Below are 144,179 nucleotides of genomic sequence, written 5' to 3'. Positions count from 1 at the left end.
CCAAATAAAAGTTCCTGCAGGTGAAACAACCATGGTCTGGGGGAATCAACCTTGTCAGTAAATTACTGTATGACATATCTTTCTTGTAGAAACAATTTTCACAATAAAAATGGACCCAAATTCTGGCCAGGTTTGGGCTGAAAAACCTGCTGGTCATGATTTGGTCAGCAGGTCAGGAATGCTTCAGGACAGTCTGTTCTGTTTCTCCTTTGCAAAGCAGATTGTCTGCAGTGGGACACAGATGTTTACGTGTTGTCATACCATGAACCAAGTCTCCTATTAAATTACAGGCCTTAGTCCACAGAGTGAGTGTGCCACTCACAGTGTGTTTTCCATGAAAACTGTGGTATTTAAATTTGGGTCCACCCTGAGGATCCTAACGGGACAAATTAAAAGGGTTGTGTCTTCCCCAGGGTCCCACCACCATGGGTAGGCTGCAGCCTTTCAGGGTAGTGTTTCCAGGAATCTCTTTGATGTGATTTGCACTCACAGAGGCACATAGTGTGAGTGAATAGGTTCAGACCATCTGCAGTGTTTGTGCAAGTGGGCACAAGGATAAAAAGTCTCTTTGTTTCCTGCCCTCATCTGCTCCCACATTCAGCTTTCAAATGTGGGTGCTGAATTCTCATGGCACTTTTCAGCACCTACAATGACGTGACTGATGCACTTTTAGATTAAACTGGGTGGCCTGTTTGCCAGACTGAGATATTTTGTGTAGAGCCTCATGTTTAAAAATTCATCAGATGTTAAAAGTTCAAAGTGGTTTCAAATTATCTACATCTTGAGGAGTCTGTAAGTGAGCATGTTAGAGTTTCATTCCTTCCTATGCCACCACCAATGAAAGCTTCTTGTTTAAGTTTCCTTAGCTAGAAAAAGGCAACAACAACTTAATGATTCACTGTATCAAATGTGCCATGCACAGCGTCAGGGTCCTGAGTAGTCTGAAGCCATTATTTTGAATGATGCTGTATTTAATTCCAGCATTTCTCTCTGCTGCCTCAGGAACCAGGTTTCACCTAAAGATCAGAACTTTTTTTTATCTGAGTATTAGTAGCCTGGAGTGAATGGTACTTTGTTTTCCTTTCACAGTAAGATCAGGGAGTGAATATCTGCCCCATCAGATTAAGAATTAACTGCTAAGGCATCCAATGCTCAAAGGAAACAATATATTAGTGCAAAAATCAGAAAGGTCATTGTCTTCACTTTCTAACTTCCAAATATTTACTCTTAATAACCTCTTCATCATCAAAATTTCAGACTTTATATCTTTTCTTCTGTCTAAAAAACACAAATGGGGGCAAAAAGACAACCTAGAATGTCATAAAGTTCTTACTCAATGGCTTTTTCTCTAATTATCAAGTATTAATCAATTTTAAATTAACAACGTAAGCTATCATTTTTGTCTCACCAGGGAGAAGGGAGGGAGAAGTTGCACCTCTTTAGCTATAGTTTTTTGTTTCATCACAAAAAACATATCCTCCCTGTCTCTCAGTGCCAATAACTTTAGGTACTGCTCTGCGCTCAGACCCTCCCACAAAGGGAGTGCTGCGCCATACCCGGCAATAAGAACAGAGGGCGGGGACAGGTGAGCGTAGGAAACTTATGGTTCAAACTCTCCTGGGCATGAACAGCCTGGAGAAAAGGGTGCAGGGGTGTGTCTGTTCCTGGGGAGATCATGGACATTTGCCTTGAATGTATTTGGCTTGAACAATGATATCATGTGCCACAGCTGCCTAACCTTAGCGAGGTTTGGGCTGTTATTCCTTAGCAGGACAAATTTTAAGACTTTAAATCAGTAACTTTGTCTTTCCATATGTTTCTCATTCAATGTAATATGCAATTTCCAGTTAAAATAAACTTGGCTTTGGGATAACAGAAATAGATAATCAAGGCAGCTCACTATCCCACATCAAACTCCTCCCTTCCTCTGTGTTAGCATTCTCTGGCTTGGATCTGATGCCATTCTAAGTGTTCCTGCTGTAAAATACTGTTTTCTTTCACTGTCTCACACTCCTCTTTCCCTAATAATAAGGTTATTTTACTTGTTCTCATGTAACCATAGTATTGTTCTGTCACTTCCACCCAGGCAAAAAAAAAAAAAAAAAACAAAAAAAAAACAAAAAAAACCTCACAAAAAAAAAAAACTCCCTTTGCAATGGAAAGAGATGCTGTAGGGAGAAGGCAGAAAGGAAAAGGCAGCAGAAGGGTCCTGAGAGGAAATTCATTAGTTGGCCCAAACACATAAATCCAGAGAAAGGGCAACATTCAGAACAATCCAGAAGTGTGCAACATTCCTGTTGGTGGGGGCTGACATGGGGGACTGAAGTGTAGAAGCTCTATATAGATTTGGGTCATAGTAGCAAGCTCTAGAGTATGGACAAGACCTCTATATTTCCCAACCCAATGTTGCTGAGGCCATTGGTTTGCATGGTGGGTGGGGCTGTCCTTCTCCCAGAAGCAAGTTCTAACATTTTTTAAAAGAACATTTAGCAGAAATCCTTTCACTTCAAAAGAAACTGATGTTGACCACACCAAAACACTAATGAGTGTCTGGCTGTAGAATAATAACAATAATAATAATAATAATAATAATAATAATAGCTAATTTAACACATTTTCAAGGTGAACAATGGTCATGAAATCCTCATGAAAAAGTCACCTTGTAAGGTGGCCGAGAGTGAGGAATTCTGACCTTTAAAACTTAATGTAGCCCTATAAATAAGTCTGCTTTTTCTAACCCTGAATACAACATAAACTCCCAATAAATGGGCACTGGCTAAGGAAACAAAGAGATCCTGAGAATGAGAGTGCTGCCTTTCTTGCAAAAAATCTCCTGTTATCAAGAGAAGTGAGTGGTCTGGAAGAAAATTTGTTGATGTCTGTCTTCCCCAAAGGTACTTCAAACAGTAAACGAACACACAAGATCCCATGTTTGTTTTCTTTTAAATATATTTTTGAAAATATTGTGTGATCCAAAATATGTGTTTTTCAATTTTTCATGGCCCGGCTGTGAGTGATGTATTTTATCCATATTCATAACAGTGTACAAACTTTCTATTCATAGCTCTCTCCACAGCATAAATTTGGGTGGGCATGCTGGAATTTCCTTCTGTGGCATATGGTAATCCTTTACCTGAGGGCTTGCTCCAAATAAATGTTTACATTCCTCTGACAGCTCACTTGAAATGTAAAGGGACAAGGTATGTGAGTCTTCCATTAAATAACTGACTGCATTTACATGTTTGGGGGAGGAAGGCACATAGCGTTCCTACACTGGACTGGCTGCAGGAATGTCCAACCTTGTTTCCTCTCATAAATATTTCATAATAGAAAGGACCTTAAAAATATGCCAATCCAAACTGCGGATTGACCCTTCCAACTCCAGGCACCATAGCTAGGAGGGACTGAAATAAACACCACAAGTAAGCAGCGCCTGCAGTGGCCAGTCATCCGTGGAAACCACAGCCTCCTCTTTGGTCCTGGGGACCATCGTTTCATTCAGAGGCTATTCCAGGGAGGGCTGGCTGAAAGGGAGGGTGGTGGGTAGCAAGGGTCACACATCAAAGGTGCAAAGAAAGGTAGAAACAATCTGGAGAGAAACTTCCTACTCTGGGATAGAGTTTCATTTTATTTAACACAGTTCAAGCAAATGATATTTTTGCTGATGTAGATGAAAGAATGCCCCAGAATCTAGGGATAAGCACACTGAAGAAGTAAATAGAAAAATGTCCACACATGGTGATTATATCCAATTACAGAAGTAAACGTGCCACTGTTTGCTTATTAGAGTACCAGGTCTACTCGAGCTCTTGTGATTCCAGCTAGTCATCTGGGGTTTCTTTAACCTTTTAATCATTTTTCATACCACCAGGGCTATTCACCTGGCCACCCTCCTTTAAACTACTACCAGACTGGGGCTGGCAAGTAACCAAAACATCCCCAAGAGAAAGAGCAGCACAGGAAGTCAGGAGTTTGTTATTCCACAGGCATCCAAACCCACAGCTTTCTCTGGTCACTCCTGCCCACCTTCCTTGGCAATTGAGCTCTAATAAGATATCCTACAGCTGCCTTTGCTATCCTTTACTGAGGGAACATGATGTTTAGCACTGGCAGGAAGGTAAAATACAGAGGCTCTTTCTCCACTGTTGCTCACATTCCTGCAGTGAAAAATGTCACTTCTCCCAGTTACAAGTCCTCTGTTTCCTGTAACTGCTCATTGAGAGGCCCACATATTTGCTATTCCTCTCAATTGCTTTTGAGATCACTCTTATGCCTCTCTAAAAGGGCACAAGGAGTTTGTGCAAACTGAGTAGAAATAAAATTAGTATTGGTCTAGGCTGACAACACCTCTCAAAAGCCGAGAAGTGCCTGAGTGGCATCTTGTCCAGGACATTTAGAGGCTGATGTGTACCCAACAGCTTTTCTTTAAATGAAGAAAAGCTTCATGGATGTTACATGATTTACACTGGCATAAAACTAGGGGAAGCAAATGGACCCTAGGAGCTAGAGTAAATTATAATTACCATAATAATAAACCCCAGCCTCTTCTCTGAGGAACAAAATTTCCTCTGCAACCTTTAATTAAGTTGGGATCTGAGCCTTCTGTGGGCTAATTTCCTGCACAGTGGCCAATTTACAGTGTGGATACCAGCTCTCACATATGTAAAATAACTTGTCTGAGTGTGACAGAAGAAGTCAAAGATACAGCCAGGGGTGGAAATAAACCAGACCATAATATGAATGTGCACAATTCCTGCTAGAATCTGATAGCACATTTATTCAATCCTGGATTTTACTCTTACTTACCAGTCATACACTGGTACTCTCTCATAGCAGCTCTTGCATATCAGTCCAACCTTTAGATCAAAGCCTCCCAGACTGCCCTGACAGTATGTCCCCAAGGTTGGCAGGCTGAGATTAACTTTTTTTTTTCCTAATGATGGAGATACAAATATTGGCTTCTTAAGATATCAGCTGAGTTTTTCAGTGGGATTTTCTTGTATTTGGAGAAGTTCCACTGTATTTAGCTGGTGAACTGTAAAACCCATCCACAGTCCTTTGCCAAACAGGTTCAGAAAATCATTGCAAAGGGGAAGAACAACACTTAAAACTGGACTGAAATGTATCTCCATATTTGGTTTTGTAATCTTAATGAAGACATTGAGGCACACCTCCTAAATAATCAGGACATTTCAAGGCATGTTCCTGTAGGTTTCAGCACACTTCTCACCACATTGTTTCATGCAGCTGTCTCCACAAATGTGGAATTTAGAGCCCAGTTATTCTAAAACAGTCCTCTAGTACATGGATAATCTTGTATATGCCTGCCTGCATCACCATTAAGTCCCATTAGAACTGCACATTGTGCTTCCATGTAACTCTTGTGTGGCAGAAGCCAAGAGAAAGGGCTGACATTTTCTGCTCTCAGGAAAAAAATCCATTCCGGGAACTCTGCATTGAAGTGAAAAATTGTCACTGCACAATAATTCAAACACCTCGTCACACCACCCTTATCCTTAAAAGAGAGCTGGACCCACCTCCCCAGACACAGAAGGGAAGCTAAGTAGTCTTGTATGGCAAAACTGAATTACAGATTAAAAATTGTAAAGCAGAAATCAGATAATCTCAGTCAGATTAACGATGGGAAAATAAGGACTTTAAACAATCCACGTGGGCTTTGAAATTATATTTCTATTGTCACATTCTGAAGGCAGCAAGATCTGTTTGTAAAGTGCTTTGTTCCTCCCAAGCAGCAGTGGCAGCTGTTTTCATCCAAGTATTTAGTATGGGTTGGGGATAGACTGTTTAAAATCTTTGAAAAAAGGAATTTTATTTTCATTCTTCTTTACCAGAGTGGAAAGTTACTTCACAACTTTTAAATATTTGCAAATTCATCCAGGTTTGAAAAAAGAGCCCACCCAAAAGACTATGTGAAATGTATAAAACCACAAATTCCTTGAGGCTTGTTTATTTTCAAGTTAAGAAAACAAAGCATTTTGATGACTACCAGAAGGAGGGCAATGTGCTTTTGTGCTGATTACATCAAATACAGTTTCCCATTGTCTGAAGAACAATTTTCTGTCAATAAATTGTTTTGATTGAGTTTTGGGTAGTAATGAGCTTTTACTATTCAATAAAGTTCTACTTATCACTATCAACCCAGTCATAGACTGTGAACCACTTCCTTTCGGTAATCTATTGGAATTTATACCTTTCTGTGAAGGCAGCAAACTATCTCATATACCTCTCTAGGTATCTCACAAAAACCCACAACAACATCTGCAAATCAAAAAGCAATTATTAGAGTAAATATTCTAGAAACGTCACTGGTTTGGTATATTTCAGTTTTTACTATATAAATATACACGCATACTAAATTTTGCCTGCATTTGTGTACTTTAGAAATTATTGGTAGGAGCACATGACTACTTTGGTATATAATTCCCAGTGACTCACTCTGTCTATACTGAGAAAAGATAAAGCAGTCCACAAAGGACTAGGTGCCTGCACATCAGACTATTAGCTGTGCATAGGCTGACATCTGTGCAGCATCAGGTTTTCTGTATTAGTGGTGTTTGTCCTCATCAGTATCACTCCATTATCACTTGTGCTTTTTTCCTAGACTCCCCAGTCAGATGCTATTAGTAAATATAAGCAAAAAAAAGAGCAAGCAAGTTGTATTTTTATGCACATTGGTGTTTTAAAATCTGCCCAAGATACAGCTCATAAGCATAATTTTAAAAACATCCAGTTAAAAAAAATTGAACCCACATTTTTCATTATGAAAGAGATTTTGAGTGGTGTTTTGGACTGTGAATGGGAGACATACCCACAGAAGTAAAGCTGTACATTATAGAATCTCATAACTTCTGAGATTTCAGTCAATGTGACCTCAAAACACTCAATGCTTCAGAAGTGTGGAAGTTATGTGATATGTTCCTATAAAGAAATTGTGTTAATATCAGAAGTCAGTGCATTGCAGAAACAAAAGAATAAGGTTAGAAAGAATATCCAATTAACTTTTGCCGCTGTACACATTATTTTATAGAATGTGTGTAAGAAAAATAAAATTTCAAACAACCCATGTGTTTGTAAGTAAGTAACATCTTGAGCTACATCTGTTAAAGAGCTTGGTTTCTGGATAGATTACAGCTAGCCTTCACCAACCTCTTAAGTGTCGGTGAAGGTAGAAGGGGGAAGGCCGAGTTCAGAAAACACCTTTTTGTTGCCGACTTTTATCTGTGTCTTTCTAGGGCATTGCTCCAAAACACAGGGCACTGTATCAATAGTGCTGTATCAATAGTTCCCAGAGCATTAATCTGTCTCCTTGGGGATGTCACAGCCTGTGTGCCAGCTGACCCAGAAATGAAAAAGCACCTTAACCAGAACAAGAACAGAAACTAATTCATATTGCAGTCTGCTTCAAACATGTCTTTCAAACCTCTCTGTGTCTGTTGGACACAGGGAGGACCAGACCCTCACTCTGCCAGGCAGCTTCCTTGCAGATGTACTCAGCAGCAAAAGTCTTGTCAGTTATTCCTAAATGCATTCATCCTTCTTTGATCTGGAGGTCTGAGGTCAGGGATAATTAAAATATCACAGTATGTCCCATAATGCACTCTTCTTTGTAGAGGCTTGTTGTCTGTGACACTCTACTTTGACATCAGCAAGTGAAAGAATAATTCATCCTTTGTGTCCTGTATTATTTTTTGCCTCACAAGGATGCAGAAGCTCTTTTCAGGAGACACTGGCTCATCTGAAGAATTATGCCCACAGCCTCCAGTAGACCATCTCCAAGAAGACGTCCTCTTGAGATTCAGCCAGTTCTCTTGTTCCACAGTCTGAATTGCCTCTTTCAGATGCTCATGGGGAGAAGAGCTAAATATCAGCCCTGAGTGCTGCTTTTGAAAAACAGCCTCATCATTACTCAATTTAAAGTAAACAACTCTTGCAATGCACAATAGAATGAGCTAGGTGTTTCCTGTGCTATCTATAAATCGGTGGGGTTTTCTGTATTCTCTGGTTTCTTTATTTTCTATGGAAAAATGTCAGTAAAATATGAAAAAAAAACCTTATTTATTGGTACAGCTTTGTTGCAAAACCATTTTTCAACATTAAATCACATTAAATAATGTGTGTAAACCTTATCACTCTCTTTTATTAGAGCAATATTTGGACACAGTCAGGCCTCTCTTGAAGGTGAGACGAGACGTAATCTGACCACAAACTTGTTTCACTGGATTATGCTTGAAGGTTTACCATTTTTTTCTTCTTCCCTCAAATTTCTGTTTTATTTTCCCCACTTGTCTCAATTACAAGTTTTGTCCTTGCCTCCCTCCTCAATGATTTTTTCAAAATTCTGCTTTTATGCATTTTTTCTCAACCAAGATAGCTCATCAAAGCTATCTTGTTCTTTCATCAGGAAGCCAAGAAATGATAGTGACGGCAGAATTCTACTAGCCAATTTAAACAGCGAGGAGTTTAAATGGGTCATAGATCCTTTTCATAGTTCATCCAGACCCACTCTACGAGCTGGCAAAAGAGAGGAGCTTCTGCAGGCATCATTACTGGTGGTATTAATGATCTCATCTCCTCTGACGCAGGAAACACAACAGCTAGTGGTCAAGGTGGCTGGGAGTAAGGAATGTACTATATTTTTTACACAGAAGAAGACCAAATGACCACACAGCGACTGCTGCTACTTTAGAAGGAAAAAAAGAAAAAAATGCACTTTTTCTTGAGTTTCCAGACTATCTTATTATTACTATATGTGTTATATTTAGGAGAGCCAAAATATCCTTGTTCCTGGTGACACTTTTCAGCGTGAATTCAAAGTAAGTGATAGGAACTTTGTGACAATGGTTCATGGCCTGAAATATCTACTTTATTCCTGGACAGCCATCTCTGTTTGAGGTGCTGTTATTCTGTAAAGTGTTAGAAGGACCATCAGAGCATATATCCTGCTTGCCTTCTTCAAATAGGTTCATACTTCTACCAAGACAAACCAATGGTATGTTTGATTCATGTCATGTGAAAGAGGGTGAGTGAGGACACATTTAAACATTGAATTATACTGAGTTGCCACAATAATCTCTCAGGTCTCTGAATTTTAAGAAGCAACTCATGTCAGATCTGGATCACAGGAAAAAAAGAAACAACAAACTGATATAAGGTGCAGGAAAAGCAATTCCCCAGGCCCTGTGTTTTCCATGCAGAGATTCACTTCTTGGTGGCAAAGGAGCATTTGAGCCCATCAATTGACTGACTGTTGTAGTATTTGTCGTTGTGGCACTTACTTGTTTTGCTAAAGGAAATGCTTTCGCAGGGAGCGCACACACAGCCTGGCACAAACCGGATTGTGCCCACATTCCTGACAATGATGGTTTACTTAGCTGTGCAGAGGGAGGCTGTTTTCAGCTGGCTGGGTAGACTGCCCATTTTTTCCTGAAAAAGGGGAAACAGAGTAATACCATGAAGAATTGTGGACTTGAGCTGCCTGATTTCACCACCAGATCTAAATTCTTCCAAAACAAAATACCTCAAATCTTCCAGTGGGCAACAAGGTGTGTGTTTGTACACTGCTGTGGCAGGCTGTGGAGTGTTTTTTCAGCTAGCTCAGTGTTGCAAACCAGACATAGTGGCCTTAGGTAACAATCCTAGATGTTAATGTAGCATAACTTTTTTTCTCCAAAAACACTGCTTTACACTACATAAGAACTTTGTACTTCATGCATTTAACCCCTAAAGGGTTGGAGCAGGATATTTGCAGGTCTTTTTAGGAAATGAGATGGCTATGAGGGGCATTAGGCTGAGATGGCTCACCCAGAGGGAACAGTATGGGTAAGGTTTGTACAACGAGCAAGGAAGTGGAGAAAGTGAAGGAGAAGGTGTTCACTCAAATTCTTCTCTACTAGAACAGGACTCAGTTTTAAACAGATAATCGTCACTTTGCAGAGGAGACAGTGCACTTCTGAAACATGCTGCCACAGGAGACGCACTGAGGAGTCAGAGCAAACCTCTCGGTTCAAAACAGGATTAAACAAAATTTAAAGAAAATTAGATCCAAAATAGACACCATAGGGAATGGGAAAGGAGAGATGTTCCCTGAGGCACCACCAATCTAATATTTTTGTGCATTTTTTAATCTAGAAAAGTGAATCTCCCCACAATGGCTTCTGCAGAGCAAGTCATGGGGAATTCTGTCTCTTCCTGGTCTCTCCTAGTGAGATCAAAGAGGCTTCTTCATTTAGTCTAAATTATCTTCAGTTTAAACCTCTCCCCAGATAAAGAAAATTTAACTTAATAAATCCATGACAAAACTAAAAATGTCATACGGTAGAAAAAAAGAAACCAGCACTATGAGCTATTTTTAGAGTACAATAAATGTTCAAAACCCTCACTGTCAAATTTTTCTCCCACCATGTCAACCATCCACTGATATAAAGGCAGAGTTCAGACACAGTGCCTCAGCTACATCTTTGTTCTGTTTTGGCAATGGGATTTGAAAAAAATTGCACAATTTAGGCAAAAATGGTCAGTATCTTGAGCCAGGTGCTGCGTACTTTTGACTGCTGGGAAACAGCACTGGTAGCCCTGCTTTAGCTGGTGAATGGGAACTAAGTGGATAATATTTTTACATCAGTTTCAGGAATGAGATTATAGCCTTTGACTCAGAAATTGCATCAAATATTCATTTTGATACATTTCTTTGAATTTATCAGGACTTCAGCAGTCAGTCATTGTTTTCCTCACTAAGCCCACACCATAAATTATTTTGGTATATTGCCTTTTGGTTTATCTTTGCTTACAGTAACCCCACACATTCCTTGATGAATGGCAATCATGTGTAAGCTGCCTGAAAGATAACTTCTTACTGGAAACTGTACCATACATAGTTATGACTCAGTCTGAACAACAACAAAGACTGCCTCGGTGTTTTGATTTGTCAGCTCCAGTCCATGTTAACCCATTTGATAATCGAGGACAATAACCCAGGCTGCCTGATTTCAAGTTTTCTTTGTACCATACTTTGCACCAGAACAAGCCAAATTGCCCCCATTGAAGATTACATTAGGTAGAAAAGAATGATAGAAAACAGATTTACTCCTGGGACACTCTTCTGTCTGCTGATCCTGTGAGAGATCAAATCTTCACCCTCTCCTTCTGTAGAACCCGGTGTTTTGGGCCTCACCTCCTTCCTGGGAAAGATGTTTCATTTGGAATGATACCTTCTGTATTTATTTTAATTTTATTATTCCCAAGCTGTAGTATGCAAAGTAGCCTGTTGACTTTCTGCTTGCTCTGAATTCCAGATTAGTACAGCTTTCTTGCAAATGCTGGAATTTATTGATACAATGTATTTCACCAAGTTTACATTTCCAACAAGTCTGTCTCCCATGCTAAGGGGGAGTATAGGAAGAAACTGCACATACAATGAAAAATGTTCTCTTGACAGCCATAGGTATAAATTGTGGTTTGATTAAAACTCATCACAAAAAGACTACCAGAAAGGATACAGAAGTAAAATTAGTCATTGGCTTGGTATAGCTGTCTGTATTAAGTCCTCTTTGTATTTCCCAACAATGCACACAGTTCAAAAATAATATTCACTGTAAACCAAGAGAAATATGACTGATGCTGGCTTGGTTTAACTATAAATGAAACAGAACAAAAATTTAAAAGTATACCTCAAAGATAAACACATCTGTTTGTCTGGTAGCCACCCACCTCTCACATTACAGCAACTCGTTGTTTTTTTTTTTGGTTTTTTTTTTGTGTTTTTTTTTTTTTTTTTTTTGGTTTTTTTTTTTTATATTTCTGTTCTCTTCAGCTTCACCATCCCAAAAAGAATCCTGACTTGCTTTCATTTAATTTTATTTAATTTAATACATACTATTTATTTAATGACTTTATTTAATTTTTAGAAATCCAAATGAACCAGTAATAGCATATTCATCAGTCTACATTAATATTGACTACAAGAATTTATTTGGCCTTATAAACAGTTTAGTTGCCAGGATATAGGGGTTCTTGACAACAGTGGACTCAATTAGCAACTGCACATAGGCTGTGGACATGCACCCCCTTGTCTGTGGCTGCACCAGCTGAACAGGTCACTGAAGCAACAACACCTCATGTGCTCATTACCTTCTCTCTGTGGCCCCTATCCAACATCCATCCAAATGAGAAGAGACAATGTTAGGAATTTAAAGAAGACTGCCCCTGTTATTTTGACTGAAACAAGTTATTTGACTGAAACAAGTTATGGGAAGTCACATGTAGAGCCTGGCCAGCAGTTCAGAGGGGCTGGTAACTTCCAGTAGCAGAGTGGGGAGGAGGCTGTGGCACTCATCTTTTTGTTGGCACAGCTGCAGCTGGAACAGGGCATGCATCCATAGCCTTGCGCAAACACCAGCTGCAAGGGAGGAGATGACAGAGCCAGAAGAAATGCCATATGGGCATGTCAACGTGCATGCAGATTGAGGCAAAACATCTTGGGCTTGCCCTGAACTTATTCCACTCCAGACAGCGGGAGCTCTGCCATTTACCTCTGTGGCAGAAATAATTCTGAGTTCTGAGGATGACTTGAACTGCATTAAGTGAAAGGACTGTTTATCACACATCATAAGGTGAGTGTCAACTTGCTAAACCACATAATTAGATCATGTATCTGAGCCCTGAATTCTTACTTATGCACCTAAAGAAATAGATTGAATTTCATAAGCACTGGGAATCCAGGCATCTCCTGTTGACTTAGTCATTCCAAGGGCAGCTGTAAGGTACCCAGATTTTGGGAAAATAAAACCATTTATATGGCCATGTAGCCTACTTTTGAGTGTACTTGTGTTAATCTTTTAGACTGCAAAACTGAATGCAAGGAAATAAAGCCTTTTCAGGAAGGCAAATTTTAAATGATGCCTCACTTATTGCAAAATCTGTAAGAATACCCATACAGACTAGAGCAGCACAATTATAGTGCTTTGGATGACCATGGTAAGATCTTAGCTTAGTATCATCATGGTTAAATTTCTTCTAGGCACACAATTTTTTTTTCTACAGAACACAAACCGCTTATTCCCATCAAATACAAATCAGTCTCTAATTTCTAAATCTAAAAAGTGTGTCAATCAATTCAGAAGCTGTTATCTTTCAGATACGTGTATGTAGACCTTACAGCTTCTATGTTTAGTCATAAAAGAAAATACTTAAATATTCAATAGCAACCTCTGAACAAAGCAATGACATTTTGCCTCTTCACTGATTTTACTGTATCTTTCACAGTCTATTTAGAGGTGAAACTGCCCCACTGCCAGGGATGGTTTTGTGCCCTAGACTCAGAAGTTTCATGAGAGTGAGTCAAAGAAATTATTCTCGCAACTTTGGTGGTTTCTAGATTTGAATGTGCTTGGTAATGGAGACCCAGCTTTGTTTAGCCATAGCAGTCACCTTGTCCAAGCTCAGTGCGCAATTGGTGTGGCAGCTGCCAAAGGCTGTGGAGCACATAGTAAGCATGGTGTAATCAGAGTGTGCTTCGGTGTAGAGGGGGCTCTTGACCTTGGAAGGGACAGACAGGAAAAGAGACAGGGAATGGGGAGGATGAAACCCTGAGTAACAGGAGATATAAAAAAGAACCCCAGGTAACGTCTCTGTGCGTACTGCATGTACTTATTTTTTTTCATTACAACAAAACTATGTGCAATATACCATAGCACACTCATTTTTACAGGCAAAGTTATAGATATTGAAGTACCTCACTTTCCAACCCTCCTTTCATAATCACTTTCTCATATGTTAGTGATGTCATAATAAAGAATCAGATCTGTTGTACCCAAAGTTCATATATCAGGCACCTGAGTATAATAGGTGGGAAAAGGCAGCTCTGAACTGCTTTTATCATTCCCCAGCCCCAGACCAGCCAGTGTCTCAAAGTGTCTGGAGAGATGAGGAAGCAGTAACTTGTCTTTCCCCCTTAATGCTGCCTGCAGAAGCCTTCTGGGGAAATCTGTGCTGGCTGAAATCTGGAAGGAATCATGATGTTGTGTGCATTGCCCAGACAAACAGTGTCCTGACATGGACCAAGTCCTCCTGGCCCCCATGCCCAAAGTTTTTATTCTCTCTCCCCTTGCCATATGACATCATCAGGCAGTCAAGCCCCACCCCAAAAGCGTGTACAACACAAAATATCTTTATTCAATCCATAATTTAACCTTAACACACATATAAATGTAACAATCAATTACTGACTTTATAGATCAACCAAAGGGATGTCTATTACCAGAGACATGTCATCTCAGGGACTGCTCACCACTGGAAATGTATGGGAGCAGCGTGAGGTTCTTGCCACCATTCCCCCTCATCTCTTTCTCATACCATGACTGACCACCGCTATCCCCTGTTTCTACATATTCATGCTGTGCTCGAATACTGTTCAGGTCCATGCAGACCATGGACACTTTTGGAGCAGTATTCTTCCTAGTTGAGGAATCTGACCATGCATTTGGTAATGTTTTCCCATGCTAGGAAAGTTGGTGTTCTAACATGAATAGGAGAACAGTGGCCTTTCTACATGCCATTGTCTGTGTTTTAAAATCAAACAGCCAGACTCTGCTGAATCCTTGAAGTTCAGATGGAGATTTGGGAATGAAAAGCCTTCCCATTTTGAAGTGTTTTCCTTTTCAGTACAAATGCTCAAATCATTTCAGCATTAGTGAATCAGACAATTAAGGTCCTGAACAGAATGTCAGTTATGGATAAATTTAACCCAAAATGTATTATGGTTTGACTCTATGCTGAAAAGATTTATGTACGTTTGAACTGATTCAAGAACTACTATGTTTAACATGAATTAAGTTAAATACATGTATTAGGACTTGCTAGACTGAAGTCTAAGACCTTGATTCAGTAAGTGATCTCCTCAGATGAGACACAATCATTGGTCATGATTGGTCCCAACTTAATTTGTCAAAAAGCTGCTATCTGAAGGGTCAGACAAAACATCCAATTTTGCTTCATATTTTCATGAGCTAGGCATGCATATCTGTCTAACGACTGTATCTCAGCTGACTCTTGATATCATCTTATGTTATCATTCAATTTCTGATATTCTGGGCAATAAGCCGGGTTCACAGGTGCAGCAGGTCACAGCAGGTCACAGCAAATAACTCCAGCCTAATTGCTTTGAAAGTGTCTAATTTCCAGCCCCTCTTGGCACTTACTCATCTGCTTTCAGCCACTGCAAGCACTTCCATTCTGTCAGATTTCTAAATCTTTATGCAACATACCTCAGGCTAGTACTGGTCTGCTTTGCTCATCTGATCTGGCAGGTGTTCTTACTTCTACTAATGAAATATCACCACTGCAGAAGTGCTTCCACCATTTTGCCTCAGATAATATTCAGCTCTATCCTCCTCTTCCCACTGAACTGCAAGAAAAGCTCTGAACTGCAATGTGAGAGGGTCAGTCTCAATTCCATCCTATTCTGAAAGGGTTTTTCATGTCCCAAGCATTTAGAGGTGAACACTATAAATTCCAGGCAATAGACTGCTCTGAGATCCTCCTTGATGATTTAAGTAACAAACTACAGTGAATAACCACATGTTCATTAGATCAGGGAAAGAGAATGAACAATTTTACAAATTCTTTGGTCTGATATTCCCATGGCCAGGAAAGCATCTTGCCTGCAGTTTTCCACTGCTTGACTACATTGCTGGAGGTTTTACCTGTGGGAGAGGAGCCACTCTTCCTTGCTTCACAGCTCTTCAAGGCTCTGCCCTGTAAAATGCTGCTTTTGGCCATACATTGTCTTGGAACATCTGATAAGTGGTTTAATGGTTATCCAGAAATACTTCATCTGGTTTTTAAAGACAAAGGAAAGGAACTAAATTTCACATTCTTCTCTCCTCTGGTCTTGTTTCTGTTATCCCTCATATTATTGAGGAAAGCTCAAAATGGCCATAATCTGTGTGAATTTAGCATAGCACAGACAGCTAGGGATTGACGAGACCTGAGAATAGTGAATTCTGATTAAAAAAACTCTTCCAATTTCTTGCAGTTTGAAGATTGTGAAGAAGTAGAATTTCAGATAATGTTCCCTCTGGTATATTTATAACCACACTGGCTCTTTTTTGATCTAGCTGATGAGGGTTTAGAGCTCTCTACATAATGTGAAAGGAAGGTAGGATTATTACCTTTCAGGCTGTGGAGACATCTAAAATACTAAAGCTGCATTACAACATTCCAAATTCCATCCTGAACAGCAGATTTTTAGTTTAATTCCTACAGATCCACATCAGTCTGGGTGCTTTTTAAAAGTTTATTTCTACAGACGTAGGTCACAGGCTCTCCAGGGCAAGGACCAGCCATTTCATGTGTCTGCAGAACAATATCTACTCATAGGGTTAACAGCAATAGCAAATGCAGTGGCAATCAGCAACTTACTATCAATTTAGATATATGAAGTATACCACCTGGCATGGAAGCATTTGTTTCTCCTGCCTTTCCCCTCTGCATGTACTGATACACTTCATCTGAGAGCAAAAGATTCATCTCTATCTCCCTCCAATGGTAAAGTTTGGTAATTTCTTTTGCAGAATGAAAAAAAAAATATTGAAAGATATTACAGTACCCATTATTTAGAGTTTTTTCCTAGTCTGATGAGTAGAGAGAAAGACTGATGATTTTAAAAGTCAAATACCCTTTAGAACATGTAGTTGCTTCTGAAGAATTATTCTCATTTATTATGTATTTATTTATATATTATAGAATCACAAGGTTGAGTCAGAGTCTGAGCAGGAATTTCTATTCCAAACACCTGCCCACAGCAGGGCCAGCTGTATCCTTAGACCAGAATTCTCAGGGCTGTGTCCACTCAGGTGTGGCAAATGCCCAAGGGGTCCCATTGTCCTCAACATGAGAAAGCTTTTCCTTACACCCAGCCTGGACCTTTCATTTCACCTCAGGCCCCTTTTCCCTTGGCCTCCCCTTGTGCAGCACAGTGGAGCCCCTGGCTGCCTCTTCTCAACCACCTGCTCACAGGTGCAGATTCCTTCCCAGGCTAAACTAGCCCTGTTTCTCCACCTCCTTGCACGGGAAGAATGGCTTTTTCCCAACGCTTTGGAGGCCTCTGCTGAGCTTGATCCACTTTATCCATGTCATTCCCACAGAGGTCCCAGCTGAAGGCAGCAGCTACACATGGTCTGACAAGTGCTGAGTTGAAATACCATGTAATCCAGTATCTGTGCTCCTGTTAATATAACAAAATATCGAGCCTGAGAAAGCTCTCATTGTCTTTCTTCCGTGCTCACAAGTGGCTGGATGTCTCCAACATTTGGATGAAGGCAACTGTCAGCATTTAGCTGATGGCCACAGGGCAGTCACTTCTCCTGGGCTCTGCCCTCAGGGAGAAGAATTCATATATCAGTCCTGGCCCTTTACAGGACCTTTCTTTTAATGGTGTGAGGAGAGGATAGGCCAAGTCAGAAACATTCACTCAATGTGTCTTTTATTGAAAACATGGAAAATATGAATGTAGCTCAGCTGAGAACACAGATCACAGAAGTCAAGGTCGGGTCCTGCTGTGGTTTCACTGTTTCCCGGTAGAAGTTGCAAGAATTTCCATGCTTTTCTGATCTGAACTTCATTTGGAAAGTATGTAAATGCTTATTTTCATTGCTGGTACTGGCTTAGTCAGAAACTCATGCTGAGGAAGACAGGCATTTTCCAGAATTTTCACAAATAATAAAGCCATCATAGCCCACTCAAGAGATGTTAAAAGAGAGGTTTGACAGCATAGCTGTGGAACAGCTCAGTGTGGTAGAGCTACTGGTTGTCACAGCTCAGCATGCAGCACTGGCAGGCCGTATGAGGAAGCAAAAGCTGTGCTATTGGGCTCCAAAACATCCTTGTTAATAGCTTTGAATTTTCTTGCATCCTTTATTTTGATACCCTATTCTGCTCCTGGCTTGCAGTGATTTAGTCAGCAATATGGTAAAATAAATATTAAGTGTTCAAGTGTATGCAGTTTATACAAATAAATTCAAAGACTATGCTCACAGAATTTGCAACTAATTTCAGGGATTAAAATGATGTATTTAGCATATGTGTATATATGCATAAATAAAGACATGGATTAAATTTTGAGGAGTAATTTATTCACAAAATTTCATTTGGCAAGATAAATTTTCAGAAGCAGCTCTGAGAACTGCAAGTCTTGGTCATTGTCACTGTCAATGAGACTGAAGTGTTTGTCCAGCTAGTTAGTCTAGTAGAGAGTTGTCATCCATTAGCTACATCGTTGAACATTGTCACATCTTAAAAGGTAAATGTGCAAAAACAGAGAGATAAAAAAAAAACCCACTGCAAGCAGAGCCAAAGTAATTTTGGTGCCCATGGTGGAATATAAATTAGTTTTTCCTTCTTCCCAAACCCTCAGCACGCAGCAAGCAGCACACTCAAGGCAGCATCAACACAACTGAAGAATGAGGCAATTTTGGAGGCGGTATCTGATTATATGAAACACACTGGGAATCAAACTTCTTCTGTTTGCCAGAAGGTGGCTGAAAGCTTCATTCTCAGTTCCTTAGGACTTGTAACTCAAGTTAGGATCCTAGGATCCTAGTTAAAGCTGTCAGCAAGCCAGCCATGCCTGCTGAGAGGCGCTTGAAATGGTTCTGTGTTTAGGCTTTCCCTGGTACTCAACACAAGGGCCACTCTACTGTAGCATGCAAGGCTGAGAGATGTTTCCTCTTCCCTTACCCTCCTAGAATATTTATTTCCTCTTGGCAAAGGAGCAGATCTGTCTTCTGGTTGATCCATACTGTGATTCTCTGTCAGATGATCCAAGATGATGCCTCTGGGGACACAAATCAGGCCTTCTTACAAGCCCATCGCTCTGAGCAGAATACGAAGCATGTAGTGAACTAGATCCTGGATTTCTTACTATCTCTTTTCTAATGTCTTTAGTTTGGTGATGTTATTGCCTGTCACATTTACCCTTGCTTCTTTCTGTGATAGATCTAAAGGATGCCATATTTAAACTTCTTATCTGAAGAAAAATTCTTATTTAGATCTGAAGATCTATGTCCTAGTCTTTCACTGTACAGTCATACCATTCAAAGGGCTCAACATACCAAAATTGCACTATTTTACAGATACATAAACTGAGTTCAGGAACAAGCCAGTCTATCAAAATGAAGGAAAAAAAAAAGAGGATGAAATATTAGTTAATTATCAAGCTATCATATATTGCTCACTCCTAAAAAAAGATTATTTTTACTGTTACTTACCATTCCAAATGGTAAATGATAAGTTTTAAACAAGTGATAATAAGAAACCCTAGATTTATATCAACAGTCTGAAGAAATGTGTGATAAAATATTTATGGTAGGTAAAAATTTTTTATTAGGATGATTTCAGACATTGCAGAAAGAAAAGGTAAAGTTGTCTAAACGTCAAAAGGGAAAATGCCATTTTTCAGGTGAGGAGGTACATACAAAATTCAAGCTGGGACCAATTTTGCCTAGTGCTGTGATTTTCCTCTCTGAGGAAAAATGAGAAAATTTTTCTTATGATCAGAATTGCTTCTTAATAAGCTTCCTTAGCAAAATTTCATCTAAGGAACTTAAAAGTAAAAAAATATGCTTAATTCTTTAAAAAAAAAATTAATTTTTAAACAAGAATATGAAGAGTTCTTGGAAAGAATGCTTGATCTTTTACTTATAAAGTGCTCTTAGTGAACTTACCTGAGCATTTGACATGAGGTGATCTGGGGACGTTTACTTCTTTGATATCTTTTAATGACACAGTAGGAATTGCATAGGTAACCAAATACTAATGATAAACTTTCTTAACTATGCAGAACTTGCTAAATGGGCATGTACTCACTCAATGTGGTACATTCCTATCTGTATTCTAACCTCTTTTTTCTTCATCACTTCAGTTCCTAAATATTGCTGAATTTTATTGTTTCTGGGCTGAAATCCTGTTTGATGTATCTGAGTACATTTCAGCACAGTAAGATTCCAACCTTTCAAAGATATATATTATACCTTATTCAATAAATAATGTATAGTTTGTATAATAGATGACACATTAACAGAAATACATTCTGAAGGGTTTTTTTTTCAAAAAAAGCAGAGAAAATAAGAGAGTCTGAAGGAAATCCTGCACTGAACAACCAGGAAAGGTCTGCCCGAGTCCTGCCATGGGCGTCTCTTAAACACATTATAGCACATAGTGTTCTCTATGGCAGGATCCCACAGACATATGAGAGCACAAATATTTATTTCACAAATTTGGACTCTGTGGTGGAACATAAACATTTTGTATGTTGCCTGTAGCTTATTATCACAGATCCAATGTTACATTTCTCAGAAATCAATCACCTAGAGTGCACTTTGTACTGAGATCCAGGGTAGGCAAGGAACAATAAGGCTGTGTATTTCAAAGATTATCCACATGCAAGTATTGGTGTATCCCCCAGGAGCCTGCTGGAGAGCCCTGAGTGCCTTGACTGCAGTCCAAACCATTGGTATTGTGCTGTTCATGGTCTTTTCCTCACATTCACAGCCAGCCCTGGAGCTCGCCATGCCTGGGCTCTCCAAGAGAGCTGGGTGTTCTTGGCCAAGGAGTGGGTGTTTTTCCACAGCTTGGACAGGAAAGGCTCAAGTGGGTACTCATGAATGGAGGGGAATTGGACAGGTCTCTGCTGCTGGGAGGAGGTAACTCCTGGTCAGGGGTAAGCTGTCAGCAGAGGAAGAGAGGTATGCACACACATTTCATAGAAGGAAAGACAGACACCTTGGTAGGAAACACTCATTTCTCCACGGAAAAGTCTCATGTCTGAGATCCCACTTGGAGGTCTCAGCTGGCAAGACATGAAGGGTCTTTTGTCTCACATGTATCCACAGATATTCACACACTGGGGGAGAATGTGTGATTTTTAAAAGCATTTGAGATTCACTGGAGTGAATCACATCTATTGCAAATTAATATACTCTTTTTATTTCCTCAGTAATTAGAATAATAGAATTATTAGAGGCAATACTTCTCCACTCACAAGACACACTTTGCACCATCCCTCTGCCATATCAGATATCGGAAGAATATTTGCTTCTGACCCAGAAGTATCTGTTTTATGAGTTGAAACAAAATATCCCTCAGTATTAGAAAAATGTTATCCAACTGACTTTAAACCCATGTGTGCATTGACTCCTTAAAAATGTATGGCATGACTTGCATAAACTGGCTACAAAAAAATTAGCAATTTTTGTTCTTAAATTATTGCCCAGGGATAGCTACAAATCTCTTTTTGTGTTATGATACAACATAACAGAGGAACTGTGATTTGTGATTTTGTTTTCTACTGACCAAATTCCTCTCACCTTTTCTGAACCAGACATGAATAAATGCTACAGTTTTTCACAGTCTGCTGTAGCTCACCAGATCACTATCTCTGGCTCAGTCCTATTCTTCAACCATTTTGATTCTTGGCTGCATTTGTGGTACCCACAGCAAAATTAGGGCAAATTCATGAGTTGTTCTAACGTGCAGTCTCCCAGCCATGATACTAGACCTTTCTATTACCTAGAATTGGCCAGGAACAAACCACCCTTTCTCACTTGTATGCCGTGGACCTCAGGAGAGGTAGAGTAAGGCCAATTGTGCTAACTTTATAATGCATGTGAGAAATCCCCTGAGGTAATATCTGGGAGAAATTGAAGACTGTTGATGTTTATGCAGGAATGCTGAGAGGCATTGATGTCACTGAGGACCAGAACCTAGATCTCTATTCTCCTGATTGTGCCAAAAGCCCAAAGGAGGAATTAATGAAACTTCTACTGATTTCTTATGCCCCTAGGTCCCTGCAGATTAAGAGAATAAAAAGAATCCCATGTTGTACCTTGATGAGAGAAATGGCATGATGAAATGAAATCTTCTATGAGCTATCAGTACTAAAATTTGGATTAATGCCCATTAATAAAAGGATGAGTCAGGAACTGTCTCCTTAAGTCTCTCAGTGATTAAGGGAAGTAGTAAGCTTATGAAAGCATCCAACATTATCAGAGATTTGAGTAACTTTTTGGATACTTTTCCCTTTGAGTACAGAGGTAACCTGATTGGCTGCTGCAGCTCTTCACTCTCAACTTTACCACCTTAAATAACTTGTTATTATTGGCAAATTCTGGCATTTTGCTTCCCAGTCACTTTCTAGAGCACTTCTGGGTATGCTGAGCACAGACACTTGCAGAACACAACGGATGACATCTGTTGTGATAAATTGGCACAGCTCTCTTGGTATTATAATCCATTTAAACCTGCAGAGACATGAAATCTAAGCACACAGCAGTGGCTCATCCCAGCAGTTATAGCCCTCTGTCATGAAATAATCACCAGCAGTATCCTAAAAATATGTGTCACTCCTTAGACAGGTGGACTGAGAGAAGGATAGAGATTTAGAAATCATGAACAGTGCAAGAGATTTGAATAAGAAATTATATTTAGAGTCTGTAGGATGATTTTTAAAGGTTGCATGAGTCAGTAGTCATCATGAGGCTGAATCAGAATTGTTGCTTCTGAATATATAGGAAGGTATGAGGAATTTTTCAAAAATTATTTTAGGTTCTCCTTGCCAGTGCTTTTGAGCACCCAGTTTGGGTGTCTGTCACAAGTCCAGAGCATCAAAATTCCCTTCAAAGAAATGAAATTGATAAATGATCAGTAATCATTTCATTAAACAATGAGTAGAAAGATCACCTGAAACTGTCTTATGAAACTTCAGGAAGCCAAAACCTTGAGATTACTTCCTTACTGTTTTTAATTCTTGTTTTTGTTGCTATTGTTATTTGTGGGTGCAGCAGGTCATCTGTCTTGAAGAGGATCAAAATTCATTTTTAAAATAGCCCCTGAGATATAGTATAAGATAAATGTTTCTTGTATAAGATAAATGAATCTTGATTTAAGATTGTACTTTTCAAAACTTCTATGACTTCTACAGTCTACAGTCTTCTATTTATGTGGTCATAAATTAATTAGTGAGGTTAAATGAAGTGCATTTTCACGTGTTAAAATAAATTGTTCTTCAACACTTGTGATTAAAAGAGAAACTAATTTAGATGAAGAGAGTGGCTAAAGCTCTAATTTAAAATAGGTGTAAACCAACTAGAAGATCACAGACCATCTGGGTAAGCTCAGATGCAGAAAGAACATCTTGATTCAGTCTGCATCCAGGTGCAGAGGGCCAAGAAATTTCAAGGAGGTAATGAGTGATTCAGGCTGGCTGCTAGAGACTGTCAGATATCCAGTCCTCTCTCTTCTCCATCTCTCAGCTTCCAGCCCAGAGCCTCAGCCGGCGACTCAACCTGCACGCTGCTGTCCTGCTTACAGTCATCCAGCAACACATTGTGATATGTCATGAGAGAAACTGCATCCTGCAGATAGTGAATTGTTGGTTCTTCAACAATGTATGTATGCGTGTGTGTACATAGAGAAAAATAGGTGATATGAAAAGAGAAAAAAAGACAGAGAAACAGAGAGGAAAGAAAGCATTTGTCATTGATTAATATTTGCTATGAGGATGGCCTCTGCACAGAGAAAATATTTTCCCCATCAGACTGCTTTGGGGTTTTTTCCAAACTGTAGCCTGAAGAAAACAGGAAGAAAGAAACCATCTATTTTTCCAGATATCATACCAGGATGCCAGCCTTTTCCTAGGTCATCAGATCAACCTTGCTGATTGTTCAGCCCACTGTGATCTGCGTAAGTTGTTTTAACAGTTGTGTATTAACAGCAAACATTTGCCTGTTGCCTTCCTGTGCCACTGAGCTTCTCTCTTTGCCCAGGAACTCCTGGCCAGCTGCCACAGACAGTAGACTCACCATCTTGACTCGGTCATATTTGTTAACTCACTTTAGATAAACACAGCTATCAGCAGCAGGGATCAGTAGCATCCCTTGCTCAGCTACATTTCCTGACAAGCTCTATACTCATGAGGTGCATTGTATGATTGATTTGGAGGGTGACTATCTTCACGGGGCTCTGGAGAAGGATGCAGTCAGAAAGTGTGAAGAGTTAAAACACAAGGCTCCAAAACAAGCCCTGTGAGCCTCTGCAACTCCTAGGAAACAACCTTTTCCAGGTTGACTGATGAAAGCATGAATTAAAAGACATGAGCCTAATTAATTCACTGCTTCCAATGGAAGATGACATTTCTTGGCTTGCCCAAAGAAAGGAAAGAATGTGAGTTTAAAGAAGGGAAAATATTACAGCTAAAAGGACATAGTTATCTTCAGGGATGCTGATTAATTGCCTGGGAAATACATGGTCTGAGAGCTCATGTATAAATGTTTAGTAAGCACCCAAAACCAGTTCATAACAAATTCCCTTGAACATAACTTTTGTCACACTTGTCAGTTTTGCTTTTATCTTAAAGATGAAAGGATGTCTTGCCTCCAAGCCACAGCTACAGAAAGGATGAATGTCAGTGACTGAAACTGGTACCTGGCAGAGTTGTTGCAGGGAATTGAAGGAATAGAACATTCTGGCCACCCTTTCCTGCCCTAATGATGCTTCTCATCTGCAGTGCCTCTGGATCACTCACATTTACCAAAAGAAAATCTAGAGAATCGGAGAGCCAAACAGTGAGCAAAATGATTGCCTGTTGTGGTTTGCTCTGTCTGCTGTCTAATCCTCTGCCACTGCACCAAATGACTTGTCTTGCATTTTCTGGCTTGAATTTTTCTTTCTAATGCTCTGAGCAGGACTATTAAAGCTCCTCTAAAAAAGTCCTGCAAGAGGAGAGATAGTTTGATAGGTTCTGATCTCCAGATACTACCAGAGGTCTGTTGTGGGAAGAAGAAAGGAGTATTTTCACCACTGACAGCTGTAGCATAAATCTCTATTAGTTTTATTGTATTTGGTTAAAACAGTTCTCAGCTGGGCTCTGTGTGGAAATCAAGGCTACACATTGCCCCTGTTTTTCACCCTGAATAGGGATTTTGTTCTTCAGATCCTCTGATGTCATGAGCTCAATTTTACTCTTGATGCAATGCCCACTTGCTTTTTCCCTGACTGCCAGCAGCACAGAAACAGGCACACAAGGATGAGGGAGCCCACGTGTCCAGTCACATACCCACCAGGGCACAGGGCTGAAAACAGAAAAGGAAGATGAATAGAAGACAGACCAAAACCCAGTCAGAAAGAGCTGAATAAAGCTACAGAACTGGATTAAATGGTCCTTCTTACCTTCGGACCTGCTGTCTCAGCTCTGGAGGCAATAACAAGCTGGCTTTGTTTTTGTGATCCAGCCTCTGGTTTGTGGGAGAAGGCTGGCAGCCAGAGGCCCTTGCCCCGTGCTGGCAGGGGAGCTGGGGAACGCTCACTCAGGGACAGTCAGTGGGAAGATGGATTCAGGCATATTGTGCACAGCTCAATAAGTCTATTTTTCTGCTATTTTTTTGTTATTTGAGCAAGTATGAACCTTTCCAAGGAAGGGGTGATACAGTAGAAACAATATGTAGTATTTTCCAAGTAACTCTTCCCTAACCTACTATTTTAAAAAAGAAATTGATAATCTATTGTTGGGCATATGCCCTGGTCTACTGAAAACTTATTTGAGAATAGAGCAGAAGAGGAAGGGAGGCAAACTAACTGATTTTGATAGTCATTTTCCAGGTGATTTATATTTCATTATACAAAAGCACAGAATCTGTAAAATTTTGCAATTGTAAGAATGAACAGTTGTAAGAGAATCTGGATAAGCCTGCAAGAAACTCAACAAAAATACAGAATTTAAAGTTTTTTGTAGTTCTCTCTCCTAATAATCACAATTCAGAAAAATCTTGCCAATTCTTCCCCCTGTGATCAAGATGTTGAAGAATAGGATGATAACAGTGAGTGGTAAAATTTTATATTAGCTTCTGAAAAGTTCATTAATTTGTCTCAGCTACTGCTATATATCTCCACAGAAGATAAGTTAGAAGAGAGGTAAATATCAGCACTGATGAAAAAAGGTGCAAAAGAATAAAAACATTTTTGTTGAATTATTCATCATTCCAGTGGGATTACTCTAAAACTGCTGAACAGAATCAGTTACTGCTAAGGTTTCCCCATCATTTCCCATTTGTAGGTCCTATTTTCAGTAGCATATAATATTTCTTAATGCTTCATTTGGACAAAATTTTCCATGTCTAGTGTCTGCTTTAGGCTGCTTTGTTTGTGGAAAAAATCAGCCAAAATGATTCATTGGTTTCCAAGTAAGAGGTTAGTTAAAAATACATTGTTTTTCACACAGTAAAAATGTTCTGATCCCTTTTCCCTGAAGGCACTGAAGTATCCCTCTCATTTGAAACCTGGGATTGAGCTTGGCACAAAGGCTGAAAGGAGAGGGGTACTCAGGTAGTACAGGTGGGCCTAGAGCACACTCTAATGTACAGGAACTAAATCAACAAGCCCTGTAGTCTCTCCTCAATGGGGTCCTTCCAGCAGATGTCTGACAAATCTGTTGCTGGATCATTCCTCTTTTACCTATCACTCCTGTGTGAGTGCTGTGCAGCTGTTTGCAAGAACCAAGGAGCTTTGGACTTTATGCCTGGAATGCTCCCTGGCTGACCAAAAATTGCAGATGCTTCTCTTTCCTTGTCCAGGATAAACTGAATTGTGAACATTTGGCAGCTGAATTGTCAAGTCAACACCTGGGAAAAGCAGCTGGCATTTGCATGGGCAGCACCAAGGACCTTCTGTCTGATTTTCTTTTCTTGCTATTTTTAAGGATGAAATTGCAGGAAAAAAAAAAAAAAACAAAACCATCTTCCAGGGTGCAAAGTCAGGCCTTTTCATCTGTTGTTTGTACCAGGTGTCTGCTTTATCAGTTGCAGAGAATAAATACAGGGAAATATGAAAAATGCCAAGAACTGGCTGGCAGGTTTTAAGCCATGCACCGTCTGTTTGTTTGGCATAGGAAAAAGTATATCGTTATGTGCCTCATCTCTTTGCACAAAGGGAGTACAGATGTGTGGTCCTGGTGGGGAATCCTAATAATCCATCAAAGAAATGGAGCACTTCTGGGAGACTGCTGGTCTGTGTGCTTGTATGGCCATGCCCTGCACTGCACCAGCACATCCTGTCCTGGCTTCCCACTCAGCTCCATTTTGAATTATTTTCTTCTGTCTGTGTGCAGGTAAGGGGGTATAAGTGTCAGGAGCTGGAGCAGGGTCACATGTCCAGGTACCAGCACCTGGAGTGGGAGAGGGTTTGTGTGTTAGTGTGTACCTATCAGACAGTATCACACTGGTTCAGCTGCTGAGCAGGACAAGGGGCTCTCCCGGGACTTGAGGGGAGGTGTCTCTGTGTGTTTTTGAACACCAGCAAACGAAGCAGGGTGGTGGGACCTGGGGGCTTGTCCATCCAGGGGACAGCTACCAGAGGAATTCCCATTACGTATATGCAAAGATTTCCCACTGATAGGTCTTCATCATGAACTGCTGGGGGAGGGAACAGGGTTAGGCTGTTTGTGCTGTCTGTGCATGTGTAAGAGTCACTCTCGGTGCTGCTTTTTGGGGTCGGTCTGTGTATTTGCATATAAAGCATGCCTCGTGTTTGTGCACGTGTGCCTGTTGGGGATACACGCTTAGTCTTGCCACTGGCTAGACCTGGGGACATGCAGCAGCAGCAGCAGCAGTTTCACCCCTCTAGGGATGCTGGATTCAGCAAACCCAAACAATTATGGTATTTCTAAATGCAGACTAAGCACCCTGAGTGCTAATGGGAGGGTGAAATGGACAAATCAAATAGGCAGGTAAAACTGATAAAAATATTTTAATAGTTCTCATTAGGTGACAACTGAAATGTTACAGTATTTTAACCCCTCCCTCTCCCACAGTCTATCTTTTTTTAAACTGTGATAGGTGTTTGAGGCAATGCTGGCTGCCAGAGAAGCAAGACCAGGACAGCTGCAGAACTCGAGTAATTCTCCCTCAGTACCACAAGATGGCAGGACCATAGTTTTAGACCTTTTCTATTTCTGCCTTATTGATTCTGGGTTTTTGTTTGTGGGTTTTTTTTTGTTTGTGTTTTTTTTTTGTTGTTGTTGTTTTTTTGTTTTTTTTTTTTTTGTTTTTTTTGTTTTTTTATTTCTAGTCAGTTTTTGGTTGCCTGACACTCTCAGATACTGCTATTTACATTGTTAAACTTAGAAAGTGAGTATAAATGATGCATCTTTAGTGATGACACTTTGTGCAGCAGCTTTGCTTTAGCTCTGGAGGGGATTAAACACTTTAAAAATAATTCTGCTTTATAAGTATAACTTGGCATGAGTAAGTGCATCTTTCTGGTTCTGTTTGTGTACCAATTTTTCCCTTTTCTTTCTGGGAGTAGGCCAGCCACTGCAAATAACTTTATACCGGTATAAATTACAGATGTAACAGTTTACACATAAAATGTTTTGGCTTTTGTCCCTGGACAAAACCTTAGTAAAATGACTTATTTGAAGAAGGCAGATGCTTAGCTGTTGTTGCGGGGGGGGGGGGGGGGGGGTTCTACTTCTGTAAAGGGCACTGGTAGTGCTTGATTTCAGCTCTTCCCCTCTGACCTCTGCACCTGACACTACATCAGCAGGCAATAAACCAGATTGGGGCTGAGGATGGGGTTCTAATGGCTGAGTGTACTTTGGGCTTTCCCTCCTTCCTTTCCTTCACTGCCACTGAGCTCTCTCTCTTGCTGGGAGGGCAAACAGCAGGGTTCAGGGCTCACACCAAAGACTGTTCAACACCAGCACTTAGTTTCTTCCACGGTATGAAGTGTCCCTTTTATTGAAAAGCTTAGAGCTGATACCATGTGCAGATCTCTCAGAGGGCAGCAGAGAGTGCTATTCAATAAGCAGTTATTTTTTTCAGTCGGGTTATCTCTTTTTCAGGTTTTAAAGCAAAATCGAAGTGGAATTCATGAAAACAGGGAGCAAGGGTGGGGTGGGGGGGAAAGATGTATTTTACTCCTTCTGCTTGTAGGAAAGAGCTCTCCCTCCTCTGCAAATTAAGCTGGATGTGGTCAAAAAAAGACATGAAGAATCTCACAACTTTGGCAAGCCATTTCTCCTGCCTGGGTATCTCAGCTGTCCATTGCTTCAAGGCTAGAAGGTGGGCGGGGGGTAAGTCCACAGCATACTGTGGGGAAACTGGCAATTACCTGCTACCATACCAGAAGTCAACACTTTAAAATTCTTCCCCTGCTGTTATCCCACTCTGTAGGCAGGAGCAGCAGAGAATACTTCAAGTATTCACCAGGGCCAAAGAAGCAAAATAACAATTTCTTTGCGCCAGACAGAGTAAAATCTGTGGCTTAAAAAAAAAATAGACAAAAATTAAAACCTTGGTAGTAACATCATCATTAGCTGGGATCTTGTGTTACCTGTTTTAAGGTAGCTGAGGAATAGAAAAATTCTAGCTAGGGTTAGAATAGGAAAATGGGAGGGAAGCCAGAGAAAGGAAATGATGATGGTAAACCAGATGGGAACTAAATCCAAAGAAATTAAGATAACCCTTAGTCCAACAACTACTAATTGAAGGAGAGCAGCAATATTTGAAATTTGAGAGTTTTCAGTGAAAATTAAACTTTTAAGAGAATGCTGTATAGATGGATCTATTTTACTCTCCCCTTTGGGGTTGAGGGTTACTAGAGAATGTAATATGTATATTTTTCTAATATGAAATCTTTTCCTCACCTTGCAATTTCCAAAATTTTTAACCTGCTGCAATGTCATACAAATATTTTTTATAGAAAAATAGAGACACATTCTTAAAAAAACCCAGTCTGGTTTAAAAAAAAACCCAACCAAACAAATAAAAAAAACAGAAAAGAACAGTTTCTAAGAATCAGCTTTGGCAGACAGATACTAGGCCTTTAACACATTTAGATAGCTACAGAAAAAAAGAGGTCCTAGGAAAAGGCATGTTTTATCTTTCTATTTACAAGGGAAAGATCTTGTCTGGTTACCAGACTACCTTCTGCCAAAATGTCCCTCGAAGAGGAGAGTTTCTGCCAAATCTAAGATTACCTGTCCCAGAAAAAAAAAAAAAAAAATTGCTAGGACTTCATATAGGAGATGAACAACAAGATGGACAGATTTCATAATCTGAAACTCTTGGCTACTTGTCTTTTCCAGCCTCCCATAATTTTGTTTTGCCTAATTGTCCTCCCAAAAAAAATCTCTTTAATAATTTCTTCACTTCAGCAGCAGTACAGTCTCTGTACATTACTGGCAGTTCTCTGTCTCCCTGTAGTATCCATTTTCACAGATTTATCCATCATCACCCTGTCTTGAATGGTTTGGAGACATATTTCTGGTTATGGCATGGATACACTACTGAACTTGGGACTCCTAATCTTGATTCAACACCTTAGCTAAGAACTCAGTTGTTCTTTCCATCCATTATGCTTTTCAAAAATACCTACAAATTTCATGTTCAGTGATCATCTCTCTTCTCTCTGTAGGTCAGTTCTTCCACACCCTAGCTAAAAAGCACTAACCTTTGGAGGTATGTTCAGTTGGACACACTATCTTTAATTTTTTCCCCATGGTCTGGTTCCTGAGATGCCTTTCTCAACTTTCTGACCTACTTTTCTCTGCCTTGCCAGCCATACAACACTAACTCTTCAACTGCTGAAGGAGGAGGTAGACTCATATAGCTCTGTAATGGATTTGTGTGACCTTACATCAGCAGCAAATCCAACCTGTCAAGTCTAAAAATGTGTCCAGGTTCCGTATTTCACTTACAGTCTCCCAGAGAGGCACAATCTGGGAATAGCTTCTCCCAGATTTATTACATGATGATACAAATAATGGCCAACACTCGAGCAGCTTCTATGGTTTGCACAGAATAGTGCAGACTTGTTATATATACATACGTTTACTGTATTCCCAGAAATGCTTTGCAAGGTTTTTCAAAGGTTATGAAGAAGTCTGTAAACCTGATCCTCTTAAATATCTTAAGATATCTTCTAAAGACAAACTAGCCATGCAATCTCAAGACAACCTGTGAGAAAGAAAAATATACTGCACAACATCTTCTTTTAGACCTAAAGGCATGAACTCTCCATGAAACCAACAGGAGACCCACAGAAATGCTATTTGTCTTAACAAAGTAGGCATTTTTAATGTATTTTCTCTTGTACTGAGAATGTGTGCTCATAGGCATTTGAGATTGTCACATTATTTTTATTTCTTCATAATGCAAAATGTTTCAAAGTATTGTGTCAAGCTGTAAGAACCTTTTATTCTCTAGCTCACAGGTTAGAGCAGGGGAAGGAGTTAGCAGTTTGGATTTTGCCAAGTTTTCTCTCAAGAGATTAGATATTTTTAGTGAAAAAACACTGTTATGTGTCTGAAAAATCACTGCAAAGAGGGAAGTTTAAATTAAGTAATGGCAATGTGCTCAGGAAACACTTGCTTAAGCCTCTAAAATGAAAAGACAGTAATTTATTTTCTTTTTTTCTTAGTTTTGCCATAATTTTGTAACAGAGTAGTAAACTACAACTAGTCTGTTCTGGTGTCTCTAGTGAGAGAAGCACATTCAGCTCCCAGCTGGTTTCTTGCTTGCTAGGATGCAAGAAGCTTGGAAGCATTTACAAGGTGATGTGTATGCAACCCATGGGAGACATCCATAGGAAAGGAGAGAGCAGCCTTACAAAAGGCAATTTACTTTGCCAATAACCCTCTGAGTCTCCAGGAGTATTTACACCATCTGTTTGTCTTTCACAAGCAGAGCTTTCTGTCTCTCAGAGCTCACCTCCACACCACAGTGTTAGTTGCCATTGGAAGTAAAATTGCAATATGTTGTCCTAGAGCAGATGCAAAGCCCCAGATTTTCTGTTACATGAGTCTGTTGCACGCAGAGCAAAAAGACATTTGCTTGAAGTAAATATTTTGTTAATATGCCCAGAAGCAGACAGTAAGTCACATTTTTAGTCATCTTAAATTTTCTAATGTTTGCCTGGTACCTTACAATTTTCCTGTAAACTAGAGACAGCACAAAACTAAAAACTCAATCTAGGTAAATAATCTCCTTTGCTTGATTTGGTGTGCAAAAATAAACTGTGTTCACACCTTTTTCCTGGATGAGTACCCTAAGCACCAGGCCTTAGGTTTGAGGCAACTGCACCTGCACCACCAGCACTTTGCAGGGGCTGAAGTAGGGAAACTTCATGGCTGTACCCACCCCCTTTGGCACCTTGTGCCTGCCTCAGTGCACCTGCAGGACATTGGTGTGGGGATGGCAAATGCTTGTGAGGGCACCTATGATCTAGGGAGACCTCTCTGGGGCGAGAGGAAGCAGGCCAGAGGAGCTCTCTGTGTCACAGCTGTAATTTTCTTCTCCCAGCTTTACCCTCTGTTAAAAGATTGAGGATAAATTTACTCTCTCTCTCTCACCCTTAGGAAGACACAGATGTACCAAAAATCAGAAATTAGAGGAGAAGGGCAGAAGGAATAAAAATTATTAAACATTCCAGTAGTAATAATTGGTCTAAAAATAGTCACTTTCTGCTTGATGGGAGGAAAGAGGAGAATGAGACCAGAGCTTCTGCTGGATTTTGTTTATTAAATTTGTGCCCCTATAGCATCTGGGATAACATGGCCAAACAGACCTCTTTTGAACAAGCCAGACCTCCCCAGTGAAAGGAATTAAGCCCAATACAGTTGCACTCCCACCAGCAGGGGCTCTGTCTCTCACCCTTGCACTGGTCCACACTTGCACCCAGCCTAGATATGTCCATGCAGCCAAGGAGGGGTTGACATGGGGTTGTATGATGGGCCTCCAGGATGGGAAATGAGATAGGAAAATGACATTCTCCTCTACAGGGACAAATATTAGATCTATGTGAACTCCAGTGTTCCCATCTCAGACGTCCTGCATCCTGTTTTTACTACACACAGGCAAAATCCCAAATGGTTGTCGATTTAGATGAGAGGGATATTTGAGAGCCACATGTTTAAATGGAAACTCTGTAATGGATAAATAATAGACCCAAAAGGGATTAAATACTAAAAATAATACATCTATAGATAGTCTGCAGGTGACAGGCATCTGGACCATTTTGTGAGGAAAATTATTAAAACAGAATGGGATTTTCAGCAACTACTGGAGAATGCAACCTACCAAATATTTAATCCCACTAAAATATTTATGTATGTGGCTTCTCACTAGAAACTTTTTTCACATTTTTTCACACAAAAAAAAGCATGAATGATATAATTGTTAAAATAATATACTATGCGTAGACATTTTTGGGCTCATCATCTACAAGTCATAGATTTTCCAGTGTATACACATCTTCTCCACCACCATGGTTTGCTTGATAATAGTATTTACTCTATATGCTTTTAACTATAACTATTATGAATGTTTTGGGTTGAAACACAAAGAACATATCCTTTACTAGAGCTCAAAAATGAGAGAAAACCACAGGGGTCTGTGTCTGAGAGCTTTTTCCTGTGCAGTGTGACTAGGTGTGTGCTTGCTACATGTTTTTCTTCAGTGACATAGAGTTAGCTTGTGGCATTTCTCACTTTTATCCTTGTTTGAATTTTCAACAATTTCAGATTGTTTTTTATTGTTTTCTGGTTTTAAGTTTCTGTAATAATGTGCTCACATCTGTCTTGGATTCTTTTATTTGGAAATATCCCAGAACTCTATCACCAGTTTCTCTTTTTATTTACCTGTGAAGCGAAATTTTCATTTCCATTCCTCTAGAAATCATAAAACACTTGTGGGTTAAACACAAATGAGTGTTTAGTGTATATGACAGGTCTGCCTGATATGCTGGCAGCTATCTCTCACAGACTTCCTCTCTGAGCTGTCTTTGCTTTACATCATCTTGTGCCATACTGGATGGCAAAAACAAACACCCGTCTGTTCACGTGTTCTTAGGGTGGGTGCCCACGGAAAGGAAATCCCTGTAGATAAGAAACTGCACCAAATCAGAGCACAGACAGAATGGAAATTAACCCTAGATCTGCTTTATATTTGTTGCAAATCAAGTCAACCTAGGATGGATGCCAGTAGTAGCAAATGAGACACAGCACTACATGTGAAAGGGCTCCCCTGTCCAACACAAAAGCTCTTTTCTCATTTCCCTGTTATTTTTGCCCTTGCTCCCCGAAGAAAAGCTGTTAAAACATGCCCAAATTAGGGATGTGTGTGAGCATAAGAAAGGCCAAGGTCCCTGCTGACTCCTGTTAGAATAGGATGCAGACTAGACTTCATGATATCTTAGATGGAGGATGCCCCTCACTTTTTTTTACATTCAGAACAGATCTGTACAAATAATCACTCAGAAGACTTTTCTGCCATGACTTCTCTCATGCCATTCACCATGACTTCTCTTTGCTTTTTGTTTTTCAACCAGTTCTATTAGGGAATACAAACCAGAAGAACATAGCTCTTCTGACAGGAAGAAGACACCTACATAGTTACACTTTTTTTATTGAAACTTCAGGAGCTTAATCCCAAAAAACCCATATGCTGTTTGGCATACACTATTTCCTTACCTTATCCAGGATCAAAGGGAAGAATGGCAGAATATATCATTGTCCAGGTATATTTAGAGCAAATAGCTGCCCAACAATGATATAGAATTTTCCCATATAGGTGTTTTTCCTAGCCAAGTACAGATGCAGCATCAGAAGGATAAAGCTGGCCCTGTGAACTTTTACCTTAATGGCTTATTTTAAATTCCCTTTATGCATAAATTCTCTAATGAGATTGTTATAGCTCCTAGAAAATTAATCTGTCCTTGATTAAATCTTTCATCTCTACTTGAGACATCTAGCTGCTTCAGTGCCTCTCTGTCAGCTATCACATACATTGTAATTTTGGCTACATGCAGAGTAGCCCTACCAGCACTGAGATGCTTTCCTTTTTGCTTCTCAAATTCAGAGAAGACAGTTGCCAGATCCTCTACTTGTCTTCTTTCTTATATGTGATATTTCTTTGCATAAAACAGCCTGCCCTGCTTAAGAAGAGGAACTGCACAGAGAGCTGATATCTGTCCTTAACAGTTAATGAACAAAAATGGGCAGAAAACCATTTTAGCTCAGGTTCTTGATCTGCTCTGGACTCACTACACTGCACAGAAGTGGTCAATGTCATAAAATATACATAACAAAGCCTATGTGTAACTAAGCCTACAGAGGTTAGTTGTAGAGCAGGTGTTGCAGCGATCAGGGCAGCACTCTCAGCATCCAGACTAACTTATTTTTACAGCCACAGTCCAAAAATGTTTATGCAATACTGAAAAAATTATAGCTTACTGTAACTGCAGTGTGGCTACAAAAATGAATGGGTTTTTTTAAATGTTCGGTGTTTTTCTACTGTGTGGCATAATTTCACTGGGGAGCAATAAATTGTGTCTCTTTCAGGAATCTTCCCTGCCTAACACCATCTGAGTTGAAAAGTTGCCAATTTCCAAATATAAATAAAACTTTGTACATATGAGACAGAAAAACAACTTCTTATTCAGCAGTTTGGCCTATTGCAATGCTCAGCATGTGCTAACAATAGCTCCTGGCAGGCTCAGTTCCCTGTGCATGGCAGAGCCTAAATGTGAGATAAATCTTTATTGCTCCTGCTGTCCAGATCAAGTCTAGAAAAGGAATGCCTACTTCTCACCAAAGATTCAATCACTGTGAAAATATCTTAAGACAGAAGGAACTCCCTGAACTACCTGTGATCAGGAAAAAGAAATGCCAACCAAGCCAAAGGATTTGCACAGGATTCACTATGGGGAGATTTTGGGTTCTGCCTGTGTTTTTCATCCCTTTAGCATCTATAGCTCCCATGTCTCAGGAGCTGAGATGGTTTTGCAGTGTGTCGCTCCCAGAAATGTCCAGACTGAATGAATCCTTCCCATAGCTTTATGGCACATGTCGGTCAGACATGCCCAAATTTATGTTTGCAAGGCCTGTTCATACAGCAGTAATTTCATTACCTGCAGATATCAACAACAAAGGCAAAATAATACAGCACAGACCAGGCTGAATGTGGTTAACTAAGTTGCTTTTATTAATTTTACCCATATACATAGATGACTTTGAAAGCTCCACGTGAAAGAGGCAGGACAAAATATAAGAAAATGGTACAGGAAAAGATTTCAATATGCAATGTGTCAGTGTACCTACTGTATTCCATACATATTTTACATTGAAAACCAAAAACCCCACAGTTTCCAGAGGATGTACACATTTTGCTTTGATCCGGCAAATTTAGTTCATTAATAAGTAAAAAAATAAATCTACAATAGCAACAGTGCAAACACATCAGAACTTGCATGGCATACAGAACAGAGATGAACAAAATTCTTATACAAAGGTCCCAGTGTTTCCTATGGTACTGGCTATGATGTATACAATACACATCAGGGTAAGGAATAAACTGCAACTTAAACAGGAAGATGAACTGCATATTACTGGCTCTGTCTTGTATGGTCGCTCTATTTCAGGAGGTAAAGCTGTCATGCCTTGGATCTGAAATTAAAATAGCAAAAAAATTATCAGAGTTTTGTCACATAGGATTAGAAAACTCTTTTTGCTCTCAAGATAATTGACAGCTTGCCTGATAGTCTATTGATAGTTTTGTACTTGGGCTGTGACTCTCACTGTGGAAACATCAAGCTCAGTAAAAATATGAATATACTGCATGCCAAATGATCTGCCAGTGTGCATATCCAACATTCTCAGCTCGAGAGCAGCAGTACACACTGTCATACTCTCCAGTAAAGCAATGTTAGACTTTGGTTGGTTGATTTGAATAACCTTATTTTGCTTTGTGGGGTTGTTTGGCAGGTTTGGCTGTTGTTTTCATCTTTCTGTGAAATCAAAATGAAAATTGGCAGTGTCACTCTGTTATAGGGATATAGGATGATATTTGAATGCATTCATTTCTGAGTGCAAGGCTCACACTTGCACGTACAAAACAGCTAAAACTGTGTACACAGTTCTTGTTCCATGGAAACACAGAATGGTTGTGGTTGGAAGGGGTCTCTGGAGGTCATCTGGTCCCATGTCCCTGCTCAAGCAAGGTCACCTACAGCAGTGTCATATTGCTATATACTGAGTATTTTTCACTCTTCCCTTAGAACTCAGTGCAATTTTATGGGATTTGATGTAACTACATGTTTGCTATGGTTTTGATATGAAATTAGAGACATTTGTGTATACTGCTCAGCTTGCTTTTCCTAAATTTACTCCTTACATATTAAAGAAAATAAGCTCTGCAGAAAGTAAGCTCCTGGGCACATTTTTTAAATGTACAGCATATGCTTGCTTTGGGGATTTCATCTATTTTGTTGCTATTATTCTATACTGTAGAGAGAAACCCCAACTGAATATTGACGTAATGTTAGCAAACACAACACAAAACTAAAACTGAAATAGGGATCAATTCTATAGAAGGATGAAGGTATTTTCAACTCAGTTCCTCTGCTTCAATTTTTTTCAGTCTTATAACAACTCAGGGATTGTTTGGCCATTCAAGTTAAATCTGTCCCTGATTTTGATGAGGACGGTCATTTAAGTGTAATATCACTAATATGGGAAGGGAAAGGAAAGAGTCCTAATCTTAGCTTTGAGGAATATGCCCATGCCATTTGAAAAAGGAAAATATGATTAAGGAAGAACTCCCAGTCCCAGTGAGCTCATTCTCTGACTACATTCTTGAAGTTGTAAGGATTGTTCCTTCATCCTGTAAGATAAAGAGCAACAGCATTTTCCAGAAGACATACCATTAAAAAAACCTCAGCCTCTTGATAAAATTTCTGTGCTTTTCATCACCTTAACTTGTCCTCTGACAAATAATTAGTAAAAGGGTGGTTGTGCAATTGCTACTAGTCAGCAGCTGTAAAGATCAAGAAGTTTAACCAAAACTCGTGAACAGTCACATGTACTGTCTGTCTACAACTACTTTCCACGGGAGGTCTACAATGGGACAAATAATACTAGAAAAAAACAGAACCTCTTTGATTACTTATAGCACAAAGTAATCATTTGACATCCAATGGGCAGAACATGAACGTCTGACCTATGTTGGAAAAACCAAGAACGCTACTGCAGGAGGGGCAATTTCTTCACCACCTGAAATGACTGTGTGACATACTATGAGGAGGCATGGGCTATCTTCTAGGGTGAGGAGAATGAGGCAGAAGTCCTTTCCTAGGAATTACTTCATCAGTGGTATCTCACAGCAGCTCTGCTACACTGGACTGAAATCACAATAGGAAATAAGCTAGTACAATGAGACTGCCTCTCCTTCTGAACAGAAAATCTCAAAAAAGTAAGAGCCTTGAATTTGGAGTCTATAAAGGAGTTCAAAGAGGAATACATATTTTTAAGCATCCCTTTCAGGGATGATATGACATGCACTAGCTATTCTTTTTAAACACACATCAACATTAAAGATGACAACTTTTCTCAGCAGTGTCCTGGTAAAATACCAATAGATATTTAGAATAAATAATAATTTATTGGGGAATTATTTTTTATCTTGCAGGTTTTTTAATCAAGACAATAGGCAAAGTAAAACCATGGAAGATAAAATCTTACTAAGTGGCACAAAGGGAACAGACTATCCAGCTTTATTTTTCTGGTCCAATACTATAGACAATTCTAGGGTCATTAAAAAAGCAAGACTTATTGCAAGAGTATTCATACAACATTAGGTTGTCTACATGCCCAAGTTAAGAAGGTAGATTTTTGAGGCTCCATTATGCAGTCAACAAGATTCCCCTAGAATGTGTCTCAGAGAAAAACCTGATTTAGGGATTTTGAATCATCCGTTGCAAGACCCTAACATAAGTCCCTGACCATGGAGGCAGCCAAGCTAGAACAGCTTCCTGGCATGGTCACTTCACCTGGACATACATGGATGCTCTCTGATCAGTCCCAGCCTCACTGAAAGACTCCATCTTCCTATTACTGATCCCAAGTGTTGATTAAAGTTTCAACTTTTCTAATATTTTTAAATGTTTCTAGAACTCAAGTTAGATGAAAGCACTGGTAAAACATTCTCATCATTTGTTATTGTATGTAAATGAAATATAGATGTGTAGACATCCTGAAGACATGCAATCATATATTTATTCACATGCATTGCAACACAGCAAATCAAATTAGTTTCATGGCATTGTTGCCTTCTTTTCAGCACACAGACTTACCGACCATTCCGCATTATCTGTTTTTGAACATCTCACGTTCACAGGTAGTTTAAGCACAAGCTGATTGTAGGAGAGACCCTCTGATCTGGACCATTTGAATTTGTTCATTGCATCCATAAAGGACAGGTTTTTATATTGCTTAGGACTCTTGATAATGAAAGGCCAAGTCCTAAAGAAAAATTAAAAATTAATTTTAAAAAAGTAGATAAAAACTATCAAGTTGAAATGAATGAGGAAAACTCAGAAAAATAAACACACTACTACTATGTATATTATGCCTAGCTCACTAAGTTCTCTTTTCAACTAAGTTCTCTTCTACTGAAAACTGATGCAGTTTCATTGATTTTGACAGACTTATGAAAGGCTGTCAGCAGGTTAATACTTGCTGCCAGACGCTTTTAGAAATGAAGGACTTCAAGAGATACATTTCTCTTTGATCCACAAATTCAATGCACAAGCAATACAAAGCAGATCTTCTGCTGTGACTTCTGAAAAGAAACAAAAACAAAAGAAAGCCACACCCTCTCCTGGGTTTGGCAAGCCAGGTTGCCAAGAAACCTTTGCTATTAGAAAACTCCTAGACAGTTCTGCCAAGCTCAGGTCAGAACTGAGCCTAGCACAGGATTTGCTCTGTTATGCACTGGTGGGCAGCAGAAAATGCCTGGTGTTGTGGACATTCCCTTTGGCATATTTCTACAAGCTGGCTGCAAGGACACTTTTGGCCAGGGGGTAGTTTAGAGACCTGCTGCGCTGATCTGAAAGATCTATCTGGCCAAGTGTGGGAATCTTTCCCATGTGCAAATAGGGACAATCTCATTTCCCAACAGCCGAAAATGTGGCAAGGGAAGGAATGAGATTTAATGTCTTTCATTTAGTAAAGGAAACTAAAAAAGTAACAAAAAAAAAATTAAAAAAAAAATTAGAGCAAGTAAACAAAAAAAAAAAAAAACAACAAACAAAACAAAACAAAAAAAAAAAAAACAAAACCACCACACCAAAAAAAAACCAAAAAACCTCATTTCCATTGTTTCTGCTTTTTCCTTGTTTGACTTTGCTGTGATGAACAGAAAAACATGGTGGAGGAATCAAACTTTTACAAACACAAAATCAGTACAACTAGTGGAACACCAGAAGTATCTAAAACTTTATCAAGTAACCTAATTAATACTGTGATTGGAGTATCAGTTATCTTTTCAGAACACTTTAAACAGATCTGTGTTATCTTGTAGTAGGCTGTCTTCCACTTGCTTTGGGGAAATTGCCTATGCCAGAGTTCTGCTCCACTCAACATCTAGGCATAGAGGCCGTGACTTTAACCAAGTATTTTGGTACTTGGGCCACTACTATAGCCCAATCTCTTTCATCTCTGTTCCTCATGATTTATACTTTTGTCTGTGCCACCAGACAGAGGAAAAATGTTTTAAAGTGAGCCACAATGCCTTGATCCTACTCCCAGTTTGCACTTGTAAGTCAAGACAGACTTTGGAAGAGTCAGTGAAACAATTCTAGTGTTAGACTGACACAAGAAAGATGAGGATCAGGTCACATATCCTTAGGCTGAGAGAGTTTAATGAAACAAGAATTGTGGATTAGGTCATAAATACTAGAGGCATTAATAATCTCCTCTTCTAATTACTATTCCATTTGTGGCAGACAGTCTGCATACTTACTCTATTCAGAACATCTTTATTTCCCCAGGCCAAATGTGCATTTTTTCCTTAAGTACACTTATCATGAATGAACACTCAAGAGAGCATACATTTGTTAGAATATTTTCTTCCTAAGCTCAGAAAGACTCTTTTAGATAGGACTAATTTAGAAACTCTGTTCTCTCTGTATTAAAAGAGGTTGTAAATGGAAATAGTGTGGAAAATTATGTAGACATTGATTGCACTGTGACTTCCTTCAAACTCTTCTTGAATATAAATTTCAGAACAAAGACCACTAAGCCTGTATGGCAAATTATTTTGCAATAATAGCTTTATATAGTTTGTTAACATAAACTATATAAGCAAAGATAACTTTTAAAATTTGTGATGACACATTATTAGTCTATCCATTTGATTTTAAAATCTTACTGCTACCTTAGTTTAATGCAACTAACAATACCAATGTAATTGACCTTTCACCATAAAATGTGCATTCAATTTTTTATTGATTGATTCTTTTTCTGCATTTCATTCATTTGGGAACATTCCACTTTTGACTGTTCTCACTGTTTACAATCTCCTGTTGAGATGCTTTAATTTAAATCACTTTAAGGAACATATTTTTGTCCTCAGAATTCCTGTCAACAAATCTATCCAAGGAAATTCAATAACTATGCTCACAAACCCCTTTTTAAAATTATTTCTCTATATATGAAACATTGACATGTTTTAATAAATTGATAGATTTAAAACATTGATATATAGCCTCTTTACATATGTGTGTGGTGAAAAAAACCCAATGTGAACAAAAACCCAAAACAATGTGAACAGCATTATTTCCTTACAAGAAGAAACTGCTTTTCCATCAAAAGAAAAAAAGATGCAAAATAATTTTGCAGGAGAAATGGCAGCACAGCATATTGACCAAAAAATATGGCACAAGTGACTATGTTTTCTTTCTATCAGAAGGAAAGAAAAGTTGTATAAAAATGATCCAAGAATCCCACAGACAGAAACAGAGGTGCTGCACATATTCATATACATTTTACATACCTGACTGGTCTATAGATTTCCTTAACGCCAATGAACTGGAGCTGTTCCATTATATCTGGAATACTTGCACAGCGAGTGAGGTTGATTCTCGGGTAATAGAGCAGATATGACAGGCACATTTCATTCCTGGTGCTCAGACCACCCTGAAAATGGGATTTTTCTTTAGTCAGGGTAGCACTGGAAGCCCACAGATTAAATCACTGATTAGCATTTATATGCTAATGGAAGGTGTATCAGGAGGCCCAATTTGACAAGTTTATCTTGTACATGAGATTATCAAGTAGCAAGAGGTTATTACATAATTAATTACAAAATACTCTGGAAGCTCAAGCTTCTAAGTTAAAAGACATCAGAAAGAACAACTATTAATAAAAAAAGGCTCATATTATATTAAAGTGTACTATCTGAGAAGTTCAGGTTTGCTTTCAGTTGCCCCCATCTAAGGTACTTAGATTTACCACATTTCAGAAAATTGGAACATATGAAGAAAAAAATCTTGTAGGATAATTAATCTGTTTAATAAGAAATTAAGTGAACTTTGCCTAGTAAAATGGAGGCTGGGATGGAATATGAATCTATATGAACTCAGATTGTAAGTACATATGCCAATAAAAAGCAAGAAGGAAAATAATTATTTATGTTAACAGATAATGTTGTCTCAAGAAAAAAAATGAGCATGCATTATAAAATCATCTATTAGAATAACATTTCTAGGTAACAGAAGAAAGAGACTCTTAAAACAGTCTTCCATTGAGAACCATGGGGCAAACAACTAACTTAAAATTAATCTTGGTAAACATGGACAAGATTAGAAACTGCATGTTCCTAAATCCTGGGTGGGAACAGTTCTACAAATCTCACAGAACCACAGGAATAGGAACGGAGAAAACAAAACACATGAGCCAAGAGTTAGTGTGGCCACCACACAGGAAAACAGGACAAAGACTCAAAACCTTCATTCTTGCTCTTTTGCTTTTCATTAAATAACTACTGCATGTGCCTACATGCAAGCCATTATTCAGGGAGAAGTATCCCTAAGCTCTCTGGATGCCAGGAACAGTTCTTCCCTTCAAAACAGACAGCCCTCAGGTCTCACTTCCCAGAGGTCTGCATCCAGCTGCTCCCCAGGGTGTCTCATGGAATCAGGCCCTGGCACAAGCAGCTATATCCTTCCCATAGACATAGTGGGTTTGGCATCACTCTGTGTTCCTAGACAACTGGCACAGTCCAGCTCATGTCCGAGTAACCAAATTTACTTCACCTCCAAACCCCAGTGACTGCATTGCAGTGGCCAGTGCCTGCCCTCTCTTAACCTATCAAACTGCTTCTGGGAGACTCTGCCAAACCAGAGCTAGACACCCTCAGCAGGGAGGGCTGGTTTCTCAACTCCTCTTCCCAACCCAAAGGACCTTCATTCTGCCTGGATTCAGTGTTAGGCACAAAACTAAATATATGATAAACCTCCTGATCACAGCTTATCTAAAAATCAATACATAAGAATTAGCAATTACAACTCCAGGGAAAAATGTGCAACAAGTTCATAAAAATAATTCATTAGAGTATGCAGAATTTGCATGTTAATACATGCTGTGAAGAAAGCATTCCTTATACTAGAAAAGTTTGACTTCTAAGGATTTTTTATGAGCTGACATACTTATTTTTACAAACTAATCATATGAATGCCTTACACAAGAGATCAAACTAAGATCACAGTTCAGATCATAATTCAGATTACTTTAAAACCTAAGGATCTATGAAAGGAAAGACAATAAATAATTATATGCACACAGGCATTAACAAGTAAATTCACTTTTTTAAAATAGTGTTCTATGAAAAAGGTTTTAGTCCCCAGTATTATCTGTGTACTTATTTTGATCCACCAGAATATTTCTTACCCACGTCATACGAATTCGGTCCACAGTACTGTAGTGGCATTCTGTGACTAAATTATCCCCCTGAAATACAAAATTTAGGAAGTTCACAGTTCTGAAGTTTATCAACATCAGCTTCAGGTAACCACAAATGACAGCAAGCACTTAAGAAATAAATATCAGAGCAGTAGATATGACTTTTTGAAAGAGTGAAGGATTAGGTAATTGCCATATGTTAAGGCCTTGGCACTTAGCATTCATATTATCCCAGATCCTCAGGGATCTCACATGGATTTAAACAGAGCCTTATTAAGAGTGTTGTCTGGATTTCTTTTAATATAGCAATGAAGGTACTCAGTTATCATCCAATTTTCTGGAAAATTATATAGTAGACCATGTATACAAATGATTCCTTCTCCAAAACTCACCCAGTGCTACTTTACCCAGGCTAATTTACACTGCCAACTTCAATAGAAATATTTGGCAATTGAGGAAAAGAAGCCTTTCCACATCACAAAAACAACTATATCTCTGCCAAGCCTAGGAGTAGAGGAGTGGCAGGCAAAGACTTCACTACATTGACAGATATGTATGGGAAAGGCTGAATACTTACCTTCTCAAGCGCATGCAATTAACTTTTTGGTGTCTTGACAAACTGATCTACTATTTGAAAATAGTTTCACTCCCTGTACCTAATCAAGTACAAATCTGAAAATTGCCATGATAATCAAGTGGATTTTTTTTTGTATTATCATCTTCCCTTATCAACCATTATACTTCCCTAAAAAAAAACAGATCACCCTTCAAATGCTGAGAATTTCTCCTTTCCTATAGGCTGTTTCTGCAGATCAAGGCTAGCACAATCTGTACTCCAGACTGCTGGAAGAAGGTGCATCAGCCTCATGTCAGCCAAATGGAGACAGAGGTTTCTGAAGTAGCATGAACTGGCACAGTGTCAGTGCTTCCAGTGGGAATACTCTGTTCCTGCCAGTGAGGTCTCTGGCTCTCATATCTTACTGACTGGATAACATTCACTAAAATTGTTCCTTCTGTGAGACTAGATCTGCTACTTCCAAGTGGAGAAGAGAGTGCTACTATGTGAAGAAAACAAATAGCCTGGACTCCACAAGCTGAAAGAAGGTTGCATTCTTAGGAGAGCTTATAGAAAGAGAGAATAACTAAAACTTACATGAAAAATCATACTATTAGTTAATTGATTAAACTGTTCTCTGAATTACACCAGCTGATGTATGTAAAGCTGCACTGATAGTTTTGCATAAGATGAAAATGAAAGGCATAAAAAAATGGTTCTCTTCCGAGAAAGAATTCCATCTTCTACTTGAGCTGGCTTTTTTGTCAAGCTGCTGTTACTATCAAATACCCTTTATAGTTTTTCTGTTGTCTATTCTCTTATGTATTTTAAGAGGCCTTCTGTTATAATTGATGAATTTTCCTAAAAATATTACAGGTTTTCTCTGCAAACCTGTCATCTTCTGCCAGCCCTCTTCCTAAACCCTTCAATCTTCTTTCCTGAAGGAGGTAACACCAGTTTGTCTTTGAAGCCCCTAGACTACAAGCAATTTGACTTCAAAGAGTAAATTCTGCACTTGAACAACCAGGTTTTTCTGTAGAAATTAAACTATAAAGTTAGTATTTTAGCTTCTTATCTTTAAAGTACAAATATCAAAGTCTCACAGTGTGGGAGAAGAGACATAAGAGAGAAAGGGGCTTAAAAAGAAGCCCTGAAGTTTAAACCATGGGGCTCCTGACCATACTTGAGGTGCAGTCATTTCAATGTTCTTTTCAGATCCGTCTCCCTTAGTGGTTCCAGTCATAAACAAATTCCATTTTTTGACATTTTGCATCTGGCAATTTGATATCATGCTTGTTCACATGCACCAGGACAAGCTGCTCTGCTGGCCAGATCTGGAGCACCCAGACTTTGCAGCACTAAAATTTCTGTCATCATGCCAAAACTTTAAAAAAGGTACTGGGTAGAACAAAAGAGCGAATAATTTTTAAATTAATGACGCAAAAAAAGTACATACTCTTTTAATGCAATACCTATGCATAGCTACTGCTTTATAATATAATTGTGGTTGGAATATTTCTACAAGTTATGTTGCATTATTTTCAGGAATACAGTAGATAGAGTTGGATGATTTATTCTTTCAAAGGGTTTTGTTTACTAGTGAAACATCAGGTGGAACATGTGCATGGAGTTTTACTCCCAAAAAGAAAAAGTGTGAAACAAACAGATGACTTATCTGACTTTTAAACATGTTTGCAAGGCTGGATACTTGCTGTGTGCAAATACTGAAGATATGCTACTTGGTCCCACAGATCTGTAAAGCCATATGGTGGCATTTCCATTATTGATCTTTCTGGATGCATGAAGATGGTACAGCCAGGCACACAAGGGATTTTCTAATCTGCTTTGTTCAAACATTCGTGATAGAGAAGTTCAAATTATTAGGAATATCAAACATATCCAAAGAGTAGCTTGATTTGGTGAACCAAGCCAGTTCTGTGGTGACTCATGTGGACATCCCTGAGACATAGAAACTTGAATGCATTAGTGACTGCGATAAATGGAAAAATTAACAGAGCATCCAAGAATTCTATGATGCTAGGCTAAGAAATTCTGTGGCAAATTTAATCCTAAAGGTGAGAAAATGTTAGGCACATGATCTCTTAAACATTTTCAGGAAAAGAATTAAGAGTTCTGTACTGGCAAGATGGTTCTTTCTTCTTTCAGGTACTGAAACTCCTGGAAGTTGAAGTCAAACTCGTCGTCATAAGCAAGTAGCTTCTGCTCCTCGCCGTTGCGGAAGTGGCGCATCCTGATAGCTCTGCCAGCAAGGTGAGCATGGAGAAGTACTGCAAACACTTGAATCCCAGCAGGTCTCTCAGCACCCAGAGCCTGGCCAAGAGAAACCAACACCATCAGTGTTCCCAAATGCAAAGTAATGCAATGTAATTCCATCTACAAACAGAGTGAAAATACATTCATTAATGCATTTTGAATTCACTCAGTTTACTGAAAAATGCAGTCTGGAGCAAAACCAAAACTTTAAGTGAAATTCAGAGTTTATGTACAAAAAAGGCTAGGTTTTTTTCTGTTTATTTTTTATTACAAATACATGGTTTTACTCCTAATGCACACATTTTTAAAAATGAAAATCAACTGGACTGCAAATAATTCTCAATAGTTTTAAGACTTTCAAGGGAATCATACTAAAACCTGCACATTATTTTGGTGCTAATGGCTGACACTAATGAATGTGGATGTTTATTGTGAAAAGGAATTTCTATGCAGTTATGAATGATGCCAAGAGATGCACTTTAAATTGAGAGGCTGTAGTTGTAACATCCTCTACATTCCATCTTTAAGTGAACTGGTAGTGAAATGCCATAAGTTTACATCTAAAAGTTTTTTCCAGGTCAAAAACATTTGCAAATCAACTTTTCCAAATTGACACAAATCTGACATCACTTCCATTCTAGCTGGCATCTACTGATCTAAGGTTGGATATCCTCAACTTTAATGAACTTGAGTTCAAAGTTCAAGGTAGAAATAATCTGTCACCACAAAAGGTATTTCAAGAAAGGTATTTCAAGAACAGCTGTATGGTCAGAAGCCTCATGGTAATAGATTACTCAAGAGTTTTAAGGCTGAAAATGCCAGGACAATACACAACATTTAACACCACCAAGAACAAAACCAAATTTTTTATCTAGTTTAGCCATCATTGTAAACCATGTTATTAATTCAACCTTTCTCTATAGAAGTAATGTATATGAGAATCTCCCATTATACAGTCACCACAGATTTTAGGCAATGCTTCCATTGCCTGCAGAGATATTTAAGTGATCTTAATGAAACCAAGAACTTAATAAATGTAAAAACTGTTCAGGTCTTTAGCTTGTGTGACTGGTGTAAGAATACCCTTCAGGCTTTCATTTCATCATTAGAAGCCTTTTGCACATGATGAGGTCTGAATTCGTCTAAATTTTTTTTTCTGGGCTAGGTATTCTGAGCTATTAATAGCTTTGCCATGGAAAGCAGTGTATGCTTACATATTGAACACAAAATAAAAACATTGCAAGCCCTGTGTCATCCATTATTACTCAAATAAATAAAGCAGCCTGAGTAGTGAGCATACCAAGTAGCCAGTTCAAAAAGACAACATTTTGGAGGACAACATGTACCACCAGATGCCTTTGCTCACATCTTTTAATTGTAACTATCAATCTTCCCAAGAAGTTCAAGTGACTCTTCCAATTATTTCCATGAACAAAAACCAGTGGATTCAGGTAAGGGACATACCTCTTCCAGACATTCCAGTGTGCAGTGACCCTCTGACACAAATTCAGGCATGCCTGGTGGGATATTGTGGAAGAGGCTGACCCAAAGACCGGCTTCAATAACCCCAGCATCGTATTTCCTTAAAACTGGAGTATAAATTAACCTCAAACCAGAGTTATCTATCAAGCCTGCAACAAAAGAACACAGTCAGTCATGGCTAAAAATCATTTTTTTAAAGGAGAAAAAAACCCAAACCATATTGCTTCATGTTTTTCATGCTATATCATAAATTTTCTACATGAAAATCAAGGAATCAATCTCAATATCATGGAAATGAGTGAAACCATATGCAGGAAGAGTTTTTTTTTCTTAAAATTTTCATGTCAGATGTTGTCTTCTAGATGAGAATTTTATCTATTTCTTCATCTTGAGTCCAACCATTAATTATATTTTCCCTTTGTTTTGGATTGCCTGTTACATTACAGACTACCTGAGATGAAAAATACATCCCTTTTACAATCTCTCCAATTAAGAGAGCATCAATGAAACATGAAAATTGCCTTACTAAATCCCAGACTTGTAGACAATACCCCCACCTTGAGTGAAGTAGACAAGAGAATTACAGAGTACTTTAATTTAGTTTCTCTGACTCGAGGACTTATCTTGATTTTAAAAATTGGTTTAAAGAACCACAGCCTGCTGTTTGGAGGCTGTGTTTTTGTGTCAAAATAATACAAATCTGTTTTGTTCACCCACATATGTTTAGCCATATGTGCCTGTTTGTGCATCTATTATGTTGCCTTTATCATCTAAATGCTTAGAATAGTTGTCTTCTTTTATGTAATTTTTATTTGTCAAGATATACACAAAAAATTATTAATCTGTGTTTGTGCAGGAGCTAAATTCTGTTAGTTAATCTATTAATCTCTTTGTATTTTTGAATAGTAACTGAAATAATCTCAATTTTGAAAACGAAAAATGCAAAAAACATAAAATATCTCAGAGAAGGCAAGATGCTTCCTAGTGACCTATATTAGTCTTCTGAAAAACAAAACAGGCATAGCAGTGCTTGAAGCCAAATTTTACATCAATATGATATCAGCAGTCTATTTTAAGATAAGCAAATGACAGAGGGACAGAGCTGGGACTGTTACCCAGTCACTAAAGTACCTAAGATGGAGTAGTGCATATTATTATTAAGGAACAAAGGATAAGAACTGTGCATAGCCAATTAAGAGTGGTAATCAGCCATGAGACCTGCAACATACGAGTCACATTTAAGGTGATATATTGTGTCCACGACATCCTAACTTTAGCATTTGGGAACTCATACTCACTCCCTTCCTGGAGAAATTTGTACAACCTCATCAACTTGAATTTTTCCTTTGTGGCATTTATTCTTCAGAAGCTGTTAGCCATTGTGCATGCCTAAATGTCAGACACTCTTGTGTATGACATAACTCTCGTATGTCAGAATTTCTGATAAACAATCTCAAAAGAGGCCGCCTTTTAAATGAGAAGGACTGAATGAATGTTAAGGACTACAAAACCAGAAACAGTGAAACCCATCCATGTTAAATGAAAAAATGTTTCAACTCCTCCTAACTGGGAGCCAAAAGTTACTACCAGTCTGAGTCACTTAGGAAAACATTACCCCAGGTCACAGTGTGAGGCAAACAGTGCAGCCTTTCACCACAAGACCCAAATTGGGAAAATGCAGGTGCCAAAACACACAAATGAAGGTGGCCCAATTGCAGTTGTGTCAGGAGAATTCATTTGTCCCCACCTGAAGCAGATAGAGCACCCAGATCTGCTCTCTTGCAGTCCTGGCACAATCTTACTCTGTGTATTTTGCCAGGGAAGAGGAGAAACATGACCTGGATTAAAAACACCCTGCTCTGCCTACACTGTCTGAATTTTCCCAGGCCTTTTGAGACTGTCCCAGCAAGGCACAGTTGTTCCCATTGCTTAAAAGGAAACAAAACTTTGCCAGTGTTTCAGTTTTTCATATATGTTACTTCAGCTAAACCAACAGTATCATACAGCACAGTCAATTAAAACAAAATTATGGATTTAGGGACACAACCAAATTGGACATGGTTTGTGACTTCTTGGGCTTTCATGCAACATTTGATGAAAAAGCATGCAATATTGAGGATGCATATGAAGTTTATTGTATCCCACATGCTGAAAGCACAGAGTCTGTCACTAAATAAGAAAAAAACTAATTTAAAAGATGAAGATGGGAAATGACAGTAAGGCAGAATGCCATAGCCCACATAGCAAATTTTACTTTAACACATGGGGGTGTAAAGAAAGGCTAGTATACTATGCTGCACTGGATTTTACTCAGTTCATATGTAGCAACCACCACAACATTCTCAGGTACAGTAGGTTAATAAACTTCTGTTTCAGAACAAAAAAGTATCTTTCCCAGAGGTATCTTCAAAGTTCTCCTGATTTTCCTGGGATCCTTGGTTTCTTCCTTTTACTTCTTCTAAATATAAATTAAATTCAGGAAGAACAATTTTAAAACAATATTGTAAATTAAAAGCTTATCTTTTAAGATAAACTGATTTAACCCAGTGAATGGTCTAGACACCTGAGTCTATACTTCTACTTCAGAAACTGTCCACTGTTCAAGTAGATGTTTATCTAAAAAAATACAACAAAAAAATTCAAGGGCAGTGGGAAAAACACTCTGAACCAGGGACTATTGATCAGGAAAAAAATAACCCTCAGCCTTTTATTTGCTCTGTTTGCCATGCAGTGCAGGGATGAGCACTTGTGTGTAGTATATTCTCCAGTCTGGCTTGCTTTAAAGCCTGTGAGGCTACAAACCTTCTGTCTCTGATGGATTGTCATAATGCACCTCCATAAGGACAAATAGAGGGTCGGCTGCTGTGCCGATGGATAAGCCAACATGAGGAGGGTAGGTGAAGCCCTGGAAGCCAATACACACAGAAATCAATTAAAAAATCAAGTTTTTGCCATAGTTAAGTGTTAATTTCTCTTTGTAAGTACATTGACTCTTTCTTGCAATGATATGATCATATTAATGATAACATTTACAAATATCACTTCTTTTACAGTTTTCTGAACATGGGATTGTGATAAAATATACGAATTACGTACTCAATAAGCTTAATAACTATGTCAATATAAAATAGTCAATCCCATGCTTCCCAGAGGACAAGGCTCTCAGCAAATTAGTCTCTCACCTCTGACCCTGCTTTGAGTAGGAGGCTGGATTAAAGACTTCCTGAGGTCCTTTCCAACCTGAATTATCCTGTGATCTTATGATTATTTATTCTGTATTTATTGTTTGAGTAGAAAAGGAAAATTCCATTTTAAACTTATAAACATTGCATCATCAAGCACTTAGTCTGACAATAAAACTCTTATGAAGAAAGTGAATCAACATTTTAAATGTTCCCAGCTTCTAAAAGCAGTAATTTCCAGGGAATACTGAGGTTGCATATAATTAACTTGCTTTTTCTGCACAAATAACTGTATTCTAAGTAAAATGACTTGAGCAATAAAGGTGATCTTTATGGCTATGTTTCCACTGGCAAGCCAATAAAGAAGTAGCTCTGCATGGTGAAACAGCTTGTGCTGGACCCACTGCCCCCAAATGATGCTCCTCTGGACAAGCTCTGGTGAGGTCCCATTTATTGCTAAAGGTGCTGGGTTCACCCCTGTATGTTTATTTTAACTTCATCCCAGAGAGGCCTGTGCAAATTCTCAAACCACTCATGATGATAAACAAAACTTTACAAGTGGGGATAACTGGGAGATTTACTTCAAAAGCTCACTCTGAATCAAGCCAAAATACCAGTATTTCCTAAGTGAACTCATTTACCAAATTCACTTTAATTGGAATTCATCTGCACCATTTTATAGTATGTAGCTAATATTTTATTATGCAATTTGACATTCTAGCTTTCTGAAGCTTGATGGACATTAATGAATTATTGTAGTATATATAAAAACTATTATGACCTTCATTCTACATAAAGATAAGCTACAGTTAGTGAAATGGGTACTTGGGCATACCTGAATGTAACCCAGATCTGTCAGATTCCTCTCTACAGATCTTTAACAACAGGATCATCCTTGCAAAAACCTCCATAGGGCTTGTCAAATGATAACTTATTTATATGAGTTTTTAATTTCACTTAGATTAAGACAGTTAAAAGAACAAATACTAGGTCAGAGCGTAGCTGATGGCAAAAATGCACAAATCATACACCAGGGATACTGCTCCTAGTGGATAGGACTTCTTTTGATGGGTCCATGTAACAACTCTTACTTCCTCACACTGCAGCATTTGCAGATGGTTTTGGACTGCAGGCTGGCAAACGAAGGTTCAAGAAAGTATCATCAGCCCAGTCCCTCTGGGATGTGCCCAAACCATCGTTTGGGTGGGCACACAGTGAATCAAGGGCATAAAGAGCTGGGATTCTTTAGGCAGACATGCTGTGTTATGTCAGCTGAAAGCATTAACTGCATGCAGTTAATGCAGTCTAAATTAACCAGGCTGCAAACACAGCCTGGGGTGGGCATGGCATCACAGGCTGTATTTTCTGTAGATATGCCTCACTCTTATATGTAAAGTGGTCCTTATGCTGGCTCTGCACTGTTACAGGATCTTTATTACACTGAAATGATGTTTCTTTGGACAGGTAAGAAACTTCAGAATGATATGCTTGAATGGGGTAACAGTGAAACCAGGTGAGGCACAAAATTAATTAAATTCATGTATAACTTCATTTGGTGAGTTGTGCCTCTGTGTCTTTTATGAAGTCACCTGCAGACACAGCTTTTCTTTCTGTCATTATCCACAGGTAGCAGATGCCGGTCATTGCTGGAGGCACTGTATTTCCATGTCAGATACAGCGACAGATTTCCATGCTCCAAGGTTATCCTTCTCCCCTAAGGCACCAACTCCCTCTCTACTGTTTTCCTTACTTTTGGTTGTCACTCAAGGTGACCACTGCACTACATACTTGAAAGGCCAAGAGGAGGTTGAGGACTTACTGGTGAGGCAATTAGGGACTGTGATCCTGTGTCCTTAAAAACAGACAGATTAAGTAATCACTAATATACTAGGGAGAAATTTCATGATGATACACACCCTCACAAAGCCCCACTGATGAACCATGCTAGACAGAAATTCATCCTACCTCTCCTCCAATGGCCCAAGCAAAAATGACCGTCTCACAGGTAAGAAAAGAGTCTGGCATGTTGGGGTGGTAACACTCATGCCCATAGTCCAGAACACTGTCATTCAAACTGCTGCTGCACTGGTATAGGAGGATATGGTGCACCAGGTTCTCATGGCCTTTCTGGATCAATGGCTCAACCTATCAATGGTAAAATTAAAAGAAAAGAAAAAAAAGAAAATGTATCTCAATGCGACTATTTCAATGCAGGTATGAAGACAGTACTAAAAATTCTATGGTACTTTCATTTTAAATGAGACTCGATGTTAGATTGTACTTAGCTTGAGGATGTAACCCTAGCACTCTGGAAACTCAAGGACTGAAGTTCCCAAAATTTTCATTTTGCCCAAGTGCATCAATGAGGGTCAGGAAAAACATGGAGCATCTGGACAAAACCTCTGTTACAATCTTGCTTGTTCTCTCTTCTCCCATCCCAGTCTTGCACTGTCATTTTTTTTTTTCTCCCTGCCCAATCTTGTTTAGCCACATTCCAGCAGGAGGGGGGATATAAACCAGCTGAAAGTTTGTTTTGCTGAACCAGCTTGGTGTCTGAACTACTCAGGTTTCCATCCCTGTTTCTGCCTCTTTTGTACTATTTCAAATTACATCTGCCCATAAATTCTGTGTATCTAGGGTGAGCCTAGAGTATACCCCACATTCCTCAGCAGCTCAAAATGGAATTTCAAATTTTTTTGACATCTACAAGAAATTAGATTGTTTTTTTTAATCTGGTCAGCTGTAAAGATTTTATTAACATGAAGTCATTCTTGAGAGGTTGGGTGCTCCAGCCTGTTTATGGCAGTGATGAGCTGGAGGGCTCTCAGTGGTGCTCCAGTGCCCCCCAGTATAATTACACCACAAAACTTCTGCATAGGCTAAAATGATTTAATTTCCATGTAAGTGTTCACTCTCTGTTTGGATGGGTGATGTTAAATCATCTCTGTCAGAGATGATGTCCCTGGGGTAAATATGAATACTTCTGAAAAGAATTATTTTGCATTTCAGAATGATCATATTCCACAAAATATCAGCATATAGAGGACAATATTAAAATGAAAGGAGTTTACCCTTGCTTTTCCTTTCAAAGATTTCATCCCATTCTATCACCTCTACCTTGAAGTTCAATAAGATAAAGATTAATATTTTCACAAGAAAAGTAAAGCTTTGACAGTGCATCTTCAGGATGCCATGCAGTATTGCATTTCAGTATTAGGAAAGAGAAGGTTACTTTTTAAACAGGAAAAGAATATATATGCATCCTAAGTTTGAATCCATTTCATTTTGCAGGCACATTCATGTGCTGCTGGAGGACAGGAACAGGGTAAGCAGGAGCAGTTTATTATATTATTACAATATTGTCAACACAATTTCTCTCTCTTCATTTTGTTCAAACCACTAGATCAATTACAAAAGAGGAAGGGCAGGAGGCAGCAGCCAGAGCCTGTGTGCATCAAGGCCACCATTGCTGACATGCATCTGCAAAGTACATTGGAGATGGGCTCTTGGAGAGGTCAGATGCTGCTGAATACCTGCATGTCCACCCAAGAAGAGCACAATCCACTTCACTACACTTAGAAATCAGTGGAAGGATGCCAATTGATTGAGATGCACCAAAGTTTTGTTCTGGAGGCAAGACTGAAATACTCCATAGGGGATCATACTGTTCTCAGTAATCCCTGAAACGGTAATCCCTGTTTCAGTTAGCATTACCACCACTGAGAATTACTGCACTGTGGAAGTAAAAGGTATTTTTGAAGAAGATGAATCAGCTTTTCCATGAAATAAGAATGTATTCCCCAATAGATCAGACTGAATGACAAAGATTCAGAAATCCATTGCAGCTTGATGTTGCTTCTTCCCTCTTATCCATCACACACTTGCACGTTTATCCAAGTACTGCAAAGCCCAAACACAGTCATAACATGGCAGCTTATACATTAAATACCAGAATGTACCTCAAGATTTTTGAAACTCTGCATACTGTATATGTTAGTCAAGGAAATGGTTATGGGAATATTATCCCTATATCTACCAAGAAAAGAGAGAACTTTTGTCCCAACATGTGATAGTTCCGCCTGCTGCTACAAGATCCCAGCACCTGCTGTGCTAACAATCACTACTTCAAAACCAGCTTCCCCTCAAAACAATGGGACATCACCAAAATTAGAAACTCACATCCTGCCATTGCTTTTAGTGTCAGTTACCTAAACAATTACAGCACTTCAAAAAGCAGTTTTTGTTCGGCTTTCTTTAGTGAAGAAAAGAAAAACAAAAACTATAACAAATCCTTACACATCTTTCCAGTGCAAACTTACATTCTTCAGATGCAGAAATAAGTAATGAAGAGCAGCAGTGAAGTTGCTTTTCACACATTTTTACTACAACCTGGTTAAAGATATTTTCTCCCTTTTTAAATAGCATATAAATAAAAAAAGAAAAAAAATATTAGAGGGGTCAAAATTCTATTTTATAAAAACTTAGGAAAATTTCATTAATCCTGCATTGTTCCAAAATGCATGGAAATATTTTAAAGGCTCACAGCATTACTGCTAAATTAAACAAGAGAAGGAAGAGGAACAGAGCCCTTAGACACTTCTCTGATCTGAAGAATAACTAACTGTATTTACTTACTAAGATAACTTCAGCAGAAAAGAAAATTTAAAAATACAGTCCCATACTCTATTGCATTGTTTAAATGGAGCAGGGGTTTAAATATGCCATTCTACATCCCAGGTGAGTTCTGCCCTATTTACTCAGTTATTGGTCATTTTAGCTTATAGAAAAGATTGGTTATTTAGGTTGCCTCATACTTCCTCTCTGACTTTCCACAAAGTACAGCTGTACAGACTACTTTGCTCCAAGCCAAAAAGAAATTTCCAAACCTCATTTTTTTCTCAAATATACAAAATCTTGTTTTCTGGCCAGCCTTACAAGTAATGATGAACAACAACTGAGGTTTTCAAGTAAAGGGCCAAATTCAGGAAAACAGTGCATTCAGAAGTGCACATAAGTAGTCCTAGGTGTAAAATTAGCTGCTAAAGTAAGTATCTATAATTAAGTATCTAGTCAGGGTGGCCTGTTTACCAGAGTACTTGTAGCCTCGATGAATGATAACACAATTTTCAGAGCTCTACTTTTCCTGGTCTCCAGTCAAAATGATAGCGGACGAGCCCTGAAGAGTCACCATGACCATATTGTTAATTTGTGCAACATTTAGGATACTTATGGAAAGAAAATAATTTGAAGTGGCACGCCTGGGCAAAGGAGTGAAATACGCACAAAAAAAGTGATCAAAACAGTCATGGTACACAATAGTCATTGAACTTCGCAGATTTAAGTGAACAGCTAATTTTTTATTTCGATTCTTGTTTATACACAGCCTTGTTTGCTCTGTCTCTTACTACAAGGGGACTCTAAAATGACACTTGGAGCCAAGCAATAAGATAAGCAATAATTGAGTAATTTAGATGGGATGTAGTGAAAATGGGAATCCACCTTTCATTTTCATTAATTATGAAGAAACCTGTGACTTTGAAACGTATTTCTTTCCTCTGTTCTTGCCACTTCCTACCAACCTCTTGTTAGCCAAAGAAGTAAAGAAAAAAACTTAAAGGAGACTAAAATGGAATGTGCATAGTACTACCTATCTTCCCCATTTTACCTCATTCTTTGAGGATCATCTGTGGAATTTTCACTGTTGCTGACGTGCAAGGAAGACCCAGCTGTCAGGGTTCATCTCTTTGCTGTGTTATGAATAAGCCTGCAGAGATACTGCACCACCAGGCACCTCCATGACTTCTTCCCCTGCAGGCAAAGTGCATTTTCTGCTTGACATTTCCTAACTGCCAGAGGCATGGAGAACAAGAGCCCTACATCCACTCTACATCAAAATGCCCAAAGCGTTTGGGATTGCAAAAACATAAGTGCATGCAAAAAGGCACAACCTCTCGTGTTTCTCATGAAACCTGCAGGACGAAGATCATTATTTATTATTCATGATCGTTTGCTTTCTGCTTCTTCCTCTCCACCCTTCTTGAAAGCTTAGCCAAAAACTCTTTCAAACTGTGTACACTGACATACATGAACCTGACTCCCACTAACAGAGGTAAAAAATAATAGATGTACGATAAACCCCCAGCACCTCAAATCAAGGCTCCCAAGGAAGGAGGTATTTAAAATATATCACATTCAAATGTAAGTGAAGGCACTGACTTCTGCAACCAAAAGTATGAGTTATGGTCATGGTGCTTGGTTTGTACTCATCAGGTAGGCTGAGAGGTTTTAGAGAGCTCCCTTCATGGTACTGAATCTCTTAGGACTTGTGAAAATGCTGACTTTCAAAAAATACAAAATAAAAAAATTCTAGTCATTATAATGTTAAGCCAGATGACATGTGTGCTGTTCACCTCTCATTTCAACAGAAGCCTTGTTTTAGTCAACAGGCTGATATCACATGAACAAAGAAAATGTTTATATCTGCCCGGGCTGCCTTACTCATCCTCAGTTTTTCTTCCTCTCTTCTTTGTTTCCTATTATCACTTTATCTATTGCACAGTCTGAACACTGTCATATGTTTTGGGGGTTTTTTCCTTATAAAAGAAGCCAAAATTTTAACATAACAGTGCCTTGCATCTCAAGCTGATGATAAACAGGGTCAAGATACTAATGTTTGATGTATTAAACAGGAGGAAAATGCAAACAGTTCAAAGTGGTCCAAGAAGTTAAATTTCCTACAAGTTAAAAACATGTCCAGAAACCTAGAGTCTTTCTTGCTTATTCCTGTTTTTCTGCCTTTTTATTTGGTCTGATTTCTCTGATGGTAATAAACATGGTTTGTTCTTTATGCCTGCTTGTGCAAATGATGAAAGTTATTAAAATATATCCATAGTCTCACCATAGTGTCCCTATTTAGAAAATACAGCCCACCAAATGTCAGAAACAAAAAACCTGATTTTATTTTTATATACGGAAATAGCAACATGTTTCTGATCTGCTTTCAGCAATGTTTCTACACTAAAGTATCAAAGAAAATAACGGTTTGGTTTTTTTCTGGCTCAAAAAGGTAGTTCCAAATTCATCTTACATTTTAAAGACACGACGGTGCAATATATTGCCACTCAAATTATTCTGAATAAGGCTGCAGCCTTGCACAACACAGCACATTGTGTAGATAGACAGTGGTGACACATTGAAGAAAATGTAGTTTTTCAGTCTCAAAATAGAGACTAAAAATTTTATTTTTATACTAGCACTGCTACATCTAAGAGAGTTTCTAGTCTGTGGTTGGTTAATTCATTTAGATGAACTTGCCATGTCTTTGATTAACTCAGAGCAAAAAGTGATGGCTATGAAACTGCGTACTGACTGATTTGACTTGAAAATTTTCACAGAAGACCAGGTTATAGGGTCTCTGCTTCCTGTACTCCTCATCAGGAGGAACTATTACATTCTTACCAATTAGTTTGGTCTTTGTACTTCTTTTGAAGACGTGTACCAAGCATATATATTAAAAATTATCTGACTTAGAAAACTTTTTCAAAGGGTGACATGATTTCTTCTCATTAGAATTCACCAAGATTTTTTCAGAGTTTTTTTTAAAATGTAATTGCAAAATGATCAAATATTTATCTAAAACATCTTATTTAGGGGTTTAGATTTTTCTTCAGAAAAGCAAATACTTAAAATATTTCGCTTTATAAAGTTAGGTGTTTTTCAGAAAAATAATCTACATATTCCATAAAAAAATATCTCAGTAATATGGCTTTATTTTCCTATAAACATTCTGAAAGAAAACCACCAGACATTTGCTGCCTAACACTGCTCCTTGCACAAAACCCAGAGGTATGCTGAGCTAAAACAAGGGCTGGAAACACGTCTCTAGGCCGGGGTACATGTTGAAGCCCGTGACTGCAGGGAGGACCAGGATTTTAACACTGACAACTGAACAGCACTCTGATGTTACCAGAAGAGCCTGCCTATACCAGCGTCACATCTGGGACACGAATCTGCTGCAGACTTTCAGCCCAGAGTTAAGGCATTCTGGGGTCAGGCAGGGACCACCCTCCCCATGCCTCCATCCTACCCCATCTGTCAGAAAGCATTAAATTAATGCCACAGAACAGTTAGAGCTGAAAGAGACACTTCCAGTGCTCAGCTGGCTGCGGTCTAGTGTGGACTAGCTGCTGTAATCTTTCCTGAGATCATTTGCACATACACAGATTAGTGCTCATTTCTGTTTCCCTCACTGTACAATCTAGACCCTAAATTCAGTCATCATCTCTAACAAATCCCTTTAAATCATTCTCTATTCCAAATGCTTCTGAGTTTATACTGTGCCATTTAGAAAGGTGTATATTTTGGTGAGTAAATTGCACAAAATAGAGCAAAGCCACTGCTTCTGGTTCCCTCATGGTCATCAGGGATGATTACATCTGAGGTACAACAGGGAACATTACTGCTTAACTTGAATTGTCCTTCAAAGGTAAAAATGTTAACCCAAATTACTCTCATACACATTTTTCGTACCTTCCAGCTGGGGAAAAATCTAACCTCAGCATTTAGTGACAGCTCTTGATTTTTGTATTTAAATAAAAACAGAGATGTAGACAAGAAAAAGGCCCAGGCAACAGAAACCATACCCAGCCCTAATCTCATAATGTGATTAGGCAAGGTTTCCTTTGAGGATGGAAGTTTTCCAGACTGAAACTTCTATGCAATTTAGGGCATTGAAATTTGTGTGATTTGTACTTAATATGTGTGGAGGGTTATTTTTCCCCAAAGTGAGATTCAAATAATAATTTTAATTTGAAATAACAAAGTTATCTGATTGATTGATTGATTGAAGCTGTATTGTTGGCATTTGGGCTTACCTGGTTTTGTGTATTCTTTTAAACATAGAATAAAAATTCTAACATCACTGAGGAGGAAAGGTCCTTACCACGGGAATGGAAAATCTTATTCAAAGCACAGATATTTCCTGTTCTTGGTGTAAAAAAAGGATTTGTTTACTCTGTGACTGTGTTGTTCAACGAAGGCTCTTATTTAGGTTTTATTACTACACAGCATTAAGAAGTAATTACCATACATCTGTTTTAAGCTTTAGAATATTTATTGGAAAAGAATATGTACTTTCGGGTAAAATTTAATGGTTGCTGTGCTTTTAGCTTGGAGAGAAGGCTATATATCTAAATTTATATAAATCCTTCTATCCCCATATAGTGCTACTAATAATTACACTGTACATCCAGAATTTCTGCAGAACAACTTAAATATTTTAATTAAGAAAGACGAATCAAAAAACATAATAAAAAATAAGCCCAAACATTTAAAAACTAGTTAGAGATGGGTTGAGGATTTCTTGTTCTGTCTGTCATCATGTCCATTCTTAAGTTCTTATTCCTAATTAATTACCTGGAACTCTGCCACTCATAAGGAGTTTCAGACTTTAAAGACCTACAGTCATTTAGACTAAATCCAAAATAAGTATACCTGAAAGAAATACCAATAAAACATTGTTTCTGCCTGACATATGCCTGAAGATTTAAGATAATGCATTTAGTAATAGTTAAGAAGTATAACCCTGAGGAGCAATCTCATAAAAAGCTCAGGTCAAGCACAAACATGTTTCTTTTGGATATGCATTCTGGCAGTACAGTCATTGTACTCCTAAGCAGCAGAGCCACTGGCAGTGGCTGTGGTCTTCAGGATGGCCATAGATTCTCAGCACAATTGACACATTTCAAGCAGAATAATTGACAATTATTTCCTTATGAAAACAGTATCATAATAAAGTAATATGTTTCAGGTCTAAGGCCAAAATGGGTAGCCAATAAACAGTTTATAGTTATTCAAGAGGAACATATAATTTGAAGAGTAAAAATAATAAAGTCAGTGAAGCTACACCCATTTCTTCATGGAATCACCATTCTTGCACAGCAATGTTTTTTTCTTTGAGGCCGCGATGGCAGAGGTTTTAATTCTATTGTAGAACTGCAAAACAATCCCCTCAACCATGCAGCTAAAATAACATTATACTTTTTCTCCTCCTGCTTTGTGAGTGAGCGTGCAGCTCTGCCTGAAGACAGAACACATGAGAACTGACAGCATGCCCCTTTCTTGTTTTGCACATGCAGAAGTACACTACCAGGAAACACGTTTTCTGAAAATGACATGCTGATTTCTGTGAGGGGATACCAAAAAGGACCATATGTGAGAAAAACCTTAGGCATTCAGATACTGAGCTCCTAGAGGAGCCACTGACCTGCACACCCTGGCACCTTCAGTTTGAAGGGAAAGCAGGGGATTAAATAAGCACAAGGCTCCTGATTTTAACATGACAGCCTCCAGAGCAACACTCAGAAACTATTGCTCATAGCCCTCTAAAAACTTATATTTACAGGGTTGATATACAAACATAAGAGGGCTTACAAAATAAATAATAAGTAATAAGTAATAGTTAAGTAATGATCACAGTAATTCTATTTCCACATTTTCTCACCCAAAGTCAGATCCTGGTATACCCTTTTGCAAGACTTCATCACCCATCAACACATGCAGGAAGTCACAGAACAAAGGCTATTTTCAGATTACAGGGTTCTTTTAAAGTCTGCATTAAAATTATACCATAGCAATTATCTACAAACCAAAACTGTGATTGGCACTTCATAAAACAGACACAGTTTCAGTCCCAGCAACTTAAGACACAGTAATGGAAAAGTCAGCAGTGCAGAAAGAAGGGGAAAGGGGGTTATGGTCAGTTCATCACACCTTGTTCCTCCCACTCTTCAGGGAGAGGAGTCTTTCTCCTGCTCCAGTGTGGGGTCCCTGTCATGGGTGACAGTCCTCCATGAGCTTCTCCAATGCGAGCCCATCCCATGGGCAACAGTTCTCCACAAACTGCTCCAATGTGGGTCACTTTTCCACAGGTTGCAGTCCTTCAGGCACAGTCTGCTCCAACACAGGTTCTCCACAGGGTGACAAGTCCTACCAGAAAACCTGCTCCAGCATGGGCTCCTCTATCCATGGGCCTGCAAGCCCCTGCCTGGAGCCTGCTCCAGCATGTTTCCCACAGGGTCACAGTGTCCTCTCAGACACCCACCTGCTCCAGCATGGACTCCTCCAGGGGCTGCAGGTGGATCTCTGCCTCCCTGTCCCTCCATGGGACTCCCTCCATGGGCTGCAGGGGCACAGCTGCCTCACCATGGTCTGCACCAGGGGCTGCAGTGGAGTCTCAGCTCCAGTACATGGAACAGCTCCTCCCCTATTTCTTCACTGACCTTGGGGTTTGAATAGTTGTTTCTCTTCTCCTCTGGTATTCACTAGTCACAATTACATCTGCACAATAACTCTTATTTTTCTTCTTCTTAGATCTGTTATAACAGAGGTGCTCACACTATTTCTGATGGGCCCAGCCATGGCAGGTGGAACGTCCATCCTGGAGCTACCTGGGATTGGCTCTGCTGGACATCGGGCAAGCTTCTGGCAGCTTCTCACAGAAGCCACCCCTGTAGCCCCCCTGCCACCAAAACATAGCCATGCATACAGTCTGCTATGAATGGACATGGTGGAGAGACCTTTTCTGACCATTGTCTATTTTTCCACTGTTACTAATGTGGAGTTTATGGATCTATGCTCTGTTAATAGCTGTGACTACTGCACACTGCAAGTGAAAGCAAAGATGGAGAGAGTCATACTATCATTTTCTGAAAACTACCACCAGTAGCTGGGGTTGCAGATAAAAAGATTGGTACAGAAGAGAAATACTTCAATTAGATGGGAATAGAAAGTTCTGTTCCATTTAAACACCATTGGAGCAATTTAATTTGCCTTATTGAAAATTTGTTTAAGATGCTGCTACAATGTGATTTGTCTGAATTAGAAGGTTGATCTTCAGAAACAATGCCAAGATGCTAGTAGAACCAAGCTAGGTTTGTTCTGTGATCCATCCACACAAGCCCCATCAAGAGAGATTTTACTACCTACGAGCCTGCTGTTCTGGTATTTGCACAAAAGATGCTTTGTAACTGCTCATCTAAGGCCAAATGCTGCTCTGGAGTGTTTTGTTGACTGCTATGATAAGAAGTGCTGGATGTTTGGCTGCAGACAATTTTCTTATCTTTTCAGTTCATCACCTCGTCATAGGTTTACTTTAAAATCATATATAAAGCTAAGGATAAGGAAAAAAAAAATAAAGACATTGAACAAGACAAAATGGGGTTAACCAATAGCAATGGTCTCCTGAAGATCACCCCAAAAATCCTCTCAGAACTGGGAGGTAAAACTCAGAGATCTTCACAAAAATTGTACTTTCCCCTTTTCCATGCTTACTTTTGGTCACATTTTAAAATAAGGCTGCTGTCATCTGACTTTTATTTAACCAAAAAGTCACACAGCACACGTATTTTCCTACCACCATGGTCAATACATTGCCATAATGAATGGATGTTGTTTTTATTTAGAAAGCAAAAAAAAAGAAAATTGATTAAATTAACTAGACATTCAACTTTGCTGATGACAGAAGTAGGTTATTTTTGCATGCCAAGTATGGAATAAATAATGCAGCAATAACTGCATAATTTAAGAATTCTTATAGTTAAGATACACAAGAGAAATGAAAGAAGACTACCGCAAAATAAAAATATGTAAGAAATATAAAGTTTCCTAGGACAGCAAAATCTGTGGTCATATATCATTTAATCTGTGATCACGGAATGGAATAATACCTTAAACAATTTTACATATGAAATAATTTAGCAGAATATGAGAGAATTATGCATTTCTGTTATTTCCTCAGACAGTGCTTGGGAATTTTTTAATTTTCAGCCTGTTCAGTTGCATGATCTTTAGCACTGCAAAGCCTAATGGGCCAATTCAGGCTTGCACCGAAGAGCCAGCCCTGCAGATCAAAGGGCAGATAGCTTACAAGCTCTGCAGTGTAAGATGATTGTTTGGTTGCCAATCTAATTTACTGGGGCTGAAATTGCTTTGTAGGGGAATGCATGGGAAAATATAGAACATTTGTTTATGTCAGGCTATATGATGCAATTTGCTAGAGTTATCACATTTAGCAAAATGTAAAAGTTCAGGCCGGAGAGTAACAAGCAGTTACTGTCTGCTATCACTCAAGTTAAAAATCAGTGCCCTCATTTAGGTACTGCAGGCTACAAGCTGCCCTTCTGGCTTCCAATCAATCAGTCTCTTAAACTGGAGTCCCTTTGTATTTTCACACTGGGGTCTTTGGTATTACTAAAGCATTCCACTGTCAAAAAGCACAGTTACCCTTGGCAACAAGTTTTTTGGAGTTTTTACTTCCTTATCAGTTTGCCCCGAAACAGACCATGAAGATTAACTGGCAGCTGCTGGTGTGTTCTAATACAGGCCTGCCTTTAATTGAAAAGAGGCTCCCTCTTCTAAGGAGATCAGCAATGGAAAACTTTAGTGCTGATATAAAAATATGCCTAATGTAACACTTCTCAGCTAATGCTAAATAATTAGGGTTTTTTTCCTACTTATATGATAATCCTGTTTCACTAGTCACATCATAGGCTTAGTGCCAAAAAATTACACGGGGCTGTGGTTGAGAGAAGTTCATTTTTCCCCACAGGCAAATTTTTTTAAAAAGTATTATTTTGCAATTTTTGCTTCTATCACAGTCTCTTATCTCCTCTGACTTTTTTGGCTGGGATGTATCTCCCCTGATTCATTCATCTGGGAGTTACTTACCTAATACAGGTTGGTGATCTGGGTTCTCTCATCCATCAGTGGAGAGATTGAACCATACATGAGATGCTTGAGCTCATACATTTCTGACAACTCCTCTAAGATGATACAAACAGCGAGTTTTGCCACTGTAAGGTCAATTAAGCAGCTGGCTCAGGCCCATAGATAAGTCAAGTTAGATGAGAGGAAGCCCCTCTCTATGGCTGAACATTTACTGTCTTTAATATGTTGCCTGAGTATTCATGGGTTGTACTGAAGAGATACTGAATTTTGACCACACAGCTTGATCCCCAGTTTCGGGCTTCTTCCCCATTTCAGCAGAGCTAAACCTGCTCACACCATTCTCATAAGGAGGTGCAAATAATGCATGTGGAAGGACTGTTTTGTACAAGAACCAAAACTTCTAAGAGCTTACAAAATGCAAATACCATCCTCCTTTCCAATGCCAAATGCCCTCTAAAACTAGATGTCTTATTTAAAATGTTCTCTTCCAGAATCAGAAATATTTTATGATCTTGGGCACAGCCACATCACAGCATTTCTGCTGGTATTTCTCTGTCTATACTAGTTTTGAAACAACCTATAAAGTTTAGAACTAAGGAAAAATGAGTTATTCTTAGAGAAAAGACGTGCAGATACTACTAAGTGACCATACTACCCAGTTTTGGGGTTTATTTTACATAAAATGTTTTTCCTACTCTTGAAGTAAAATTCAATATTTGACATGTTTTTGACTAGGGGATTATTACTAATGAAACCTGAGGAACTACTTTTCCTGAGGAAAACACAGTGTTTTTAAAAGAAATTAAGAGAACATAGGGGAGAAATTTACAGTGTTGGAACTAGCACAGGCATGCTATGCTGAAAAGTTTCACACAAATAGATTATGGCACATCTGGCATGTAGGATATCCATACCAGTCTTTCACCAGTATATACTCTAAATTTTCTTTTTACACACAGCATTAAACAATTTGTCAGGTGGAGAGGGAAACCACAGGTCTAGAGGATTCACAGAAAATCTAGACAGTAGAAGAAACACTGTATCTTAAGGTATTTCAATTGCAGCAGAAAAAACAATCAAGCACATGGAAGACCTGATGTAAATGTGAAGATAGAGTAATGATACAGTTATTTGAATAAGCAAGGCAGGTAAATTGAAGTGACAGAAGACATGGAGTATTGAAACCTAAACTAAAGATAGTAATAAAAAAGAGCTGCATCTGTAGAACCACAAGTAGAAAAAGCAGTTACGAACAAGCTTTGAATATAAAGCAAGAGATGTGTTTATTGAAACACTGGGAAGTATTTCTCATGATTTTCACTGTCTTGCTGCTGTAAACATCTTCATGATGCCTGCTCACAGTGAGGAAAAAAAATTTCAGCAAATAGTCTTACAACTTGTCAAAATAGAGAGACATGTCATCACATACAGATCCACACACAGTGACAATCATGAAAATCAGACACCTAAACAGTACGAAAATGACAAGATTTCAAAAGATCCAGTCAGCTGTCACTGAATAATTTTTTTTTCAATTGAATGAGCAAAAAGAAAGAGACAAACCAGGTAATTTACAAGGGGGAGGATGCTGCAGAGACCCCTTTTCAGGATGTGCTCCCTGGGATGTTCACCTCTGTCAGCCCTGCTCCCAGCCTGGTGCAGCAGTGTCTCTGCCTGTGTGGGTTCTCCCCATCCAGGAACCTGCCCTCAGCATGGCTTTAGCAGGGAGACAGAAACATTTTAATGCAAAGGTAGGTGTGGGACCTGTGCATCTGCTCTACCAGTGGATCCTGCCCTCCCTCCTTCTGAGAGGTCCTGCTGGAGTTGAGTTTCTTCCCGAGCTGCAGTTGGTGAAACCAGAGAATTTTCTTTACGAATGTAATTAAAGGGCACATTCATGACCAATCAGAATAATGACACTTACAGAGAACTGCAAATAATCCCAGCAAGACATAGTCTTAAACCTATTGCCAGAAAGTCTGGGCTAATAAGTGAAAAGCTTTTTTTCTAAGAAACCTACTTCTGAGAAAGTTCCCGGCTAATTTCTGCCTGTGAGAAAAGTGAAAATCCCTTGGGTAGTGAGCCTGAGGCACACACCACTGCCTGAAGCTCAGAGCAGCAGAACAGGTCAATGCACACGTAGCTGCAGGAGGAGTTTGCAGAGAGGCAGCCATGTGCTCTCCATGTGAAGAGCAGCCAAAGTCCACCACTCTGGGACCACTGCAGGGCCATCCTGCAAACATCTGATTTGAATGCCTGCTATTACCTTCAAGCAAGCCCTTTCATCTGTTCTGCCTATATTATTTTCAAAATTTACCTATTCCAATTATAATTGATTCTGTTAATAGAAAATGTTCCTTAGGGAAATTCTGTAGAAGTTTAATAAATTTTTAAGGAGCCACAATTCAGCCAGGCATGCAGTTTAAAGCTGAGGAGTGATATAAACCATTAGAGCCACAGAACGAGCTCAGTGCCTGGTTTTGCTAGTTTTCTGTATTGTCACTATTATGTCCAGCTATTGAGAAGATCTCTTATTCTGTTTCATTTCTTAGCAGGCATGTTATTATAAGCTGTCTCTCCAGAAGTTCCTGGAGGCATTAGAAACAGAAGGCATTGTAGGGACATATAGGAAGACACAATCTCTTCCCTGAGGAGAATGTTGCAAGAAATGTGAAACAAAAGAAGATTTAACAGAGAAGTTCTAAACCTGGCTGGGTGCCCCCTTTTTGCAGTGAAGATCTGTTCTCCATTGGTAAATGCAGCATAAAGAGAAATTACTTGTCCATGTCCTTATTCTACCTCTGAGATGAACAGAAGATTGCAATCCTATCTGTTGCACAATTTACATGTCATGTAGAGCAGCTTGATCAATGAAAATATGCTGTTTCCCATTACCTCTGATTCCTGGAAAGTAACATGAATATTATCTAAAGAGAAAGAAAAGACCTAAGGTCTTACATCATTTATCTTTGATTAATACTGAGATCTCTTGCACTAGTTATTTCTTCATCTTGTGCAAACAGAAGAAACTAAAACACTACTGCAAGTGAACCCTAAGACCCACATGTTATCAGGTACCCAGCTTTGGCATCATTAGATTGTATTTACAAAACATGTTTGAAAATACCTTAAATACATTCTGGTTTAAAGCATAATATTTTTAAATAATGCAACTTTAATAGACATTTAAAAATCCTTTTAAATTCAGAATCTGTATTCAGAATCTGGTATTTGTTAACTAGAGACAATTAAGAGTCTTGACATCTACTTTTAATGACAGGTCTAATTTTTTTCAGTTTCCTTCATTAAAACATCATGCTTTCCTGATGAAACTGATATTTAAAAAGTACTTTATAATAAAGTGCTCAGAGCAATTTTCAAGAAGGAAGAAATAACAGAGAACAGTGGAACTTAGAAAGAAAATTCCAATTGTGGCTGATGCACCAACTTGAGACCCCAGATCACCATCAGGTTTATACATCAGTGCGGCTAAATACACACTGTTGATGGCACACATTATCCAGCAAGTGCTAAACTGAGCAGTCCAGCTCAAAATTATACAGGAGCACAGAAATGGCCAAAGCCAGCTCACATGTACATTACTGAAGTAGAGTAAATTATGCCACAGTCAAATTTGTACCATATCTACACCTCTTTTTTTTTCTGTCTGTAAAAATGAGATGTGTAGGTTTGTGTGAAAACTGTGCTACAGAAGGAATCCAGAATCAACATCTATGTAAGTATTTAACTAACCCAGACAGTTTGATCAGGGCAAAGAGTTTACCCGCCCTCCCCTTTGTGAAACTCAAGCTCTGTTTGCACAGCTAATATCTTCCCCAGTAGCCATAAGCCCCATCCTTTGTGAATCAGTAGGCTTTAGGAAATGTTTAATCAGTTTGCAAGAGCACATAGATACAATTCCACAACAACCCTCTATGTGGCATCTATAAATGTCACTTATAGGAAAATATGAGTTGTGCCCTGGAAAAGAAAGGCTAAGGAAGTGTTCCTACTTAAATCTGCTTTCATTCTGTATTCATTTTTCTCTCTCTAAAAATTTTTAGCAACAATATGAAATTTTCTTGCTTTTCTGAAGATGGAAAATCACTGAGGATTCTACTCTAATTTCTAACTTTATAAAAAATATGCTGATTTGAAAATATGATTTCTAAAACTTTAATATTCTTTATATATAATTGCAAAAAATAAAGACTATAAAAGTATTCTGAAAAATAAGCTAGTGTATTTCTGAGCTAAAATCTTGTTTTAGCTTCAACCAAACACTATTTTTTTAACGACTGAGCAACCGTATGTGCAGTCATGCAAAGCATTTAGAAAATAAATTCAGAAATTATAAATAATGAACACTTCTGGGGAACTTTTTTAGCAGAACAGCAAGTATCTACAACTTCCAGCAAATTTAACACGGGAAGCTTGATTCTGATACTACCATTTTGAAGGTCTCTCACTTGAAAAAAGAAAACTAGGGATCTTGACATACATATTGTAACATAAACAAATTCCCCATTTCATACAGTGAAAGTAGCTGTCACAAATTTCAAATGTGATTAAAAATCAAGTACCTGAAGGTAGAAATTTGGGCCTTGCAATTGTTCATTCTCATAAAGTGCAGAAACATACAATATTTCAGAATAATTATAGGTATTTATCATACAGACATTGAGATCACATGTTAAAGTTCTCTGAATTAACTTAAAATTTCAATCTTAGTTAATGCACTGAAGAAATATGACTGACAATTGTAACAAAACAGAAGAAAGAGAATTCTACACTTAATGTATTTGCGGGTTCAAAGAAAGATAAAATGAGGGTCAGAACTATCTTATTATGCTATCTTCAGCATATTAGAAAAACAAGAATTTGCTGTTTCATAATGTCTTCAGTAAATTGCTTTTGGGAAGAAATGTGGGAACCATCTTTCCCTCAGCACTCTTAAGCTTCCAATTTACAACAGAAAGAAAAATTATAAAATGCATTACAGGAAAACATGTTTATGCATGTGGGTTTTCAAATCACCTAGGATCCTGTATGAATGTTTATTCACACATTTTCATTATTTTTAAAATAAATGGCAATGTTCATCTCTTTTTGAAATAATATTTAGGTTTTAAACTGCTGAAAATACTGGTGTGTGTTCTTATGTGATGTAACCTGGCTCCACATTAGTCATCACAAGAAAGGTGACTGAAATCAAATAAGAACCTGACCCTTCATTTGAACAAACATCACCATTTAATTATTTTTTTAATTTAAAATTACTATCTGTTAAAAGAAATTCATTAAATTCCTATATAAAAGTAGAAACTTGATCTAACACGCTTTTAGACAATTTTACATAGTCCTTGCCAGAAATATTTACAGATAGAAATCATTTTCAACCTTATTTTCTTAGGGGAGAGAGGATGAAGGAGAAAAGAGTTGTAAGAAAGAGGGTCTGTCACTGTTCAGGGCAGTTGTCAGGGCACACCTGAACAAGGTTCTGGGCACACACAGACAAACACTTGATCCATATTTGCGAATGCAGACAAGAGGTCTTGTTTTCCCTCTATTAAGCAGTGAAACAAACTTCAAAAGTGCAAGAACTGATTTGAAGTGTAATTATTATCTAAATTCCTCTAAATTTTCTGAGTCTGAATCACTCACCTTTGTCACATGATGCTTTTCATGCTGTACAGGAATCTTAAACATTTGGCACCAATATGTCGTGTCCTTGTCTGGTACAGGCACCTGTCTTAATAAGAAGGACATGAATACGGTATTATCATTGAATCACAGAATGGTTTGGGTTGGAAGGGGCCTTAGAGGTCATCCAGATCCAATTCCCTTTCTTTGGGCAGGGACACCTTCCACTAGACCAAGTTGCTCAAAGCCCCATCCCCTGAAAACTTCCAGGCATGAAGCATCCACAACTTCTCTGGGCAGCACGTTCCAATGTCTCATCAACCTCATAGTGACAAATTCCTTCCTTATGTTTAATCTATACATAAAAGTCATGCTACTCATAGTGTAAGTCCAAGGCTTTGGCTACCACCTTATTCCCATCTGCACAGAAACCCAGAGCATGGAGTAACTTACGTCTTTGTTTGTCAAGTCAAAGTATGGCAAAGAGGCAGATGAGACTTCCTCTCTCTCAGGGTTCAGCAAACGCAGACTCTTTGTACCACGATTAGATCCATGGTAATTTTGACCTGCTTCTCCCATATCTTTGTGGTGGTAGGCCCATATTACCCGCACTGTGCTCTCCTGAAAGAACAAAGAAAAATGTCCACAAGGGGCAACATCTTCCTTACGCAGTTCCTATAATTCCTACAACAGCTGTGACATAAATGTATTTAAACAATGACAGTGTATTCCACAGGAGCAGCCATCTACCTACACAATTTAGCCTTTGAAATAAATAATATTTTATACTCAATGGGTTAATTAGAAATAAACAGAAATTAAATTGTTCTCTGGTAGATTCCTTCCCTAATGTTGTGAACTGAAATCGTATCTTCAAATGGCAGAACAGACTCATAAAGAAGCAACCGACTAAATGTGTTACAAACATTTTTCTAGAGATGTTACTTATTTGATCAGCAACAGAATGTTTCCCCCCAGACATGTTCCAGGCTCAGGTCTGTGAAGATGTGAATACCTTCAGTGAATTGTTGTTCTTAGATACTATGGAAAATTAACATTCAATTACAGAACAGATTTACATCTTAAAAATCAATCTACAGCCACTGCACAGATCAGTTATCTGTAAATCATTCTCAGATTACAATAATGACCCTTGAGACAACGTGCTATAATAAATCCTGAAGTGTCTCCAAATGCTAAATTATACTGAGAATTTGGAGCAGATATGCAAACCAGAGATCCACTGACTGCCTGGGAAACTGGTGGTTTATACAGGCGGGGTTTGCTTCCTGCATTTTCAGCCTATGCTATAATTGCATATATTGTAAAAACACAGATATTGAATATAGTGTTTTACTCCTATAGTAATGCTTCAAAAAGAAGTAGTAAAGAAGCCAAAGCATAGAAAGCCTTGCAAATCTCTCTAACTTTTCTGTCATTACCAATACCGAAGTCATCAGCTTAATGTAATTTAAAATTATGTTTAGGAAATAGCACAGCAATCCCTAGGGCAACAGAAGAATTTACCATGAAAAATATTTTACCACTGAAAGTTTTACTACAAAATGTTTTTCACTTTTAGTTTTGAATAAAGTAAAACAAACAGACCCTTTAAATATATCTTCTCCATTTTTTAAAAAATAATCTGTTTCTAAGATCAATTACAAGTTAGTGCAGAATCTTAAAAGTATTTCTCAATTTGGCCTCTCTTGAATGGCTATAACAATGGCATATAGGACTTGATGGCCCAGAGGTATCTATTTCAATCCTGTGTACACTTGCTACAAATTACAGAACATAATGTATTAAAGTACAAAAACAAAGAAAGCTGAAATTTAAACGTAATAGTTTAATAAAACTAGCACAAGTATTCTACCTGGTTAATTTGAGCAAACAGATATTTTGGAAAGTGAATTTCTCTAATTCTGTCCTTTTACTAAAAAGAGATTTTAATTACCAGCTTAATAACCACACATACATTTATCCTGTATTAATTACTTCCTCTGTCTACACACAGTCAGAGACTCTTACCGTTATGCTCTTGTCATTTGTGTCACAAGTGTGCAGCTCTCTGCTAAAAGCCAGTATTGTATGTGTACTGTTTTCCATGGCATATTCCAGATGGTAATCCTGTTGAGGGTCCTTTTTTAGTACTCTATTTTCATCTGTAAAATAATCCTATTATAAAAGAAAGGTGGCCCATTATTAAAATCTAATATTAAAAATGAAACTTGATGTCCAGAACTGAAGCCTTTTTCAAAACATGTAAAATTCTGCAGTGTCAGTTTTGAATCAAACAATAAATCTGAGGTGGCACTGAACTATTTTTTATACAAAATCTCCAAGAAAGCAACCCTCCTCGATAAACAGCTTAAAGAATGCCTTAAGTAATTTTAGCAACATGCTGCCTGTATGGAACCGCAGAAATAAAGTTTCGACACGGCAACCAAGAAGCTTTATTTATCATAACTGGGATGTCATGAACTCCAGGAGAAATTACAGAGAGAATGAAATTAACTTAATATTTGCATCAACAATAGTGTCACTCCTTTTTTTCCACAACTTTTCCTATGTTTTTTTCTTTCCCATAAAAAACAAACCTCTTGAATGAACACTGACTGGAACCAGAAACCCTACGGCTTAACTAGCACGAAAATTGCTCATTTCATACAAAAGCTGCTGGGATTAGGTTGAGGTTTGGAAGAGGCAAGGGAGCTGTTTGTAAGAAAGATGTTTCCCATCCAGGGTTCTGCAGAGGCCCAGCACAAAGGAGTAGCATGGCAGCAATGTCGGGTCATTAACCTCCTCACCCCGGATTCCTGCAGCCCAGTGCAGCTGGGACCCATCCCTCCCTCTCCTCCCACCGTGGCCACCTAGGAAGGGCTGGCCACTGCCTCAGATGCATCTCCTCAGGTCACCCTCCTTTGAGTTTTAGGCTGTTTCTGCCTCGTTTGGGGTAGGGAAGGGTCTTTTAACTAAGCAATGTGTTTCTCGTGCGAAAAAGGCTACTGGCAGACACCATTAATTGTGTGGTGTCTTTGCAAAATAATACAGCACTGTCTGGTCCAAGCAGGCATTTATTTTTGTAGCTGTTTGAACCTCTGTTCACTTTTGGAGAGATTTCTAGCTTTCCCCTTTCATTAAGGTTGAGGTAACTGATCTGAAAAACAGTGAAAGGTTATGCCCAAGTATTTTGACGCCAGTAAAAAAAATAAACTTAATTAATTCACTAAAGGGTCATTTAGGAGCTGTAATCTTAAACTTAATTCCACACTAGAAATCTGTGTGTGGGCAAGACACCAGAGAGCTCTTCTTTTCCTGTTACCACTTCTTACAAATACAGATGATTAAGTACCTACAGAAGAGAATAGGCAAATGGAAAAATAATTACTAAAAAGAGCAAAACACAGGCCTGGGACCTGAAAGAAAGTGATGAGTTGTATTTGTTTAGAGAAATAATTTGGATTTGCTGTTTTCCAGACAGAAATAATAAGACTTGCTTTGTGGTGGTTCTTTGAAGAGAGATACTTTATGGGATCAAACCCCTCCACTTTTACCATGCATCAGAACTTAGAAAGAGGCAGTGTATTGCCTATACATAATACAATTCCTGCTCTGAAAACATTCTTCTGTGGAATCTCCATTTCCATCTTTCAGTAAACGTTTTCCTGGACAAGAATAGTAACCTTGTAAACATCAGCTTTATTGAAGTGTGATTATCTTTGCTTAAATAGTACTTTAAATTGGAGGCATTCTTAGTGAATGCACCCACACTTTGAAATACTGAGGGATACAAATTCAAGAGCAGCTTTTGCTCATATGAACAGACTCAAAGTCTCTGCCCGAAACCAGTGTGAAGGGAAGCTGAGAAATGTGAAGAAAAGTTGTGCACACTCAAATATTTTGTGATGAACTTTACCCTTTCATCACAAGTCTAGAAGACAGCTCTAACCAGAAAAAAAAAAAAAAAAAAAAAACCCTTGTGATATAGTCCTGATTTCCATGAGCCAGAGGCAAGAATACAAAAATAATGCAAAGAAGTTCTGTAATTAAGGTATAAGCTCAGATATGCCTTGATAATGTAGTTGTCAGTGTAATTATCTCACCCACCTGGATGACAGTCAAAGACAGGTCACAGCTCTGGCTCACCATGAGGGGCTCATTTTGTGACTGCTGGCAAATGCTTTGGGGAAGGCGGCCCCAATTCCCAGGCCCCCAGAGATGCTCCCCATGGGATGAGAGCTGTACTGGGCACTCACACTGCTGCCTGCTCAGGCACTGGCTGCCCACCCCTGCTGTCAAAAATGAACAGGAACTTGCTGATTTCAGTGATTTCACCTGAAATTATTTGGTAGCTAGATGTAGCTAATGCTATTTTTACTTCCTTTGTTGAAAATCATCCAGATGTTCATCATAAAAATAAAATCAAATTATGCCACACAAAAAAGCCACCAACAAAATCCCCCAAAACAAAACAAAGAACAACAAAAAACAGCAAAAACAAAAAGCCCTGAACAACTCAAAATTTGATTGCTCAACCTCTCACATGAAAATGGTTTGTTTTCCAGTTTTAAAACAAAATAATGCCACATTTTCCAGGAACCATATGAATCTCTGTCTGTTCACACAGAAGATTTTAAGTCAAACTATGTAGACTTTGCTGAATTTACTCATCAGAGCTTAAAAACCTTTAAAATGTGTTTGTGTACAAAACCGAATGAACAAAAGGTTTTCAAAAATGACAACAAATGTCAAAATGTTGTCAAAAATGACAATCTGTGATGCCACGTCTTTTTCAGCCACAATTTGGAAAAATCTGATATCTGGAAAAGTAAAAAAATGCTAGATGTATCTATGTGGATATATGTCCATACATTTATATATATTCTATGCTTCCTTTCAGAGTAGAAAAATAAAAATAAAGTCCTGCTGCCAAAAGTCCTGGTGAGAATGCAATCAAAATCATCACATTTGGACTGCCTACACTCCACTCCTTTGTCTAGTCAAAGGAGAAAGCTGTATAGCTCTGAAAGCCTTTGAAATGTGGCAGTACAGAGGATGGATCTACCAGAGGCCAGAGAGGGTAAGCTGGGCATTTGGGCTTCAGCTAAACTAAGAAAATATAAATTTAATTTGAAACTTTCTCAGGTCCTACTTTTTCAGACTGCTATAACACAGAGCTCATCCAAATTCACAAGTTTCACTTATTTAATTCTGTAAAGAAAGGAGTGGGATGTTTTAATCCACAGCGTTACAGTGCTTTGATATCTATTAGAGAAAGTTCTAAAATGGGCTTCATACTGGAACAGTTTATCCTTCCCAACAAGCAGGAAAAGGCTTTAACATGGTACAATCTTTTTCTACACATATCTGGTTTTGCTACCCCACACAGTCAGCTAGAAAACCTGTGTCTTTTGTAGGGTAGATTATACTGATACAAGTCCCCTGAATTTCATGAAATCTCAACAGATCTACAATAATTGTCAAGTCCTGAAAACTGGATTTCTGAAACACTCACATGTGTGTGGATAAACCCACAATATGGATTTATGTACTGATTCCGTACTTGCATCCAGATTCTCCAGTTTCTTATATACACAAAAAATACATATTATATGTTTAATGAAGATAAAGTTTTCAAATTACATATCAGCTTCACAGAAGTATAAGAAGAAGTATAAGAATTAGTGAAACAGGAGGATGAAGTGACTATTTTTCTAGTATTGATATCTTTGATTCTTTAAAGACTAAGTGTTTAAAAAAGCTTCAGAAGTCTTACTGATCATGCTACATGATAACAAAGATGTCTGTTTCAGGATTTACGTATGTAAATTGTTTACATGTGAAATATTTAAATTTGTTGTACTACCTTTGATAATATTGCAGAAAGTGGCATATTGAACTCTGGACTAAGTTGTGCAATCCATCAAATAATTAAGTATCTCCTTCCTCACATTACCTAAAAGTTGAAACAACATATGGAGAATGAAAAATCTTCCTGACATTACATTTTATGCTCTTTTCCAGATGTGAGGCAGATCATGTTATACTGTTTTTCAGATACCATTAGCCACTCTCCTTAAAAAAAATATTTTGTGGTATATATGGTTTCTGATTTCTGTTCCACAAACAGTCAAGGAGAGTAATTTCTTAAGGATGTGAAAAGATGCTGGTTTCTCCTTTGAGAGTGTAAGCACAGCTGCAGAGGGAAGCCTGACCCCAAAAGCCCCACCAGCTGTCATCACAGACTGAAACAGGTGTTTATGGGACTCCTTCCCCAGACCTTTACAATGTACAAGATTGTTTTGTTTATGATATCAATTTCCCATCCTAAATTATATATATCACCTTTCAACCTCAAGGAGCATAAAATAATTCTCAGATTGTGGCCCCATCCGGCAATGACCTCATGGGCTCAGCTTGCAAGAAACTCAGCCACCCCAATTTATGTATGCTGCTCTTTGCTAACTGGGCCATCACTGCTGTTCCAGCAGCAGTCTAACACTTAAAAGTGGAAAAAGGGACAAGTCAGGAATGGGAAATGACAGGAAAACAAGCTGTATTTCCACTTGTCCTCACTTATGTTCTGTAGTTAACCCATGGAATTTGAAACATGCCTGTCCTGGTTTAGGGCAAAGTTGGGAGGAAATTTCCGAAGGGGTTCCTCTAGAAAGCAGATTCAAGTGGCTCCTCCCCAGACTGGTTCAGGAAAAGGTTTCCTTGGAGAAAAGTGGAAAAAAAACCTGTTTATTTAACAAGCAAAGCATTCACAAGCATAAAAAAATCGAATAATATCAAACATTAAGACCTCTTGCTGTTCTGAAGAGATGGCAAATTCAGGAAGTCCTTGTCATAGGCTGTAGCTTGGCTTGCCCTGTCTCTTATCAGTCCCTTGTGCGCTGGACAATGCCGTGTCCTCGGCCCCAGTGGACCACAAGCATGAGCTCCCGGTGTTTTACTGGATTTTTTGGTCCAAAGCAGACTGATCAAATCCAAGAAAAAGAAAAGCCACAGTCTGGGGAACTTCTCTGCCTCAGCTAGCTAAAAAATAGCTAAGAAGCAAAGGAGAGCTCTCTCTCACTCTGTGCTGGAGACACCACAGTGAGCAGGAATACTGAAGCTCTTGTCTCTATGGTTTTGAATACAGCCACCTCAAACATTCCACCACTTCTTCTCCCCACTTCACTCCCAGATCTAGTTTTAAAGGTGCAGAACTTAATATCCAGCATAAAGAGAACAGATGACTGGGGATACAAGCATCATGAAGTCACCTTAGGACAATCCCCAATCTACCAAGCTGATGCCGACGACCAGGACCAAAGAGAAGCCTGGCAAAAAGGATCATGAAGCTGTAACGAAGATGAAAGTTGGCGTAGGAGAGGATTTATCTCAGTATAAATAGGCTGGATAAACTGCTACGGTAAGGAAACTAATGGAAACATTTCAAACATTTGTTTGAAATAAGCACCAAGTTATGCCTTTCTGGGTTTCCAAAAAAATAATTGTGGTTAACATTTCTCTTTTTTTTATTGTTGCATTCAATTTAAATGGAATCCTGCTGCTCAAGGTTCCAGTACACACTAGATGTTACCACCTAAAAGAAGCTGGTTTTATACTGTATTTGGCAAGAACCAAAGAGAGCATGAGTTTACAAATAAGCAAACCAAACTGTTTTGCAACCTCAAATAAATTTCAGCTTGAGTTTCAGGCAAAGATCTTACTATGCTCTTATACTGGGGAAAAGCAGAGCCCACTCACAGCAGCCAAACATGAAGCAGGAGCCTGAAAGCATCGCTGTTCTGTATAAGAACACCTTAAGAGCATTCCAGTTGACTGAACCAATCTTGAGACTGGCTGCAAATGAAAAAATAACCATATAAAGGGTACAGCAACAGCAATCAAGTGGTTGCAATAAGTTCCTAAAGTAACTGGGATCACTAAGTTCACAGACACTGTCCCATGGGCAGTCTGTTTATAATTAATTTATTAGTTTGAGGGGGGGTGGGGGCAACACTGTTGTGTTGGTTTTTTGTTCAGGGTTTTTTTTTGTTTGCTCCTGGTTGTTTGGGTGGATGGGTTTCTGGGGAGCTGGGAGGATTGGAGTTGGGTTTTTTTTTTTTGCTTTTCTACCTACAGAGTAGATTAGTAGAAGTGATTCAGCCCTTTCTAGGAAGCCTGGATCTCACTCACACAGGCAGTTTTGAGAAACTATACACAATTCCTGGTATAACTCCAATTAAACTGGCTGACATACACTAGATTGTGGATTATTTACTTCAGGTGCACTACTAACTCTGACAAGGACAGAAATTATTTATCTCTAATAATTGTCTGTGTGTGTCTGTACTTGAAATGCAGACATAAACATATACACCAAGACACACATTTCCATTTGCGTACTTACAGAAACAGATAAGGCTTGTGTATGTATGTACATGTTCATATATTTTTTTATACATGAAACACAGTTATTTACTTAGAAATATGCCTTTTCTCATTCAGACTGGGTCACTTGAATACACTTCTATATATTTCTTATATCCAGTTAAATGCTGCCCAAGGTGGCCTACAGCTGGCAGTAGCGTCCCTTTGCTTTTGTGAAATTCCTGAGAAGTAAAACATATCACTTTCTCTGCACACAAATGAAAACACTGAAGTGTGGAGATCTGTCTAACATAGCACAAGAAGGTATAAAAGACACTAGTAGCTAGAGGTTGAAATATGACTGTCCTGGTTCAGGGCAAATTTGGGAGGAAGCTTCCAAAGGGGTCCCTCTAGAAAGCAGATTCAAGCTGCCCCTCCCCCTATTGGTTCAGGAAAAGATTTCCTTGGAGAAAAGTGGAAAAAAACTGTTTATTTAGCAAACAAAGTATTCACAAGTAAAAAAAAATGAATAATATCAAACAATAAAACCTCTTGCTGTTCTGAAGAGATGGCAAATTTAGAAAGTCCTTGTCATGGGCTGTAGCTCGGCTTGCTCAGTCTCTTATCAGTCCCTTCGGCGCTGGAAAATGCTGTGTCCCGGACCCCGATGGGCCACAGGTGTGAGCGAGCTCCCGGTGTTTTTCTGGGTTTTCAGTCCAGAGCAGGCTGATCAGTTCCAAGAAAAAGAAAAGCCACAGTCCAGGAACTTCTCTGACTCAGCTAGCTAAAAAAAAAACTAACCAAAAGCAAAGGAGAGCTCTCTCCTTCTGTCCGTCCTGCAGACAACACAGTCTGTAAGCAGGAAAGCTGAAGCTCTTATCTCTATGTTTTTGAATACAGCCACCTCAGACATTGCACCGCTTCTCATTCTCCCTCCCTTCACTCTTAGATCTAGTTTTAGAGGTGGAAAACATATTTCTGGGCTAAACAGATGAATGGGGATACAATTCAGCATCATAAAGTCACCCAGGACAACGACATTGCATATTGACATGGATAATTTGACATTGCAGTGGAGTCCCAAGGCCCTATACAAGTCTTTACATCAAGAATAAATGTTAATTTAAGAGTTTATATTCCAGTTAGTCAGAAAATATAAAGCTAGATTAAAGGCTGTCCTAACAGAAAGAGACTAGACAAAACATGTAGCAAAGTGTTTTAAGGGAAGGAAAATCAGTAAGGAGGAGATACTGCACGATACAATCTTAGAACTGCACTTTATCACAAGGAACATTCCTTACATAGGAACCACATTTATCCAGTAGAAGTTTTCTGGGTTTAATTATTTTAATTACTTCAATTATGAGGAAGATTAAAAACACTTAGGGGATTTTCAAGCACAATAATTAGGGATACTTGTTCCCAAAATTTCTGGATCTGCCTTAGAAAATCTCCCTTCTTCCCTTTCCTACTTCTGTGGTACTTGTTTATATTGGGAATTAAATCATCCCCCCATTATTTTAAGTCTTTGCATCACTCACAGTGGCTAAAATTCCATATTTTTCGGGAGATGCAGAAAATTTCATTTTCTTGGTGCCCCCAAAATCCAAAGGAGAACAAAAAATATGACAAAGAAAAAAAGAAAAAAAAGAAAAAAATAAAAGAAAAAAAGAAAAAAAAAAGAAAAAAAGAAAAAAAGAAAAAAAGAAAAAAAGAAAAAAAAGAAAAAAAGAAAAAAAGAAAAATAATCCCAACCAACCACTTGAAAACAGTCCCCTGAAGGCCTGCAAATTACAAGCTTCAGAATTCTTCTCATCTTTTGTTCACCAACTGTTGCTTCCTTGTCCTAACTATTGTACCTCTCAAAGGGAACTACAAAGCACCCAGCCAGTGGAGTTGTACACTGGAGTGTCTCTCTATGCCCCACATTGAAGCCAAGAGGGAGACATTAGTCATCTGGAGATTCTGCCCCAATGCCCAAAGGCACGAAATACCTCCAACAAAACACCGACTGAGATATGTCAGTGTGGCACTCGCTTCGCATCTCTCTCTTGGTGCCTTTCAAGTTGTTTTCTAAACACTTCTTTTGTTGCTGTTGGCATGAGTGCACTTAAAAGCGGCATATCGTTGAGTACTGAAAATGCTCACTGTTTTCTGTCCTTTAAAATCTCTTCCAAGTACTTCCCTGTGAGCAATTAAGCTAACTCCATGGGATACATTTGATAACAGATATTCTTTAGTTTGGGTGACAGTTAACAAGCAAGGCTCTAATGAATAATAAAGTACTTTTTAGTGACATACAGTCCCTATTCACCCTGAGTAGGGACTATTTTTGTGCAAGTTCAACAGAAGATTCTAACAATGCAACCCTCTTGTATAACTTGCACAAAATAGGCATTCATCAAGGAGGATTACTCTCCCCAAAATGGAGCTCTCAGCAGCTACGTGCTGTGGGTGGGGATGCACAATTCCAGACAGGGGTGGAGACCAAGGAAAAGGCATGGGTCTAGCAAGAAAATGCATGCTGTGTCAATTCATAAGCACAAAAGAGATGCATTAGGGGGAAAAAAAAGAAAAAAGAAAAAAGAAAAGAAAAGAAGAAGAAAAGAAAAAAAGAAAAGCATTAAGAAAACTAGATGCAAAATCTAAGGCTGCCCCAAGATCTTGTATGAAGAGTAACACATGCTGCAAATGACCATGGAAATATTTCAAGGTAACATTTTGCTAAGAATGAACTCTCCTAAGTCCAACTCCTTCCTATAGACACAAAGCTCCCAGCTTTGTCCAAAGCTCCCAGATCCCAGCTTTCCAATACTGACCCCCATTGGTATCTTCTTGTTCTCAAACATGCTCAGCCAAATACCACACAATCTGCTGCTCTGACACCACAGGCTCTCAGTAATGTGTGAGAACAGTCTGTTCACTGATCTCCTTTTTCTCCTTCTGCTCGGTGGAGGTTCCTCCCTCATGACAAAGCACTAAATCATGCATGTATGTATACACATATCCATTCTATGTCCTCCCAGAATATGTTTAGGTTCCCATTTCAAGTACCAAACTTCTCAGTTAGGACTGTAAATGTATAATTCCCTGATCATTCCAATGCTCTTCAAAAAACTTGTTCTTCTTTCATGACATCGTAACACTTTCCATCTTGATATATTTAGACAAAACTGAGCCACAGGCTTCCAAATTGTTTTAGCCTTTCCTTATGTCAGACACTCTTTCAGATTAAATACAGCTCCAACACGGAAAAGCAAACCAAAACAAACAGCTCATTGCACCCAAGTTCAGGATACACTGAAAACTGAGAAAGTAAAATCCAACCCAGGATATCCAGGACTTTGAGTCACCAGTTTTTTTCAAGGCAAACACTGCCTGCTGATGGTGGGAATAGCATTTACTTGCTCTGAGAGGATGAGGAATAAATGCCAGAGGAAACATTTTTTCTCTTTTCTCTGAAAACGATCTGGCAGTTTTCCTCTACCCCAATATATGGATCTTCCACAGGCAGGATTATGTGCTTTTACTCTAACTGGCAGCTGTAGACTAACTATATTTACATGCTTATTCCCAGAAGAGAACTCTTACCTCTGAGAACACTTTCTATTTTTAAAGAAGGTGAGAGAATTGGGGGGGGGGGGGGGGGGGGGAAAGGCAAAACTGACCCAAGGGACTAGCAATTTCAATACCCACTTGAAAGGCTATAAAGGTGTTTCAGAACATCTGAATGCCAGGCCACTAACAAGCATCTCAAAACTTTCAAAGAAACCAAAAAATGACCTCTCTAAGAGTTTAGACCACCATGCACATTTTCCAACGGATGGTCATGGAATAAAAACATATTTCTAAAACCAAAAAGAAAAGTAAGTTCATTCACTATGGGGTGTACATATTTCATGGAGTTCAGCTAGGCATAAAACCACATACTTTCAAGGGTGCTATCTATGAAAAAAATCTTTCAGTAGTAAATAATCTAAATTATGATGGCATACACTTAACACAGAATGCATTTTTAAAATATTAACTGTATTTATTTGTCCAGTAAAGGGAAGAATTGTATATTATTGAAACAACATCCTAGAACAATTTGTTCATTTTCTAGCAATCCCTGCTGCCTGACCAGAAAAAGCCTCTGGACAAATTTTGTTTATCATCTTTGTTTCTGGCTGTTCCTTGTTGGTGCAAGTATGGAAAAATTTTAACTGAGCAACTTTTAAAAAACCTCAGTTCAGTTTTGAAAGAAACCATGCTACCTAGAACTGAAAAAGGAATGGGGATGGAACAAGCCTCAAGTGGAAAGCAAGTGTAACAAAAGTATTTCTTCTTACCTACTCAAAAGTGCAACAAAATAACCCATAGCTCTTAGCATAACAATTTATGTGCTAAATCAGTGTTTCAGGAAAAATATCAGTAGGTTTCTATGGGCAGGCATTTCCTATAGTCTTTTTCTATTTCTAACAGAATGTTGGTGAACAAAACCTGTGGAAGAATGGAGTTAGCATGGGGCCATTTTTAAGGATGTTGAAAACCTGTGAAGGATACTGAACAGAACCACAAAAGTGCTTCGAGTGCTGGGGAAAATGTCCTGTGATGCTAAAGAGTTCAATCTATTTATTTAACAAAAAAGAAAATGGAGCAGTGACTTGATTATACGATTGCAGTATATAAATAACTTTATGAAGGCGGTATGCAGGGGGAGTAGAGTTTTTAATATAGTAGAAAAAATACATAGCTGAAAGCTAAGCCAAGACAAACTAATCCTGGCAATCAGGAGCAGCAGAGACTCGTTATTGCCACAAACTACCAAGGGAAGTGATGGATCCTCCATCACTGGGTGTCTTTACACTAGATTTGGATGTCTCTCTAAAAGACTTGCTTTACCCTAACAGGATCTGTGAACTAACCAGGAAAAAAAGCTGGGGTTTCTTTTAATGGTTAATAGGTGTGTCTTCTGAATTGCAAAGCCTTTCAGAAAGGCTTTCATTCTGTGAGTGAAGAGCTCACTGCTGAATGAGCAGCCTAGAGTGGGCTTTTTTACTATTATTAATCTTTTATTTATGCTTCAAGAAAAATTATCTTCATTTTGAAATATGGAGAAAGCAATATTCTGAAAATCACTGGTCTGCACTTAAGGAAGACAAATATTTGCCCAAACTTCATACAGCAAACAAATGGAGGAAAGAAGAAATAAAAAAAAATTTAAAGGAAAATATTTATACTAAAAGCTCAATTTTTCTTGAAAAATTTTGATTTTATAAAACCTTGACAAATAGTAGGGAGATCATATTATGCATTTTGTTTTCTTATGGTGAATTGTTAATAGAAAATCCATATTCTTATGGGAAAACCTCTTAAAATTTAAGCAGCAGCTTCAAAGATCAACTAGCTCTAACATAACGAAGGAAAGACAGGTGACTTCTCCTAGACCATACTCTAACAACCACTCTGCTCTTAAACTGCATCTCTGAGTTATTATTCAAGCATCTGGGGGTGACAACATGTCACTCCAGGCCTGATTGCCCTTTCAGTCATCCGTGGGACAAGCTGTCCCTGCTCCCCCCATCCCAGAGCAACTCCTGCCAGCTGAAAGTCAGGTTGATGAGAGGGTACTAAAGGTGTGGGTCCCCTCCCCTCTCATGGCTCCTACTCCACCAGCCACCAGTGCCTCTGGGAAGGGATGACTTGCTGTAAGCACCAGCAAGGCCTCTGTTCCACACTCCTGTTCCCAGACGTAGCCCTGACAATACCTAGACTACTAGAGAAACATCCCAAGAAAATTATGCCAATAGAGTTGGGCACCTCTGAGGTTGCTTTACCAGACCAAGGACACGTACCAGGAGCCCTCCCAGTGGTTACTCTGCAAGTCCTTTCCAACATCTGGGTCAAAACACTTCCAGGTGAGGAGAGGAGGAAGACCAAGAACAGGAGCAGCACCGGCTGCGTGCCAGCAGAAGGGGACGTCAACAGGCTTGGAAGGTGGTGGGATGTTGCCCTCATGCCGGTGGGATTAGAAAAAGCAAGCTCAGGCGGCACCAGGACGGCCAAGCTCCATCAGCTGTTGGCAGGGTGAAGGGAAAGGCGCCACACCTCCCTGGGAGAGACTCTGCCCTCCCACCCCTGGGCTCCGCGGGTCTAGGCTCGGCGGGCAGGCAGAAGAGAGTGCCCAAAGGAGAGAAAATAGGACTGTCACATCTTCTGGATAAAGAGCAAAGAAACCTGACACCTCTAACGAAGTCTATGTAGAAGTTTAGAGGGAGGGTTGGCAAGGAGAGGATCGAAAAGAAGTTTCTCCTCCAGGGGAAAGGAACGCAGAAGACTAGGGATAACCCGAAGGGTGGAAGGAAGAAGTAAAGAGGTACAGGGATGAATGGCAAGAAAGCTGCAGAAGAAATGTGGGGCAGGGAAAGAAGGGCGTCCCGAGAGAAGGACAGCGCAGGGAAGGTGGGCGGACAAGGAGGACCCGGCTCAGCGGTCGAGGGGAAGGAGCAGGGCCTTACCTGCAGGTAGGGCTGGCCCCTCTCCACGCCCCCCACCACGATGTCGGCTGAGGCCATGCCGCCGCTGGCCGAGAGCCCGAAGCCCACGTAGCCGCGGGTGCGCACCTCCAGGCGGAGGGCGAGGGCGCTGCCGCGGCGGCCCCAGCGCAGGCGGTAGGCGCCCGCGCCGTCCAGCACCGCGCTGTGCGGGTAGCTCCGCAGCTCCGGCCCGGCCCCGGCCCCGGCCCAGGCACACAGGAGCCCGCCCAGCACCAGCGCCCAGGGGCGCAGCCGCCGCATCCTCTCGCCGCGCACCAGCGGCCGCCTGTGCGTCTCGGCGTGTGCCCGGGCGCGGTGAGCGTGTGCGGGGGATGTGTGTCTGTGTCTGTGTGTCTGTGCGTGTGTGTGTGTGTGTGGGGAAGAGGGGCCGGGTGCCCCGGTCACCCCGCCCCCGCTGCGGGCGGCACCGCGCCGGCCCCGTCGGGGCAGCACGCCCTCGGCAGAGCTTTGTTCGCTCCCGCCCCGGCCCGGTGCTGGCGGCCGCCCCCGGCTCCCCCGCGCCGCCCGTCGGGGCCGGGCCGGACCCCACCGCGCCGGGAGCACCTGCCGTGCGCTCGCCGCGGGGGCTTCTCGCCGAGATGCTCGGAGTTCGCGTTAGCGACCCAAAACCCTCTTCCTGACTGGAGAAGAGGTGGACGGGAGACCTCCCCGGCCTCCCGGCAACTCTAACTCCGCTGGAAGAATTCCACGGGAGGAAGCCCGGAGGCAAACGAGCCCTTCCCCACTCTCAGCCGCCTCTCCACTTAGTGCGAGCGCACGGCGCGGCGGACGGATGGAGCTAAGCAGGAGATCCCCCGTCGGAGAGTTCTTTTTGCATTTTAAGTGGAAAACGAGGACCTCCGAGGTTTGCAGTGAGACGACTACAAAAGCACATCTCAAAACTTCACTCGCGTCCCTTGACACCCCTGCAGCCGTCCCCGGCTGCACCGCCACTCGGCCAGCCCGGCCATGCGGTCCCCGACAATCCCACGGCAGAGGCTGCCTTCCCCTTCCCCTGCTCACAGCACCACCATCACGGCGGGGGCGAGAACAACGAGCAGAAAGATGCTTTTGGAAGAATGTTCCCCAGCCCTCTGCAAATCTGGATGGAAACAAAAAATAGCGTGGCACCCAAAACGGGAAAGTTAGGGACCAGAAAAGGTCATATTGACCCTTGAAAGCTCTGAGCTGTATGAAATTGGTTGTAAAAGGAAATTATGGTATTTGAAATGTGTTTTCTTTGCATTTAAACGAAAGAGAAAGAGCCTGGTACTCAAAAAAAATGGCATATTAATTCAGTAAAACCCAATCAAATTAGTACATAAAGGAAATTAGTAATTCTTCCTTTTTTTGGCTTTTGCATGACAATATTTCACAAGTGTCACTGGGGTTTCCAGAATGCAACCACCCACTGTGGTGTGAGGGATACATCAAACTACAAAACAACTTCTAGAAAAGAAAATTCTTATAAAAGGATAAGCATCAAAAATTACTTTTACCCAAGGCATCATAAACAATTAGAGAAAATAAATAATTAAATACTAGTGAAATGAAAGCAATCTTTAGAGGGAATATGTTAGTGTGACCATTTTTGAAATTATAGCAGTAACTTCAAAGGTACAGGCTCAAATTACTGACAAAACAGAAAATTGTGAGATGCTGAGTGTTTAGATTCTCTTCTACAAAATTGTTAACACCTGCAAGTGGATATGGATTAATTTAAGGAGAAATTGCAGGTGTGTGATAGGCCCTCTCAAGGCCAAAGGTGTGACCTTGGCACCTAACTGGGGGCACTCAGCCTTTGTAAAATTGTGTGCTAAAGAAGGGTTCCTTAGGGCAGTTCCAAAAGTGCACATTTATCTTTTCTGAGGGCAAGGATGATGAAGGAATGAAGAATGTTTCTTAAATTTAGTGTTTTTCTTAATTTTCTAATAAGACTGTGCATTATGTTCTTAGATGACAGAAATCCCTAGATAAAGTTTCAATCACATGGAGATGATAAACTCACTCTTCAAAAGAATGATTGAATCACACATCTAGTACAAAATTGCTGCCTTTAAACCACAACAGTGGTACTGAAGTCCAACTAGTGCTTCCTGGAGCATGCCTTGTATAAGCATTTGTACAAAAGAGTGCAAAATGCTCACTTTGAAGTACTCCAGTATGTCTCAGTTTGGTAAGGGTGGTGCTGATGACATTTTAGGAGCCTGTATACAGCACGGGATGCTGTTGTACAGGGAGGGATGATGGACTATCCTACACAGCATGCTGTGCTGTACAGCCACAGAAATAGGGTTTCCCAACTAGCCTGGATGCAGATGCCATGAGGGATGCAGAGCTGGAGATAGGTGTGCACTGCAGAGGCTGTCAGAGGAACAGCTGCACACCCCCCCATACGACCCTGCCCCCTGTATGTCCAACCCCGTGCTCCTCTGTCTCATCAACACACACAACCTGTGGTTGACTGGGATCTTCCCAGTCATTCTGCCAAGAGCCAAAACAGCAGGACCATCTAGTGCCTTGGACACACTGCAGTATGTCAGGCAAGAGAAGTCAGAGTTTTGTTGTAGTGGGTCTGGTAGAAGTGGTAACACTCAGGGTAAACAGCTGTACTATTTCTGATGAGCTGCAGCAGCCGTGGAGGGTGGACAGTTCCACCTAGCTCATCATGGGAGTCCTGAGCTGGCAGAGCCAGTGGCCAAGGCATCCCTATTCCATGGCTCTGGAGCTAGCACCAAATTGCTCCTGAGCTTTACTTTGCCTATGTGGAAAAAATTGGCATTTTGGAGGCTGAGAGTTGGAATGGAAACAATACTTGAATTCTTGAAATCTCCCATGGGACTATATGATTTTGTCTGTGCAGAGCTCAAGGGTCAGTCTGCTGCTTTTCTGCAGCTCTGAAGTCTGTATATCCCAAATCCTTGTGACTTTCTACCAAAACCTGGGGGCGATCTTATCCTGTCTTCCAGCAATACACCACGCTCAGCAGCACTGCTCACCCCATCGTGATGGCAACGTTTAGACTAGCAGAAGTGCAGGAATAGCAGTCCTATTGCTTTCCAATTTCCAGCAAATATTTTTCCATTAAAATAAATCATCCAAACAGTTTTACAGAGCTGCACACTTGATCTACAAATACTGTGACAAAACTAACCTTTTTCAGCTTGCTGCTATTTATAATCCCAAGAACAATACTTATGTAATAAAACTTTCCTAGTAGAAGAGGCACTTTGTGGGTAAGGCTGCACAATTCCCAAAACTCACATTAAGAGACTTTGGAAACTTCACCAGAAAATTTTTGCATCATTAGGAGACCAAACATATGAAGAAAACACAATCTAAATCATTCTAAATCTGATCTTGGCCTATAAGTAATCCTGCTGGCAGGAGCACAGGGAGACATCAGGTTACCACCTTCTCTGAACAGAACCTCCTCTTCTGGGGGAAGGCAGTCACCTAACCAAGCCCAGGGAGATTCAGCAAGTGTTTTTCTTTTTTAAAAACTCTTACTTATTACTAAATATCAGCTTGTCCATTACTCCCGCAAACCATTACATGACATGGATCATATACTGAAGGACTGATTAAAAAGTCGTAGAATCATAGAATGGTCTATGTTAAAGATTGGCTAGTTCCAACTTCCCTGCCATGGGCAGGCACACCTTCCACTGGATCAGGTTGCTCAAAGTCCCATCCAGCCTGGCCTTGAACACATCCAAGGATGGTGAATCCACAGCTTCTCTGGGCAAGCTCTTCCAGTGCCTCACCACCCTCACAGGGAAGATTTTTTTTCCTAATACTTAATCTAAACCTACTATTTCAGACTGAAGCCATTCTCTCTTGTCCTGTCAGTATGTCTCCTTGTAAGAGGTCTCTCTTTTTCTTCCTTGTAGGCTCCCTTGAGGTACTGGCAGGCCAAAATCTGGTTATCCATAAAATATCTCTTCTCTAGGCTGAACAATCCCAATTCTCTCAGCTTTTTTTGTCATAGGAGAGGCTCTCCCTCCCTTGAATCAGCTTGGTGGCCTGCTCTGGACTTACTCAAACAGATTGATGTCCTTTTTGTGCTGAGGACCCCAGAGCTGGATGCAGCTCTCCAGGTGGGGTCTCACCAGAGCAGATAGAAGGAAGGAATCCTCTCCCTCACCCTGCTGGCCACACTGCTTTTGAAACAGCCCAGGATACAACTGGATTTCTGGGCTGTAAGTGCACATTGCTGGGTCATGTCCAGCCTCTCACCCACCAACATCCCCAAGTCCTTGCTGGCAGGGCAGCTCTCAGTCTGTTCATCCCCCGAACTGTGTTGATACCTGGCGCTGCCTCCAGCCAGAAACAGCATCCTGCACTTGGAATTGTTAAACCACATGAGGTTCCCCTGAGCCCACTTAAACTTGCCCAGATCCCTCCGGATGGCATCCTGTTTTTCAAGTGTGTGCTTCTCTACTGTTCCTTAATGCGTCAATTAATTACAAGATTTGGCCTGATCATGGGTAGTGACCAAACACCTGCAGGTTTATCCCTGCTGGTGTATCCTGGCATTGAGGTGCTCTTGCTGGAGAGCAGCCCAGCAAGAGGTGTGTGTCCTGTCCATTTGCAGGCAGCAGGATTTCTCAAAGGCATAAAAAGTTTTGGTTTCAGCCTATTTCTAATGTACCCTGTGACATGCTTCGAGTTAGTTGCCTGCTGGCTTTTCTCTTATGCAATTTAGCTTCCATGCAGGAAATTAATGAATATTGAACATTGATTTTATACTAATAATTAATGCAAAGTCTTATAATTTTTTTTTGCAAAGTAGATAGCCAATAGCTACATCATCTTTCTAATAGAGGGCAACAAGAATTCTGCTCTCACCTGTGAAACGTAAATTAATCACCTTTTATTTACCTTTTTAATGTAATGATTTTTATCACTGGAATGACCTCCATGAATCCAGATTTTGACATCAATGCAATGCAAAAGGGTTAGAGAAGCATCTTGCAGATCCAGCTGGAAGCTTTTTACAGTGGGGTAATGCCTATGCGGAATAAAACCAGCTTCACTGACAATCCAGTTTGTGTTCAATGTGGATAGGGAACTGAAAGCAGGAAAGGTTTTGGGTTGAACTGGATGTTGTCTTTGGAATGCTGAGACAGCAGGATGGGTTCCTAGGGAACATTACTGCCAGCACAGGCAGGAGTTAGAAAACTTTTCTGTCTTGATCCAAGTCCATTGGTTCAAGAAGAGCAAGGGGGACACCCATGCTTCTGTCAGCATCAAACATTTCCTCAGGCACATATGATAACCTGGCTGCTCTTAAAAATGTTTTAAAGCATATATCTTGAAGAAAAAAACTTCAAATTTTGTTTGTTGTCTTGACCTCCTTAACTAAGGTGAGAGGGCAAAGCACCACGCTTATTTTGTTAATGTTGATTAAAGATGCACTGGGGAGAAAACCAATATAGCCAGGTAAATGTAGTAGAAGTTGTGTATTGGTTTTTAAAGCTTTATTCCCATCTTGGTCTTCCCCTGCTCCATTTCTGAAATACTTGAAAATTGTTTTTACATTTTAAAGTGGAAAATGTCTACAATTTAAGTGATCACTGTAAAGAGAGTGATTGTGTGAAGATTTTTAGAAATTTTTAATTATCATTCTATGCATTTTTCTTTTCTTTTGCAGGGAGTAGTAGAGAAGAAGACACAGTTAGTTTTGCTTTCAGATAGGCATACTAAGGAGATGCAAATTCTTCTTATGAGTGATATGCATTAATCACCAGAGCTGGAAGCAAAGTTTAAGACCAGTGAGAACAGAGGTGAACCATTTCTACCTTTCTTTCTTGATGCAGCCTGACTTTGGCTCAGGTTAGGATAGTTCTGAAGCTCTGCTGTGCTACCTACAATCTACATTTTGAAAGTTCTGTTAATCTCAAACCAGTATAAATAAAGACCAGTTTGCTTTCAGCTATTCTTATGATGAGTTTGGACTCATGTCTGTTGATGTTTTAAATAACTTGCCTGAGGAGACAAAAATAAAATCATTGTTAGAAAAAGAATATTTATCCAGCCGTGTGCTCAGGGCAAAAGCAGACTGATTTAGCTCTCTTTTCCTCATCAGCAGGCTGTTTTCTGCAGACATTGCCAAATTTCCAAATACCTTAACTCAAGTTCATAAAAACTTCTTACTTATGTTGGGAGAGAAAACTGGAGGGCAAAAGTTTTATTAGACCAGTTGGAAAAGCCAGAAGACTTTACAGCAAAGAGTTTCTCATTTCCCTTGGTTGTGGTTGTTGTCTTTTTCCCTCTTTTACGAGCACCTCTGCAAAAGAAGGCACTTAGGTGCAGTGTAAGCCTGGGCACTGATTCATAGCAAGTCCCACAAGAGGATACCTCAGCAATGGCATTTCTACACAGGTCTCCTCAGGTGTGGGAAAGAATTAACTCCCTTTCATTTGAATTTAATCTAATTCCAGGGTTTTTACTTTTCACTGAGTGTATCTGCTCTGGTGCTGATGTTCTGTGGGGAGGAATAGCTTTTAGCATATGTACTTTTAAGGATAAAGTACCATTTTTAAATGGTTGCTTATGCTTCATATATATCTTTGTTAAGTTAATTACCATTCTAGCCGCCTGTCAATCTGCCACATAGGACATAGACAGTTTAAATGCTTTTTAGGATTAGATATTAGATAGAAATCTAGATATATAATACTTACATATTAGGAAAAAAAATCTTTATTGTGAGAGTGCTGAAGCACTGGAACAGGTTGTTCAGAGAAGTGGTGGATGCCCCATCCCTGGAGGTGTTCAAGGCCAGGTTGGATGGGGCTTTGAGCAACCTGTTCTAGTGGCAGGCGTCCCTGCCCATGACAGGGGGGTTGAAACTAGATGATCTTTTCTTTCCAACCCAAACCATTCTATGGATCTATGATCTTTGCTGTTTGCTCCTCAGCTCCTATCAACATCTGGGAGCACCCTCACTAAGGTAAAACCAAGAAGGTAAGTGTGTTTCACATTTCCAGAACTCATTAAAAGTTTTTACCTGAGTAATGCGCTTCCCAGGTGTCAATTAACTTTCTGAGACCACCTAAGGCAAACCCTGACTCATGGGCAGAATTGCCTTTTTCCTGTATCAGACCTGAGAGGTGTCTGTCTGGCCTTCCAATTATGATGTCTATCAGTGCAATTTTTTTTCTCTTCTCCTTTCTCCTTTTCCCTTTGGGTAGAATCAACTCTGATCCATCATCATTCTTCCTGTTAGAAAGCTGTGTTAGGTGGCTGATGTTGGAAGCAGCAGTTTAGGCCCATGACTGCTGTTCTGCACCTTATCTATTTATTTGACTATGTGGAAGCCATCATGGCTGCTTTTGAAGGGGAGGAAGGCACTTCCTAGCCCCTGCCTCTCACTACCTTGTTTTCTGTCTTGATCTCGTTCAGAAAGCAGCTAGTGGATATAGGTTTTCAGCCTGTGTGATTTTTGTAAGAAAATGAAGAGCATCTCTCCTGTGCAGCCTTCACAAAGCTCAGTAGGCATCCAGTATTCTAAATCTAGATGAACAATCTCTACTTTTTTTCCTAATTGGACAGATGGATTCAGAGAGCATAATCGACCTCTGGGTTTAGTTTCCCCCTCTTGTTTATAATGTTAAAATTAGCAGAACAAATACAAAACAGAAGGAGAGCAGGAGGAGGAACTTGGTGCCTTTGGGGGCATGTGTTAGTCTGCAGAAAGGGGGAGCATCCCCGAGCTCTACTCTCTGTACAAACAGCCTGCATAGCCAGTAAAGCCTATAGATGCACACAAAACCACAAAAAATGTAGCAGTAAGAGAGTGCCAAATCTCTGCATCTTCTGGACAACCACAGAAATATCTGTCTTTCCCACAAATTAAGATTAGCTCACAGTTACTCCATCTAAGGAAAATATCTCCAGAATTTTTTGACACAGCAAAATATTGAACCCAAACCTTTTTTCACTGAAGTCAGTGGTAAATTCCTAATGCAAACAGGAGAAGTAACCATTCTTTTGAGAAGGAGGACATTTTTTTGGTGGAAAAAATACTCATCTCTAAAACTTTTAAGCATTTTGATGATCTTTTTTTCTTTGAACTGATGCAATACATTTTGTTCCTGCATATATAACACTCCCATCCCCACCCCCAGGCACTTACAAACACAAAAGATGACTTGTGAGTTAAAGCAATGAAAATTCTGTTGAAATGTGGAGTTTATAAATAAATGTGTGCATATAAAGTGTACACAGGTTGAGGGATGAGATTCTTGCCTGCTTATTCAACGGTGAGTTTAATGTAAGATTTCCAAGAGATGATGTTCAACTTGGCCATCATGAAAGTGTCTGGACCTTTCTCCTGATTTTTTTGAGTTGCTTGTCATGATCATGGATGTTTTTCTCAAGTTTGCAACCTAGAATGACAAGCACTCTTACTATGGAAGTGAAAGGAATACAACAAAAAGCAGTGAAATTAAAATCCCTAAAATTAAAAATTATATCACCTATTGACATTGAATCAATAACATCCAAGGATACAACAGCCTTGAAGAAGGAATAAAAAATTGCAGGACCAGAAGATCAAGTGTAAAAAAAATGAAGCCACAGGTATATGACAGAAAAAGTAGCCTAAAAGCTGTGATGCTGAAGGAGACTGACCCTTGGTATTAATCCTTGGTAAAAAATCTACTGAGCAGGAACTTCCAGTGTGAAACAACAAGACAAAGTAGAACTGGCTCTGCCACCAGGGAAGAAGACAAGCATTGCTGTGCTGTGTCCCCTCTGCCAGGATCCACACACTGAAAAGGCAGTTTGATGCTCAGTTTGATTATTTAAGAGTTACTTTAATAGAATTATTTATACATTTGTGTTCTTATTCTTTTATAAAAAGAATATTATATTCTTTTATAAAACAGCTATGTTGAGGACACAGTTACCAATACATATTATTTTACAAATCACTGGCATTTTTTCAGATTTCTACTTACTATGCAAGTTCTGCAGAAAATCAGTAGGTATGATGGACAGATTTCTAGAGTTTTTGAGACAGTTGAACTCCAGACCACTGCAGATTTTTCTTCTAAACATCAGGAGAAAAGCAGCTGTCTGGTGCTCCTGTACAGGCACTACAGTACAGATTTACAGCTGCCTGACATTCCTAGGCACAAACTTTTTCAAATTAAGACTCACTTCACCAAAGTTGGAGTATTCCAAACATAACTAAACAAATCTTTGCTTGGAGCACACAATATGAATCCAAAGCATGAATACATGCTATTTCAATTTTTGGTGATGACAGGTTTGTTACTATACCCATGAGACTGTAGCCTGAAACTCAGACTTATATAAGCAACCTTTGGACATGTGGCTATACCAGCTGAACTTAATAAGCAAAGATTGTTTGTGGGGACTCTGGGAGGAGCTGTAGTCAACACTTTCTGCAGGTGATACCAGTTTGGGGTGCTTGCTTGATTTATAAGCACCTTGTAAACAGAAAATTCTTCCCCAGTCCATGATTTCTTTATGATACAGCATTTTGAATACAAGTGGTGTTTTCATACACTATCAGGAAAAGAAGCTTTTTTTCTTTTCTTCTTCTAATTTCCCTTTTTTTTTCAGTCAGCAGGAGAAAAATATCACCATAGTGAGATCAACATTTTCTTCTGGCAGCATAACACTCTGGAGGTCACATATCTGGACCCAAAATGGTTCTGCTTTAGAAATAGAGCTCCTCAAGGAAAAAATGAATTCAGCATCTTTCCCAGACCCTCTGGAAGCTGGAGAAGGCAGTCAATGTACACATCCATCTGTGGTCACAACCTCAGAAGGCTCATTTGATACTCATTTGTTGACCTCTTCTTTCCAACCCAGATACACAATGTGTCATTTTCAGTAAGTAGTGGCATTTCACAGACTTTAAATCATAATGACTTAGTTTTTCGTTTAGCTTCATTCATCTCTCTCTGTCCTTACAAGCCTGACATTGCAATAGCCAAAATCTCAGTTTTCAATGAAATAGAAGGTCTACATGTGATGGATTTTAGTCTGTGGGTGCTGTCCTGCAATTTCATAGTGCTAAGTATAGATCAGAGTCTGACTCCTCAGCATTTTCAGGAACATCTGTGTTATTTTAGCACCATACTCTTGTTATCCCTGGTAGGATGTGAGGTTGCAGTCCAAACCCAGACTTCCCTGCAAATTACTAGTTTATTGCTCACAGCCTCTTGTCCAGGTTTTCTCTGTGAAGCACATTGCTGGCAGCTCAAGGGATATCCACAGTCACCTGTTTATTCATCCAGAAAACCTGCATTTGGACTAATAATTTAAAACAAAAATTCTTGAGGGGTTTTCCAGATAACATCCGCAGATCTTGGGCAGATCTTGTGCTGTGTGTCATCAAACCTTGCTCTTACACCTGGTGGAAAAAAAAGCCACCAATAGGGTGATTGGTGTGGAATTTGTCCTGATCCTCTTTGAGGGAGAAGACAGCCTAAGTAGGAATGCCACAGCATCTCAGGCTTCAGACTCTACTGCTAGGCTGTTGCCTGAGTTTCAAGCTGACACTTTGGGTTTGTTGACTTGCCTTGTTGGTTTGTTGGATTTTTAAAATAAATTATTTCCCCATCACTACCTCAGAAGCAGCACAGTTCAGAGGTGCAGTTGTCACATACTTGTTCTCATCCAAGATGACTCCCACACAGAAGCCCAGACTAGCCCCAGTCCTGTGTCATCATCTTAAGTCTTCTTCATCCCTTTGCCCACAGCATCTTTCACAGAATAAACACTCAAGTTACCTTGGCACCCATTAAAAGCAAATCAGTACTATTAGCACCATAATGACTAATAGTCATTAGGCACTACTCAGCACAGTGGGAAGTATTCTGTAATGAGTATCCATGGAAAATTTTTCAACCCTGCATAAGTAGAAAAAACAAAACAAGCAACTCCTAAAAGGAGTTCATCTTAGAAGTGGGTTAAACAATTTTTTAAACAATTTGCATTTTCCTTTCTCATTTTGATTTACAAACCATTTAGGTCTTTTTTTCTTTATCAATCAGATAACGAAAATTTTATCAGACATATGGTTTCCTGGTAAAGCATTTGATAATGTTGTAATTTTTGCCTTCCTTAAATGCTTTTGGTCTGATTTTGTTAAGGACCTCATCAAAAGATCCTCTGTATTCCTACATGGCAAAACCTGATGAGGAAAGACACAGCTCTTAGCTGAGGAACCTCCTCCCTGCTCCCTCTAGAAACAATTGCTGAAGGCTAGCTCAAATTTGTGTCTCAAAAAGAAAAAAAGAAGAAAAGAAAAAAAGAAGTTCAGTTGCCTGATGAAAATATTCAAGGTGTCCTTAGCATCAAAGAGCAGCAAGTCAGATTAGCATAAGGTTTCACCACCATAGCAGCCATAGTATTTTGTACACACCTTTCAAATTATATCAGTCTTGAAGAGTCATGTCCTTGCATTCCTTTGGGGATTGGAATTGTTGCATACAAGCAGAGAACACAGCTTGGGGCAGAGTTCTTGTTAGAAACATCCCAACAGAATGGAACAGGAGTATTTGAGATATGATTTTGGTGCAAAGAAATCATGTTGAAAAGCACAAATGAACAAACTTGCATAGGGAACACCTCATATTTCAACAGCACTTTCCTGGCAGAAGAGATGAGGCATAAAAGTAATGATGAACAAAAAATAATTAAAATACAACACCCTCTGACTTTGCAATCTCAAGGATGTTATCAAGGCAAAAATATTTATGCCTTCTTGAAATTTTGAATATGATTTAATAAAATATCTGACTTTTTAAGTGTTTAAGTTTTTGAGACTGACATATATTTGTCTCATAACAACTCATGCATAGCCAAACTGAATTATCCTATATATCTCAATTGCTTTGTATTACTATGATGCCACTACTTTGGTCTTAATCATTTTGCAAACCTTCCTAATGCATCCTGCTTCTGCTTCAGCCCTTCTTGCATTTTTACTCCAAATGCAGCTCTCCCAGAAAATAAGGAAATAACTGGCAAGTCAATAAAAGTTCAGGGAATTGACCACTTCCCTAGAGTCATAGCCAAAATGACTCCACCAAACTACTGAATTCTCAGGAATCAAATGAAACACAACATGCAGAACAGCTTCTGTTTTCCCCCTCCCAAAGCCGTAAAACAACAACAGCAAAGATGGTTTTTCTGGCTGTAGAGAAAGCCAACTTCAGAAGACTATTCATAGAAGAGTAATTTCCAAAATTTGAGACATCTGTACAGTCAGCCACCATTTATTGCCCAGAACAATGTTGCATAGTGTTATTCAGTACAACCCTCCACAGTCACCGCCAGTTTCTCAGACCTACAGTTGTTACATTTGTTTCTGCCCTTCTCTATAGCACAAGCTATAGAAAGATCCTTTTGTCTCCCCTACCTCATCCTGTCCTCTCCTCTCAAATATTTTTCTTACTTTCATTTAGTCTTGTGGTCTTTCTGTAATATTTCTGGGTTTTCAGAACTCTTCTAATCTATGTGCATGGTTTACAAAATATCCCTTTAGCCTTTTTTTTTTTTTTTTTTTTGGTAGAGCTGTGTTTGCAAATGGATGAATCATAAACCTCATACTTTTTTTTTTTTTTTTTTTTTTTTTGAGAAATAATTTCTACCTAAAACGCAGAGGAGATGAAGTTTAACTAGAGTGTTTATGGATATCTTATGTCCAAGGGGAAAGAAATTTGAGGTCAAACTTCTATGGTCTTGGCAATGTTCAGAAGTCAATTTGGGGCTGGGGGAGGGGAGAGGAGATGACAGGACGGTTGTCTTGCAAGGAAATGCTTGGCTTACTGGGCACTTGCCTTTTTTCAGGTGCAGCTCCATCATAAAATTAGAACTGCAGGGATTAAATAATAAAAAAATCTCACCCCAGTATCTGCTAGAATAAACGATCTGAACTTTTCTCTTTTCTGGGAAGACTGTGCTAAGATCAAGGCTATAACTGGTTGAGAAGTTCATGGAAGTTTCTGAATTGATGATGTCAAATTGCTTCATCATTGTATGCCTTTGACAGTGAGTGAATAAAATGTTTGTTCCCAGCCTAGAACTACTGACTTATGCAGCAATTATGTAGCCAACCAACTGACCTTATTTGCAGAAAGTCGTCACAGTGGGATGGGCAGAGCCTTAAAGCAGAGCTGCTTCTGCCTGTACAGGCAGCCAGGCAAAGGCTGGAGCAGAGGAAAAATTGCCAGTACAAAAGGCAAGACCAGGAGAAGTCATGCGGTGTTGCTTTTTAAAAAGAAATTACTCTCTGTTTGGGTGAATTGACATAATATTAAGATCTGATTATACTTATTAGAGAGATTCCTCTGCCTGAACCAAAATGCAGGTGAGACCATGTGCCAAAATCAATAGTAAGTATTTTATTTAACAGTAAATGTCAGGTGGAGAGAGACAGAGAAATAGAAGAGAGGAGAGGGTGAGAAACCAATTCAGTAGGAAGATAGCCATCACCCCCATGGATCCAATGGCATTCTGTTGCTCCTCTTCACCTTGCTCCCAGTGAGGGCCTCAAGAAACATGGAGTTCAATGGATTATTTTATGTTCAGGTATATGCAGGAATGCCCAAGCACCTCCTCCCAGGCAGGAGCAGACCTCTAGTGGAAGGCCTCAGGAATGAGTCTGAGGGTCTTTGATGGTTTATGACCCCTTCTAAGACATGAGAGCTGCCTCCTTTACAACTGAGCCAAAACTCCCCCAACACTCCAAAACTCTCGTCCTCCCACTCAGCTGGCAGGAGAATGTGTACACCTGGCCTTAGCAAATGAGTCTGTGTGCTATGGCCTCTCCCTGCTGCAACCAGACAGAGCTGATTTTCAGGACAGCTGCTGAATTAATTTTCCTTGTGGATACATTCTTCTCCCCCAGCTTTGATTACTTTTCCTTGGACCTGAGGTATTTGAAAATTAGTGATGCCCTGTTCTTTTGTGTGGCCACTCAGGTGCCCGATTGCCCTTTTCCAGGGATGCCACTGTGGGGCAGATGAACAATAGTGGCTCACTGCTGCAGACATCTCCCCTCCCCTAGAGCTTCAAACCTTGCAGTCCCTGCTTGGGAATTTACAGACTAGTTTGTAAACTAACAGAAACAATATAAATCACGGTCATATGGTCTACTCTTCTATTTAAAGTTCTCAGATTATTTTAAATATTGATTTGCTGAAGGCATCAAAACTATGGCTGATACATGATAAGAAAGCCTCAACTTGTTTTTGTCATCTCACAAATACAGTATAAATCTACTTTTTAATAAGCATTTCTGATCTCCCAAACTTCTTCAGTCCAGTTCTCCTTGACAACACAGTGGTTAATCTCCAAGATCATAGTTATTCTTCATCTAGATGAAGAAAAGCTGTTGGAGAACAGAACATTAGACAATGAGGCATCTCCTTATTTCAGTAATACCATGGCAGAGAAGTTCCTGAAGACAAGATACGAAGGACCTTATTTTGGGGTTTCAGTTTCCTCTGCATTGAGAACATCTGTGTCTTCGAGAGGGAAGAGGGGAGAGGGGAGTGGGTGGGAAGAGAGCAAACATGGTGCAGATGGCAAGGAGTATATTTATCTACCCTCTCCCCAGGTTGCTGGCTGATGTTCTCCTTCAGAGGGGAAAAGATCTTCTCCTTGTCCCTGCTTACCTCCTTTAGATAAAGGTCCATCCAGCCTGCAGGACTTGGGAGTAGCTGAAGCTGTTGCTGAGTAATTCCCTGTGGGTCTTGGAGTCCTTCCTTCTAAGATGCAAACTTGGCAGCTACAGTGAGCTCCAGCAGCCTTTATGAGTAAAGGTGGGAAGGTAGATTATCATTTATACTGCCTGGATTATGCAGTGTGCCTATTCCTTCCCACCCTTATTCTCTCTTCAGATTTCAAACTGTACTGCCAAAGACCAAACATGTTCTGCATAAACATTAAATAAAGGAAAAGCATAATTACAACTCAGTCCAGAATGAGTCTTGAAGGAGGAAGGAGAGGTGAAATGTGCTGCTAGTGACTTCTAATTTTCTTTGTGCTTATTTTTACTTTTTCCTTTTTACATTTTTTAAAATATACAAGACATATGTTGAAATGTGACAATAATAAAAATAAAAAGTTTCAATGATTAATTTTCTTGTGCTAACAAGCATTTCAATCTAGGTTATTTTTGTCTTGAAAAAGAAAAATATATTTTATCAGCAGTAGCAAAGAAGTGTTGTGTTCATATACAGAGATATAACTACTAAAGAGCAGACACTTATACTGAATATTTCTTCTTAAGATATTCTTGCAAAGACAGTCATAGAATAGTTTGGATCACCCTTTGACAGTTACCTAGCCCAGCCCTCTTGAAATGTGCAGTGACATCTTCAACTAGATCAGGTTACTCAGAGTGCAGTTCAGCCTGGTCTTGAATGCTTCCAGGGCGGGCCATCCACCACCCTTATAATGAAGTGTAAATAATTTCTTCCTTATATCTAATCTAAACCTACCCACTTTCAGTTTAAAACCATTCCCCTTTGTCCTATCACTACACACCCTTGTAAAAGTCCTTTTCCAGTTCTCTTGGAGGACTTCTTCAAGTACAGGAAAGCCACAAATAAGTTTCCCTGGACTCTTCTCCAGGCTGAAAAACTCAACTCTCTCAGATCTCAGAAAAAAGGTGCTCCAGCCATTTTGTGGCCCTCCTCTGTACCTGCACCATACCCACAAGTGCGATGCATTCCCCTTCCTGAGTACCTTTCTGATATTTGAAATAGAGATACATGGGATAGGAGCAAACCAAATCACTACAGTTGAGCTAAACACTAGACATTCAATATAGCCAACAGGAAAAGTTGAGAATTAGTTGTATTAAGAGGCAAGTTACAGCATCATTTGTTGCTCTCTGCCTCTAAAAGTTGCAGATTTTGCTACCTTTTCTGGTTATTCCTGGATTTGTGGAGTTCTTTAGTATTATGCAAATACAACTCCCTTTATTATAGAAGGATATCATGTATCAGGATACACAAAGCTAAGTAAATGCTTTGTTATCTGCATTCTTGAGCTACAGAAATCTCTGTAGCATCAGGGGCCCCCTCAGACCCCTACAAGGACAAAGACACCTGGAAGCTGATTGCTTTTCAGGTATTTATTCTTGCAACCCTTATATTGCAATAGCATCTAGAATAGCTCTGCAGGTGGGCACCTCATCAGAGGATAATTAGTCCTCACTCCACAACAACTTTGGGCGAGAGCTCTGGACTTAATTGCAAACTGAAAGGGAAAGCTGCATGGTACCCACTTAAGCACCCCTTTGCACCACAGGCACCATACAAAAGTCATCAGCTGTTCATATCCAGCAGCAAGGAGATCTCTGCACTTTCCTCTCTCACTGGTGCCCTTGAAATCATCGAGGTTCAATCAGAATTAAACAAAAGCCAAGCAAGTAATCTCTTTCAAATGTGATACCCAACAACACAGTGCTTGAAACATCCCAAGCCAGTGATCAACTATGAGGGTATTGGCTCAAATTCACTAACATATCATGTCATTCTCTCCCTTCCCCCACCTTTAGACCCCTTACTCCTTCTTTTCATCATGGTTTCAAACTATTGATATCCAAAATCTAGCCCACCCCTCTGACACCAAACATATTTGCTGACAATACACACACAATGTGTGGGTGGGTGACTTAAGAAAGATCCTAGGTACAAAGTTAGCTTGGGGATATTGCATACCCTGCTGATTATCAGGACAATTTAAAAGGGTGCAGGGAAAGAGAAAAGAAAAACCTTTAAAAAGCTGTGCGCTGTGATTTTCAGCCCTTTGAAAAAGTAAGAAAGAACAGAGAAGCACCCCTGGTGTGTGGTTAAGATAACTACAAAGGAACTATTCTTAGAAGGTTCCTTCAGTAAAATGAAGGGTGCTTTGATTGCATTTTTTGGCCTTCCTAATCTGACAGATATTGACAGATAATTCAGAACAGCCAAAATCTTTGCTCTAAAAACATTGACTCATACATGTTACACCCAGATGTTTTATTGGATTCTTAATAGATATCAAAGCTTCCTTAAAGTACTTGAAAGTTGCATTTAGTACATTTTAGAGTGTATGCATGTAGCAGAGGGAAATGATAGAGAGAAGCTCCATTAAGAACAGGTTAGAAAGGAATATTTATGCCCCCCAACATGGACACTCTAAATACAACCCCTCCCAGCACTTTGTTTCTGCCTAATCAAGTTTGAAAATGAACAGCATAAAGATCCTTAATGTGCAATTAGGGCCTTGCAGGCTGGTCTCTCCAACAGGTACAGGAGCTTGTGTGTAAACATTCCAGCACTGACCTCCCCACCAGCCCCTTGGGTGACAGCAGCAGCAGTGGCCACCATATCTGCCAGAACCATCCCTGTGACTTCTGAGAGCTGGCCCTTCATCTCATCCAGAGGTAAAGAGCTCCAGTATCCCACTTCCATAGGATGCAAGGAAGAATTCTTTCATCTGACAGCATGTGGGGGAGGCACCCCCACACCACAAACAGGGTTTTATTTCAATAAATCATGAATGAAAGCAAGCAAGGCACCCACGATTCTCAGCAGCACTCTTCTCCCTCGGAGTGTCCCAACCACCAACACCAGAGAGCAGCTGAGCAGGCACATGACTCTGAAGATAAAGAGACAATTCCATGTTGGAAATTAAGACATGCACACAAATCAGACACAGAAGAGCAGAGACCACAGGTTGCAGCAGGGGTTTGGGAAATGCAGTGCTGTGCAAATTGCAGAATTTCCAAGTTATTTGGTACTGTTGCCCCAGCCTGATTCTCACCAGCACCTCATAGTGGAAGCTTTTATGTATCCCACCTTGCAGTCACTACTGGACAAACTCAGTAAAGAGGTTATTCATGCCTTTATAAGGTAAACAATCAAACAAGATGGTAAATATACCATCTCTTTCCAGGAACAATATTCTTCAAGGTGGTATGCATTTTAGTAGAGAATCCTCCTAATAGAAAACCAAACAAGAACAACAAATGCAACGTAACAAGTATTAAGCATAGACAGAATTTCTGATCTGTCAGGAGTCAGCGGTGAAGTTCTGCTGCCAAAAAGCTCTTTTCATTCCTCAGCATGTCAATGGAATCAGTCACTGACAGAGGCAGATATGAGGTATTGCAACATGGAAAAGATACTCCTGGGCAAATAGGATTAGGTCATCCTTCTGTGCCTGTTTGCAGTAGCACAAAGAGTTTGTTAAACATTAAAGCCAGGAAATTTCCGAAGTCAGTTTTAGACAGTTCACTAGTAAGAAAGCTACCCGGCTAAAATGTTGACTGCTGTTCTAGTTTAGACTAGTGTAGTCTGAAACCAAAAATCCCAGGGCATTAGCATCACTAGCTGGGCATGCAAGATCCAGGAGTATTTTCATTAACAATATGAAGTGCAGTACAGGAAGAGAGGGGGCTACCTCACCAGCTAATCTAAAATTCTCTGGAGTTGTTCTGAGAAGTTTCAATCATTCACATAAAGGCAAAGACAACAGCTGCGCTTTTCAAGATGGATTCTGAAAAACAACCCAACTACCAGAAAAGTGCACTCTTTAAAAGACCTTTATTTTGGTTGTATGGTTACAAATCATTTATGCTTACAGTTAGATGTTTCCCAAATAATATTTCATAGCTGACCATGTACACAGTGTATTCTCTATCAGTTTGGTATGGAAGAACATTTTAAAATACAGATTAAGTGACTTTTTTATCTGTACACTTTTCATATTAGTTCATCAAGATTAAGTAAAAAAGCAAATAGATTAATTGGCAAAAAAGTGGTTTTACAATTTTAATATATTAGTATAAAATGGCACAAAAGGAAAAAAATGTCATTTTAAAGGCTATAAGCATCAAACTTTTTAAATGCTTTCAGTCAGTTCCACCAATTTTAACTTCATTTCAAATACCAGTGATGAACTTGGAATTGAACTTCTTTTCTTAAGCTGTGTGAAAGACATCACATACAACTTTGCACCTGTTCATGGAAACTAAATCACAGCAGTTTCAGAACAGCGACATTCAAGTACAGCTAGGAAGTTGGGAATTTCCATTCTTCCCAGTAAGTCTATGAAGTCACAGACTAGAGCATATTTTCATCTAACGAAATTCACTCATGCACACTTCAGATGCAAAGATACCAGATGTGTGCAATAAAACAGAGTATTTCTTAAAGCAAGGACTGGAACAAAAAATTCACATAATTACATCATTCAACCTACCTACCTTTGCAGGAGGCTTCCAGACATAACCATACTTGATGCCAGATATAGAGATAAATGGAACATTTCAAATATTTCAAGCAAACTGAAGGCTTAATTCACAGGCTTCAGGTATAAAAGAGTGATCACATCAACTTCAGCAACCTACGTTTTATGTTTGAACAACCCATATCAAATGGGTAAGTGACCATGATGGATGGGAAAGAGAGAAGAAATATATTTCTAACTTAAAAATAAATTCTGAGATGTGAATTCGTTGCCTCAAGCAAAAATTCAGGAGTTTGTTTTGGCAGCAACATTTAGCAATACCCTAAAAGATAATTACCCACCCCGTCAACACAAGTTATCATTACTTTGATTAGCCCCCTAAACCTTAAGATGTTTCATGTTTAAGTTAACGGAACAGTTTATGACCTTGACTGCTTTTTTCTGATAAGACAGCACCCACATCTGAGAAGCCAGGCAGTTATACTGATGGCAGTACTGAGAACATTATTTCCCAGGTTAAAACAAAAAGTCTTATAAAAAAAGTAAGTGTGATAAAGTACAGAACCACTATTTTACTCAGTTTCACAATGAGCAAACCATGACTATGAATTTCCTAATTTAAATACAAATTACAAAGCTTTCTCCAGAGACTTATCTTGCAATTAACCATATGACGATTCCAAGAAGCAAAGCTCCAACAGCAAGTATTATAATGAGTATGCACATCTTCTTTCGGGATCTTTGCTGGCAACAGAGAAAAAAAAAACAAAGTTCATTGAAAACTGTAATATATCAGAACATCAGAAAATTATTCAGATGTTTTTATGGTCCTAATGCTTGTGCAATCCAACTAAATTGTGTCCTTACATATAAAGATGGTCAAGACACCTGAAGATGTTCAAGGAAAGAAAAAGCAGTCTACATTACTTTATGGCTATATTCAACAGAATGATATCAGTGGTATTTTCTAGTAAACATAATAAATTAGTTAAAGAAAACACAGTAATGTAATGAATGGATGTAATTAGAACTCTGGGGGAAGTAACATGAGCATAGAGAGGAAAATGGACAACTGGTTGTACAACAGAGAAAGTAGAAATGGTCTGCTAGAAAAGAAATACTGTTAGTGTATATACAGAAGGGAACAATGGACTACAATTTTGGGCTGCTGTGTATCCATTCACAGTTATTTTAAAGGTGTTTTTGTCAAGTTTCTTAGGTAGAACTTGCTCTTAAAGAAAACAAACAAACAACAACAACAAAAAAAAACAAAACAAAACAAAACAAAGAGACATGACTAGAGAACCACTTAAATAGATGTCACTACAATAAAGTCCAAATTATGAGCATGTTGAGAACGTTCACGTTTCCCATACAGGTCTGTAACTTGAGATACCAAAGCACTCAAGACCAGCAGCAGTCTTTCATCCTTTACCTGAAGGGTACAGAATCTGAAGGTTTCCTTCACAGGATGGAAGAAAATTACCAAGTGGGTTTCTTGGGCTCTTGCTGATAGCCAAGGAATAACAACTCTCAGATCTTGAGGTTCTAGGCCATAGCCCCAGAAGTAAAGCTAATCTGTGCTGTACTTGGCAAAAGATCTTCTGCCTGGGTGGTTTTGATGTTTTGTTTTTTTTTAAATTTTCTTCTCTGAAGAATAACATCTGTGTCAATTCTTCATTGAAGCAGTCAGTTCTCTGACCAGTAATAGCCAGACCACCAAATTTCATAACGATTCACTTTTTCTAGTTTTATTGTCTCATTGCCACTTCTCCTACCATCAGGCTAAGATTTCTTCACTTCTTCATTTTATTTGCTAGAACTCAATCAGTTTGCTGGAGTACCTTCCTCCTGTGTCCATTATCTCCTAACACTCACAATCTCTCCCTTCTGCATCCTGCTGACCTCCCTCTTACCAGAAATGCATTAAAGTCAAACATTTCCCCTGTAATACTACTTAAGTAAGGCATGGTAAACTTATTTCAACATACAATTGACCATTTCTACAAGTGCTGAAGCAACCTGGCTTGGCCTATATTGCTCTGCTATGCAATCCACAGGGCAGATGAATGATACAGAGCTTATCCAACCACAAACAGGAGCTGTAGGGGTATCAACAGCCTTGTGCCTCCCAGCACACCTGGGCCTCTAACACTCCCTTGAGGGTGTCAGGCCAGATACAATAGTTGCTGAAATTTTTCAGGACCTTAGAACAAGGATAAGTTTTCAAGCAAAGGAAAGTTCAAACCCAAAACAAACTACACACTCCTTTCATCCAATCACAGAGCAACTCTGCAGTGTTTGGTGCTTCCTGCAAGACCCACTGAACAGAAGCTTGTCAAGTCTTGATAACCTTCCTTTGAGAGCAGAAGATGCTTTCCTCCTCAAAAAAAACCATGAAGTTTTTAATTTTAAATTTCAACCAGAAAACTTACACCTTACACTGACATTTTTGGCTGCTGTTATTTTTTTTCTGAATTTTTTAAGTATCAAAATAGGAGTCATCAAATGTACTTAAGGTAACAATTAGCCCTGAGAATACAGCTCAAGGATGCACCCTCTCCTACTTCTGAAATCAGCAGGCAGTCTTTCAGACATTCTGTCACTCATTTACTGCCCTAGCTACTACTAACACACATAAGAGGATTTTTTTAAAAAAAAAGTCTAAGGACTAACTCTAACTTAAAGGGGAAGATTAATTACTAATATGATTATTTCTAATAAGTTCCAAAAATATTATAAAGAAGTGGCATTTAAAGGCATTAAAAGGCTTTTAGAAAAAGTTTGACAGTTTGAAATATGTTTTTAGCATCAATGTAGCAAGTAACAAAACCTGGATATATACAGCTTCAGGAAGATTTTAGACAGCAAAAATTGGTTCTAACTGGCCACATCTTCAGAAGATTTTCCTTCCTATCTTCCCTACTCCTCCAGTGATCTCCAAAGGCTTGCTCTCCCATATACAGGAACCTTTAACTTCTTGAATTATAAAAGTAGGAGTCTGTTTGTGTAAGGTGTTTTTTGTTGGTTTTGGGATTTTTGTTTGTTTGTTTTAATTAAAGATGTAACTCCAGGTGCTCTCGTAGAATCTCAAAAGGTTCTGAAACAGTCTGGCTGGAAACAGCCTCACAGGAAACCCAAAGCTTTCAGAAGTCACTGACTTATTTTATATTTACCTAGAAATACCATTGTAGTCTAACATATACCTTTAAGTCTTCAAGCCTTGAGGAACTTGCTAGGCAAAATATGAAGTGCATAAGAAAGTGTAAGTCAGGACTACTGCAGGACAGTTTCACACAACTGGCATTACCTGGTAGTTCGCTGCTCTTGACAGCTGCTGGTTTGCTTGCTGCACGTGTACATCTGCATTTTCCACATTGGCTTCTATGCTGTCTTTGTTTTGAAAAGAAAGATTTCAATTTTGATAAGTCATAACCCAGACAAAGGTTTGGAATGCTGAAATATACTTGAAAGCATATAAATAGCTGCCCGAAAATGCTGGTGTCTTCATCAGTATTCATCAGTGTACTTTGTATTATGAAAGTTTGACCAATCCTACACTTATGCCTGAGTTCATTCCAGAACTGCTCAGGCAATAATTGGCTGAATTCATGTCAAGTAACAGCTCTCCCATTCTGCATGCAGGGCTAAAACTTCTATACCAATCAGGGCAGAAATTTCCAGTACTTCTACCATTTTTTTTCCCTTTTAAAACTGCCTTTTACTTGTCCTCCAACTTGTTACTGACTACTTTCTGCTCAGATTAAAAGTCCTAAGGTTTATGAAACAGAGGCAATGGACCAAACAATATCCCAAGAGGCCTGATTCTAGTTTGGTGTTCTATCATATTGACACAGATTGTATTTTTTTCAGTAGAAAAACATGAACCGATTATGGATTAAGGTGATAAAAAAAGCTCTGAAAATATGTTCTGGACATAAGACAAGAGCATGACTTAACAGTTGCTACAGAAAATGGATTCTCCGATCACATTTTGTTAAAACAATAAACTTGTTTGGATGAAAGGCAAAGCACGAATCTTTGCTGAATCTGCACACTTCAATTCATTAACAAATACAATAAAATGTCCCACAAACTCCAATTTTACGTACAAACAGTTCAAAAAACTACTTTAAAGACATTTTGTACACATGAATAATTGCATGTTTTAAACTAGATTTTAAGCACTCTTTCTTACCATAATCCCAGTCATCTCAGCCAGTCTACCCATTATTAGGTTGCATCTGATTTGCTTTAGCATTGATAAGAGTCATTAGAGGAATTTTTCCAGCAAAAAGAAGGTCTACTGCAGCTCTCCAGAGAAACTGAATAAAAAAAAATTCAGATAATTGAATTGCACTTACCTATCACATCACCCTGTTCATGAATCATCATTCCTAGATCTTTGAAAATTTCATTGATGTCCATAATATCAGCCTGCAAAATGAAATCATTAATGTACGTCACACATTTTAGCATCTACCTGCATTTAAATATGAATACTGTTCCTTCTCCTCCAGGGTGTCCACCCATGACTCTTTATACTACAGGATAAAAAAAAACCTTAATGTGCTTATTTTGAAGGTTTTTCTGGTACTTTTAGTAGGAGTTTATGAAACACTTACTTACTTCTGTTTGAATCAAACAGAAAATCTCTATTTCAGAAATGTTAAAAAAATCCACTTAGAAATGTACATGTTGAACAATACATTGGGAAGATGCGTGAGGAGAGGTATAATTTTGCTACATTTATATTCACTGTTTAAAATGGTTCTATAATATGACCTTATTGGAAAAAAATGGCACTTTTTCTTGCAATCACATGAGCACTCTTATTCCACAGCAGAACTGCTGAAATTAAACACAGTATATCTAAAGATGGCTTTCATACAGTAGATTCCAAATGTACATTTCACATCTAAAGGTAATATTTGCAGTTTTGAAGGGAAAACACATACCCACAGACAAATCTAAACTGCTCAAGATTCATGCCTCCAATTAATGCTCATGCGCCTTTAAAAATGCTATTTCTTTGGAACATCAAAAACATGTTCTGCTGTAAAACTACCTGTACTTACTTCAAGCTGCCTAATGGAAGATTCCCTCTCCTCGATAAGACGGAGGTCATCTTCTGTAATTTCTTCATCTTGCACTTGTGCTTGTGGTTGACTATCAGACAAAAAACACAAAACCAACACCCATGCAGAATTGAACAAACACAATGAGAAATTATTTGTAAGGATAAAACTACAGTTAAATACATAGTACATTTCACATTATCAGTTAATAAAATGGTGTATTTTTACCCTTGTCTGTCCCTGGCTAACAGAAATGGTATGGCCATCACAGCTTTGGCATATCAGAGCTGCTGGAGCAGTGCTGCACAGAACAGGTGACTTACTGGAAATTCTAGGTATGAATACATGGTCAAAGTTCCTTCTGAATTATCAACTGCATAGTTTACATCTATCTGAGCAACAAAAAAGAATCTGAGACCAAGAAACAGTTCTTGAAGAATATGGAAGTAATGGGAGTTCCCAGTAAATCCTGGCCCTTACCACAACAGCTTTACTTTATTCAAGCTGGACGCTTCTTCCCTAAGTTTGGGTCCCAGAAAACCCAAATGCAGCTTAGGGGAGCTAAAGAACATGGCTGGAGCTGAAGCATCAGGTAAAAAGGAGGGACATTATGTGAACTGCTTCTTTTTCTCCCAATGTATGCCAAAGTATCTTTATACTAACCACCAAAAAAAAAAAACCATAGGCAGCTTACTTCCCTGCAGGCCCTTCACTATTCTGAGCTAGGATAAGGCATATTAAGTAATTCAACCTACCTGTCCCAAGAGACAAGTGTTCCTTCTTTGTAGTTATCTTCTGGAGCCCCACCCTACATGATCAGTGTTTAAAAATATAAGTAAAACATTATAGCCCTGAAAAGAGCACTGGCAGCATTTCTATAAGAAGTCAATACTGGGAGGTTTCTTGTAAGTCAAACTGAAACATGATTCAACACGTTCTCATCCTGATTTTGCTTTATGCAAGCATAAGGCTGAAATATGAGTAAAAGCATTCAGCTCAGTAACTGCCTGCTGCAACTTACAAGTACAGAATGTGTATTTGGCACAAAGTGAAAAGGCAAAATTGATATACTGACAAGGAAAATCTGAAGCTACTCAGCACTCCTCCACCTTAATACTCCACTGAAATCTGGCAAGTCATTCTTCCCCAAAGGAAAAAATCTGTTGATATGTAAAGGTAGAGCAAAAGCATTTCAAAATTCACTAGGTGTTGCTTTTGCAAGATCACAGCATGAACATGGGCAGTTCATTCCTTTGTATGATAAAGGCAAGGAAAAAGTAATAGCTGTTGAGGGAGATTATTACAACTTAATGCAGCCTTTACTATAAAATCATATAGCACATGTTCTGCAGCATTTCGACTCAGCTATAAGCTAAGTCACACTGTGGAGGCACTAACACCAATGTAAAGAATATAGTGGCACATTTTCTGATACTTACGGACACCCTTGAGCTGGCTCTTACTCTGGCTACAAAGTCTTTTTCCTTCTCAGCAGCTTGCCTTTGGAGTCTTTGGAAATTTGTTAGTGCTGTGGTGAACTCTCCCACAAGACGGTCTTTCTGTATTTTTCTTTGACGCTGTAGGAGAAAAAGTTTTACCAAGTCAAATGAGCTCAGGCTTTCAAGGCTTGACTATTTCCAGTCTGCTAAATACCAAGGCATATATACCCTTTCTTCTAAACTGCTGTAAGGGAAGGCCGTCAACAAAACCATTTGCAATTCCATGGACATACCTTCTCTCCTTCTGGGATCACATAACCACACAAATTAAGGCATTTAAAGAAGAAATCAATGTACTTATTTTCATTTAACAGCTGAAAGTGAGAAATGAGCAGTGATAAGAAAGCTTCTACCTTCCTTATTATCCACTGCTTGTAAAATCTTCTGATTTGGTGTGAAATATTTTGACACCAGGAATGCTAATATATGCAGAGGTAACTGAATATAGAGGGGAGGAAGGATGCAGAAAAGAAAGAACAGAGCACTTCATATATATTTTACATAAAAGCCAGAAATACATATTGAACTGAATCCAGAAGTGGGTTCACACACCCCCTTAAATGCTTTAGAACAGATCCAGAAATACTTGTTCTAACCTTTCAGGTTTGGGTTTTTTTTAAGATGTAGTAAGGGGAAGGGGAATATTGGGCACTCAGGAAAGCCTCCACAATATTTGCCTAAATATATTCATACATCAACCCTTACAAATTTCTGATAGGTTGTCATTTGCCATTCATGAATCTGTTATTTATACATTTCATTAAAAAATACCTTTGATAAAAGGGTAAAATTAAACAGTAAACATTTCACTGTGAACTTTTCAACTCCAAGATAAGCAAACAGAAAAAAACCCAACAAACTAAAGATACTTCGGCTGAACTAGAGGTTATATACCAAGATCAAGTTCTAACACTGCTGTTAGAAGTTTACAGCTTGACAGAATGAGCACACATGGTTCATGGCCTGCCATTTTAACTCTGTGTTTCAAGACCATTCACTTTTCCAAAGGCCCCTTAGTAACTACCCACAGACCAGGCTAGTTGTTTAAGTGACGATAACTTGAATCCATATTTTCTAGGATCCTGTTGTTCTTCCCTTATTTAAGTGACAGATTTTGCTAGGATAAGAAACCACAGGAGGGCAGACAGAAGTGTGCTAACCACAACAGCCACTTCACAAGTTTCTGACTGAAAGATTTTACACAGACCTCAGAAAGAAGGTTGATTTAGTAACAGATCCTGTCTAGTCCTCTTGAGAAAGGAAAAGCCTGTGACAAGACATAGCATATGCTGATCTGAATAATGCAGAACAGACATACTGTGATAATCAAATTATTCAGACAGTGAGTGAGCAGTGTTTTGGCACACAATTTCTTGACCCTGGAAGCAGTCAGAGTGCTGGCAGAGTCAAATACAGCATCACTGCAATGGATTATAAAGTGTCCAGCGACCTAAAAAAGCAGAAAGGCACAGCACACTGCCCTGATTCCCACTACTTCATTCCTGATACATAAAAACAAGTTTGGGACAAGTCTGGTCACCAACAAAATATTCTTACATTTTAGTGTATTCCCGCATTGTGCAAATGTGTTGACTAACTAAACAGTGCTTTGAAAGCAGGAATAAAGAACTGAAGTTACTAAAATACTTTACATGAACCAACATATTAGTTAAACAAGCTATGCTTTTTGGTTTTATACCTGTTCACTTGTTGCAGGCAGAGATCCAAACTCTTTAATGTATTTGTCAGTTTCTTTGGCAAGTTGATTGGTGTATTGCTGCTTCTGTTGCCTAAAACCAAATCCAAATTTTCATTAGAGACCATTGGGTTACTTTGCTGAATGTCACAGATTCTTAGAAAAACATAATTACTAAAAGCTTCTCTGAAGCACACAAAGACATCTTTAGTCTATTCTTCGCTGTAAAGGCATAAAATCATGTATTCCAGGCAGGACAGGTATTGAAGAATGTGTATTGTGCAGTATGACAACATAATAATTAATCACCTTTTTTTTTTTGCCCCTAGGTTTCCTCTATTTTACTCATGTGCAGCAATACATTTATAGTCATTATGAAGACATACTTTCATACTATTCATATGAATACTTCTGATATTATCACACAATCCTTTACCACTATTCACTTTTTTTTTTTTCTGAAGCAACTCAAATTCTTTACCTGCTTTGGCATCTTCCTCGCCTAGTCTATATAAAAAGGTTTTACCTGGAAAGCTATTATCAAGCCATCAGCATCAATACTTAAAATAATCAAATAACTCTTGGAAAGGCTAAATATTCAGACAATTGAAAGACCAATGAAAACTCAAGCAAGTTTACCCTATATACATCAATTATCCCAATAAGGGTCTGAAGCATGTCCTTAACACCAATTTCTGTACTGTATAGGTGTGAATTTATGCCTAGATCCTGTTGGGTTATTGCATCAATTGTGTATGTATGTTGCTCTTCACCTGTTCCCAGTCCCCAATAGAATATCCCCTGGGTAATGTTATGGGCCCTGAACTCAGGCCATTATGAAGAAATTTGGCTGTTCACACAAAATGAACATCACAACTTTGGTCCAATACACACCTCCTCCTAATATTCAATGACCTCAGCACAGCATGAAACACACAAAAAATGCCAGGATAAGCACATGTTGCTTACATGCATTTGTGATGCTGAGATTAATGTGGTAAAGGAGTTTAATTTAAAAAATCATACTGGTTCATTAGACCATGCAGAGAAATAGAGAGCAGCTGCTGTCTCTCCTAGAGGCATATTAGGGAAAGTCCACCTTTAGGTGACTGAACTCCAGCAGAGCATCTGCCTTGGAGTCTTGATTTCACTTCTGTTATGCTACTATTTCTGGTAGGTATTTATTCTATAATGTCATCCCTTACTGTAGCTTTCATCACTAAAAACAACATTCCCCTTCCTCTTCCAGTATTCCACCTCACAAAAAACCCACCCCAATATCTTCATTACCTTGTGACATTTCTACAGGCAGTTTGGAAGCATTGACTGGAGTGGAGGGGTATGGGGGTATGTTTTTGAGCAGTGATACTGCTTTCTGGTTGTGGCACTTTACTAACAAACAGCACAGGTTTTATAGATGCACTGATACTGCAGGCAAAATGCACAGGCAAATAAGCTGATTCGAGTTTACAGACTATCTTACTTTTAGAAAGCACATCTCAACATCTAAGTTTCAAATATTTCTCTATGCTCACCTTTCTCAGGGAAATCAAGTACTTTGCCTAACAGAAGCCCATCTCATCACCTAAGAGGAGATTGTTTACAATGCAATGAAATTAAGTGTTATGATGTGAAGTACTCACAGCTGTTGCCTCAACTCAGGTGTGTCCTGTGGTGTTCCAAGCTGATGGAGTATTCTTTGTATTTCAGCAGCTGTTTGTGAAGAGGAACAAAAATTTGAATGGGGCAGAGACAATTGCTATTCAGTTGAATGCATTTTTGCTTGACAATTCTAAAGCCATATTGACAGAAACAGATATGCAGGACTTCTTCAACCTACTACGAAGATCCTATTTGTAAGTCCCAGAATAACTACTGAACGATTTTTGCCACGTCAAAGACAAAACCTGAGGTTTCTTATGAAGGATGGGAATGTATTCAAATTTTTAGGTAGCAACAGGCAATTTAAAGATTAGTAAATTATTTCATTATAATAAGTCTAAATCGGGGGCTTTATTATATTTTTTTAAAATAAACAGCACCATTCTTATGCTGGTTTATTTTACGCATATCATTATGGAAAACCATATGGAAGACTTCTAGAACATTATCTTACACAAATATTTCAGAATCCATGCATCAATGAAGAGACAGCAATAAAGCATTCATGGGTTTACAGTACATTAAAAAGGAAATAAAACTCATGTGTCCAGGTTTAAATTGCAATTTTGAGAATCTTATGTTTCTAAGTCTGGGATATAAACTGCCAGTGATTTTAAAGTGCATTTCATTCAACATATTAGTTTTGAACTGCAAGCAACATATTATCTGAGCCTTATTTTCAACCTAATATATTTTACTGTCACATAAAAAAACAAGAAGGAACTTAAGACAGAGACAGAAACTTAAAGGATAGGGAGTTTCTCGAACTGCAAAACTTATAGTTTCTCTGTATTTCTGTGGCTCTCCCCAGGCAGACTGGTGTACCACACAGACAGATGTGGTAAGATATTATGTGGGATTCTCACTTCATTAGCTCACTATTTTTTTTTAAATACAGTTAAAAATGCAATAAGCGACAACTCTACCTAAGGAAGAAAAACATACTAAAAAAAGAGTACTTTTCCATTTACTATAGAAGTGATCTGTAGGAGACAGAACTTCAGGTAAAATGAGAAAATAAGCTATGAGTTATGTTAACCAGTTAGATAAAACTGCAATTCCTTAAAGCATTTTTATTAATGATATTAATTCTGATCTTTGCTTCATAACAAATCTCCAGTGAATGTTGTATAGATGATACTAGATTATCTACACTACTTTACAAAACATCCCAGTGCTGACAACTACTATAGCCAATACTTTGTGTGCACACCAAGGTAATGAATACATCAAAATGGGAAAGCTTGATTTACATGAGGTAAAAAATCAAATTCTTAAGCCAAGTGTTTTTGAGATAACTAAATGGCATAAACTACTAACAGAATTTCTGTGAGGAATAGCACTGTAAGATGGGTTTCATGCAGCTCGTATTTTAACTGAGCTGAAAACCAGTAAAACATGAATGAAGATTTTTGATTTTGGCTACTAAGGACCAGCCTTTCTCTGCCTCCTGCCTGCTGGGCAAGGCAGTGCCCGCCTGCCCGCACTTCTGGGCAGCTGCTCACACACACTGATTAACACGAGCTCGGGGTAATTAAGCTTCTTTTTTATGGTCAGCATAATGCATTGTTTTCAAACAAACAGAAAGATAACTGGCTGGTGTTATCTTCAAGAGCATATAGTTTTAATATCTATAAAACTGAACAGTAATTATCCTGCATTTGTTCCAAGGCTCTCTCCCTTCTGACTCCAGAGCCGAGGAGCTCGGTTATTCCGTAGTGCTTTTAAAGGGAACGTAAGAAGGAAACAAAACCAGACAGGAAAGTCCCGGTGTGTCCTAGCGCCACCTAGAGGTACACTGTTTAACTGCAAGTGAAGAAAATGCAGCTTTGTGTTTTAAATAAAAATTCCCCGAAACATGGCCTGTACTTAAAATATTTGCATTCCAAACTAACTGCATATTTATCCTACTTCTAAAGGTGAACATAGGTTGAGAGAAAATTAAAAGCCAGCACTTCAAAACTGGTCAGATATACAATTCCAAAGGCAGAGTTTGTGGCAGTTCAGGTCTTGTGATTCAAAAACTTAGCATAAAATTAAAACACATTTTACCATGAAGTCTGTAAGTATACATAAAAATAGCAAATTTCTAATAGGACTTCAAATCACAAGGGGAAAAATTAGAGAAAAAAAATCCTAAGGACTGAAATAATAGCATCTTCTATGCTTCCTGTAATTCAGTATTTTCCACCTTAACCTTTCACAATAATGGGTATTATTGAAAAAAAAGAAATTATTTGTTTTATATGAAGTATATCACATAGGAAAATGAAAATGCTTATTCAAGTAAGAAAACAGAAAAAAAGGCAGACCAGAAAAAGTAAATTTTGGCCCATAGCCTTCAGCAGCACTCCAGAAGACATTTCATAAAAAAGGCAAAAACAAGTTGGTAGGACCAGTATACCAAAGGAAGTGGAAAAGCTGACTTTCCTGATATCTTGATTTACAGTATATACCTACAGGTTGATGAGTTAAAGAAATCAAGTCTTTGTACTCCTTTGTATTAATATAAATATGCTGGCGTGTATACAGCCTAGAAAATATTTTTTATAGTCTTATAACTCTTTTGGTTTGGCTTGTTTTTACTAATTTCTCACGGTAGCTACTTCTCATTCAAATAGTTGATATAATATTATACATATAATCACAAAGCCACCTAAACTATAGACATCCTGTTTATAGTGATAGTTTCATGAACAAAATTTTTTAACAGGATTAAAGATATTACCATGAGAATCACAGAGGGAAAGGGTCTACTTCCCTCACATGCACACACAGGTCTCACAGAATCTGATTAAAAGCAAGAACTAGCTTTGCAACTTCTTAGATCACAGGACAATACCCCTTCCTTTTCTCAAGGGAAAAGCAGGGTAGCCTTAGCGTCTCTCACTAAAGGTTAGACTGCAGAAATACCTCTGCTTGCTCCTTCCACTGCTGCATTTGTGAAACAAGCAGCGAGAAGAACCAAGAAGGCAATGAAGAGCAAAACTGCTGAAAACCTGTGATTGCTCTTTGGAAAGCAGAAGTTCCTAAACTCCTGATTTCACTGTTGGTGGTTGGTGGAGGTACTGCCTCCATCATTTAGCCAGCTTTTTAGTCTTGTATAGGGAGTTCAGGCTGGCAGATTACAGCATCTGATCTGGTCCCCTCAATCCATCAGTAACATTCAATTGTCCCAGAGAGCCAAAGGTTTAGGCCTAGCTCACAAAGCCCTAGCACTGCACTGCAAACATACTGGTAACAGTCAGGGACCCAAGATCACAGCACAGCTTTGACAGGTTCCTAGGCTACTTCACTTTTTATGGTTTTCCTTTCCCCAGTTTCCCAATTCTTCAAACATCCCAAGGAGTTGCAAAAGACAGGAGTAATCTAAGGTCCCTTGTGTCCTGGACATTACCAATCCTGCCACAGAGACTGACTGGATCTAGTGCATTATTTTAATTCCTTTCAGTGCAAAGTCAGACACTGGCTCACGTGAGCACTTAGGCTCCTTGGGCATACACAGGTGGCTGCTGGACTTTGCTCAGGAGCTGTACAAGGACACACACCACGTGTGCATGCAGGTGTTCTTTACCAAAGTCACTGGGGTATGGCAAACTCCTGCAGCCACTTCACACTGCCCATCAGGGTAGATGTTTGCACAGAATGAAAATCAACAGCTCTGTCAGGTCTCACACTACACCAGCAGGAACAGCACATTGTCAGGGCTGGCAATATAAGAAAGCAAGTCCACTTTAGAAACTGAGCAGAGCAGGAAGCAGAGTATTTTTCAGAATGCATTTTTTCCCAAGCAACTGCTGTCTTGCATGCAAAGAAATATCTTTTTTTTTTTTTCACCTGAAAACTAGTCTTGTCTTAGAAAGAATACCATAACATTAAGAAGACTTTTCATTTGTCTTTGCAGCATTCCTGGTCTAGCTCTCACAATACACAACTATTAGCTGATAAAAGCTACTCAGATTCTCTAAGGCTGGTCACATGCTCAGAAACAGGTCAGACATGGTTAATGATGAGCCAGAGAAACAATTAAGACCTAACCTGAATTCCTACAGAGAAAATTATTCAAGAGTCAGCTCATGTTTATTTTTACTAAGCCAAACAGTGGTTCCATTTCTAATCAGTGGAAGGCTCTCCTCTAGTTAAGGAGAACATAAAAAGGAAAGCAGTAGACTCTGATATAAAAAAACCTCCTTTTCTCTACAAGAGTCACTGAAGTAGAGGTAGATGCAGTGGAAATATTTACAATGTTTAACAGGTAGGAGTACTTGAGAAACATATTCCTGACTGATCTGTAATACATACAATTTTTTTCATAAATAAAACCATGTTTCACATATTGGATCACACATCTACCCTCGCTTTAGGCTGGCAAGCAAAGAAGAAAGTTTCCTCTCCTTCCTCCTTACCTTGTCTTCTTTTTCAGCCAGATTTGCAAAGCTGTTTCATTACTACAAGTAAATCCATGTTGACATAACTGATGGTTCTGGTCTTTGAAATCAGAATATTTAAAAGGTGGCATAGGAAGTTTTAAACTTAAAATAAAGGCACATATAAATTAGTGCAATGAAGATCAAAACACAAACAACTTCTTTCTTCTAATATCGTGGGTACAAATAAACTTAATCCCAATTAGTGAATTAGTAATCACTGTACAAGGTGTAACACCACAGCATTGCTGCACTAGAAAAGGTTAAAAAAAAAAAATACCCAAATCCTTCAGTAAAATTCTAATGTTTGAAAGGTGATGCATCAACTAAGAGAACTAAGAGAAATGAAGTACAGAGCAGAGGTCACCTACCTTCTATGGCAGGACTGAGAAGTGTCCAAATTCTATTATTGATGTTCATCTACAGCATTAGCCAAAGGAAACTGAGGATGGTCTTTGCAATGTTTACCAGAAACTCCAGCTACAGGAGGGAAGCTTTCTCTAGCTACCTACAATCATCTGTCTTCCTACCTTAAACTCTGCTCTATTTCACATTTAACATGTGGAAAACCACATGTTAAAGCCCCAAGTGGCCATGACCAAGCTTGTTGCAGCTTTACAGATGGAGAATGACATGTATCAACAACATAATCCTGAGAGTTCTAATAAATAGACCTCCATACAGAAGCATGAAACTGAGGGCAACTATGTTTAATGAGTGCTGCTTATTACCCTACTGCAGTAACCTCACTTCTTACTTTGATCACACAAGACCGCTTTATAGCCATCCAGCAGCTGTTTCTTTCAACATCCTTCAGCCAGACCCACCACATTTCCCATTTTCATAAAGCTATGGTCTAATGCTTCCACAGAAAATGTGGCATTCACTGGGTATGGATGGAAGAAACACCAACAGCAACACAAGCAACAACACCAAGGCACTGCAATGCAGAGGACAAGAACCAGACAAGCAGGAAGAGCAAGCACAATGAAACCTGCCTTACAAAACATCAAGGGTTGGGACCTCACAGGAAGAAGGAGCAGAACAGCTCATCCTGAATGTTAATTGTAATGGTCCCACCTATGTCACCACCCTATACTTAAAAAGTGACAGACAGGGTTTTAGTAACTGTCTGAGGTTCACAGGGCTAAAACAACAACAGGTGTTTAAAGGCATTGCTTTTCAGTCATTTTCCTTATTCCTGAGCCCAAGGAGAATAAACAGAATCAGCAAAGTGTTCCTTTGTGTACACCTAACACAACATTTGATTTGCTCCGTGTGAGCCTTATGCTCCAGCTATGGCTTCATAAGGCAAATAAGCAGTGACTAGAGCACCAGCATAGTCAGCTTGCAGATATGCTTTGTCAAATACCTCACACGTGCTGCAACCAGCTGGGTAACTGTGAAGAAATCTCCTACTTCTTTCCAGCTGAATAAGTGAGTCACAGATTAATTTGTGCGGAATCCAATAAACTTCAGAGTCCCTTCAGAGAAGGTTATTGGAACAAAAGAATTATTTGTTAAAATTACACCAGTTTAAAACTGCTTTTGCCTGGGGACAACAGACGTCCTCAATTTATTCAAATCCAATTCAATGTGTTTTCCTTCTGCACTTCAGCTGAGGGTACTTGACTAAAAGTAAAGAGATGCTGCAGAAAACATTCCTAGATCAAGGAAAATGAAGAGAAACACCTTTTACAAGGGCACCTAGTGACTGGACAAGGAGGAATGGCTTCAATCTGAAAGAGAATAGGTTTAGGAAAAAAATTCTCTACTTGTGAGTGTGATGAGGCACTGGAACAGGTTTCCCAGAGCAGCTGTGGATGCACCATCTCTGGAAATCTTCACAACCAGGTTGGATGAGGCTTTGAGCAACATGATATAGTCATGTTGATGGCATCCTTGCACATGGCTGGGAGTTGAAACGAGATGATCTCTAAGGTCCCTTCCAACACAAGCCTTTCTATGACTCAGTGATTCTGATTTAGTTGTAGTATCTTCATCAGATGTCTTCTATGTAAGACCCTCTTTAAAGCTATTAATCTAGTTCACTCCCTCCAATTTTACATAAATCACAATGCCACAGTGCTGTCTTGCTAGCCCTACTTTAACCAAGAATAACAGTTTATCAGAGGAATCAAATCAAGGACACCAGTCAAAAGATACCAACTTGCACTAAAAAGCACACCCAGCAACTCACCTAATTGGAATCAAATCCAAAAACTTCAATAATTTGGTTTTAAGTAATTTGCTTTATTCTGTCTTAACTCAGTGTGTAATACTGATTATTCTAAAACAGGAGAATGCATCAGCACAGAAAAACACTAACTGATGTATGTGTGGGAAGGAGAAAATAAAATGAGGATGGGCCTGAAGATTGTCCACTGAGCTCTAAGGTCTAAAGATTCAGTACACTTGGAAGAGTGGGAAAACATCCAGTCATGTAAACTTTTCTTTATATTTTGTTACAGCTTCTGGCATTTCTAAATAGAATCATGTCCCAGAGTGACCAGGAACACCAGCAACAATGTCTCAAGTTCAGGATCTGCCCTCATTTTTTTCAGTGCTGTTGTAATTATTTCATTCTAGTGTACTCCCATCTATAATGGTCTTTCAAGAACAGAATGAAGCAGGATTGAAGTATTGGCTGTTCTTCCAATGTGGGTGTAGAACACACTAAACACACATTGTTAAAGTGCACAATAAGTGATCATGCAATCAATTATTACAGCTCAGCTAAGGGAAAGTCATTAAATCAATCACTTTATGTTCTCATCCTAAAGTGTCCCTGGTAACTTCCTGAAACCCAGAAGTTTGAGCATTTCTCTAAAGAATACAAGTAGCTTATTAAATTATGAAAATGAAGCATACTTCTGCAGTAAACTGCAAAAACACCGTAACCCAACCCACTTACAGGAAGGAAGTCTGTTTTTTAGAAGGCCAGGTCATTACTGCAGCCACCTCAGGAGCTGACATGGAAGGAGACACAATGCACCACAGACTGGTCAACACAAGCAAGTAGCTGCTACTGCGGGGTCACTCACAACTGATCTAGGTTTATTCTAAGCCCTGACAGGTGTCCAGCCCCCAGCATAGCAGTTTTATAGGAGACTTGATAGAGGGCTCTCTGTATAATCAAGCTGCTATGCAATCTCCTATCTACAAGGAGGAAAACCCAACAAAACTGAGTTGCAACAGGCACTTTAAGTACCTTAGAGAGGATCTGAAATACAACTGTCTAGAGACAGGAAGAAGCATGAGGACTCTGGTCACATCCCTTCTCCTCTGCTGTAAATCCAGGCTGTTTTGCAAAAGTTATCTTGTCAAGGTGAGTCCCTTTATACTTGCTCCATCAACAAAAGCAACAGTTGCAGTAAAATTGTGGATGTCTTCACTGGACACCTTGCTATTTATATTAATTGTAATGCAATACAGTGTCAGTCAAGGATAAACTCTCTCTATTCTGCACATATTGACACAAACTCTGCTGGGGCATATATGGAAGACCCATTTTTTCAGTCTGTTCCAGCTGCTAGCATTAATAAATCCCTGTCCCTCTTGCACAATGCCATCCAAATAAGAAAAAGACAAACAAGACAAAACACAAAAATATTAAAAAAACTTTCCAGATTCATAGACAAATCTGTGAGGCATGTTTCCTTAAATGTATATGCTATATTACATAGAAAAAAATCCTTTAAGAACTGCATGGAAATGATTCAGGTTTTCTATTGAGGTTTTCTATTTCTATTTTGAGAAATAGTTTATTTCTACAAGAACTGTGAGATTCATAACTTCACCTCATTGCAAAGACAAGCATTAAGAAAGACCCAAATTAACTAACTTTCTCCTCAATTTCTCAGCCTTGGAAGAAGGCTGAGAATGAAATGTGGAAGGATATAATGGTGTTTAAAATCCCTAAATAACCAGCCTTTTCCAGGTTTTATAGAAACTTCATTCTATATCCAAGAAACCTTCTGGACAACAGCAATAATGATAATATAAAAATTGTTTCAGCTGGTATGTTCCCACAAAGTTTAATCTGGTTAACTGGTTAACTGCAGCTAATTGGAAATTTCTGACAATACCACTGTTAGAAGCCTCAACAAGCTCTACTGGGAGGCTGTTTTCTTTAGAATTGCACCTGTACAAAACCACACTTTATATATAGACAAAACAGAATTTTCTTTTCATACAGGCTGTGATTTCAACACCTCAGTGATCTCATTTACTTTTCATGTGCCCATCTGTGTTCTTTAGCCAAGAGTAATCATGCGAACATGCTGGTGTTTCAAACATAGTGATAGATACAGATTTTCGAGAATGTTTCAGCCTTTTTAGCAGAATATTTTAACTACCTACTGGGCTTAAACCACAACATAAAGGCATCCATTGAAAGTGTTAATATTTTTCAGGGTTTAATCTACATTTATGATTTTCTACAGTTAGATAAAGTTACAGGCAAAGTCATATGATTGATCTAATTTGACTCCCATCTTAACAACACTCAGTGAGAATAGTAGCTTATACAAAACTTGAGACGCAAAAGAAATGGAACAAAATTGTTGTCACAGGACAGGTATCACATGACAGAAGGATCTCTCCTGGCTTAATCTGACCTTCCAGGAATGTGCTCTATATGAACTGATGCTTGTGCTGCCTTAACAAACAGCAAAGGATGTCAGTAGAAAGCAGAAGTCTCTATGAGAAAGTATCTCTCTAAGTCAGCCAGACTCCCCCCACCAACCTATATGTGGATTGTGGCTACTGAATTTTATTTTATTTTATTTTTATTATCTTGCAGCAGGCAGAGAATGTGTTTGTTGAGCTGGGCTGATCTTCAGAGTCAAACACTCTATTAGTGACCCAACCATTCCAATACTGAGCAAGGGTAGATTATGCCATTCTAACTGGCTTCACAACCAACTCTACACAAAATGCTGACACAACCCGGAAGAGTTGGAAGTGAAGGAAGGGTTTGGTAGGGAAGGAATATGAATCCATTGCTACAGTTAATGTAGGTTCAGTAGCTTGATTACTGTTTGCAAACAAAAAAAAAAAAAAAAGTGCTTTAAAAGAAGTGTTTTAAAACCCAAAGACTGGGTATATTTTATCAATATCAGGCTTTATTCTGTGTTCCCAAGCAAAAGGCAGCATTCTAAACTGCTTCTAAATGGACAGCTCCCAAAATCCAGCACAAGATGCCAGTGGAGACTTGATAGTTACATATCTAGCCTGCACCATTCTTGCTTTTCTTCAGGGACTGCTCCAAGTAACATATTTGGTAGCTACAAGTAAAATATTAACTATAAAGCAAAACAAAGGCATACTAGCCTGCTTCCTCAGTGACACACACACAGCAGAGTTATTGTATGTGGGGGGAGGAAAAAGCATGGCTACCTACTGCTTGCACAGTTACTGTCAGAGACACAAGTCAAATCTTTCCAGTTGAGCAGAAGAGGAACCTACTCCTCTAATTGTACCCTTCCTACATTTATAATTGTGAAGTTGTTCCTGTATAGGAATGCAACTCCCATTTTTCCTCTTTTGGGAACATCTTTTTAAATAAAATGCCTTCCCTCTTTTAGCCACACAAAGAGAATCAGAATCATTAAAACACAGAAAAAGGTCAGATTTCAAAGAACTGCTCCCCCTCATCTTCAGTTGTGAGAAATCAGAAAGTTACATATTTTAAAATCTTTAAATTAGGCTTTTTGTTTGTTTCACTTAATCTACTTTTATCTGTCCACTTGTTGGAAGATCAGATTTATACAATTGTATGCTCTTCCAAAAGAGAGGGAGGGGAAAAAAAAGAAAAAATAGGAGAAAAAACAGTCACATGTGCTCATCGTCCCAGGCATATCCCAGTAAGGTAAATGAACATGCCTGGTGGAAATACAGTTTTATAAGCAGGCAGAATTTGTTTTGTCACAGAGAAATATATTTTGATAGTTCATCTTCTATCTGTGCATCACACTCATTCCTCATCTATCCAGTTGCTGTAGACAAGAGGAAATATTTCAAGGAAATATTTAGACTTAGATTCAAGGAAGTATTTAGATTTGTCTCAAGTTAATAGCACTGCCATTAAGGTGACAAATAGGTAAGAGTGCTACCTGTGAAACCCAGTTCTAGAACAACTGCTCCTTCAGTAAACTGATAAAACCACCTTGATAATAGGTTCTCTGTCTGCAAAGGCCAGACGGGTTGGAGCTTTACATCCTACATATATTCTTCTACATATTCTCTCCTCCATATTCTTGTTCTTTGTATTCAGAAAGCTAGGGACAAACCTCAACCACCTTTAAATGCACTGGACTTTTAAAGTATGAAATGTAGATCACCTAGATTTTATAAACAAATATAATATAGGCCTGGAATGAGAATTATAGTTACTTTGGACTAGAATCCAGACAGACTATCAAACCTTAACCATCAATTGTGTTCTAGTGAGACAGAAATTTAGCAGCTGCCCAAGTCTAGGTCATTATACACTTCTTTGGCTTTATTATTTGAATCTGAAGTTCCCTTAGCTGTTTGCAGATCTGCTTCTCATCACTGTTAATACAGACCCAAAACCAAACCAGTGAGAGATGGCTTGCAGGCACTGGTGACCTCACCGAGATTCAGCATACAACACTGCATGTGATTCAGACTCCTCAGACTTCAGAGCACTGCTCAGAGTCACATGGATACTCTAAAAACTCCAAGAGTGGGTCTGAGAGCCTAACTCTCCCTCTCCTCCCTGAGGCCCACCACTCTCTTTGGATGTCAAAAGCAACCTTAAGTTTTGCAACTCCAGCTTCTCAGTGAAACAGTTGTAATAAAAGTAGTAGAGAAATACCCCACAGACTAGTTCCCTAAATCTCAGCTCATAGATGTTGCTGATAAAATGTGAGTTTCAAGCTGAGGAAAGCAGACTGTTCTCTAGATGTTGTTACGTGATGTTATAATCACTTATTTCTGCAGAAATGCTGGAAATGTGAAACAAAGCACATCCTTTTCTAAAGAACAGCTGAGACAAGCTTCTATACACAGAATGCTCTGGGGTTGGGGATCTCAAACACAGGCAGGTGTAAGAAAACTCACAGTACAGACAGCAGCATATGCTGCTTCCCATTAGCTAGCTCAATTTCAATCTTCAAGGTCCTAAAAAGGACTCACCAACACCCTCTCCTCCAAAGAAACTCAAACAGTCCAGTACAGATAGCATTTATTGCAGTAGTTGAACAAAGGTTTGTACAAGGCAGAAGCAATTTATAAATAGCTCTCAACCCACCTTCAACAAAACAATCAACAGCATGATTGGATCAACAGATAAAAAAATCTGTTCTTTAAAGTTAAAAGGCTAACCAAACTGTTACCAAACACAAATGTAGGTCCTTCCATTTACCCAAACCAAAAAGCATACTATCTTGCAACTGATACAATTATTGAAGTAGTGTGTTACACCAGCATAGAGAGGAGCTTTCCTAGCCAATCAGTAACAGTGGGCTAGATTAACTAGGAAAGAAATGAGAGTATTAATATAACAGAAGCATCCTGCCCATGCATTATGAAGCGTGAGATACTTAATTTATGTACTTTATCTTGAAACAGATCAGATTTATTACTTGGAAGGTAATATGTATGCAATAATTCAACCTTGAAGAAATGTTAAACATTGTAGCTCTCACCCACGCTACTTCCTATAAACTCTGGTGTATTACGAAATCTTGGCTGCACAGTGTTATCTAATATAGGAAGTTCTGTATTTCTCCAACAAATTAAAGGGCCAGCTTGTAGCTGGAAGGACCAGTTTCCTTTCAACTAATCTGTATTTCATCTCCCTTTCTGTAGTAGTATTCCCACTTTGCTTGCATGTTAGTAGAAGTGTGAACTAGTTTTGAGGTACCTCCTGAAGTAGCCTGGTGATCTGAAATGAAATTCACTTCCTCTATTAATCTCACTCTGAAAACCAGAGTATCTACACACCTCCAGGTTAACCAAGAAAAATTCAAATGTGTTGATGCCTCTCACAAATACTTATCATTTCTGGGCAGAAGTGCAAAACCAAGTCAACTGCTTACATGGAAACCCATGCGTTTAAGGTCAGAATTCTTGTCTCTCCCCCTTCTTTCCTAACCAAGATAATAAACTGCACTCTGAGAGACTTGTTCAGCATCTCACTAGCACAACAGGTGCCTAAGTTTGCAGGTTTCTTCCCATCTGACCTGGAAGTTCCTGCAACTCACACATTCCAATAGAAAGCTGGACAGGTATTACATACGGAGGGGAAAAAAAGCCAGAAAAGAGTCCATAAATCCTTGGAGACCTCAGTTCAGGAAACACATTCAAGATGTCCATAGGATCCAGACTCTCATAAAAATCTATGGACTGCAAGAGTAACTGAGTGGTTACAGTTCAGACAGCTCTACAGAAGAGCAAGGGATGGAATCCTGCTGTGTCCCTACCAGAACTAGAAAAGTGTTTGGATGGAGCTTTTCAGAGCAAAGCTCTGTTTCTGAAGCCATGCAGCAGTGGGGCTAGGAAACATTTGGACTTGGGTCTTGGCATGGCAGTAGCACATATCTATTACTCAGACTTTAGCCATGTAAATATCAAAATACAAAGACAGCAGGACTGCAGATAACTCTTCTGGCCTCTCTCCTATCAATGCATGGGCAGCTTGCTGTTAGCATACCTTGGGGAGGAGACACATAAAAAGGAAGAGAAGGGATGAAAGGGGAAAGATGAGATTAAGGAATCACTGAGTTCAGCACAAGACAGTTAATTATGTTCAGCAGGTAATTCTAACTGAATCAGAATTACTGAGTTTACTTTATGCTTTCATCTGACAGAAAACATTTTTTTTACATCTTGGAGCCTCAGTGTCTGTCACAGGTTGGCAGCTGCCTCTGGAAGACCAAGTTAGAAGCCATCAGACTGAATTAATTCAATGAGTAGATTTTAGGAAATAAAGCATGAGAAATTTTACAGAGTCGGTTTGTCAATTTCAGGTTCTGGAAATACAACCCTGAAGTACAGAAACTTGTCAATAAGGCAAAATTGCAATTTTTGTTCCTGTCTGTTGAGATCTTAAGAAATTCTTTCTGGAAGAAAATACAAAATGTAACTGAAAAAATAGGAAAAAAACCCAATCTGTGCCATTAACCTGCGCTACAAATACCAACTTCTAGGACTTGTCTTGCAAAACAAAGATCAAAATTTTAATAAAAACTGACATACTTTGCTGTCCAGAATTCATTTTAAGTTTTAACATTAAAATTCTCGTTTCTTCATGCACTCTGCATCCTGCACAACATAAAACACGCATACCAAAACTAGCCACATGTTGTTCTTGACTACCTCCCTTCTGATGAACTGTGTACTTTATATGATTTGTGAATCAAGTTGTATTTGCTTTGTATACACAAACATTAAAAATAAAATGGAAAATGGCAGAAAAGGGAAAAAAAGATTGAAAATCCCAGCAGCCTAATTAAACTCTAGCTTGAATACCCCAGTTAGGTGGCTAAAAAATACTAAGTAGCATGAAACTAAGCACTGGTACATTAAAACTTGCAGAATCTTATTTACATATCTAAGACATACAAGGGACAAAGGGAAGCTGCAAGGCCACAGCTTCTGTCCCCGCTAAAAAAATCAAGCTTCAGTGAATACTTGATGCAATCCTTGCTCAGCAAACATCCCAACCTACCATCTTAAAGTGTCCTTTAACTGCCAGGACAAAAGTGGTGAATACAGAGTGATACTAACGGTACTTGCCATGGCAGATCACTGCTAACCATACACAAGAAAAAAGGAATGGTCACGCTGTGTGGGGTGCCACAAACCTACCAAATGAGTAGGCAGAGTTGGAGTTAATTCCCATGAATGAATTTGAGACATTCACCTCAAATGGGGCCACCATCATTACTAAAATTTCACACAAAACATGCACAAATGTAACTTACAGCATTGTGTGATCTTCTGGATGTTAGAAGTTATGCGTTGGGCTAGTTGATTAGGATCCCCAAAACCTGGTCCATACGACATGGCTGAGTAGATCTGCTGTCACGGTCATCCACAACAGGAAAATGACAGTCTCTACCTACTGAAAACAATAGTTATGTTTTGGTCATTGGTTTATAAAGGTCTTCATCTTAAAGAATACATGGGAGAAGATTAAAGAAAACTCCATATACTAATGTTTACCCTCTCTGAAAGCAATATACTTCAAATATAGAGTTTATCCTTTGTCAAAATTCTTATATATCTTCCCCACAGTAATAAAAGAGTGTCATTTTCATTGCATTTACCATTCCATTAAAAAAAAAGCTGTATGTTTAATCTGAAACTGCCAAAGAATTACATCCCAAACCAATTATATTGTTATTTATATACCATATATCACCCACCCCACCAGTAAAATCCAGCGTAAGTAACCACTGGAAAAAAACCTCAGCAGATATCACACAAGACATCAGAAAAAAGGCAGCAACCAGTTTCCTCCAAACACTGATCATTTGTATCAACTTCAGTTCTAGTTTAACCTAGTGTCACCTAAGTTCTACGAATCAGCACTTTATCCTGTTTCAGTTGCTGTGTTTGTTGATATGAATTCATTTTTCAACAACCTCGGTATTCAAACACATTTTAGGAGTTTTTTTCCATCCATACAGATCAAATTTCAGCACAAGCTCATATGCTCATATTCTAAATCAAAATTAATAAGACATAGATTACAATACCAGTGCAAATTAAAACTGGTGGTTTATCTGTTCTGCAGTGAGAATGCAGAATAATCAAGTGCAACACATCCAACACAATCCCACAATTTTGTCCAGGCTGTGCTTTCCTGCACATCACCTTCACAGGTTGAACATTTTAACTTCACCACTTCCCTGCATTTCCACTGTTCAACCCAAACCATGTCCCTTCCAAACAATGTCCTCTCCTCCTGGCCCATCAGCTTCTGGTTAAGACACACCACTAAAACTCAGTTTCAGGTATAGAGAAAAAGAAAGCACATTTACTGTGTGAAAAGAAGGAAATGAAAAGGCCAACTGATCTGTCAAGTATGACAGCAGCTGTGCTACAATTTGCAAACTCAAGTCCTTAAGAACTTTTTTTTAAATACAAACAATTAACAGTCCTTGTTGCCAAATATTTCCTTTCACCTTTGGAAATGTCTGTATTAATACAGGCAGCAATACCTTGGCTGTTTTAAAACACGACTGATTTCATATCTCTGTCATATGAAATGATCTCTAGTGGAGCCAAGACACTTTACTGGTCCTCACATTGTACATCCCACCAAAACTTCACCAGGAATGTAACTACAGAGGTAAGGCCCACCCCTGCCACCCTGCAGATGACACCACCTCCGCCCCATGAAAAAGCTGCTACTACCATGAAGACAAACTCTGCATGATTTCGAAATGGCTGCTTCACTACCATCCCAAGCCCAGCTTGGAGTCTTCAGGCCCTTGTAATGAACAACCTGACTGCAGATGAGGCCACAGGGAGTGTATTTGCATTCTTCTACTTGCTGCACCATTGCCCGAGAGTCATGATAACTGTCTGCAGTGTCATCTCCTTTGTCTGTACCACAAGCAGATTCAAGTTATTTTGACTAAAGTCTGGAGTCAGTCAGGCAGCCAGCCAACCTAAATCCCACTTATCTGGGCCAAGGCTGGAATTACAATCCTTGATTTTTTTTGGAAATTAAAGGCAACATCGCACTGAATTTGTATTGTAAGACCAAACCCATGCAACCTTTACAGCAAATAAATGGCTCTATACCATGGTGTATTGACTAAGTAAGGAAATCTGCCAATTCAGTGGAAAATACAATAATAGGCATAAAATCCAAAGAAACCACCTAAAAACTATGTTTGAAAAGATTTCTCAGAGCTGTTGACAGGTTTTTTTTTAAAGCTATGGCTATTTCTAGATACCTTAGTAGCATGCTAACTACAATGCTGACTAAAAACCTTTTAGTTAAATATTATAGTTAATGTTAAAAGTTGCTTAGCTCTTATGTTTCACAGTAATGCTAAAATGCCACTGCTAAGAAGAAGAGATGGCAAAAGACCAAACTACCTTGTGTAGAATTAACTGAAACAATACTTCATGACTGGCTTTTCTTCTTTCGTATTTGTATTCACCAAACAGCTGCCTGTAAAACTGTTCTCAGGAATACCTTTACAATCAAGAGATATACACTGAATATTTCATCCAACTCTTGACAAAAGCAGCTACTGCTTTTTTTTTTGTCTTGCAAATTTCTACAGCTGACTATAAGTATCTTTAAAGAAGTTACACTGCACTACACTAACAAGCATACAGATTGTTCAATACATAAGACTAAAGAATTTTTCAACTTTCTACTACAGCCAAACACAATAGATAGCAAGAAGATATTCAGATGACAGAGTACCAAAGTCCACAGGATATCGTTCAGCTTTTTATCGAAATCATGCAGAGTAGCATGGTAGCAGCAGCTTTTTCATGGGGCAGAGGTGGTGTTACCTGAAGGGTGGCAGGGGGGGGGCTGACTTCTGTAGTTACATTCCTGGTAAAGTTTTGGTGGGATGTACAATGTGAGGACCAGTAAAGTGTCTTGGCTCCACTAGAGATCATTTCATATGACAGAGATATGAAATCAGTCGTGTTTTAAAACATAAAATAAGAATTGAGACTTATAGTAAATTTTTAGGACAGCCATGTATATTCACAGCTGGTTTACTCCATGCACATTCTTCCACTAGCAGAGCTATTCCTGAGTATTTCAATAATACAGGTAGGTGACAGAGTAAGCAACTGTCTGGGGAACAGAGAGAAAGAGAGGTAAGAGGACAGCCATCAGCTGTCATCACCTCCCAGTCTTCACCACACTTTCTCCCTCTACTTCTCACAGTAACATGGGCATCTGAACACCCTACTTCCACTCACAACCCCTTCACTTGTGAGTGCTGGGTTACTCAAATTCTTCTGAAAACACAGATAAGCAGAGCCCTTGGAAAGTCAACTGCCAATGACCTAGACAAGGTCAGGGTTTCAACGACCAGGAAACAAAACAGACATGCACCAAGCACTTCTTTCCATCCAGGGTGATAGGAGCATTCATCAACATACTGAATTTCCATAGAAATTACCCCTTTTCACTTTCACAGCATTTAACTACTCTGTCATGATGTATTTTGGTATGACTGGCTGCACAACTTACAAAACAGGGAAGTTAAAGGCCTGCTGCAGTTGCAGGAAGTACACTTCGCCTTCGAACTGGAACAGAGCTGCACTTGTGGTAGTCTTCAGTTCCTCTAAAACTTTCAGTCAGGTGTGAGTTTCTGATTGTACATTTTATCTTCTTCTCAACATCACTGCCTCTGAATGGGAGTATACCTAGTGCCAATTCAGCGTGTCAAGCTACTGTAGAAAGTCCAAGGAACTGAGTCTACAGGCACAAATGAAATGAAAAATCAGAACATTTTATTAACACTAACTGAAGCAGGACATAGGCCTGAATATATTTTTCATAATTTCTGCATTAACTAGTTCCTACATCATGTAGTCACTCCATACCAAAACAAAAAATGAACCTTAGCACCAACATATCTTCCAGAAAGGTGTTTGACAGGCATAAGAAAAAATCTACTTTTCCATCAGCTATGAATGTAGAGACAAGAAAGCCTCCACATCTAAGCAGCTCCCCAGTGTCATTCCTGAAAGCTCCATCAGAACAAAAGGAAGTGATGTGACAAGCACTGCACATGTCAGATTTCACAGCAGTCACATGATTATTTTGCAGACTCCAGTCAGGTACAATTAATAAGCACTCTGTATTTTCTCATTTAGATATTCAAAGAATTCTCGTTCTCCCAGAAATCTAGCCCAGATACATTATGATAAGAACCCTTAAGCAATAGTTTTACTGTTTGAGCAATATTATAGCATTAGGACCTAGAATGTTTACATGGACTCTTAACTTTCAGAAAGCCAAAAGTACATACTGCATTCCATAGAACACTTGAAAATTTAAATCTGATCTGATTTTATGCGTTTAAGTATCCAGAAATAAGTCGTGGGGCTTTCCTTACAGGATATTTTTTCCTAATTAAAGGTCACAGTAACAAAGCTTCTCCTAAACAATATGTGGCTTCCTTTATAAACTACCCCTCCCTAAAAAAAGAAGTGCAGAATTCTTCAAGTAGGGTGAAAACACAGGCAAAAGTAATGAACTGCTGAAAAACACGGGTGAAAATTTCAGCAAGTCACAATGTTTGCTACAGAAAAGATAAAGACCTCCTGCTACAGCACCTGAGGGATTCTCATAACAGAGTCCTAGCAACTGACTTAGAAAGATACAGCACTAAATCTGTCATTAATTTTGCCAGGGAATGAGGGCGGTTTAATTTTTTCCTGGACTTATGTCTTTTTTTTCCTTTATACTTAAGCTAAAATATTAGAGACTGATATTACATTTCCCTTTTTTGCTTTTACAGCTCCTAATGTACTGAAGTTCTTGTCCACAGGCAGGCTGTAGGCTCCCATAATACAAAATCAACTCTGGAACATAACAAATAAGCAAACAAAGTAACAGTAAAATTAAATTCTTCTTGCCTTCTTAAAAGAAAAGTTTCCAGATTATTTTTTTACCCTCTACTTTCAGGTAAAAGTCAAACTTAAATCCACATATGGTAGGAAAAAGTGAAGTTTATTTAAAACTGCATCAACACTAACAGAAGAGATGCCAAAAGGTAACTGCCTACCTACTCTGCACAATTCCCTTAGCCTTGCCACGTTACTGATGCTGACACCTACCAAAACCAAGCTTGCATCATCTAACAGCTCTATGTTTGGGTTTTTTAAAAATAATTATTAGACTGTGACACTGATCAGTGTTTTAGTAATTTTTCCTAAAAAGGTTTCTGTTGAACAAAGATGCAGTTTAAAGCAGTGACATTTAAACTGCTCAGCATGAAAAGCTAAATTACAGAAGCCTGAAATTCTATTAGGCCTAATGCATCACCATCGCTCAGCATATATGGATAAAAATTAACATGCTTACAATTGTCTGATTCATCCACACTGATATTTATGATGAACTAGGTGAAGGAAGTGCATAGCTTTCACAAGCCTAAGAACATATTGGTGCTTGGCAAAATGCCTTAAGTGAGAGAATTATGTTTCCTAGGAGCACACAAGGCATTTAAAAGCCTTACGACGAAGCAAGGAATAGGAAAATGAACACTGGGGACTGGAACTATGGGGGAAAGAGAGGGAATGGGAAGTCTGAAAATGGACCTGACGACCATTTCAAAGTTCCCAGTTTCTTGTGCAGCTGGTAGGAAAACAATATCTCATGGGAAAAAGAAGATGGATGAGAAGCCCGATGTATCTGGTGTACTGTTTGTTCTCACCCAATTCTCTGTCATGGTAGCTTGTTCGCTACCAAGTGAACAGATCAAGCCCACCAAGGGAGAAGTTACCTCTGTACAAAATCCGATTGCAACGCATGCCAAGTCTGCCTGAGGCCTACCAGGGTGCTAATGACTACATATACCTCATGGTCTCTTTTCTTCTCCTCTCTCAAGAGTTTCAGTTCAGTGTAAGCCACCAAAAAGAGTGTTACCTCATATTCTTCCAAAGACTACAAAAGGCATCGTCATGAAGCAAACACAGACACAGGTTATAACAATTCCACGATTTAGCACCAGTTCTAATTTTGACATATTTTAACTTCTTTTTTGGTCCCCTTTCCCATTAAGAGCAATTGCATAATGCCCAGGCTCCAGGCAGAAGGGCTGCACAGCCGGCAAAGCACAAGCCTGTATAGTGACCCATCAGGAGGGCTCCACTCGCCCTGCTGGCACAGCCCTCTGCCTTTGAGCGCCTTGTGGAGGGGATCACAGCACAGGAGCACATAGCTACTGGCCAAGTATCCTGATGAGATTTTAACACCGGGTGTCTTCAGTTAGTGCCCTGCACTGCATGCTAAATGGAGTGAAACCTTCCGCTGACTTGCTGAGTTTGAAGAAGCGCCCATTTCTGATGCAGCGCCGAGTGATTCACCAGGAAAACAGCGATAAGGTCGGGCCGGGGGCCGGCGCACCGGGACCGGCCTCACTATTTACATCGGCCACTTTTATAATGTCCCCTCCTCCCGCTCACATGCTCACCTCGGACCTGGAACAGCAAGGGGAGCATTTCCACAAGGCGGGGGTGGAAATGCACCCTACAGTTCCACACCAGCTGCTATAGAACACCTGCTGTAGGCCCCGACCCTCCCCCGAGAGCATCGCCAAGACCAAAACCCTGGTACCGTGGGTGTCACAGGGAAGGGTGCGGGGAAAGGAGCTGCTGCTGACACGACCGACCGCGCTCCAACACCGCGCTCCCCCCGTGGCCCCGGCCCCGGCCCCGCCACCCCCGCCTCGCCCACAGCCGCCCCGCTCGCCCCACGGCCGGGCACGCCGGCACGGCCCCGGCTCCAGCGAGGCCCTTCCCGCCGCCCTCCGACAGGCTCCCCGCGTCTGACAGTCCCTTCCCAGCTGGCCGGACACCACCCTGGTCCCCCCTGCCTGCGGCGGGCGGCACCCCCAGCGCCCCAGCGGAGCTCCCGCGGCTCCTACCCGGCCTCGGCGAACGCGCTCCCAGGGGTGAGGCTGGGGGCGGTGGCGCTGCAGGGCGTGGAGGGGCGGGCAGGCCCCGGCCCGGCCCGCCCCGCCGTGACGGGAGAGGCGGGGGGAGGCGAGAGGAGGCGCGGCTCCGCCCGGGCGGCTGCGAGAGCGGGGTCGGCCGGTCCCTGACGGGCGGCTCCGGCCGGGCCTGCGGGGGGACCTTGCTGCTGACGGGCCCCGGGGTCTTCCGAGGGGAACGGGGCAACCCCGGCAGCCGCAGCCCTATGCGACTGGAAAAAGTGAGAGTGAAGGGTGGAGAGAGTGTCATTCAGGGAAAAGATGCTGTTGCATCAGGAAGCAAGGCGAAAACTTGGGCAAGGATACAATGTTACAGTGAAAAACACGACATTACTTTGTTAATAGCCTGCTTTGCCCGCCCTGCCTTCCGTTTGGGTGATTTCTTCTCTAAAGGGAATGGACAATTCAAAGAGAGTGCGTGGTAAATTGTAGATATTTTTAAAGGTGCCTTTGAATGCAGAGATACACAACATAGAGCTGGGAGGGGGAGCAAGCGATGCCAGGAGAATGAAAAATGAAGGATGCGTTCACACGGCTGCTAGTACCAGGCTCGGGAGGACAAGGAGGATGCGATAGCCACAGCACCGGGGCTCCTTCTGGCCCAGCTACCTGAGAAATGACAGGTGAGCCTCCAGGCTGCCTACACAGCATTTGAGGCATTTCTGCATCCTCCCCGCTTCTTCAAAGGGACAATGACAGGGCCAAACGCTCCCCAGAGCCCCGGGGCTGAGCTGCTTCGTCTGCAGGATACTCCCGTGTGCATTAAATAGCACAGAGCAAACAGCCCGCAGCGCCCGAATGCTGGGAATGCCACCTCCTCCACACAGCCCAGCCTCGCCTGAGGAAAAGCTGCAGAAACTGGGAAGTGCAAGTTTAATTCTGCTTCATCATATAACTTGGTCGTTGCTAAGATTTAGAAATAGCTGAAGCAGTGAAAAATGTACTGGGCATCCTAACCCAATAATAACAGACAAGTCTAATAAACTGCAAACACAATGGAGTATTAAGTTAAAGGCCTGAAATAGGCAAGACTACCCTTTACCTTACATTGGTGGTTCTTGCTGTGTCTCAAAGCATGCTGAAAGGAGAGACAACATAGGCTCCAAGACTTGTATGCTTATATAGAGTTCTTACATTAATTGATGGTTGGAAGTGTCATTTTATCACTTTCATGAATTGAAGTTAATAAGGAAAAAAGCCATTCTGATATGCCTTTTTGCTGCAGGAATGCTGTATACATAGTCAATCTATTTTTACCAGGCTATTTTATTACTGATGATTTTAGCATTGCTACATGTGCGGGTGTTTCCTCCAAGATCCCACTAGATGGTGCACTAATGAGAGTATAATGCACATTCCTTCCAAATTAAGGGCCTGCCTTGATTATTATTTCTGTCATATAACCTCCATTGATTGATCCAGTCAGTCACTCCTGCTTTATAAAACTTCAGCAGAGATCATGGCCAGTTTTCCTCCAGAAAACAGTACATCTTTTACTTTATGATTTCAAAAATGTATTTCCCCTTAAAAAAGTGACCCTTTATCAGTGAGAATACTTTTCCTGCAGGTCACCACTTGGGTACTTTTTTTTTAGGCTCAGAGGTAAGACCCAGTCATCACTGATCAATGCTCATTCTCATTCTATGGAAACAAGATATCCAAATACTTTTCTAGTGAAGCTGTGTGCTTCATGAAGAAAATCCTGCTCCTCGTCTGCTGTTAGCTCACATCATAAGCATCCACATTTTGCTGTTAAATATCTCAAAGTCATATGATTATTTAAAGTAACCAGTAGAAGAATAATATAAAAGCCTGAAAGGGAAAAATGGATTATAAAATAAACTTTTCTGTACTATAAAAATACCTAAGTAGCCTTTGTAATAGAATGATAAAATAATTATGAATGTACAGTTACTAGACTATTGATCAGACTTATTGATCAGAACTGCTAATAGCATGGTATGCCCTCAGAATATTTTTGTTAACTCCTATAGGAAAGCCATTGACTGGAAGAACATGCCCTGTTTCACCCTTTTAAATAAAACCAGAAGATCCTTCCATTTCTTATTCTAGCAGTCATGCACAGACAGGGGTTGTAAAGAAGCCATACCTAAGTGTTATCAGAAATGCTGATGCCTTTGTGCCTCTAAATGCATTTCATTGGCTCGTCTCTAGAGCTCTCACATCAGCATTACCTGGGGATTGAATAAAGAATCATCATTCACCTATCTCTCCTGTTTCTTGTGGAACATAATCAGATTTCAAATGACTGAATTAAATGGGGAAAGCTCTGAGCAAAGAAAAGGTGAAGCGTTGAGCCCCTTCTATGCATGGTCACTACATATCATGGAAGATGCTCTGGATATTTACTGACTGAAGGTCAGAGTGTTTGCCATTTATATTATTTTCATGTGTATAAAACAAAAATGAAAGTATGTCCTGTTTGGGGATCCATGCCCAGTATGGTATATAACATCTGAAAGAGATGGAAGTTAAGCCACACCAGAATGGTGTGATTTTGAAAAAGCACACCTTCCTCCTGGCCCAGCATCCAAATCAGGACCCACCCTCCTGACTGTGTTTCTGCCTCCCACTTCCTGCTCCTGCCCTGGCCCCTTATAAGCAGACACACAGGCCCAGCAGCGTGGGTGGCACAAGCTCCAGGGCCACCAGTGACACAGAAATGAGGCACTCATTTCCATGCAGCTCCCTGGGCCAGCACAATGCATGATGAAATGAAGGGGAGCGGCCCAGCCCTGGCCTCATATTCCTGATGAGTGTCCTCTTTCCAAGGCATGAGCAGTGCCTAAGCGGTGCGGGCCAATTTCATTCTCTGCTATCACATCTCACTTGAGCACCTCTGGCTTTACATAGGAAGAGTAATGTTTTCAGTATTTGGCAAATAATCTGGCAGAGCTTCCCAGACAGTTATTACTGACACATTCCACCATCAGCAAGAATTCCTGTTATTATCATTGTCATCTCTGTTTGCTAATTGAATCAAAATATCCACTCCAGAACCTGAAATGAGATTAAGTTCCCATTATACCCAGGCCTGTATATAATTATGATGGATGATGGTTTCCAGCTTGAACAGATTTATGGGTTAATTATACTGTAGAATGACTTGTAAAACCTCTTTATTAAATAAAAAAAAAAAAAAAAAAAGAAAACCATTTTCATGTTATTTAGGCTGGCACTTGCTCTCCAGCAACAGTAATGAACATAGTAGCATATCTTTTAAATAAACAGAGAAATCTATTCCCAATATTGATAATGTTTCCTAAAAAAAAGAGAAAAAATCACTACCAACTTATTTTCAGATCTTTCTTTGCCTAACAGTTTAATTTTCAAAGACATGTTATACTTTCATCTGCAGTAGTGAAATGAGCTGACATTAATATTTCAAAGCCCAATGTTTAATTAAGTAGTACCTGAAAATACATAATTTCTCTAACTTCAGACAGACCATTTTGAAACAATAAATATTTATAAAAGGCATAAAATGAAACAGCATTGCTTTGTTCAGATATAGAAATACAAACCTACAGAAGAAAAAATATTAAAGATAAAAGAATCTATGGACTGCAAGTTCAGCAACTAGCTCTGATAGAATCTGATAGTCTTCATTTGGAAAATGAGGTCATTGTTAAGCAATCAATATTCATTATTTTACAGTTCATCATCATCATTGTCCTCCTCTACATTTTCAATTCATAATGATCTTAATTGCTTTCTGGAACCATACAAAATAAAAGGAGAAACTTACACAAAGGGATCCTACAGAATTTGTCTAGGTAAACCAAACAGATATCAAAGGTAAGAGGACACAGGGCAGAACTCTAAAGGTGAGGAAAAAGTTGTTTAGTGGTATTTCCAAAATGAAGTGTCAGAAAATTTGGAATCTTGACTACTTCCAGAATTTTAGCAATATTTTCTCCTCACTTACCTGCTCTGCCATTGCTACTGTACGCATCAGTACTCTGGGTTCTGCTTTTCCCTTTCTCCATCATTCCAGCTGGCAGTTTAGCAAAAAAGGAGATCTAGCGACAACCACAAGATATTATGTCACAATTCTCACAATTCTCACATAGCAGTATCGATCATAGATGGTGGTCACCACTGAGGGACTAAATCTCATCCACTTCCACAAAAGAAAACTATAAAAGCAGATTATGCAAAGGGACTCAAAAAAAAAAGAAAAAAAAAAAAAAAAACAAAAAAAAACCCAAACAAACAAACAAACAAAACAAAACCAAAAACAAACCCAACCCCCCCCAAAAAAAAAACAAAACAGAAAAAAAACCAACCAAACAAAAAAAAAAAACCACCAAAAAAGAGTGACTAATTGCATTCATGTCATATACCCACTGTAATCTGTTGAAGGCTGGTAGAAAATATCTCAAAAACTAATTAGCAACTTTTGAATGTTCCCAATGTCCATGTAAGTTATGAAAGGTGTCAATGTTGCTAAGTTGCCCCTAGGACATGACTCAGTTTGAGGCTTGCAGATTTCTGCACAGCTAAATGTCAAAACTTCTGTTATGTGCCTTGCTTAAGCCTGATGCCTCAGAGAGAAGCATCTAGTGCCATTTTAGATGCCCAGACATGTCTCACCTGGCTCTTAGCTACTGTGTAGGCATCTCAGGTTCCCTATTACACCTCAGGTAGCATTTGGCAAATTATTCATATTTTCTGAATAGCCACTGGCCACTACACTGGAACTTAAACATCCATTCCAACTGTAGCTATAATCAGAACTTAGACACTTACCAGAATTATAAACGCCTACTTACAAATATAAGAGTCTTAGTCTCAAAACTCATCCCAGTCTAGGTCTTCCAGTGTGTACCACAGCTTTTCTGTGTATTTCTGTGGTAATTTGGTACCAGAACTTTTATAAGCATTCTGTTCTGCCCTTCACTCTTCAGCCTAATCCTGTGAGTTTGGTAACCTTATTATAGAAAATCTGCAACTACGAGCAGTATGGGACAGGTTTTAACCTTCTGCTACAGCATGAATAGGCAGAGAAACAGTAGAAGCAGCTTTGGCTTCTGTTCCAAGAAACAATGACCATTAATCTGGCAAAATGGGGGGACATCAGACACTGGGAGAATGAAGTAAGATTGAATTACACTCCAACTCCAAACACAAGGCTTCCTATAAGTCACAGTTTAAAACCACTAAAAATTTATGATTACTTTCAATTCAGGAAATCACAAAAATATCACATAAGCCCTCTTGCTTGTCTCTTTCCTCTAGATACTTGCTCTAATTTCAAATGTTATGAATACCAATATTTTTTCTCTGACCAGAGTCTTAACTTTACGTACGAAACCAAAAAGGATTTGAAATAAACAGATGTCAGAACATATTACATAACCTCTAAGTTGTAACTAACTTGTACTAGGAAAGGAAACTGTTCTTGACATTCAAAAAAAAAAAAAAAATTATCAGACAAAACAGAGGGAAAAGAGTTTTACCATTTATTTTATTGCACATATTAAAATATGTAGCAGCTACAATCTGTATTGCAATGATGTCCTACGGAATACCTACTGAATATTTACTGTGCCATTCCTTTTTCTAGTTCTTATACATGTAGGGCCTGATTCAATTGCCTGCTGCATGTTGTGAAAAGTTTACCACTTTTCAACAGGCTGTCAGGCATCTGCTGGTCTCTTGCTGTTAGCTGCATGCTTCCTACAGCAATTTTTTCTTTTAGGGTTTGTACTTTTCCCCCTCTCTTCTCATCTGATCAAGGGAAAAGAGACCAGTTCACAATTAAGAGAAGGGTCAAATAACGACAATTCACATCTTTCTAATGTGAGACAAGTAGAGATTTTTATCATATATTAACTTACAATGTTAAGAATGCTATCACAAAATTTTAAAATGCCCATCATACTGTTCCTTCTCTTTACCCTTCCTTCTTCAGACAGAATTGCTGGGTACAGTCTCAAACTGAATTTTTGTTGAATGTGCTATGCAGCCCAGCAATCCACAGGAAAACCCAAAAAAAAAAAAAAAAAAGGGTAAGTGTGTTATCTGATATGGTTCAATCTACAGTAAAGTCACGCATAGCCAATGTCTTTTCTTATTGAAACTGCTGCACTTAACCTGTAAGTTCTACATACCTCTAAGTAACCTCTGAATCTGAATTCCTTAAAATAGAAGAAGACAATTTCAGAGGATTATTGATTTTCTAAAAGGTCCACCATCTGTGCCCCTTTGCCGTGAATTTTTTTCCTCACAGCTACCAAAACAGCCAATCTGGGATCTTTAAATAGAATATAACAGTTTGAGAAAGCTATAGGCTTACTAAAATGACCTACACAGAGCTAGAACACTCATATCTCAAATCTTCCATCCCATGTATTACAGCCCGTAGTGCTGGCTTTTGCTCTCCCTTAGTAGTGAGTAGTGACCACCTCTGAAGAAGTTGGTTGAGTGTTTTATCATTAATGCAGAGTGGTGGGAATGTGTGTAGTGTAAATACTCTCTCAGTTCCTTTTAAGATCCTACTAGGTGTAACACACTCCATCTCCCAGACAGGGGGTTTCCACGGATATGGTGTGTAATTTCTCTTCATATTTCTTGCACAAATGTAAAGATTTGACCTTAAGCTTTGTAGCTGGAAAATTCTAGTCTAAAGAATTTTTGCAATAAATTACTCCACCTGCTGCATCCTATTTCTATGTAACTTTTGCTTTTATGTTTTCCTGCTTTTAGTTATATTAATCTGTTTTCTATCTACTCAACTGCTCATGTAGGACACACCCATATGATCAGCTTTAGAAGCAGCACCTCTGTAAGCTGTCACAACTTAAACCATGTTAAAAGTGAATATGGAGAGAAATCACTACCTTCTCCAACTGTAGCATCTTTGTCAAATTAGTCAGCTGAAAAAAGGATAATTTAGTTCAGAAAGTCAATAAAAAGAAGATATCTTGTCTCTTATCTTTGAAATTAACAACTCATATATTTACTTCACTCTAGGATTGTTTTACTACAAAAGAAAATGTTATTTCTTTCAATTTATTGATCTTGTTATCCTTTGTCTCTTTTTTTCATTTATGAAAAATTTGCAGATATTAATCTTATAATAAATTGAAAAATACCAATAGTTCATCATATTCAAAATATTCTATTTCATAATTTTTTCTATCCAAACTTTTTTCTGATTGTGATCTGAAAGTACAGTTTTTAGTGATTATTGATGAAGTAGACAGAAAATTATGATGATATTGACAGAAAATGTCAAAATACACATAGAAAAGAGTTGAATAGTTGAATGTGACAGTCTTTGGGTCAATAGGTCCCTGCAGAAGAATTAATTAATAACAGGTGTTAAAAGTAATCCCTCAACTGCACAAGAGTTCTGCAGGTACAACCAATACAGCCCTTCTCCAGGGTTCTCAATTCCCTTTGCTGTTGTTTGCGATGAGCAAAACACAAGTAATCTGGGAATAATCTAAGCAAAACAAGCAAGGTGTTACTAGGACTCGTTAATTCACATTTCAGAAGAAAAATTAGAAACTTAGGCTATTAGTCCCGCCAGTGGAAAGCACCAAATGGCCTTCAACCACCTTGATATGGCCCATCCAAAGCTGCCTTTTCACACTGAGCAATATTTTGGTGGTAGAAGAAGGGCTGAGGTGGCTGAACTGGCCTGGGCAAGGAGAGAGCAAGGCAGGTCAAAGGAGACCTCCACATCCCCCATATTCGGCTGGTTCCAGGCACCTGCACAGCCCTGGCCTGCAGCCAGACTGCCGGTCCCAGGCTGTGCAGATACCACTCACTACCTGCAATTTCCACCAAAGGAAGCAGAAATGGCCAACAGAATTGCCTGCAATTGTCCAGTGGTGAATCTGTGGGATTAGAGGTGATATTCTGGTCCAGGGCTGCTCCACAGACTTTAAACATAATTTTTAAACTCTGTAGAAACACATTTTCTTCCTTTCTGACTGGACCATGTTGCACTGCTGGTCATGTTGCTTGAATGAGATACTGATTTCTGCTAAATTGTCACAGCAAGAAATAAAAATCACTATCACTATTATTATGGGCTGATAAAAAAAAAAATATCAGCCCATAAAATTAGAAAAGCTGGATGCACCAGAATGTTTTGCTTCACCAAATAGGGTCATCTTCCGTCTGTACTTACACACTAAAATAGCTGCATAGCAGAACCCAGCTATCACTTTGCTGTCTGATCTGTGGGAAAGGGGTGCAGTGCAGTAACCACTGGGGAGACATAGCTGAAGCTTTGCCCATGCAACCTTTGACAAATATTATAGGGGTTTTATTTATATTTCATTTATTCCCTTTTTGAAAAATCTAACCTT

At 39.3% G+C, this 144,179-nt stretch overlaps 2 protein-coding genes across 5 annotated transcripts; both read right to left on the bottom strand.

Moving 5' to 3' along the window:
* Positions 1 to 36,024: 36,024 nt before the first annotated feature.
* Positions 36,025 to 85,833, bottom strand: MOXD1 (monooxygenase DBH like 1). Of its 2 annotated transcripts, XM_053938262.1 has the most exons (12): positions 85,528 to 85,833; positions 72,695 to 72,841; positions 71,117 to 71,284; positions 70,685 to 70,768; positions 53,261 to 53,440; positions 50,916 to 51,018; positions 48,096 to 48,262; positions 46,497 to 46,688; positions 43,790 to 43,849; positions 41,895 to 42,037; positions 39,193 to 39,361; positions 36,025 to 36,508 (listed from the first exon to the last, which is right to left on the bottom strand). In XM_053938262.1, the coding sequence occupies exons 1-12, from the start codon at positions 85,804 to 85,806 to the stop codon at positions 36,344 to 36,346; spliced, it is 1,857 nt and encodes a 618-aa protein (XP_053794237.1). In that variant the 5' UTR covers positions 85,807 to 85,833; the 3' UTR covers positions 36,025 to 36,343. The 2 variants fall into 2 exon arrangements, with proteins under 2 accessions (XP_053794237.1, XP_053794238.1); XM_053938263.1 differs by lacking the exon at positions 39,193 to 39,361 and having other exon boundaries at positions 36,404 to 36,508.
* An 18,286-nt stretch (positions 85,834 to 104,119) lies between these two features.
* Positions 104,120 to 135,855, bottom strand: STX7 (syntaxin 7). 3 transcript variants are annotated; one of them, XM_053939376.1, is made up of 10 exons: positions 135,766 to 135,855; positions 129,103 to 129,242; positions 114,701 to 114,770; positions 113,061 to 113,151; positions 111,302 to 111,439; positions 110,618 to 110,670; positions 109,863 to 109,953; positions 109,149 to 109,221; positions 108,095 to 108,177; positions 104,120 to 105,528 (listed from the first exon to the last, which is right to left on the bottom strand). In XM_053939376.1, exons 2-10 carry the CDS (start codon positions 129,182 to 129,184, stop codon positions 105,436 to 105,438), a joined length of 774 nt encoding a protein of 257 aa, XP_053795351.1. In that variant the 5' UTR covers positions 129,185 to 129,242; positions 135,766 to 135,855; the 3' UTR covers positions 104,120 to 105,435. The 3 variants fall into 3 exon arrangements, with proteins under 3 accessions (XP_053795351.1, XP_053795350.1, XP_053795352.1); XM_053939375.1 differs by lacking the exon at positions 135,766 to 135,855 and adding an exon at positions 132,360 to 132,587; XM_053939377.1 differs by lacking the exon at positions 135,766 to 135,855 and adding an exon at positions 132,360 to 132,587 and having other exon boundaries at positions 129,103 to 129,239.
* Positions 135,856 to 144,179: the final 8,324 nt, after the last annotated feature.

Source organism: Vidua chalybeata, chromosome 3, assembly GCF_026979565.1.
Source record: "Vidua chalybeata isolate OUT-0048 chromosome 3, bVidCha1 merged haplotype, whole genome shotgun sequence".
Lineage (NCBI taxonomy): Eukaryota > Metazoa > Chordata > Aves > Passeriformes > Viduidae > Vidua > Vidua chalybeata.
The sequence above is the reverse complement of the archived record's forward strand: the minus strand, read 5'-3'. Positions and strand labels throughout refer to the sequence as shown.

Excerpts from the sequence above, each read along its gene's own strand:
- MOXD1 (XM_053938262.1), bottom strand. The coding sequence starts at position 85,806 with ATGCGGCGGCTGCGCCCCTGGGCGCTGGTGCTGGGCGGGCTCCTGTGT. Across the intron at positions 70,769-71,116 it reads TTGACTTGACAAACAAAGAC|GTGCCTGTACCAGACAAGGA; the intron begins GTAAGTTACTCC and ends TTATTAAGACAG. Across the intron at positions 53,441-70,684 it reads AAAAGCATCATGTGACAAAG|GTTGAGCCATTGATCCAGAA; the intron begins GTGAGTGATTCA and ends TACCATTGATAG.
- STX7 (XM_053939376.1), bottom strand. The coding sequence starts at position 129,184 with ATGTCGTATGGACCAGGTTTTGGGGATCCTAATCAACTAGCCCAACGC. Across the intron at positions 110,671-111,301 it reads GAGCCAGCTCAAGGGTGTCC|GGTGGGGCTCCAGAAGATAA; the intron begins GTAAGTATCAGA and ends CTGATCATGTAG. Across the intron at positions 108,178-109,148 it reads TGAACAGGGTGATGTGATAG|ACAGCATAGAAGCCAATGTG; the intron begins GTAAGTGCAATT and ends TTCAAAACAAAG.